This window comes from Ammospiza nelsoni, chromosome 12 (genome assembly GCF_027579445.1).
Source record: "Ammospiza nelsoni isolate bAmmNel1 chromosome 12, bAmmNel1.pri, whole genome shotgun sequence".
Classification (NCBI taxonomy): domain Eukaryota; kingdom Metazoa; phylum Chordata; class Aves; order Passeriformes; family Passerellidae; genus Ammospiza; species Ammospiza nelsoni.
The window spans coordinates 2,351,252-2,490,628 of NC_080644.1; the positions used below are offsets into that span (position 1 = coordinate 2,351,252).

Genomic DNA, 139,377 nt, shown 5'->3' on the forward strand with positions numbered 1-139,377 from the left:
ACCTGGCCACAAGTGTTTATGGACTCAGTGTTTCCCTGAGATTCATGCTGATCAACTCTGGAAGGAAATCAGCATTAGGAAGCAGAACAACAAATAATTGCCACAGACCCGTACTGCAAAACAGCCAATTTGGCTGAGATTCAAATGAAAAATTACTATTGCTCGGCCTTCATTTGCTATCTGCTGTATCAGAAGCTGTTATTAATCATATTCCCAGTTCAGACTCCAGAAATCATACCGTTTAATACCCAGCAGGAAGTGATACATCCACATAATCACCAGAGTGTACATATTTTGGCTGAATAATTGCTTTCTTTCGAGGGAGGAAGATTGTGGCCCATCACAATTCTTGTTTTGACAAAAAACTTCATTTTAAACAGACACCAGTATGGGAAGAGTCACTCAAGTGGAAAAATATAAGTATTGGATGGAACAGTGCACATTAAATGGCAATTAGAGCAGTTCCTTATTAAAAGCCAAACCCAAACCAAACCACAAGCCCAAGACAAATTACAAATCAATTACCTCTTGCTGTCAAGCACATGATAATTAAAGCTTGCTTGATGCCACACTGTGAGAGACTGGCAGGGGTTTTCTAATCTGAAAAACTCTGCAAGCTCTGACTTGTTACACTGGCCCACATCAGTAACAAAAATGCTTGAGAATGCCCAAAAACTGCTCCCAAAATCCATCAGAGGGCTCAGGGTGCTGCTGGGAGCCTCACTGGGAGGAGAACCCCAGAAATGGGACTGGGAGCAGCCACAAGCCACAACAGCAATGCAATGGACCATTGGTCACTGTGTGGTGTGGCTGCTGAAATGCAAATATTTACAACTCCAAACTCTCCATTTACATTTTCCAAACAAAATCAAACAGCCACTGCTGGCCATGGACATTGAAGGAAGTGCCCATGGGGGAAAATAATTTCCAGTGCATCAGCACCTCTTATATCATCAGTGATTCTGTTCATGCTGCTTTTATTGTCCTGGATGGAGGCAGTGGCATCTTCCCTGTGCTCCCTCAGGAAGCAGATTTGCGCTTTGGTTGTCCCCTGGCTGCTCTCTTTTGTGACACGCTGCCACAATTCCACATCCGTGCCTCTCGTTCTCCTGTTCCTGTTAGAAAATGGGGGTTTTTGGACAACAGATGATTGTTCTCTCTCTGGGGGGCTCCTGCAAAGACAGAAGAAACAGCTGTGAGGCTCACAGTGGTGTTTCTGAACAGTGGGAAGAGATCGTACCAGAATTTCACTCTGATTTACCCTGGCTGTGCCAGCCTGATCACATTTTCACTGCAGCCATGCTGACACTTAAAAGTTTGCCATAATGCACCGCAAAGGGATTTTTTTTTCCTCCTCCAAATAAAAGGAAGGAAGACTGGAAAGTTCCTGCTGCATCTGTAATCAAAAGCAGACTTCACACACTTTACAGCAAATTTCATTACACATTTCAAAATGACCAAGACAGGATTTTGTGATTACTGCTGCAAGCACTAGGTCTGAGAAGAGTTAAATAGTTAAAGGAGGAAGGCTTGTGCCACACATGGTAAATATTTCGTGCTGAATTTATCTAAGAGACCTCTTTTCCTCCATACCTTGTTCAGTTGGCTGTTTTCCACACAAGTTTGAGGTAACTCCCCTCAGGAGGTGCTGCAGGAGAATTCCTGTTGGCAGAGCAAGTGGGGAGGCCCAAATCAAGAGGTTCCTCCAACCCCTTCAAAAACTGAAGAATCAACCATTTTCCTGCCCCTTGCCAAGGCTTTTGATTGTTTTTGATGTTTAGAGGTGGACTTTGATGTCTAGAGGCAGTGTTGGGTTCGCAATTAGAAGAGCTTAAAGCACCCTCACCATTATTGATCCATCCTCAGTAATTCCATGGCTCTACAAACTCCCCCTGACAGCTGTTCCAAGGGCTTGCATCCTCTTTGTTCCCCACCCACCCTGATGGTGCAGCTCATGCCAAAGCTTTGCCATGATGCAGCTCATGCCAAAGACCAGCAGCTCCATGTCAGAACTGGGAAGAGCTATAATACAAACACTAATTTAATTTAGAGACTTATTATTTCCTTCTCTTCAGTTCTCTTGTCCTCCAGGAGATGAATTCATGTTTTATGGAGGTATTTTTATGCTGCAGGGATAAGGGTGTAACTACAGAGTAAAACAGGACACACCAAAAGTTCCAAGAACCACGAACACTCAGTTCTTTCCTTTCCTAGGACCTATTGGCACAAAAGGATGGTGTGGGGTTTTTTTCATCTTCTCACCTCTACTATCAATAGCAAAGATCATCCTCACAGCAGTTTCAGAGGAGGAGGTGACTGGAGGACATAACACAGCGCTGTTTTCAAGGAAAATTGTTTTCAGGTCCCTGCCAAGCACCATCAATACATTAATCATGGTTGTGCTGACACAGCCAGGCAGGTACAGCCCTCCAGCAGTGCTCTGCTCACTGGCAGGTGCTGGGGCTGCTTTTATCATCTTGAATATATAAATCACTAACTGGTTTATCACAGAAAAACTTCTCAGTGTCCACCTGGTGTTGGTTACACAATCCAAGACCAGCATGTAGGAAACAGAAGCAAAGATAAATAGCTCCTGCAGATTGTTTTTCATTATGATGAAAATGGGATTCTTGATGGAAGCTTCAAACCAAGCACTACTTGGATAACCACAGAAAAGTTAAAGCTGGGGGAATCTTTGCAGCCATTCAGTTCTGCAGCTTCTACAAGAAATTCACCTGCACAAGAAGAAAACAGGTGGGTCCTGGCAATGTGCTCCAGCCTGAGCAGCTGGGCAGGAGCTCGGTTTGGTGGAGCTCTGGGATCCATCCAGGCCTTTGTGCAGGCTGTGAGTGACCCTGCAGGGAGCCAGAGCTGGATCCGTGTGCAGGTAGGCACACCTGAAACTCCTCCAGATCCTCTCATCAGCCCCGGCCTCAAAACAGGAGCAGCCTGGTGGCCTTGCACTGGAGAGTTCCCTCCTTGGAGAGGGAACAGGGAGTCCTTGTCCGTGTCTGCTCACAGAGACAGGCACCCCAGCATGCAGGGACAGTGTGCAGGGACAACGTGCTGTGACAATGACACTGTGCTGTGACAGTGCTGTGACACTGCTGTGACATTGTGCTGTGACAATGACACTGTGCTGTGACAATGTGCTGTGACAATGACAGTGTGCTGTGACAGTGCTGTGACAATGTACAGGGACACTGTGCTGTGACAGTGCTGTGACACTGCTGTGACATTGTGCTGTGACAATGACACTGTGCTGTGACAGTGCTGTGACATTGTGCTGTGACAATGACACTGTGCTGTGACAATGTGCTGTGACAATGACAGTGTGCTGTGACAGTGCTGTGACAATGTACAGGGACACTGTGCTGTGACAGTGCTGTGACACTGCTGTGACATTGTGCTGTGACAATGACACTGTGCTGTGACAATGACACTGTGTTGTGACAGTGCTGTGACAATGTACAGGGACACTGTGCTGTGACAATGTGCTGTGACATTGTGCTGTGACACTGTGCAGGGACAATGTGCAGGGACACTGTGCTGTGACACTGCTGTGACAGTGCTGTGACAATGTACTGTGACATTGTGCTGTGACAATGACACTGTGCTGTGACAGTGCTGTGACAATGTGCAGGGACACTGTGCTGTGACAGTGCTGTGACACTGTGCTGTGACATTGTGCTGTGACAATGACACTGTGCTGTGACAGTGCTGTGACAATGTGCTGTGACAATGACACTGTGCTGTGACACTGTGCAGGGACAATGACACTGTGCTGTGACACTGTGCAGGGACAATGTACAGGGACACTGTGCTGTGACAGTGCTGTGACACTGTGCTGTGACATTGTGCTGTGACAATGACACTGTGCTGTGACAGTGCTGTGACAATGTGCTGTGACAATGACACTGTGCTGTGACACTGTGCAGGGACAATGACACTGTGCTGTGACACTGTACAGGGACAATGTACAGGGACACTGTGCTGTGACAGTGCTGTGACACTGTGCTGTGACATTGTGCTGTGACAATGACACTGTGCTGTGACAGTGCTGTGACAATGTACAGGGACACTGTGCTGTGACAGTGCTGTGACACTGTGCTGTGACATTGTGCTGTGACAATGACACTGTGCTGTGACAATGTGCTGTGACATTGTGCTGTGACAATGTGCTGTATCCCTTCCTCTATGGAGACATGGTGCTTCAATATTAACCACCAAAACTGAGGAATTTCTGTTATCTTGCTCAAGCTTTTTGCTGTCGAATCTACAATCCTTAGCTGGAAATTTACAGCTTTCAGAAACCTTCCCGAATCATAAATATACGGTAAGAAAACTTTTTTGGTTGTTTGTTTGGCTTTTTTTGTGTTTTGGTTTTTTTTCTTTTTTTTTTCATGATATCTAAAGATAAAATAATTTTTCATGTAGAACTTGAGTGTTAATCCTTCCCCATGTCTTGTAGAGGAACTTTTTTTGCAGTATCTAAGCAGGCTTCAAGAGAGCTGGAGAGGGATAGGGACAAGGACAAGGAGTGACAGGGAATGGCTTCAAGCTGGCAGAGGGAAGACTGGGATTAATTACAAGGAAAAAATTCTTTATTTACTCACAGGGTGGGCAGGCCCTGGCACAGGTGCCCAGAGCAGCTGTGGCTGCCCCTGGGTCCCTGGCAGTGCCCAAGGCCAGGCTGGACGGGGCTGGGAGCACCCTGGCACTGTGGGAGATCAGGGGGTGGAGATCCCTTCAAGCTCCCTCTCAAAGCAAATCGTTCTATGAATGGAAATGTTCCAGACAATAACATTTTCTGTTTCCTGTGCTGGTGACGTGGATGTTATGGCACACTGCACTCCAAGCACTTGCAGCAACCATTTAACGCTTTCATTTTTTTTCATTATATGTAATTTGGGACTCCTGGACAAGGAAGTGAGGAGTGCATGGATAACCAAACCAGCTAAAAGCTTTCAATTAGCTCAGTACATCGTTCAGTGCAATTAACATCAACGGGAGTTTGGATTTATACTTTTGTAAGCCAGTTTCTGAAACAGCTGCAGTGCTTAACTTTTAAAATCATTTCAGCATCACAACAACCTCAAAACTCCTGCTGCACTCAGGGAACTGAAGTAGACTCCTTTCCACTAAAATTAGTGCAATTATAGCTGCCTTAATGATGCCCCAAGCAGAGTGGAGAGCCTGTGGGCATTTTATTTTCTGTCCAAGAACAACTTAGACGCTATTTCTCCCTCTAAAAGCCTCAGGGAATCAGGAAGTTTTGTGAGAGAAGGAAAGCGGCAGAATGGAGACTTGTTCAATCTCTGACCCGGCATCCTGTGCCACACACAGAGATAAAAGTCTTTAAAAGAGAAGAAGCCAATCCATGCCAGGGTGGAAGACATGCCCACAGCTCTGGGCACTGCCAGCCCAGCTGTCCCTGAGGATGGCTCCACCCAGGGTGCTGGACACTGCTGGCAGGGCAGCAGAGCTGTTTGCACAGCCTGGGGGAAATGAGGTCCTCAGAACCCACCTGGAGATTCTCCTGCAGCTCCTGAACTGCCTGACATGACCAGCCCGAGCTTCTCCTCCCACTGAGAGGGACCAGCCCTGCTCCGAGCAGCACAAATTATCAGCAAAGCCTCCAAAAGCACTGCTGCATGCTGCTTAAATACTTTGCATTATTAATGAGGGAAAAAATCACAGCTTCATTAAATGCCACTGCCCAATTAGAAAGACCAAGAAACACAAATGCCCAACATTTATACTGCTTTTTTATAATGAGCTGATCCTGAGCATAATGTGGGATCCCTGAGCTTATCCAAAGTGCCTTTTCCCCAGCTGGATCTGTAATTCCTTTTGCAGGATAACTGATCATTTAGCTACAGAGGATGCTCTGCTTTTTTGTGCTCTCCTCTGGCTGCTGCAAACTCTGCTTTTCCCCCCAGAGCAACTTAATGAAGTTACTCTGCATTGTATCCAGCCTGCCAAGGGACACAGGGAGAGTGCTCAGCCTTCATTTGAGCTCAGAGAGAGGCAGAAACAAAAATGTGCAGAAACAGGAATGGGAATGGGAAAGGGAATAGGAATAGGAATAGGAATAGGAATAGGAATAGGAATAGGAATAGGAATAGGAATAGGAATAGGAATAGGAATAGGAGCTGGTGTTCCTGTGGGAGGACACAGCCTGCAAGCACAGAATTCCTGGCTACAGCTACTCAGGCAGCAGGACTGGGCTCCAGATATCCAAAACCTAAAAAGCTCTTTGGAAATCTGAATAATTTTTTTTTTTTTTTTTTTTTTTTTTTTTTTTTTTGTGTAAAGAAGTGCAGTCTTTAATCCATTTATTGGTTTAATTAACAAGTTATCGTGGCTGGCGGTTTGTCCTTATGGCTCACTGAGAATGGAGAAGTCAGTGGCACCAATGCCAAGGTCAGACCCAGGGTGTGGGGGACAGCTGTGGTGGCTCTGTCACTTCTCTGTAGCTCGTGGCCGCTCTGGATGTCACAGGCAGGAAGAAGAGAGATTTGGCAAAGCTGGAAAATTTTATAGCTGGAAAATTTTGTTGTTGTTACAGAATCACTGAAGATGGAAAAGACCTCCAGGAGCCCAAGCTGTGCCTGATCCCAGCTTGTCACCAGCCCAGAGCGCAGAGTGCCACATCCAGGGGTTCCTGGGACACCTGCAGGGCTGGGAAAGCAGAGGGGCACCAACCCCAAACACATCAAGTATCGGCCCTCAAGTGAACAAAAGTGCTCAGACACAATTCTGTAATTGCCAATTTGTTCCTTAACTGCTCTGCTTCCATTTTCTTTTATTTTTACATGGTGAACCAAGTGCTAATGAGCCTTGTGAATGGGCGAGGAAAGGCAGAGCTGTGTCACTTCCTTGGCGTGTGCTGGATTGGAGACTCTCCGGGCACTCAGCTTCATTCTCTGCTCCCTCCTGATTCCCTGGAGCTCCATGACACGGCAGGGAGAGACCAGGAACAGGCAGGAGTGGTGTCAGCCTCAGCACTGAGAGCTCTTGCTGATCACCAAAGGACTTGCGCAATCTCTGCCTCTATTTAGGAAACGGCCCCGTGAATGTGTCAGGTGCCTCCTTCAGGAGAGACAGCATCCTACAGACTGGCAGAGCTTCAGGCTGGGAAATGACACAGGAATGGAAAACAAAGATCCTTAGGAAAGGATTTTTCACATGGAATGGAAAACAAAGATCCTTAGGAAAGGATTTTTCACATGGAATGGAAAACAAAGATCCTTGGAAATGGATTTTTCATAAGGAATGGTAAACAAAGATCTTTGGGAAAGGATTTTTCACAAGGAATGGAAAACAAAGATCCTTAGGAAAGGATTTTTCACAAGGAATGGAAAACAAAGATCCTTGGAAATGGATTTTTCACATGGAATGGAAAACAAAGATCTTTGGGAAAGGATTTTTCACAAGGAATGGAAAACAAAGATCCTTGGAAATGGATTTTTCACAAGGAATGGAAAACAAAGATCTTTGGGAAAGGATTTTTCATAAGGAATGGAAAACAAAGATCCTTGGGAAAGGATTTTTCATAAGGAATGGTAAACAAAGATCTTTGGGAAAGGATTTTTCCAGACCTGGTAAGGGCCTGCTGGAAAAAGGAGCAGATCAGGGTAACTGTTAGCACAAGCAAGTTCAAATCTGCTGCCTCAATCCATTTATTGGGCTGCTTGGATGCAAAGCTGAACTAATTTGCATTGATTTGTAATAACTTGCCCAAACTCACTCAGAAAATCCATCTGATGACCTAATATATCCTTATGGATGGAGAATGGCCCATTCTCTTCCCCCTCCCAGTTTCCAATAACTCTGAACTGGGAAGAACAGAACTGTGTTGCTTGAATTTCTGTGGGAGGCTTCTCAGAGTGCAGCATCTGTGCAGATTTCAAAGGTTTCTGAATGAAAAGAATCAGGAGATAAATGAGAATGAACTAACTCATCAGCATAATCAAAATAATAATTTAGTCACATTACAACTCAGACAGAAACAACAGCCCAAATGGGAAGCAGGATATAATTAGCCTCACTTTCCAGCAGTATTAATGAACCTAACAATGTGGTTAACATAACTGCTTAGTAATTGATGCATGCAAATTTAATGTTTCTCTCGCCATCAGCGGCAAAGAGAAGTTTGAGAGGAAATGACAGAATATGTTTGAATGAATGCTCTGCAAGGTGAAAGGCAGAGCCCTGAGTGCTGTTTTGGCAGCCTGAATCCCAGCCTGATTCACCAGCTCAGGAGCAGCTGCAGGACCCGGCCCGACCTGGGGACTGGGTGGGTTTGGGTCCCATCCCCACTGGGTGGAGTCTGAGCTACCTGGGAATGGTTCAAGATTGTGCTGAATCCTCGGCTGGGTCAGGATTCCACATCCGACACCCATTGCTGCTTTTTGGGAGACATGGAATTGGATGTACAGAATCTTTACATGTTTACAAAGGCTGCTCTGAAAAAGCAATAAAAGCAATCCTGTGTATTTTTAAAGAGCAGGGTTGAATAGGGGAGAAATAAATCCATCAAACCACAAATTAATTTGCCACACAGGTAAAATAAATGTCACTATTTGATCATCACACAAGATTCATCACAATGAAAAAAAAAAGCCAAAACCAAGAATAATTAAGCCAATGTGCATATCAGATTCTGAACTGAGCAAATTTGCTGCACTGAGCCTAGAATTTAAATGATCTTGTCTGTGGATGACTAAAGGTTACTGCTCTCACAGTTCAAATGGAAAAATGTGTTCATCAAAAACATATCTATTAGCCTCACAATACTAAGCACTCTGTGAATACAAAGACGTTTCTTAGGAATAGGTAATGCTGAAGGCTTACCCAGAAATGGGGAGCTGCCAATTTTCAGAAACAATTACTCAATTTGCCAGCAAACATATTTTCCTTCCTAGCTCTGGAAGGAGAGGCCTGGTTGTACTCACTCACTAATGCCCATGTTTGCAGCTCTATATACTTCGGTATTTTTAATTTTCTGGTAACTTGTCTTGATATAATTTTAGAGATTCTATTAAATATTTTATAGAGCAGCCCATTGTAAATCAATCTCCGACATAATGTACCATTATTTCCCATAGATCTTTTTCTGCAGCTCAAAAGCATTTCAATAAAGCTCTAAAAGCCCTGGCAATGACAACACTCCGTGTTGTGCATCACCATGGCAATGCTTCAGAAAATAGCTTTGATTTGGGGTCGGAAAGATCAAACATTAGATTAGATTGAAAGTACAGAGTTCATCCTGATACAACCTGAAACTATCATGGCCTAACTGGGCGTTCTCAGCTGCTGAGGCTGCAGGCAAGGCTGGGGCAGGAGGAATCCTGCTGGATGCTGAGGGGATTCAGATCTTCTACAGGACACGGTCAGAAAGTCTCAGAGCAGGGTTGAGGTCCAGTTTCCCAGAGCCTGGAATTCAAAGTTTGAGCCAAAAGGCAAAATTTCAAAGGAATTAATAAGAATTCAAAAGAAGAAATTGTTCTGGATTGTCTGTGGCTTTGTGTATCACTTAACCTTTCACTTAATGCTGCAGTGATGCAGCTGGACTGCTCTAAGGTGTGAATGGTGCTTTTGCCTCGGTGTGAGAGAGAAAGTAACGTGGTACATTTGAAACTTTTCCTGCTCAGTTGTCACCCCCAGAGCCCTCTGTGGGTCAGCCCTGCTGTGACAAACAGCCCTGCTGTGACAAACAAACAGCCCTGCTGTGACAAACAGCCCTGCTGTGGCCTGGGCACAGCCTGCATGTGCTTTGGGTCTCCTGAGAGCAGATCCCAGCCCCAGCTCTTCTGCAGTTCATCCCTCCACACCCCCAAACCCTGACAGAGCTCCCCCAGGCTGGAAGCTCCATGGTTAATCTCAGCCCTAGAAAAGCATAACAGCAAGAAAGGAACTTTTTTATTATTAGAAGGGGTTGGTTGAGAGGTTTTTCGTGTTGCTTTATTGTGGGCTGTTTGTTTGGTTGTTTGATTTTTTTTAACCACAGATATTTTTTAAAGCACAAAAAAAACCCCCATCCTTGTTTGTGGGGTCAAGGTGGGTAGAAGAAACCCACAGATTGTTTCTTCCTTCTTTCCTCCTCCCCTCATAGGATAACTTCACAACTTGATTCAAAGGAACAGGCGTTGTTTCAAGTCTAGTGAAGTTCCTTCCTGCCCTCTGCCATGCAATATTCTCTCTCCATGGGAAGGATCCCTCTTCAAAACCTCCTCTCGCTCTGCCTGCACTCAGGGCACTCAACCTCAGGGTGTCCCAGCACTCAGAGGCTGCTGCTCTCTGCAGACAAAAAAGTAATCAAGGGCTCCGTGGCAGGAATTTCTCTTTATCACACAAAGGATTTTTAAGGACTCTTCCAGAGCTGGCAACTTGCAGAGGTCAGTTCTGTCACCCCAGGGTACAAAACCACAGCAGCACAGAAAATGGAAGAAGGGAACAAAGGATGGATGTGGAGGAGGCAGGGAGTTATCACCGGGCAGTTCAGTCCCAGCTCTGTGTGTGTGATACGGCTGCTTCAATTCAAAAATGGCAAAAATATGTGAAGGAAGAAAAATCCTGTGTTAGTTTGGAGGCTGGGGTGGCCACCCTGGAGAGCCCGTGCAAGGTTTCATCAGTGCCAGAAGAAAATCAAACACAGAGACAAAGAAACAAATGACCTATGAGTGATACAGGGGAGAATTCATCAGCAATGCTTAGCTGCAGACTGAGGGTGACTCAGAGCCAGGATATACAAAAGAGAGATGTCAAAGCATGGAAAAACAAAAGAAAATTTAAAATATTCCCTGGTCTTTCCAAAAGCTTGTGTCATCCATGTACTCTTTTATAAACACAAAAGCAATTGAAATTGTAAGTATTCCATTGGACGGTAAGGCTGTGTTTAAGAGCACTGTCCAGGCTCCATTCTCATCCAGGGACATAAAATGAGACATGGAGCTGCTCATGCAGTAATGCCAGCTTTGTAAAACCAAGAGATGACTTATTTACTGGTTAGTACTCCGCTAGACTATCACTTCTTCCTGGGAAAGCCAGGATTTAATGTGAGCTTTGCTGCCAGCAGAGCTGCAGGATGGGGCATTCAGCCTGTTCCCTCCTGGGGATAATTCAGAATATCCATGTGTGAGCCTCCTCTCTGCCTTCTCAGAACCCCAGAATCCCAAAAAGCCCATCCAAAGCCACGGGAAATCACATTTCCTTCAGCTTTTCTTCCACCGGGCAGTCCAAAGCAGCCAGAGTTTTCAAATTGGAAATCATTCTGTTAACTTCAGATTCTTTGCTCGTTTCTATGGGCAGCTCTCTGCTAAAGGAGATGAGGTTTTTGACTTCAGCTCCGTGAATTTCAATCACTTCAGCTAAATTCAGATTACCTGATAATGGATGAATCACATCTAGGTCATTAACAACTGCACCTTCTGGAGCTGGCACTGAGCTCCGAGGGGAATTTGAAGGAATTGGATTATTTTCTCCTTCACCTTCCCGGCCAAGAGAGTGCCCAGAGCTCAGGAGATATCCCAGTGAGAGCCTGAAGGTGCACCAGGCTGCTGAGGCTCTGCCAGAGCGTTAATTAGTCCTTCATTAAGGCTCGGGATCTGCATATTGGATTAATGCTCGGAGCAGCTGGCCAGCAAGGAGCTGTCCCACACCCCATGGGCAGCCAGCAGGACACAAGGCAGCTCCAAGCAGCCCTCAGTGCTCGTTAAAAAGCACTTTACAAAAGGATTTAGTCTTCAATAAAAACAAAATTTCATGTGAATGAGGAAGTAGCCACGTTCAAACGTTTCTGCAGCAGAGGACAAGAGTTGTTTGGGTTTTTTACAGAGATGCAAATACAGCTTTGAAGTACTTGCTCACCACCAGAATTCTTTTTATGTGCTTCAAGAAGTGTTCAAAAAAGCCACCAAATTTTTCTGAGGCACAATTAAACCTGAGCCTGAGAGCTCACAGTAGTCTTACACTGAGGTTTAAGGAAGAAAGTGAAGAAGAAATCTGAATTATTTGCAAACCAGTGACAAATCTGTTAATCAGATTTTTTGCTGTGCTTACACACCCCAAGTAACCCCAAAATCCCAAAGTACAACCAGTATTCATTACAGGTTATTCATCTGGGTTTGTTTTCTAGTTGCCAACCTCTGAGCACTCAAATGTGCAACCTTCAGGTCCTTTCATATTAACAAAGATATGAGAATGGGAATCTCACAAACTCTGTAACCTTTATGAAATGCACAACTGCATGTTTAGAATAAAATTGTATATTTAGAAGAGAAAAACAGTTGGTAATGTTCCATGATCTTCAAAAAATATCCAGAATGTTGAATATTGGACATTCTTGACCTTTCTAATACACAAATTCTCCAGCTACAGAAGAAAAATGTAAAGTTTGCCCCTGGTATTCCACAGCAGGAAATAAAAAGCTGGATGAGGTGAGGTTTTTAAGTTAACATTAGGAATTTTTTTTCCTAAAAATAAAGGTGCCTTCATTCATTTGGAGCATTTGTAACAACTAAATTAAAAGCATGTAATCATGTAATAGAGATCCTAATTTGTGAGCACCTATGGCTGCTGCCTTAGAAATTCAATTCAGATGTTGATACCAACCAGTTAAATACAATGCAGGTACCCACAGAAATTATTCCAAATTTTATCTTCACTCCATTTAAAGCTTGCAGGAAATTATTTTAAGCACTTTTTGAAAGCTCCAGTGGCTTATGCAAGAACCCCTATTCTTAACCTAGATGGGAAACACTTTTCTAGCTGGCATTTTACATCATTTAAAAAAAAATAAATCTACTGCTGAGCGCGAATATACAGCTTAACATTTCAATTGGATTGGCATTGTCCACTGAAATATTCCCTGTGAACTGATTATCTCCTCATTCCTTCAACTAAAAATGTGAACAGCCCCAAGGTTTTTTAAGCATTTCTTGCTTAGACCATGGTTTGCTGCAAGGTCAGGCTGTGTTTGGCAGCGTGGGCAGAGGCAAATGTTGCCATGTGCACCCAGGGTCACATTTTCTGTCTGTTCCAGCCTAAAAGGGAAACTTTCTGAAAGGAGGGAAACTCCAGTTCCTGGTGCTGGAGCTGCTCCGTGCAGAGCAGTTCAGAGGAGCAGGCAGGAGTGGCACAGGGGTGTCACCCTGGTTTTTTAAGATTTTCTAAGCCTTCTGATGTTGACATTTTGTAGTGAACTTTCTCACTTTCTGTAAATAACTCATTGTTTTGCATTCCTTTATGGAAGAAGAGAAATTTGATGGACTGTTGGTTTGTCCAGTGTCATTGGAGAGGTGGCACTGTCACCCTCCAATCTGCTGTCACTTTTGGAAATCTATAAATGTTAAAGTAAGAAAATAAACTTCCCCTTTTTCCTTCACCTTGAGAACAGCAGCGTGAGCTTGTGTTCTTTCATGTCCTATAGGGACACAGGAGAGCCAGGGCTGCCTCTCTGCTTCTGGGGACAACATCTGGTTCTGGAGAAACAGCTGTGCAGACAGCTGGGGAGAAATCCTGTTCCAAGAGAAACTGTGGGAGACACCTGAGGAGAACATCTGGTTCTGGAAAAACAGCTGTGGAGACATCTGAGGAGAAATCCTATACCAAGAGGAACTGTGGGAGACACCTGGGGAGAACATCTGGTACCAGGATAAACAGCCATGGGAGACATCTGGGGAGAATATCTGGTTTCAAGAGAAACAGCTATGCAGACACCTGGGTACAATATCTGAACAGCTGTGCAGACACCTGGGGAGAATTCCTATTCCAAGAGGAACTGTGGGAGACACCTGGGGAGAATTCCTATTCCAAGAGGAACTGTGGGAGACAGCTGGGGAGAATTCCTATTCCAAGAGGAACTGTGGGAGACACCTGGGGAGAATTCCTATTCCAAGAGGAACTGTGGGAGACAGCTGGGGAGAATTCCTATTCCAGGAGGAACTGTGTGAGTCTGGAGAAAAGAGAAAAGAGCTGCACCAGAGCCACTGTGGGCCCTCTGAACGTCCCCCACTCTGTGACACCAGAGCAGCACAAGCTCCAGACTATTCCTTCCCAATTTCACATGTGCACACTTGCTGGAGGTGACTCAGGAGCTGCTTTATGTAAGTTATTGATCTGGGGTCTATCAGCTGCTAAAAATTCCTGTCTGCCACTGGCGGGTGAGAAAATCTACTCAGCTATCACAGCTGGATGACACTGTCACCAAAAGCAGAGGACAGCTGACCTGGCTCTTAATTAACATGCCCAGTTTCTATTAATTTCATCATCCCCAGCCCTGGTGGTGATGTCACACTGGAGCAACAGTGACCCAGCTAAAAGTGACGCTGCCCAGGCAGTTCCAGTCTTGTTGCATTAATAAAGGACATTTTCTGTGGTCACTATCCCCTGGCAGCTGCTTCTCAGATCATTTCTGTCCCCATCCCCAGCCTGTTCTTTCCCTTCCCTGCCCCTGCAGTTACCAGGAAAGGCAGAGGGTTTTTCCAGGCTGGTTTCCTCCTTTTTCCACTGCCTGTTTACATGCCAGGTTATTATTCTGGGGTCTCTGTGAGTGCTGAATGCTCTGTTTTTCACTTCAGTGCCATCTCCTCAACTTCAAAATGGACCAAAGGGTTCATAATTTCCTCCTAAATTCTTGAGTTGATTCTGGAAACAAAAAATAAATAATCTGAACTAAGCCCAAGCCCTTTCTGCTTGCTGAGAATTAAATATTGATATTAAATACTGGCTTACAAAAACTGCCATGTTCATCAGGAGAGTTCCTCTGCAAGTAAAACGAAGATAAAACAGAATTATAAATGCTCATGAAACTTCTGTCTGCACAGTGTTCTCCTGTCACAAGCATTTAGAAACACTTCACCCCTCACAAAACCAGAATTAAACATTTCTGGGCCCCATTGCATCAGAGTGTGAACTGCTTCACCCCAGCTTTTAGAATCAATTATTTTGTTGTAAAAATCCATAAAAGATGTGTACATTTTTCTTCCATTCTTTAAATAGATTTTAATGTTATTTCCATGGAAACCGCTCAGAAGCACATGCCTGATGTTTGTGGGTTCAAGGATCATCCAGGAGCTCCAAACCCCAAAGGCTGCATCAACAAGCTGAATTCCTAAGGTCCATTCCCAGCAATTGAGGCACACTGATGTTTATCTACTTCCCAAGCCAGCAGAAAACAGAGCTGCTTAGCCCAGAGAAGTTTAGAGCAGAAAATGTGTATTTTAGGCCTTTTTCTCCAGCACAATTACTTGTCCTGCAGTACTGTCTGAGGCAGCTGAAAGCTTTTAAATAACAGGCAAAATTGGGTTTTGTAACACCAAAAATGAGGAATTTTTTCTTTTCAGACCAGCAAAATTTGTTCCCACATTGGCAGCAGCAGGACTTCTCCCAAACCAAAGCCTCTTGGTTAGCTGTGGTGAATGTCACATCCATTAAAAGCTGATTATTCCCCAAACAACTCAGAACAAAGCAGGCAGCACCAGAGAAAGCTGAGGGTTTCTGGTTATTAGCAAACTCTTCAGTTTCTCAAGGGTTTAATACATCTGACACCCAATTAGAAGCAAAATATTCTCCCAATTTATTATTTTTCTTAATTATCTTGAAAGCATTTCTAGAAGACAAGTGACCAATTAGTCTGTGGGGTGAGACACCACAGAAACCACTTGGGGCTTGCACAGGACTGGATCTGCTCTTCTGTCAGACTGGCAATTAAGGCACAGATCACTCTGATTTACATCCATTTTATAATTGCAGCACTACTCATGTCACTGAGTAGCACCCAGCTAAACCAAGAGTGTTTGCAGGTTGTTTCTTTAGGATCTTTTGGAATTGGGTTATTTTTAGGACTTATCCAGGTTTCTGGAAAAAGAAGATCTGTTCACAGACAGCTTTTCTTCTGACCTTCCCTTGCACTTCTTCTGTTTCTTCTTTGCCTTGAATGCTTAATAACTTTGTACAACATTCAAGGTCCTTATAGCTTTCCATTTTTCAGCTCTCCTTTCTGATTGCCCTTTTAAATTCACCTTACTCTATGTCCTTGCTCTTCTTTCCCATTTTACCAGCTCTGGGATCACAACGGTGTAACTAAGAATTTGCCTCAGTGAGGTCAAGCGAGCAGTCTGCGACAAACCAATAAATTTGCTAAATCCATGAATAATAAGTGAATTCTCACGCCCTATCCCATAGGATAACAAATAATGAAGAATGCGTTACTCATTATTAATAAGAAATAATGAATAATGGGATATTGGGAAGAAATTCCTCACTGTGAGGGAGGTGAGATCCTGGAACAGAGGGCTCAGAGGAGCTGTGGCTGCCCCTGGATCCCTGGAATGTCCAAGGCCAGGCTGGACAGAGCTTGGAGCAGCCTGGGGCAGTGGAAGGTGTCCATGGCAGGGGTGGGATGGGCTGGTCTTTCAAATCCCTGCCAACCCAAACCATTCCACTCCCCACAAGGACTGGGCAGTGAGGGTGCTGTGCTGGGGCCACTTTCACCCTGGCAGAGCCCAGGGCCTGTCCCCATCCCTGCTCCAGGATCTGGCTGCCCCAAGGCTGCTGGAGGAGCCCCTTCCCAGCGGCTGGTTTCACAGCCAGCAGTGAGTCACAAATGCACTTCACAATTCAGCTCCCCAAAGCAGCCCAGCTGTGGAAAGCCAGCAGTGCCATCCACTGACTGAAGGATGTAAGGCAAGAGCTGGCAGGGCACAAATACCATCAGCAGGCTGGAAACATCCCTCTGGCGCAGGGATCTTGGCAAAGTCTTCCTGACTGGAGCCTGGTCTCCAGCAAGTTCCTGCAGTACATGTTCAGGTTTGTTAAAGGCTATGACAGCTGTCAGGTATGTTAAAGGATGTGTCAGGTATGTTAAAGGATGTGTCAGCTGTCAGGTATGTTAAAGGATGTGTCAGGTATGTTAAAGGATGTGTCAGCTGTCAGGTATGTTAAAGGATGTGTCAGGTATGTTAAAGGATGTGAAAGGATTTCACTGATACACACAGAGCATCTCTGCTCACACCCAGTGTGAGGGATGGGCACCTGTGCCAGTGTGACAGAGAACACACCAAATCACAGGTGGGCACACTCCCAGAGCCGCAGAGCAGGCTCTCTCCTCCTCCTGAGATCACACAATCAGGACCACGATGAAGCAAGAACAGAACACTCCTGGCACTATAACACAGCTGGGAGCATACCCAGAGCCCCAGGAAAGGTTCCTTGTTTTGTAAGATCTCAAAGCCAACAACCTCAGACACAATGACTCTGTTTATAGTGGTTCTACTTCACCAATTCACACTTGAAAGCATGGCATAAATCTTTTACAAATGATAGGTTAGATGCTTTAACAGAATGTTCCCCATTGTTAAATGTTACAAAGATCAGCAGACCAAAAAGCTGCTTAGAGCTGTGGCTGCAATTGACATTGTTCCCTAGCCATGGGCTCATTATAAGCTAGCCACATCTGTGAAATGCCTGTATAGATGCAATATTGTCATTATTTAGAGTCTGGTTATTCAAGTAGTTACAATTTTTGGTGTATCTCAAATTCTGGCTGAAAAGGAGAGCAGAAGAAGATACCAAAAGAAGGCACCACCTCTCCTGCTGGTGTCAGGACACTCAGAATCACAGAAACATGGAATGGTTTGGGTTGGAACCTAAAGACCACCCCAGCCATGGCAGGGACACCTCCCACTGTCCCAGGGGGCTCCCAGCCCTGTCCAGCCTGGCCTTGGGCACTGCCAGGGATCCAGGGGCAGCCACAGCTGCTCTGGGCACCTGTGCCAGGGCCTGCCCACCCTCACAGACATGAATTATTTTCTAATATCCCATCTAACCCTGTGCCAGGTGCAAGAACAGAGATAAGGTGCAAGCCTGGGACCTCCCCTTATGCAGAACTTGCTGTTTGTCCTTCTGCAGAGCGTAGGGCTGGCGGGGTTTGAGGACCCCTTGGTCCCTTTCTCCTGCTGTAGGGCTGTTCACAGGTGGGTTTCTCCTGGCCAGTCCCACCAGGACCTGCTGTACAAAGGTGTGTGTCCCTTGGAGCACAGAGTGCGTCACTCCTCCCCAAGGCCGTGTCCCAGCACAGCACCTGCAAGATGTGACAATTTCCAGTAACCTCGGACAAACAGGGGCTAATCACCGTGCCCAGCAATTCACAGCAGCCTTTTACGAGTTTTAACAGATTGAATATTGCATTGCAGTGAACCGTCTGACCAGAATCTCATTATGGCATTATGCAGTGAGAGGTGGAAAAGAGGGAATGTGGCCTTGGCTGGTACTTGCTCCATCTAAATGGACTGACAATTGGCTTTACAGTAATATTGGAGAGGAGCAGAGGGCAGCAAAATCTGCCCTTGGGAATGCGAGTTATGGGCTGCTACAAGAGGATGTTATCAACTATTTACACAGCTTTCCAGCCTGAAGGGGAAAGAACAACTGGCTCTTATGCTGGGAAAACAATTTGAAATTGCTGAACATTTAGAAAAACAAACACAAACCACGTAGAATGGTTTGGGTTGGAGGAGAATTTCATGATCATCCAGTCCCACCATGGTCAGGGACACCTCCCACTGTCCCAGGCTGCCCCAAGCTCTGTCCAACCTGGCCTTGGACAATCTGTTCCCTAACTGCCTGGAACATTTCTTGCCTAATTTTTCTTAAGTTCTCATGAAGCTGAATTATCATCAGTAGTGAGAGGAATCAAAAATTAAATCTAAAGTAGAAGCTTTTAAACTTAAAGAAGAATCTCAATGCAAATTTAAAAGTCTATGGGAATCAAATGAGGTGTGAAATGCCTTGGTGAGGCAAAGCAGTTTAAGCACTCAGCTGCCAAATTTGGCCCCATCATTTTTCACGTCACAAAATACCACTTTGCCTGTGTTAGTGGCAGCAGATGTTAAACAGAACTCAGCACACAGCATCATTTGCAGCCTCTCTGTGTTTGGCAATCAGCACAAGACACTGCTCTTTTGCTGGGCTGCTCCAAGTTTGAAAGCTCATTTCTAGAGGTGCAGGTCTGGAGCAGACACCTCACCTCAGAGTGGGCTGCACTGAATGATAAATAAATAACCATCAAAAATCTTCTCCAAATGCCAAAGCCCAGGCACAGGAGTGACTGTTTGCACTTCGGTGTAACATAAATATCAATCTAAGGGTAGAAGATGATAAATTCTTCACAGACATGAGTTATGCAAACTTTGCTGGGTACCAAAATGTGGAGGGATAGAATATAAGAAAATAAAGACAGTGCAGAAGGTGGTTTCATACCGGAGGAGTTGCAGCTGTACCAATCACCAAAGATCAGGAACAGGCCTGCCCTTAATAGGCCACAGCTGTGTCCAATACAAAGAGTCCTGCAAAAGAGTGGGTTAGCTGGGTGAGGAGAGAGAGATGGAGTTTGTTGGCTGCATTGTGAAGAAGAAGGGGTCAGTGCTGTGGGGAGCTGTCCATGAGAAATCACCGAGAAGTTATGGGACTTTTGCAATAAGATGACAGCACCAAAAAAGATGAGTTTATGTTACAGCCTGTGTTCCAGTGGGGAATGGCTCCATGGCAAGCACATCTCAAGGAACCAGCAGTGGGTACAGCAGTCATTGCTCCTCACACGTAGCCCAGGTGAATGGTTTCAGCAAGGTGAGAGCTGCAGTGCTGCTGTGAAGGGAGGTTTGTGTGCCCCAGAGCTGCCAGAGCCAGGGCAGAAGGAGCTGTGGGGACATGGAGCTGAGCCACCCTTAGGGTGACACACAGCGGGTGCCAAGGAAGAGGTTCTGCTGTCACTCCTGTAGTTCAGCTGCTCCGTGAGGAAATAACCTCCCTGCGCTGCCGGGCTGTCAATCCCACACCCGGCAGGATGTGATTTGCACTCACACGTACCCAAAAGGCTGCACATCACACCGGCCAAATGGAAAAAGGTCTCATCAGAGGATCCCTGGTGAGGATCTTGTGGAGAGGAGAATTAATGCTGCTGCCTTGTGTCAACCAAGGTGTTGGAAAATATACCAAGTTTATTTTTTTTTTTATTTTATAACTTTATTCAGTTTTCACAGAATCACAGAATGAACTGGGTTGGAAAAGGCTTTTGGTATCATCAAGTACAGCCTGTGTTCGCTTTTGCCCTGGGGAAGGGAATTAGAGTTCCTATCATGGGCATTGTCTCAACAGACTGAGAGTGGCACAGAAGACACTCAAAGGAGAACATCCATCAACGGCAATTAACGAACCATCAGCTCCAAACAACAGCCTGGGGTGGTCTGAGCACCTGGTCAGGGAAGAAGAGATAAGAATGAGGAGCAAATTAGCATCAGAAGCGATCTGTACCCAATAGGAAACCAAACATTGATAACTACGTGGCTTGCAACCAATCAACCTTGAACCAATGAATCTCTGTGGGTTTTGACTGCATAAAATTGGTGGAAAATCCAGTCAAATACATGTGTCACGGAATGATTTTCTCTGCAAACCCGGGCTGTGTGTAGATGAAATTATTTCTGTGATACACCCTGGCCAGAACAGCATCGTGGCCAGAAATAGAGTAGGGTTAAAGAGCAAGACCTGCTTGGTAGGGGAAGTTCCCCCCTGTGCAGAGGATCCCACAAGTGATCATGTAAATTTCCCGATTAAGGAGGATCTGAGTTGCACCCACAGGTCCCCTTGCTTGGACAATCAGGGATTCCCACATCTCCAGGACAGGCTCACACAGCCCCGTTCTTCAAGGATTTCCAGGTAAAATAAACAAATAATTCCTTCTTTGCTGTCCTGTTGAGAAGTTTTTCTTGCCCTGAAGTCCTCTCAAAGATGAAAATGCCTGGGCTGGATTTCACTTGATTTAGCAATCCTAGCACTGCAGTCTTCTCCCCAAGAGTTAATGACTTTCTACTGGTTTTGCTTGAGGAGAAAGATGTCCCTGAAAGCTGATTGTACGTATTCAAGGATCCGTGATCCAGAACTTCACTAATAAGTATGTTTATCAACTGCAGATGGATATTCCTTTCCTGATATCATTTTTATTCTTATTCAACTTATCAACTACCCCATTATCTTGTCTTCATGATTCAAACACTCTGGGAACATGATGTGAAAAAGCCAATGTACTAAAGAACAGGGCTACTTAAAACTAGTTCACATGCCATGCCCTTAATTTACTATAATATGAAAAAATTTACCTTAGCTTCTGTTCTAAATGAGGCTCATGATCAGTTCACAGCTCATCTCATTACATTTCTATGCATGACATTACTACATCTGTAATAATGCTAAATGACACAGCTTCCAGCACGAAGAAGAAATTGCCTCCCACTCTCACACAGGAACCACTTCCTACATGTCCATTAGAAGGCATTAAATTTTGGTGCCAGCACATTCACAATCCCTGAATTATTTGTAGATTAAATAATTCTAAAAACATGTAATGAATCTGCTCTCATGCAATTTAGAAAACTTAGCAGACTTCTAAGATTTCTTCATCATCAAAACATCCTTGTAGGTTGGCTAAGACATTCTCCCAAGCTGTTACTGAATTACTGATCTCATTATCCCTGCAAATGGATTTAACTCCTAAAGCTGCTCACTGCAGAGTCCCACAGGCAGCAGTGGTTGTATTTAGCTTGGGCTCTCAGCAAAGCTCAGACTGAACAACTCTGCATCCTGGATTTCTGGTTACAGAAATTGTACATCAGAGCACACTTCAGTTCTGGCACTGTTCCTCCAGCGCTGTCAAACCACGAGAGATTTTGACTTCAGAAAGTCAAATTATGGAAGGGAAATTGTCATCTAAGAGCTTTATAATAGATACCTTGATAAAGAGTACCCCCTGTGTTACTACATTATACACATTCTGATAAAAACATGACAAACCTTTCTGACAAATTATAGAGCATGGTCATTATGGAAAAGTCTTTGCCTCACAGGAATTCAAATGCATCTCCTGGTGACATTTTACCTACTGCCTCTTCAATAGCTCTCAGCTCAAATCCCAGCTTCCCTTTTACTGATGATAAACAGTGACTGCAATAACACAAATAACACAAAATCAGAGCAGCACTCTCTGCCTGTAGGAAAATTGCAAATGGAAAATAAGAATTTATCTATGTAAAGACAGGCTGAGAGATGGAACAGGGGTTCAGACAGAGCACAAATGTAGTAGATAAAGTATGTCAGTAATTTAGGTTTATTTTTAAATAACATATCCCTGAGCCATCTGGAATTGGGGTTCACATCTCCACACCCCACACTTGTGTTTCAGGACTGCAGGACACACTGTTGAGATCTGTGCATTTTTTTAGCAGCATGCATTTTGCAGCATGCCTCTTTTCAGTTTATCTTATATTTAGTGCAGACACCAAAACATTTTGAGATGTGTTTGTAAATATGTGTGTCTGTGCAGAAGCCTTTCCTTGAGCTGTTTCTGAAAGCTGTACCTTCTCCCCTTGGTTTTAGTTACAATGAGCAGGACAGATCTAATGTCTTTTTCTTATAAACCATCTTCACATTAAGGTGTCTCCAGCCTGGCTGTTTGCTCCCTTTTCACTAAGCATCTATCACTGGCTGTTTATCATATTGTTCCTTCCTGCTTCCAAACAAAACCTCCCACTGAGATTTGGGGGCAGCAGACAGCCAGGCTGTGCATATACAAGTGCCAGCCCTAATGCTTTCATGCCTCATTAAATGACCTCCTGCTCTTTTCTGCACTTGCCCAGGATTTTTGGCTGTCCAGCAGCAGCCACACATCTGTCACAGGAGAGCAGCTCCATGGTCTCTGTCCCAGAGAGGCTCTGATGGATCTCCCAGACAGACACAGAGCCCAGAGCTGCCCCTGACATCTCCTTCGCTGAGACCAGAATTAACTCCTGGGATTTTTTTATTATTTAGAAAGAAAATGGACAGAGCTGTAGTGTGGTCTGCTCAGAGCACTGCCATGCCAATATCACCTGTCTGCTCCAGTGGTGTTGGTGCGCAAACAGTCACAGAAAACACACAGTCACAGCAAACTGCTTTGCAGCAGTAATAAACATTGAGATTGTGTTCTGAGAATTGTGTTCTTCTCCAAAGCATCCAGAGAGGGGCTGGATTTATGAAGCAAGAACTACAGGCAGTGTAAAGCGTGGAACTGGCAGTGCTGTTGAGACAGAACAGATTGTTTCAATACAAGAAGAGCTCTCAACCTCTCTTCCCCTGAGATCCTTTCTGAGACCCATCTGTTCTGTGGAGCCTTGCACTTGACAGCAGCCACCCAGCAGCACTGCACCACGCCGTGCTGGCCTGTGCAGCTCCACTCCGGGCTCCTGAACGGCAAATTCCTCTTATTTATGGACACAGTCCTCCCATTGTCCTCAGGCCTGTGTGCTCACATGGCTGTGGAAACACAGCGTGCCTGAAGAGGACAGGCTTTGCAGCTGGCAGAGAGCAGGATCTCATTGCTGGGGCTCCACCTGGGGAGGCAGCGTCAGGGATATTCACCCTTCACCCTGCCATGAGCAGCCGTGTCTGTGGTGGCACAGCAAAATGCATTTTTGTCTGCATTTCAGAAAAATGCAGGGATGAAACAAACCCTTGTGACCACAGTTGTGAAGGCAAGCTTGTGACAGCTCCCAGCTGTGTCGGGTGGTCATGGAGGAATGGATGGCATCCAGAGGGACCTGGACAGGCTTCAGAGGTGAGACTGCGAACCTGGTGAAGTTCATTCAGCAAGGCCAAGTGCAAGCTGCTGTGACTGGACCCAGGGAAGGGCTGGAGCTGTGCCAGGGAGGGTTAGGCTGGATTTTGGGAAAGGTTCTTCACCCAGAGGTGCTGGGCACTGCCCAGGCTCCCCAGGGAATGGGCACGGCCCAAGGTGCGCATTCAGACAGCGCTGCCAGGGATGCCCAGATGGGATTGTTGGGCTGTGAATTTCCCCCCTCTACATTTGAAGCCATCCCCCCTCGCCCTGTCACTGCAGTTCCTGAGGAAGAATCCCTCTCGTTTGTTGGGGAGTGTTGGGGCGTTCTGTGCAGAACCTGGAGCTGAACTGGATCATCCTTGTGGGTGCAGCCCAACTCGGGATATTCTGTAGCTCTGCGACCATTTATAAGTGCTTGCAGTGACATGACGAGAGGACATGACTTCAAAATGAAAGAGCGAAGGATTAGACTGGATATTAGGACGAAATAATTGGCGGTGAGGCCCTAACCCAGGCTGCCAAGAGGAGCCGTGACTGCCGCATCCCTGAGGAGTCCAGTGCCGGGCTGGCCACGGCCGGGACGAACCCGCTGTGCCACAGCACATATCCGCGCCTCGCCAACGCGAACGCTGCGGCTTTAAGGAGGCGGTCGGGGCGTGTGCCCGGCCCGTCATGCCGCTCGGGGGGCCGGGCCGCTGCCGTGTGCCGGCGGTGCCGCCATGTACCGCCTGTGCCGGCCGTCCCCGGTGCTGTCGCCGCTGCTGTCGCCGCTCCGCCTGCCCCGCTCCCCCTGCCCCGCCTGGGCCGCGCTGCCGCCGGGGCCGGGCCCGCGCCGCGCCCGCACCAAGGTACGTGAGGGCTGAGGGGCCGCCTGCCCGGCGGCGCTGAACGCCCCGATCTCACCCTGCTCCTCAGCTTTTCGGGGTGTGTTTCAGTGTTTTTAACCTCAATCCCCTCTCCCAGCACCCATGGGATCAATAAATCGTGTTTATCTTGTTTTTGTGGGAGCTGGTTCGCACCTGCTGGTGGGCACGTTGGCAGTGTGAGCTTTATGTCTGCAGTGTAATTTGCAGCGTAGTTTCTGCTGCCTCGTTGTGAGGTGTGTTCTAGATGTGTTTTCATGCTTTGAATCGCCTGAATGATGCGAATAAAATCGGCTTTTTAGCTGAAATATTGTCGCAGAGTGACATGGAAATTGGCAGCGGCTTTACTTGCTAAGCTGGGCATTATTCCCTACGTGACTGCCCTGGGTACTCCAAATAATATCTCTTGAAATGGTTCTTTTTTAATGTTTTGCTTCAATACCATTCCTGGTGTGTGAGCCTGTGAATACAGGGGAATTGGAATGGACTTGAAAGATCAGAACAAACAATTTTTCAGTCCTTATGATCCATCCCAAAGACCCAGAGCTCATGCGTCACAAAAGAAAAATCTAAAGTTTTAAAACGACAAGAATCAGGATAAGCTAAGCTACACAATTTCCTGTTTCTGTGTTTGTATGACTTCCTGTCAAAATGAAATACAAAGTTACACAAATAATTACAAAAGATAAAAACAGCAAACAAATGTGGGGTTAGGGTTTGGGCGGGTGGTGTGCTTGCCTTGAGGGTTGTAAGACTGTCTTGTATGCTAATTTACACTCTTAGCAAGTGCAATAATTAATCAAGAATATTTTTCTTCGGGTTTGTATGCCTTGAAACCACAGTGGGACAGTGGTGGCAGGCACCTGGTGGCTCTACCTGTCCTGTGGTGGTGTCACATTGCCACAACTGCTGCTGAGCTCAGCTGGAAAGAAAGGACTCCTCTAATGTTTCCTGACTAATTAGAGACAAATCCTGAGGTTTTTGTGGAAATGTTTTCTTCCTGTCAGTATTTCTTCTCTGGCGAGCATGGGGAGTTTCCCACACAACTGCCCTCCTTTGATTTCTTTTCAGATTGCTTTGGGATATGGCTTAGTACAAAGTTCTGCACTTGAAAGGTACCCAAATAGAAATCTATCAATGACTTCTGCTGTGACAAATATTTTCAGTGCAGTTGGGCGCTCCACACCAGCCCTGGCATGTCCCTGCAGTTGTTCCCTACACCGTAGCAACAGAGTTACTTGTGGCTGTCAACACTTGCAGTTCTCCCTTTGATCAGCTCATCCATTACGGGTGATTTAAAGGAACTTAAACTTTGGATCTCTTCCATCGGGGAGCTGTTGTGAGGTGGTACCAGGTGGGCTTGCAGTGCCCCTGGAACAAAGAGCTGTGCTCCGGGGAGTCACTCGGTGAAGCTGGGCAGTGGGTGGAAGCAAATAGCTCTCACACCTCAGTCTCATGGCTCCAGCCGCTGTCTGGGCGTGCCTTGGCACACATTGGGATCAAATAATCTGGTTTTAATTATGAAACCTGAATTGTGTAAGAATTTACACCAAGGTCAGTGCATTCCTTTGACAGGAATAGGTGGGAGAAGGGAGCTTGTCTGGGCTCTGCCACAGCATCTGCTGTGCTGATGTGCAGGAGCAGAAGTGAGTTTCTGTCTTCCCAAATCACTCTGTGTGCAAAACACTTCTTTCATAATTTCAGCTAACTGTAATATGATCTTTGCTTTATGCTAACAAATACTTCTAATTGTTTTCTTTTTAGGATGCAGCTGAGCCCCTCAAAAATGCAGCCACTGATCCCAGTGCTGAAAACAAGAAACTCAACAAATCCCAGCAGCTGAAGCAAGTTTTTAAAGAGTATGGTGCTGTAGGGGTTTCCTTCCATATTGGAATTTCCTTAGTATCTCTGGGAATCTTCTACCTGGCTGTGTCAAGGTGAGGTTTGTACAGCTGTCTGTCATCTCTAGATAGTGGTAAAAGTAAAATACATTTACCAGTGTGTTCATCCCTGACAGGAGACAGGCACTTCATGCCTGTTGGACCTTCCCTCCTGCATTTTGAGTATGGATGGGTCCATAAATGGACCTGATCTTCCATCAGGCATGAGACAGCAGAGTTGTACATGGACATTTTGCACAGGTTCATCAGCAGGGAAAACAGCAGGCACAGCACCACCATAACTGACCAGGCAGAAAATGTATTTGTTCTGCAGATAGCTTTTATTCTTGTTTGGTCTGGGGAGATAGAGCCATGCAAAAGTTCTCTGGGGCTTAGAGATAAAGGTATTTTTCAGGGTGTTGAACACAGTTTGTGCAGTTGAAGTGCAGAAAATAACAGCCACTAGAAGAGGATTAGAGTGAAAATACAGGAGTCAGGTGGGGAATTGTGTGTGGCTTTGTTGGAATGCATGTTACACAAGGTATTCCAGCTGAGGAGACGGGAATGTGTTATTGCCCCAAACATTCCCTGCTGCTCATTCCTGACTCCAGTGGGAATAGGTGAATGCCTCATTTCTCCTGTTTACTACACTGTGGCACAGGGTGACAACATTTTTTTTCCTTCAGGTATGGTTGAATCCCTGATGAAATCTGCTATGTCTGTATTAATGAATTTGGTGGATAATGCCTATTTGAGCTCCTTAACACCTCCTTCAATTGGTAGATTTTAGACAATTTGTCATTTTGTAACACTAAGCCTACCAGCAGATACCTCAGGTGGTTTGTGCTTAGATGATACATTTCCCCAAGACGCAGAATATAGTTTAATATAAATTTGGGAAGATGAAATTCCAACAGAGATTCACAGTAACTCTTTAAAAATCACTTTGCAGAGAAACTTCATCTCTAAAGGCTGAGTAGGAATGTGACACATGAAGCTTTGTGAACAAACCCCCAGCAGTTTGTATTTTTAATCCTAACCTAAAGCAGCGTCTCTGCAGCAGCGTGGACCTGAGCACAGTGCTCATGGGCTCTGCCACAGCATCTGCTGTGCTGATGGGGAGGAGCAGAAGTGAGTTTGTCTTCCCAAATCATTCTATGTGCAAGACACTTCTTTCATAATTTCTGCTAAGTGTAATATAGATTCACAGTAACTCTTTAAGAATCACTGCAGAGAAGCTCCATCTCCAAAGGCTGAGTAGAACCATGATGCATGAACCCTTGTGAGCAAAGCCCCAGCAGTTCATCTTTTTAGTCCTAACCTAAAGCAGCATCTCCTCTCTGCAAACTTCACTTAAGTTACTTCACAGTAACTCTTCAAGAATCACTGCAGAGAAACTTCATCTCTGAAGGCTGAGTAGAGCCGTGACACGTGAGCCTTTATGAGCAGACCCCCAACAGTTTGTATTTTTGTATTTTTCATGCTAACCTAAAGCAGCACCTCCTCTGTCTCCGCAGCGGCGTGGACATGAGCGCGGTGCTGCTGAAGCTGGGTTTCAGCGAGGCCTCTCTGCAGTCCCGGATGGCAGCTGGCACCAGCACCTTCGTGCTGGCCTATGCTGTGCACAAGCTCTTCGCCCCCGTGCGCATCAGCATCACCGTGGTGTCCGTGCCCCTCGTGGTGCGCGCCTGCCGCAAGGCCGGCCTCTTCAAACCCCCTGCCTCGAGCCCCTGAGCCCCTGGCCGGCCTCTTCAAACCCCCTGCCTCCAGTCCCTGAGCCAGCCTCTTCAAACCCCCTGCCTCCAGTCCCTGAGCCAGCCTCTTCAAACCCCCTGCCTCCAGTCCCTGAGCCCCTGGCCAGCCTCTTCAAACCCCCTGCCTTGAGCCCCTGAGCCCCTGGCCGGCCTCTTCAAACCCCCTGCCTCCAGTCCCTGAGCCAGCCTCTTCAAACCCCCTGCCTCGAGCCCCTGGCCGGCCTCTTCAAACCCCCTGCCTCCAGTCCCTGAGCTCCTGGCCAGCCTCTTCAAACCCCCTGCCTCCAGCCCCTGAGCCCCTGGCCGGCCTCTTCAAACCCCCTGCCTCCAGCCCCTGGCCAGCCTCTTCAAACCCCCTGCCTCCAGCCCCTGAGCCTCTGCCCGGCCTCTTCAAACCCCCTGCCTCCAGTCCCTGAGCCCCTGGCCTGCTCTCCAGGGCAGCCACACAGCTCTGCAGGGCAAACGTTTCTTTCAAAGACTGCTCTGGGTTCAGGTCGATCTCATCTTGGTTTCTCACTTGTTCCTTCAGGTAAATGTCACTGTGAAAAGTGCTGTCCTTGTCTCCTGTCCCTTTTGCTGCTTATTCTTAGGACAAACCTGTTCAAATGGGAATATAAATGCTTGACAGTGAGCACAGTTCTGGGTCTTTATAAGCCAGCTTTTGAGCCTTTTTCTTTCTTTTAAAAACAGTCATAGCTTTCATTTATTGCTGTGTAGCTGAGAAACTGAGTCTCTTGCTAGCAGAATAAACAAAATCTCACTAGATGGGTACTTCTCTTGATAAGGGTAGGTATTGGAATCTAAAGTAGCAGGTGGGTGTTTCTTTTGTTAGAAGAGGCTTTTGTTATAGCCCTTCTTGCAGTACAACACAGGCACTGAACTGACTTCAGTAGGAGCACCCACATGAAAAATTATTGCAGTCATACTTGGTTTAGGCACAATAGGTGAAGCACTGTTCTGAAACTATGTGTATTGCTTCCATAGGCCAAGATTTTATTGTTTGAAAATGTGCTGGCTGGGAGCCAGCCTTACTAAAGTCCCTTTGTTTTTAAATGTCTATAGACTCAGAAGAAACCCTGAGCCTACTGGGATCAATGTAACCAGAATTACCCATGTGAACATACTCCAAACAGCATCAGGGCAGAAAGGAGCTGGGGGTTTTTAATAGTTTGAGATCTGGCTTTGTACTGGAAACACTTTTTAACTGCAAACATTCCAATTCCCAGCTTCCCAGGAAGAATTCCTGTGCTTTGGGCTGAGACTGGTGAATGTAGGAATGAGGGGGCTTTGCCTTTCCTTATGGGGGGGATACTGTGGTGTTAGAATGTAGTTACAGGGGTGGATATCCACGTTCCACTCAAGCTGCAGCCTGATCCTACAACTGATAAATTATTGTCACACTGGGGTAGGCCTGGCTTTGGGCTCAGGCCTGTGCTGCTGTGAGAGCCTGAGCAAGAGCTGGGGCTCTTTGGGACCTGCTGCCTGCTCCTTTCTGAGTTCTCTCTGTGCTTGCACTCACCCCAAGGTGGCTCTGACAGATCTGATTATGCAAAACTCTGATTTAAGTAAAATAGCAGGAAAATAGTCCAAAATAGCTTTCTAGTTTTGCTAAAATTTAGTGAATAGAGGAAGAAAGGGTGGAGTTTTGATAAGAGCTGGCTGAGGGAAGAACAAGGAGCAAATAACTTCTTGTTATGAGCAGCCTCTTGCCTCCCCTCAGCCAGAACATTAAATTGCACCTTAACTCCTTCCCCCCCCCGCAGAAATGCCCAGGTTTCATATGGATCAAGGATAAGAATTCCAAAATAACTCCAAGGCAGCCTTGTTTACTTCAGTTAGAATAATTTCTGAGAAAGATGCTTTGTCTTAAATGTAATAAGGAAGGAATATTCAAAGTTTTTTTCAAAATCATAGAAGGCATCCAGCACTAGAGTTTTCTTCTATAAAGAAACAGCTTCATATAAATTGTGGCCAGAATTCTGATTACTTTTGTGGTTGTATAAACTACTGGCAGTTTGTTTAGATGAAGATTTTTGCAAAGTATATTTTAAATTAATTTGAGAATATATTTTGAATTCTGGAATCCTTGCTTGTAGAAGGATCATTTTTTAAAACTGTTTGTAAAATAGCAAAGTCTTATTCTGAAAAGACAATAAATTGCTTTCTCTTAGTTTGCTTTAAGTGTTTTCCTGGAAAAGAGTTGGCATTGATTTTGGTGGCAAGGGGCCTGACCCTTGGTGCATTTTAAGGAGTGTCCTATAAACATCTGGTCTTGCTATTTGCTGTTACCCAACATAATCTGGAAGTACTTCTGAGAGAAAGGGCTGGAAAATGTTTGAATAAATTAATTGGAAAAAGGACAGAGCAGGCCAAGCTCTCAATAAACCAAGCAGGTGAAGTAGCAGCACATTTGGTACTTACCTTGCACCCCCAAATTGGGGCTGTGGGATGGTCAATCACTGTGTGGCACCAGCACTTTGAGCTTCCCTTCTGACAGAGGTGGGAATTCTACTTTGGGAATTCACCCCTGGGAGCAGCAGCTCAGCTGTGCTGGTGCTGACCAGGCAGTGCCACAAGGAAGCTCACCCTGCTGGATGCAGTATAACAAGTCTTTATTTTACAAAGTGAGTGCTCACATTTAAAACTAGAGACAAAACCAATTGCCACATCATTTTTGGAACACTTGAAAAAGGCATTCAGCTCAGTTGCAGGTTACACCACAGGTTACACCCTGAGCAGCCCAGGGAGGGAGGAGCAGGCATCTCCAGGATATTGCACTGTTCCAAAACCAGAACAACTTCCTCGTGGTGGAACAACAACCATTTCAGCACAAGAGCCTCCAACAGCTTCGTACTTACCCCAGCAAACTGGCCCACATGGAACTGGTTCCAAGTACATGAAATATTCCACAAGCTCCAGAGAAAAGTCAAATAATTTTATGCTGCAATTCGAGTTTAAGACACCAGCCAACCCAAGGATTTGCATCCCAATTGCCACTAGATTCCAAGACCTGCTTTTCCTATTGTAAGCATTACAGTAGTCACAGTACAGGGCTCCTCTTGTCCATCCCACAAGTCACCCTCCTCAAGCTATGTTTTGGAGGGGGCAGCACCATCACTCTTCCTGCTGGTGGGAGTCTTGGTGGAGTTTGCTGTGATCCAGGGATGGAGCAGCACATCCTTCAGGGGCAGCCGATGGAAGGGGTTGTGCTTCAGGAGCTTGGAAATTAAATCCCTTGCACCTTCTGTTACAAATGGAGGAAACTTGAATTCCACCTAAGGAAAAAAGGACATTAAAAATGATGCAAAAGTTCTTTAGCAATAACCAAATGATAGAACCAAAGGGCTCTATTCAAATTACCCCTTGAAAGCTGTGCCAGCCTTGTAAGCTGTGCACTTTCTGCCTATTGCTAAAATAATTTCATTATAACCCCATACAAGCTTCTTACTGCTTGTGAAAGTATTTGTATATTCTTGTGTTTGTCTTCATTATGCTTCAGAGTTTGCTGAAACCCTTCTAGAACTAAAAGCATGGCCCAGCTAATCCAGATAAGCGCTGGCACTTACCCTGGAAATAGCTCTGTAGGTTTCTTGATAGGTTTTTGTTTCAAAAGGTGGTTTCCCTACAAGGAACTCGTAGCACAGAACTCCCAGGCTCCAAATATCCACCTTTTCATCATGTGTTCTTCCCTCAATCATTTCAGGAGGTAGGTAGTCAAGTGTCCCACAGAGAGTTGTTCTCCTGAAGAAAAGTCCAAGTTAATTATTGATTAAGATAATTAGAGGATATATTTCAAGAGCCAGATAAGAAGTAATGCTGGTAATCATCTGTACCTCAGCACCACCCAGAACAGCTGGGAAAGAAAAGCCAGCAGGGCATTTTCTACTTCTCCTGAAAGTATCTCAGTCCCTGCAATCAGTCACTCCTAGCTCCTTTCTTCATCCCACATGCTAGAACAAACCTGTTCCTCCCTTCTAGGGTGCAATTTCCCACTGTCTCAGAAATAACCAAATTGCCAGAATAATGTTTGAGTCCAAGTGCAGGTTTGCCATCTCAGAGACCACGGTAACCCAACACCAACGTTCCTCTGAGGGTCAGCAAGGTTTGAACTAAAACCCAGGATAACAACCCTCTGTCACACCAGGTGCCTGTCAGGCCCTTTGTCACAGCAGCATTTCCCCAGGATTTCAGAAGCTCCCAGGTACCTCCCTTCCACAGCTGTGTGACAAAACTGACTCTACAGAAGGATTTCAGTGCACAAGAGAGTGAATTCTCACCTAGAGGATGGAGCATGCACAGACCACCCAAAGTCAGCAATTTTTAACTCTCCATTGGACCCCAGCAGCAAGTTCTCTGGCTTGATGTCCCTGTGGATCACACGCTTGGAGTGACAGTACGAGAGGGCATCTGCCAGTTCTGTGATGTACTGGGTGCAGAAAGAACAGCCTTTAAGCCACAATCTTTAAGATACTGTCACCTGAGTTTATCTGGCTGCAGCACAGCCTTTTAACCCATAATTATAATTTTTAGTCAAAGCAATTATTCCTTAACCATTGAAGCCTGGTAATACAGGCTTTGCCTTGCAATATTAAACAATTCTGAACATAAATTCTTGCACAGCCCTACGTCTCCCCAGTGATTCCCTGCCCAGATGCCAACCAGCAGCTAAGGAATCTCAGTTCCCCCAGAACTGAAGGGCTGGCTCTGTCCTGCAGAGATCCCAGACACAAGAGGAATGGAGAGGAAGCTGGAACAACCTACAGTAGCAGTTCTTTGCTCATCAAACTTGGTGAGCCTCTGGAGCTCCCTGTAGACCTCCCCACGAGGTGCATGCTCCAGGATCAGGTAGACTCTTGTCACATCATGGAAGTAGCCATATAATCTGAGAATGTTGGGGTGCCTGCAAAGAGATTTCAGTGTTCTTCTGAACCAGGTGTTTGTCCAAAACCTTTAATTTCCCTGTCCTGCTCCCCCCACTTCCAAGGCAAGCACAGGAATTTCAGCTCATCCATGTTCCTTCAGTTCACAACACACAAAATTTTATCGTAAAGAAATCTTATCATAATGAAGGTTACTTTGTTTATTTGCATGCAAAGAAAGCAGAGTAAATAGCCACTAAACCTTACCTAAGGTGAGACTGTATTTCCACTTCTCTTCGCAGCTGATGCTCCACACCAGCCTCCTCAAGCTGTGTTTTAAAGAGCACTTTCAGTGCAAGAATGAATTTGCTCTGTTTTTCACGTGCCAGGTACACATTCCCAAATTTTCCTTTCCCCAGAGGACGACCAATTTCAAAATCATCAAGAGACCACTGTCTTCTGCAAGAGGAAAGTTAAAAGTTGGAGTTGTGTTGGCTTTGACTCAGATTTACAGTTTACAACATTGCTGTTCAAAAGATGTTAGGTGCTCTAAACTAAATTTTAGTCTTTATGAAAACACCAAGAGAATGAAGGCATTGAGATTTCAAAAGGAAGTTCTGAAAGCTATTTTCTTCCCTCCTGAGGCTTCTGCAGACACTGCACCAACCACACTAGAACAAAATGAAGACTGTTTACCAAGCTGGGCTCTTTAGATACTCCTAACCCAGACGCATCACCAGGGCATGGCAAAACAACCTAAAGTTGCCATAAACAAATCCAGCTTCATCCCAAGTTAGCCTGCAGCCTCCTGCCCAGATGAAGGAGGTTTTGTTTTCAGGAGCACATCTCGTGATTGGGGCAGAGCTATCAGTGCTCTCTCTCCCCTGGGATGAGCTACTCTGCATTTAGCCCAAAGTTTTCTTTAGATTACAGCAAGTCCTTGCTCCTGGCAATTACCAGGTCAAAGGCTGCTTTCCTTGTGTGTGCCTGCAGTGTGGGGGTCACCAGGCTCCAGAGCAAAGGAGCTCCAGCAGGGCTCAGTTATCTAGAGGTTAGGCACAGAACTTACTTTTTAGTCTCTTCACTTTTCTTATTGGTCTCTTCAGTTTTCTGTTTTGAGGTGTTTTCTCCTTCAGGATTCTGTGCTGTGTACAGAGAAGGAAATCAATTCATGAACCAGACCCATGGGAACACCTCTAACCCCTGAGCATCATCTGGAGCAGCTTTTAGAATCCTTTCCATGACAATTTAAGCAACCTAGCACAGCTGACTGCTGGGAAACAAACAGCCCTAGCAAAATGCAACTTAAAAAGCTTTCTGAGCATAAAAACCCATTAATTCTTTCCCCTCCCCAAACAAAAGTATCCTTGTGCATGAATCTTGGAGAACCTGTGAGGTCTCAATGCAAATTACATTAACTCCCATCTGGCTGTTGAGCACCTGGAAGTTTTTAACACCATATTGGCTCTAACTGGTTAATTCAGAGATAAATTCACAGGGATGGTGCAGCAACACCCGAGGCGAACCATGTGCTGCTCTTCTGTTTGGGGGCACCACCAAGAGCTTCCCTCCAGGACTGTCCCTGGCTCAGCAGCAGCTTTAGGAGCATCCTGAGTGTCACAGCTGGGCTCACAGGGAAATCACCCTCGCAATTACCAGGTGCTGCAGCCTGTGGAGGTTTCTCACTGCTCTTGCTGGCAGCCTGAGGTCTCACAGTGGCCTGCTGGGGCGCTTTGGGCCGGGGCTGCTGCGCTGTTTTGTTGCTGGGTGGTTTTTGGGCTGTCAGTGCAGCTTTTTGGGGCTGCACGGGGACTCTCTGGGCGAAGTTTGCAGGACACAGAACTCGGGCCGGAGCTCCACTGGTGAGTGAGCGGCTCTGGGATGAGTGCTGTGACACAGGGACACGTTTGGGGGCATCCCCGATGGGATTAGTGACCTTCAGAGAGAAAGGAGAATGTGTTAATTGTGCAGCAGCACAGCAGAACCTTCACAGCCCCACTCAGGATGGCAAAACCACACAAAAGCACTTCAACAGAAACACTAAAAAACATGCATTGAGTAGTTAATTAAAAGGAAATTTTGCTTATGCTATTCAAAAACTTACCAGGCCTATTTAGTTTTACATAAACTAGTCAGACAGTGTCTGTATTTCTAAATGGAAAAAAAGACACAAATCAGGGTGATCTTGAGCACTGCTGCACATGTGTATCCATAGTAACATTTGCACAGTGCTTGCTTTTAGAAACTGTATCTAAAACAATTTGATTATACACATGCACTTTCTCTTTAAGGGCTCTTAAATACTTATAATATAAAGAAGATTTCCCCATATAATAAGATATGCTAACTTTAACAGTAATTTTAAAAAATCAGCTATGGCTTGTTTTCTCTAGGTGAAAGCTACTGAAAGACAAATTACTAGTTTGAAACCTGTAATTATTATGAAACAGGGAGAAACAAACCCAAAAAGTAAAAACTAAAGACCACCCCTAGAACAGACCAGAATTTTAATGGCAAACTCCCAGGCATGGAGACCAAGGGTGCAGCAGAGGAAGCTCTCAGGAAGAGGCACACAAACCGCGTATTTCGCACCATACCTTGGCAGCGCGGCCTGGGTACGCGGCGTGGTTCTCCTTCATGTTCCTGTCCATAGCGCCAGAGCGGGAGCGGCCCGTGCGGCTCGGGCTGAGGGCGAGAGGGGCTCGGTGAGCGGAGCACAGGGAATCCGGGTCCCTTATCGATTACCACTCGTTATCGACAGTGGGCCGGGATCGATTCCCCCTGCCCGCCCCACGCTGCCGCGGAACCGCCGCCGCCTCAGGGCCGCCGGAGCTGTTTGAATTCAAACTGCCGCGCCTTAAATACCCCTTTAAACCCCCGCCGCCCGCCATTGGCCGCGCTCCCGCGGCCCGCGCACGCTGATTGGCTCATCCCGGGGGCGGCCCGCCCGCCCATTGGCTGCCGGACGCGCTCCGCCGCGCCGCGAGGGGCGCACGCGCCGCGCCCGCCCCTCGGCCGGCGTTGTCGCCGCGCGGCGCGTTACGCACTTTGCGTAGCGCCGCTCCCCCCGGCGCGCGCCGCCCGCGCACTTCCCGCCGGCCGAGCTGCCGCTTCCGCTACGCAAATCGCGTAACGCGCCGCGCTCCCACCTGTGGCCGCCGCCGCCTCCGCTCCGCTCCGCGCCCGGGAGCGCCGCCAGGTCAGTCCCGCTGCCGCCAGACTCCCCCCGAGACACCCCTGTCCACCCCCGGGCCGGACCGGGGAGCGGCGCTGCTGCCACCGCGCGTGGGGCCGAGCGCGAGCGGGGCCATTGTGTGGGTGCCCCCCCGGACGGGCCGAGCAGGGCCGGAGCCTCCCGGTGCGTCCCGGCCGAGCGGCCCCGGGCAGCGCCACGTGCCGCCAGCGCTGCGGGCCGAGCGCCAAGCGCCGAGGCACCGCCCGGGCCGGACCCCTCGCACCGCAGCCCCCGGCAGCGCCCAGAGCCGCGCGGCTCCCGAGGGGACGCCGGGACAGCGGGAGCGCGGCCGGTCAGCGAACGCGGCCCGCGAGCAGCGCAGCGAGCGCGGCGTGAGGCGCTGCCTGCCCGGAGCCCGCGGGTCCCTGCGAGGCGCCGCGGAGCGAGGAAACTCCAGCCGGCGCTCGGGGCTCGCGAAGAACTGCGATCCAAGGGAACTTTTCAGTGTCTCCGCGGTGCTGAAAACAAGAGCGAAGGAGAGCCTGGTTGTGTGTGTTGGTGTTTACAAGTGGTTCAGGATAGGTAAAAAGAAGATGTCGGGTCGCCGTGTCGCTGCAGCGTGTGACAGACGACAGCTGCCCCGGGGCATGGGGAGCATGGCAGCCCCGCTGCTCGACCCGCGCCCGCTCCGGCTGCCCTTTCTCGAGGCTGACGTGAGTAGCACTCGGGGAGGGGACGGTTTGCCTGGGGACGGGGCCGGGCCGGGCAGCAGCGCCAGCCGCTTCATTCCCAGCCCGTTCACGTCGCCGTGTTTGGGATCCGGGGTCTGGCGGAAGCGGCGCTCCGGAGCTTTGCGGCTGCGACACAAAAGAAGCCCCGGGCTCCCCCCGCGCCCGCTGGGGGCCGGGCCAGCGCCGCTCCCCCGCCCGCGGTCCCGCCCCGAGCGCGGCTCTGCGGCCTCCGCCAGGGCCCCGCTGCCCCCGGAAGGGGAACGTGGATGGACCCTCGGGATCCCCGGAAGGGGACGAATGGGGAGAGCGACCCCCGGGATCCCTGGAAAGGAGAATGGGGAGCGGGACCCCCGCAGGGGCCGGAATGGAGAGAAGGGACCCCCGGAAGGGGCGAAATGGCGAGAGGGGCCCCCAGGACCCCCGGAAGGGGGAACGGCGAGAAGGACCCCGGGATCGCCATCGCGGCGAGGGGGGCGGAATAGGGATCGGGGTCCACAAAGCGGGGTCGGGGTCCACAAAGCGGGGTCGGGGATCGGGACCCCCAGAGCGGGAACGGGGATCGAGGCCCCTCAAAGTGGGGTTGGGGATGGGGGTCCCCAAAGCGGCGTCGGGGTCCCTGGAGCGGGGTTGAGGATGGGGGTCCCCAAAACGGGATCGAGGCCCCCAAAGCGGGGTCGGGGTCCCCAAAACGGGACCGGGGTCCCCGCGGTCTCCCCCCCCGTCCCCCATCCCGGGGGGCTCCCGCCTCCCGCACGTGACGCGGGGGGTGTGGCGCTCACGTGACGCCGCCCCGTTGTGTCGCCCCCCCCCAAGAGCCGCCTCCCATCGATGTGCGGGCGCTCGATGCAGCAGCCTTCGCGGAGGAGCGTCCTGCGAGCCCGGCCGCCCCCGCCGCTGCCGCCGCCGCCGCTCGATGCGCTCCGCGCTCCCGCCGCCATCTTAGGGGCAGAGCGCGGGCGGCAGAAGGAAGGCTCGGTACGTACCGGCACCGCCGGGGCCGCCCGCCCGCGGCTCCGGCACCGCCCGCGCGGGGCCGCGGCCCCTCCGCGCCAGCGGGAGGGCGGGGAGGGCGCGGGGCGGGCGGCGGGCCCGGCGCGGCGCTGGGCTGTGCTGGGCTGTGCTGTCCTGCGCGCCCCGTGCATCCATCCATCGGAGCCCGGGCCCGCCGGCAGCACCGGCGGCTCCGCTGGCACATGCTGCCGGCTCTGCTCCGCTCAGCACGGCCCGCCTCGGTGTGTGGGCCAGGTTTGCATTGACACAGAAAACAAGCGCAACAGGTTTTTTCTTCCCTTTCCCCCCTCTTTTCCTCCCTCTTACCTCCCCCTTTTCGTCTCATTTTTCTCCCTTTTCTCCTCTCTCTTTTTCCTCTCTTCTTCCCTGTCTTTTCCTCCGTTTCCTCCTGCTTCTTCCTCCCCCTGCTCCCTTTTCCTTCCCTTTCTCCCACCTTTTCTTCACCCTTTCCTCTTCTTTCTTTCCCTTTTCCCTCCTCTTTCTCCACACTGTCCTCTCCCCATCTCTGCTCTCCACCAAAACCACAGCAGTATTTAGTGCCTGCCCTGAGGTTTGTTCCAAGGTTCTGGTGGTTTCATGCAACTCTCTTGTATGTGATTTCTGTTCTTCATTCCAGGCCCCCCCAAGGCAGTCCCTGCTCACAATGTATAGGACAAAAGTCAGTTTGAAAGACCGCCAGCAACTTTACAAACTGATAATTAGCCAGCTGCTCTATGATGGATACATCAACATTGCCAATGGCTTGATAAATGAGATCAAACCACAGTCTGTGTGTGCACCCTCTGAACAACTGCTGCACCTAATTAAGTTAGGTAAGCTGGAATCAAAAGCTGACATGAAAGTCTAGTTTCTAATTCCCCAGTGCATTAAGAGGTTGGTGTCACTGCAAAGACACCTTTGATGCAAAGGTGGTGTCTGGTAATAGCACAGCACTTGTACATCTGGTACAGCCTTGGCCTCTGTGGGGTTTGAAGGGCATTCCTGTTTCATTACCAACAAACCAGATCCCTGAGTGCTGCCCAAATCTGTTTGGACTCCTCTAAGGACACTCAGGATTCTGGGTGTCTTCTCAAAACATCCCAGTGAATGGGGTCACTGAGCCCCCAGATCTGAGGGAAGATCACACCCTCACAGTTCTGCTGACTTCAGAAAGAAATAATTCCAATCTGGCTGTTCCTGACAGTGTCGGAGAGGGAGCAAGTCCTTCCATTGGCAATCTCTGCTGGCTTTTATAGATCAGTCCCCAGGGAACAGCTGCACACTCTGGGGTCTCAGCAGGGCTGTCACCTGCTCTCTCCCTGTGCTTCCTCTGGAAGTGCCACAGTGTGGGGAGAACAGGGGAACCCCTGAGCTGCTCTTGGAACAAGCTGGCCAAATCCTGGAAGAGCTCTGGCCATGACACCATGTGTAACTCAACTGGTTCTGCTGCCTGAACTAGCTGAGTTCTGAGGGTATGAATCTGTGAAGCTTTGTGTCTGTTTGAAATGCAAATTCTAGACATGAAAGAAGCAAAAACATCACCACTGGGCTGAAAACTCTTGTATCTGCCCTGTTGCCTCTTCCAGTGCTGAACTCTGGTCTGTAGCTGCATCCTGGAAATAAAGATAAAAGTCTGGGAAGTGGGCTTGGACACCAGCAAGCTTTTCCCTTGCAGTGCAGGGATCGTTTGGCTTCAGAGTAATTAAATAGGAAAAGAATCAGTAAATACTTTGGGTTTTATACTTTAAAACTCACGTAATAAGGGTTGGAGCTTGTTGCTCCTCTGTGACCAGAGGCCTGTGACTGATGGTCAGTGCATTTATCAGCACTTCCCAATCTGATAAATCCCCAGAGCATTGATTGATCAGCCTTTCCCAGTCCTCACTGGGGTATTCCCAGAGCATTGATCAGCCTTTCCCAGTCCTCACTGGGGTATTCCAGACCATTGATCAGCCTTTCCCAGTCCTTACTGGGGTATTCCAGACCATTGATCAGCCTTTCCCAGTCCTCACTGGGGTATTCCCAGACCAATGATCAGCCTTTCCCAGTCCTCACTGGGGTATTCCCAGACCATTGATCAGCCTTTCCCAGTCCTCACTGGGGTATTCCCAGACCATTGATCAGCCTTTCCCAGTCCTCACTGGGGTATTCCCAGACCATTGATCAGCCTTTCCCAGTCCTCACTGGGGCACTCCCAGAGCTCGTGAGGAGCTGTGCCTGCTCCAGCCCAGCTGTCCCTCCCTCCTCCCCAGAGCTGTGGGACCCAACCCGCTCTGCCAGCTCAGCTCTCCCCCCAGGGCTGCCTTTCCCAGGAGCGTGGCAGGCTCTGAGGAGCAGTGCTGAGTGCCACCCTGCTGTCCCCAGGCATGGAGAACGATGACAGCGCCGTGCAGTACGCCATCGGCCGCTCAGACACCGTGGCGCCGGGCACCGGCATCGACCTGGAGTTCGATGCTGACGTGCAGACCATGTCCCCTGAGGCCTCTGAGTACGAGACCTGCTACGTGACATCCCACAAGGGACCCTGCCGCGTGGCCACCTACAGCAGGGACGGGCAGCTGATAGCCACGGGCTCGGCCGACGCCTCCATCAAGATCCTGGACACCGAGAGGATGCTGGCCAAGAGCGCCATGCCCATCGAGGTGAGGGTTTGTACCATGATTGGAACTGTGTTCATGCCGTGCCCATCGAGGTGAGGGCTTGTACCATGATTGGAATTATGTTCATGCCATGCCCATCGAGGTGAGGGCTTGTACCATGATTGGAACTGTGTTCATGCCGTGCCCATCGAGGTGAGGGCTTGTACCAGGCTGGGAATTGTGTGTGTGCCATGCCCATCGAGGTGAGGGCTTGTACCATGATTGGAATTATGTTCATGCCATGCCCATCGAGGTGAGGGCTTGTACCATGATTGGATTGCGTTCATGCCATGCCCATCGAGGTGAGGGCTTGTACCATGATTGGATTGTGTTCATGCCATGCCCATCGAGCTGAGGGCTTGTACCAGGCTGGGAATTGTGTGTGTGCCATGCCCATCGAGGTGAGGGGTTGTACCAGGCTGGGAATTGTGTTCATGCCATGCCCATCGAGGTGAGGGGTTGTACCAGGCTGGGAACTGTGTGTGTGCCATGGGAGGGGTTGTACCAGGCTGGGAACTGTGTGTGTGCCATGCCCATTGAGGTGAGGGCTTGTACCATGATTGGATTGTGTTCATGCCATGCCCATCGAGCTGAGGGCTTGTACCAGGCTGGGAATTGTGTCCGTGCCATGCCCATTGAAATAATGAGTTGTAATCAATTGAAATCCTGTCCATGCCATGTCCATTGGGATAATGGGTTGTAATCACTTCTGGCATCCTATCCATGCCATGCCCATTGGGATAATGAATTGTAATCAATTGGAATCCCATTCATGCTATGCCCATTGGGATAATGGATTGTAATCATTTTTGGGAGTTCTCTCCATTTCATATCTGTACCTTGTGGCTGCCTCAGTGGGTTGGACTAAATACCTGTCTCAGCATATTCCCTACTTCAGCAGCTGCTCATAAAGTCCCTTTGAAGGAGGAAGAACCAGAGCAAGGACATGGTGTCACCCCTGGCAGCAGGGAGAGAGCTGAGCCAGGAGTGGCTTCTGCTGGGTGCTGATGGTGGCTGTAATGTCTGAGCACAGTTCATGTAAAACCCACCTGTGGCCTTGTAGCCCCCCTGGCCACCTGTGTTTTCTCTGGGTATTTCAGAACTGTTTCACACATTGCTTTGCTTTATCTTTCTCCAAGGCAGTTATCAGGTGGCAATGAAAAGTGAGACTTTTTGGACAGAGCACACCAGATTCTCAGCAGAGAGCTGCAGGTTTGGTGCAGCTTCTCTTGATTCTTCCCAGCAGTCAGTGTTTTGCTTTGGGCTGTTTATGAAGGTGATGTTTTCTTGCACCAGTTGTCTGCTACTGAAGTAGTTTGTCCTTGAGCCAAGTTGTTTTGACCTTCATAAAGACACAAGGATCTTATTTGTTGACATATAAAGGGCCTTCAGATAACCAAGGGAGCAGATTGTGTGCCTGCTTGTGTCAGAGAGGAGCTGCTGTTCAGCCACTCTGGCAAGCCTAAAACCTACTTTTCCTGTCAGAAAGCTGCTTTATTTTCCAAGAGCAGCAACATGTTGAGTGTTGTTTGTAGGTGATGATGAATGAGACAGCCCAGCAGAACATGGAGAACCACCCGGTGATCCGGACTCTGTACGATCACGTGGATGAGGTGACGTGTTTGGCTTTCCACCCAACAGAACAGATCCTGGCTTCTGGCTCAAGGGACTACACACTTAAATTGTTTGATTATTCAAAGCCTTCTGCCAAAAGAGCCTTCAAGTACATCCAGGTGAGACGCTGCTCAGAGCAGGCACAGCTCAGATGTCTGAGTGCTGAGGTGGTGTGGGCTGGGCTGTGCCTCAGGTGATCAGGGGTGCAGGAGCACACAGGAACAGCATTTGCAGAGCTTACAGAGATTGTGTCTTGATACTGTGCATCATGGACACTTGTATTTAAGAACAGAACCTGCCAGATTTTTATTCATTAGACCAACTCTAATCTGAATTGACTTGGAAGTCAGTTCTGTTATCTGTGATTTGGAGGAGCATTTGGGATTAGGTGTTGGGCTTGGGGAGGGTGATATCCTAAAATCAGGGGGCACTGCAGGCTGCTCTAGGACAGAAACAGTGCAGCCAGGAGCAGCCTGTCATTTCAATCCCACAGGAAACATTTTCCATTTTCTGCTGATAATTCCAGAAGGTTTTTTAGCACTTTACCAGCACCAACCCTTCCAGCTGAGCTTTTTCCCCTCCTCACCTCGCCGTGTGTTTCTAACCCCACAGGAAGCAGAGATGTTACGCTCCATTTCTTTCCACCCTTCTGGGGATTTCATCCTGGTGGGGACCCAGCACCCAACCCTTCGTCTGTACGACATCAACACCTTCCAGTGCTTCGTGTCCTGCAACCCCCAGGACCAGCACACGGACGCCATCTGCTCCGTCAACTACAACGCCAGCGCCAACATGTACGTGACAGGCAGCAAGGATGGCTGCATCAAACTCTGGGATGGGGTCTCCAACCGCTGCATCACCACCTTTGAGAAGGCACACGATGGAGCTGAAGTCTGTTCTGCTATTTTTTCCAAAAATTCCAAGTATATTTTGTCCAGTGGGAAAGACTCTGTGGCAAAGCTCTGGGAGATATCCACTGGGCGGACGCTGGTGAAATACACAGGTATGTGGCAGGTGACCTTCCAGACACCTTCTTTTCCAGGTGCTGAGCTGTGGCAGGGCTGGAAACACTGTCAGAAAATAATAATTCCTAAAGGCAATGGAGAAACTGCTGCTTTGAGAATAAATTGCCCAGGATTTTTAAAAATATTTCCATTAGACCAATTCCAGAAGAGAAGCTTGAAGCTTCTCTGTATCAGTGTACAAATACTTCAGTCTGAGTAGATTTTGGAGAATTTTCTGACATAATTTTTCACTCCATTATTCTGGAGGGAAGTTATCACTGAATTGGGGAAAAATAAGAAGAAACACTGAGGCTACTTCAGGGCAGTTGATTTAACCATTAACTCTGTGGCTCTGTAGCCATGGCAGTGCTCTGAAATGTACCTGCAGCTGGTTTGTTCCCTTTTTTGTGTATTTTTCCCCAGGGATGCAGTTGTGTGCAAGGTACTCTGACAGTGCCATGCCTGGATCTCAGCAGGATTTAGGGAATGATGAAGGCTGTGGAAGCTTTGCATGTGACAGCAGCTGTGTGAGAGGCTTTGGGGTCAAGCACTGAGGTGCTTAAGCAGTAGGAGCACAAAAGATGCTGGAAATGGAAATGGTGTGTGTCATCTTTTGGGGTTTGCAGGTCCCTGTTTGCAGTCAGCTCTGCTGGGAGCAGCCAGCAGGGAGCAGCACCTTCCCGGGAAACCTGCAGGATCCCAGGAGGGTCTGTGGGAAACACTCTTTATCTGAGGGCATGGCCCCTGTGCTGTGTGAGAAACACACTGAAAGGTCCTCAAGGATTGTCAGGCTCTCTGGGTTCTCCTCTCCTTGGTCACAGCTGAAAGCCTCATGCAGAAATACCAGGCAGAAATACTCCTAGGTAAAGGATTGGACATGGCACAGCTGGAGAAGGTATTCCTTCTGTCCCCTTAGGAATTTTAGCATATATACATGGATAGCAGGAGGAATTTCCCCCTGGAAAGGGTGGTCAGGGGCTGCCCAGGGAGGTATGGAGGTATCCAGGGAACACCTGGAGATGGCACTCGGTGCTCTGGTGACAAGGTGGGGATGGGGCTCAGGCTGGACCCAAATCTTTCTGGTCCTGTGACACAACTACCAAAGAATATTTGTTACTGCACCACCTGTTGCTTGTGGAAGTGGTTGAACAGCAGAGAAAATTGATAGAAAATTGATGCTTAGGGAAAATGACTCACAGATGTGGTGGTGTTCATAGGGGTCCCAGGACGAGGGAAGAGATGAGAATCTTGACTCCATGTTTCAGAAGGCTGGTTTATTATTTTATGATATATATTATATTAAAAGAGAATGATGTATTATATTAAAGGAGAATGATGTATTAAAACTCTACTAAAAGAATAGAAGAAAGGATTTCATCAGAAGGCTAGCAAGGAATAGAAAGGAATGATAAAATCTTGTGACTCTCAGAGAGTCCGAGCCAGCTGGACTGTGATTGGCAATTAATTAAAAACAACCACGTGAGACCAATCAAAGATGCACCTGTCGCATTCCACAGCAGTGGATAATCATTATTTATATTTCATTTCTGAATTAATTTCTCCTCTCAGCTTCTCAGGAGAAAGAATTTTTCATAAAATACATCTGTGACACATAGCTATGAAAACTCCTAACCCCCCTGTTGTGCTGTGTGTGTATAGAACATGTCTGTGACACACATGTGTGAAAACTCCTAACCCGCGCTGTGCCGTGTGTGTATAAAATACATCCATGACACACACGTATGAAATCTCCTAACGCCCCTGTTGTGCTGTGTGTGTATAAAATACATCCATGACACATGTATGAAATCTCCTAACCCGCGCTGTGCCGTGTGTGTATAAAATACATCCATGACACACATGTATGAAATCTCCTAACCCCGCTGTGCCGTGTGTGTATAAAATACATCCATGACACAAATGTATGAAATCTCCTAACCCCCATTGTGCTGTGTGTGTATAAAATACATCCATGACACATGTATGAAATCTCCTAACCCGCGCTGTGCCGTGTGTGTATAAAATACATCCATGACACACACGTATGAAATCTCCTAACCCCCATTGTGCCGTGTGTGTATAAAATACATCCATGACACACATGTATGAAAGCTCCTAACCCCCGCTGTGCCATGTGTGTATAAAATACATCCATGACACAAATGTATGGAAACTCCTAACGCCCCTGTTGTGCTGTGTGTGTATAAAATACATCCATGACACACATGTATGAAATCTCCTAACCCCCATTGTGCTGTGTGTGTATAAAATACATCCATGACACACATGTATGAAATCTCCTAACCCCCATTGTGCTGTGTGTGTATAGAATCCATCCATGACACACATGTATGAAATCTCCTAACCCGCGCTGTGCCGTGTGTGTATAAAATACATCCATGACACATGTATGAAATCTCCTAACCCCTGCTGTGCCGTGTGTGTATAGAATCCATCCATGACACACATGTATGAAATCTCCTAACCCCGCTGTGCCGTGTGTGTATAAAATACATCCATGACACACATGTATGAAAGCTCCTAACCCCCATTGTGCCGTGTGTGTATAAAATATATCCATGACACACACGTATGAAATCTCCTAACCCCTGCTGTGCCGTGTGTGTATAAAATACATCCATGACACATGTATGAAATCTCCTAACCCGCGCTGTGCCGTGTGTGTATAAAATACATCCATGACACACATGTATGAAATCTCCTAACCCCCATTGTGCCGTGTGTGTATAAAATACATCCATGACACACACGTATGAAATCTCCTAACCCCTGCTGTGCCGTGTGTGTATAAAATACATCCATGACACACATGTATGAAATCTCCTAACCCGCGCTGTGCCGTGTGTGTATAGAATCCATCCATGACACATGTATGAAATCTCCTAACCCCCATTGTGCTGTGTGTGTATAAAATACATCCATGACACACATGTATGAAATCTCCTAATCCCCGCTGTGCCGTGTGTGTATAAAATACATCCATGACACACATGTATGAAATCTCCTAACCCGCGCTGTGCCGTGTGTGTATAGAATCCATCCATGACACACACGTATGAAATCTCCTAACCCGCGCTGTGCCGTGTGTGCTCAGGTGCAGGTCTGAGCGGGCGCCAGGTGCACAGGACTCAGGCTGTGTTCAACCACACGGAGGACTACGTGCTGCTGCCCGACGAGCGCACCATCAGCCTGTGCTGCTGGGACTCGCGCACGGCCGAGCGCAGGAACCTGCTGTCGCTGGGCCACAACAGCATCGTGCGCTGCATCGTGCACTCGCCCACCAACCCCGGCTTCATGACCTGCAGCGACGACTACCGCGCCAGGTTCTGGTACAGGAGATCCACCACGGACTGAGGCGGCTCTGCGGTGCTGGCCCGCTGGGATTCTGTCACGCCCGGCAGGAAATGGCAAATATTGAGACTTTGCACCCCACGCTAATTTTTTTTATTAGCGTGCGTGGTTTAATTTTTGTAAGTCGTCTCTAATTGTACTGAAGGAGTGGGTGGAGGATGAAATGATCCTGGCAGGAAGGGCTAAGCTTGTTCCCCTGCCTGGAATCACACACGTGATAATGGGACTGTGTCCTGCTCAGAAGGAGCCGGTTCTGCTCTGTGTTGTGTCTGTGCAATCCCTCTGAACTCTGGCAGAGAAGAGATCACACAAAGAGCGGCAGAACTTGGTGTAGAAACTTTAACAAAGCCTTAAGCTGCCTTCAGCCACAATTCATTATTTGTAAAGCTCTGGTTTGTATCCTTCAGTCTGGGGTTTTGGTGAATTCTTTTGTGTTTTTTGTTTCTTGGCCGAGTAGGCCTGCAGTTCTGAGTTGTGCCATAAGAATTCAAACAGGATTTTCAATTGTTTAGATGAATTCAAGAAATGGTCTTCTAGTTCTCGTGTTAAAGTCAGACTTCATCTCATCCTCTTCTGAATTTATCTTAACAAGTGGGACCTCAGAGTGAATTCCTAATAGTTTTAAGGAATATCCACATTGCAATTAAATGTGACAGTGCTGCTGCAAGTGAAAATAATTTTGCCTTAGAGACCTTTAATATCCTCTCAAAGAAAGAAACCTGTGCATCTGAATTTTTGTTTGTGTACCTCAGAAATGTCACTGTTTCATTTGACTGAGAAATCTTTATCTATGTCTTACACAGCGCTTCAATGGCATTCTTTTTTAATTAGTCACAAACCCAGTGCCCATTGTTGAGAAACTGTGCTTAAAACTTCTCCAAGTTGGAAAATTCTCTACTTATTCTCCCAGAGATCTGCCTGAGCAGAGCCTTAAATTTGTTTTTTGAGGCCTCCTCGTGCAGAGCTCCTGGGCATCACAGCTGGGAGGCTCCTTGGGTCAGAGCTCAGCACTTGCCTTGGTGAGGGTTGTGAAATTGAGGTGGTTCTTGCTGCTGGATTAACTTCCATTATGACACTGAGGAATTGTCAAGGGCTGGTGAGGGTACAGGTTTTGTCTGTATTTAAATAAAGATTGCCTTTTAAAAAGCTCTTTGATACATAAAGAGGGAATTGTGTTTGTTTTCTGTATAACAAATGAGAAATGGTCAAATATGGGAGGCTGGGGCTTGGGGACTTGGGAATGATGCATTTGTTGTGTTCCACCTGAATCAGGTACAGACTCGAGATGTAGAATGTGGGAGACTTTTATTTAAATAATGAAATTTAATTTTCTCTTGAAAGCTCCCTCTATGCAGAACATTTCTGAGGCTGGATCCTCTTTGCTCCTGCTCTGCCTCTGTGTTCTGAGCCTTCAGGGGCAGTGGTGCCGAGGGATGGTGGTGCTGGTGCCTTTTTGGTGGGGCAACAGGAGAGGCAGAGCTGGGGGCAGGGAAAGGGAAGTCCTGGCACAGTCACTGAGGCGTGATGTGGGATGGGTGGCAGCAGTGGCTTTTTTAGTTTTGGAGTGCCACCTTTTTAATTCTGCTAAAGCACCTGTCTGTAATTCATGCACTTGTTACTGGTGTTTGGAATCTGCTTTTACCACCCTCTTTTTGTGGTTTATGTGTTGAAGCATCGCTGTGGCTGTGAACTGGGGGAGCTCTCACCTCAAGTTTCCGTAGCTCTGGGGGCTTGAACTCACAGGGCAAGAGCAAAAAGTCACTTCTATAACACAAAACCATCCTGCCATTGGTACCCCACTGCCTTTCCATATCCTGGGCATCCTTTCAAGGCCACGAGGTTGTTGGAGAAAGAAGGGCTGGGAAAAACAACTAATCCTGTTGAGGGAGAAAACCCCAGGGTGAAATTCAGTGTGCAAGGCCAGGCTGGATGGGCTTGGGACAGCCTGCTCTGCTGGAAGGTGTCCCTGCCCATGGAATGAGGTGGTCCCTGAGCCCCTTGCAAGCCAAAGCATTCCCTGACTCTGGGAACACCTTTCCTGTGTGACTCTGGAGGTGCCAGGAATTGCTGATGCTCCTGCTCCTCATGCTGTGAGAGCTGAGACTGCCTGGAAAGCCGGAGGAGCTGCAGTGGAATCCTGCCCTTATCAGGGCTGTGCAGCTCCTCAGTGTGCCACGGCCCTGCTCTCACTGCTGCAAAAGAGGAAACAGGAGCCCGGGCAGAGGGCTCACACTTCCCACTGCTCAACTGCGACAAGCTGCTGCAGGGAGACCAAGGAAAATCCCGCTTGACACGGCGCTTTCTTACTTCAGTCGCCAAAAGGGCTTTTCTTGGGTTTTATTCTGCCCTCCTTTCATCTCTGCTGTCTCAGATATTATCTCACATGAGCAGCTTGTCTGCAGGCTGTGAGTGCTGCTAGGGCAGAGCTGTCAGATGGACTTTGCTGAGGGGAGTTCCCCACACGGGCACGGCTCGAGGGTCCCCATCCCTCTGGTTCCTCTGGCTCTCCGTGCTGCTCCAGGTGCACAATGACAACCACGGATAAAATCCCCAGGAGCAGCACACCTGCAAAGGTAGGGCTGGGTTATGGGCAGGGAAGGGTTTGGTGTTTGAATTCAGTGGGATTCTTGGTGATGTTGGAGTGGCAGCGATGAGAGCCCTCCAGTTCTGGCTCTTCATGGCCAGAGAGACACTGAGGGGCTGGAGCTGTCCAGGGCAGGGAATGGAGCTGGGGAGGGAATGGAGAATTCCTGAGGAGTGGGGAGGGAATGGAGAATTCCTGGGGAGTGGGGAGGGAATGGAGAATTCCTGGGGAGTGGGGAGGGGCTCACCTGGAGCACAGGAGGATCCCCAGGGATCTTTTCCCTCTCTGCAATTCCCTGCCAGGAGGGGACAGGGACAGGGACAGGGACAGGAGCAGAGGGAACGGCCTCAGGGCAGCTCAGGGTGGGCACAGCAGGAATTTCCCCATGGAAAGGGGGTCAGGCACTGGAACTGCCCAGGGAGGGTTCAGTGCCCATCCTGGAGGTGCCCCAGGAACTCCTGGAGGTGGCACCCAGAGCTCTGGGCTGGCACAAGGTGGGGATGGGGCACAGCTGGGACTCAGAGGTCTCTGCCAGCCTCAGTTCTGTGGCTCTGAAGTTTTTGGGTTCCTCATCTCAAGGGACAGAAGGCTCCTGTACCTGATGTCCCCCTGTGCTTTTCATGGTGACAAAACCACTGACTGGGAGAAACATCTTCTGCTGAGGATGCTGGATAAAGCAGAATTGTGCTGGAAATAAACACATTTGTGAAATTATAAAGATACAACGTCAAGGTTGCACCTTACTGCTGTGCTGCAGTGACATCAGAGACACAGATCCTTTCTCTGCCAGCCCTGGTGCCCTCTTGCATGACAGAATTTCTTTCTGTTACAAGCAAACCAGAAAACATTTTGAAACACTCTGTGTTCCTATTTTGAAAGACAGGACCCAGTGTATAAGGTTTGTTGCATTTATTCCTGTATCCACATTCCATCTAGATTAATTCTCTATAGATCAGAGGCCCTGCTGCAGCTGTAAGGGTTGGAGAATGCTGAAATCTTGATTCAAAGTCAATGCCTTGCTGTCCTGCTGTCTGCAAGTCTAATAAGTGACTGGAATTAGGATTTTCATTGTGGATTATGATCTCAGTGTTTACTGTAAACAAACTGCCTCCTGGAAATTTAATACAAAGTGTAGTGGGGGGAAAGCTTAGTAGGAGCTCAATGAGTCATGTTTTTTACACTCCAAATTTTCCATCAAGGCTCGTAAAGATTAGGGGGCAACTTTTCACACTGAGTCATCAGTAACTGAGGCAGGGTATTTTTCATCTCTGTATAGAAGAATTTTCTATTTCTACATATATTTCCAGTTCTCTAGAGTGGATTGTCAATAAATCAATGTAATGGTGGCAAACTGATTGCCTGTTCTGCTGTGAGCACTGTAGACATGGCCAGAGCCCACCCAGTCAACTTCAGCTGAGTAATAAAACACCAAAATTATTTCTGCAACATCATTTACGAACTCTTTATAAGTCCCCTACCACCCTGGCAGTATGTTTATTATCATACTTGAATGATATAAAAATACAAATGGTTTTTTTATTTCTCTCTGGACTCGGCAGCGTTGCTGTGACAGGAAATGCTCTGCAATGACGATCCCTGTGCCCCAGCTATTGCACCTGCAGGGGAAAGCCCCTGTGAGGAGCTGGGGGTGAGTTCAGCAGGGCTGTTGTTGTGTTTGGTTGTTGTTGCTGCGTCTCCAGGGCCAGCACAGGAAGCCTTGCAGCCCTTGCTGCAACCTCAGACCCCTCCGAGCTCCTGCAGGGCCACAGCTTTGGCCGAGGGAAAATGGGAGAGGATTTGGGTGCGCTCCGAGTGGGTTTGGAGTTTTTCTCTCCCGGTTCACATCCTCACAAACACGGGCACGGGGGTGACAGAGACTCTGTGCCCAGGTCAGAGAGAGCTCCCCTGCCCAGCCCTGGCGCCTGGGAGGAGCTGGAGCTGCTGGGGAGGGCCCAGAGGAGGCTCCAGCACGGGCAGAGGGATGGAGCAGAGCTGGCATTGCTCACCTGCACAGGAGAAGCTCTGGGGTGAGCTCAGGGTGGCCTTGCAGGGCCTGGAGGAGCTGCAGGAAAGATGGAGAGAGAGGATTGACAAGGGATGGAGAGACAGCACACAGGGAATGGCTTCAAAGGGACAGAGAATAGGTTTAGGTGGGATATTAGGGAAAAATCTTTCCCTGTGAGGGTGCTGAGCCCTGGCAGAGGTGCCCAGAGCAGCCCCTGGATCCCTGGCAGTGCCCAAGGCCAGGCTGGAGCCCCCTGGGACAGTGGAAGGTGTCCCTGCATAGCAGGAATTCCCTCTGGGGTTCATTCATGGGAACGTTTAATTGCATTTTAAAGCAGTTCTGTGGCCACAAGCTGTGGGTTTGTAACTGATACCACCCCATCACTTCGAATGCTGGAGCACCTGAGAAACTCCAGGGCAGCAAATGAACGGCTCCTGATCAGCTGCATGAGGCGTCTGAAGGGCTCAAACTGCTGCTCCTGATGTTTAAAACATAAAAAAGAAAGAAGAGAAAAACCACAAAGGCATTGAAATGGGCTGGTTTGTGCCAGCAATTCTTTCTCCTCTGGACAGCAGCTCCCACCCCAGAGGTGTAGATTTGGTTGATGAAGGTTTTCAATTCAGCATTTTCTATTCAAGTTATTAAAGTCTTTTCTAGCTGCAGGATTGTGGCTTTGGGAGCCAGTGTCTAATTTAATCTTGAAGCTACTATGGAAAGAGGAAGGAAGAGGCTTTTACCAGAGAAAAGCCAACGTGTACAAAGGCAAAACCAGTAAAAATTTGCCAACCCTCAAGATATCCTGAGTCCAAAGTGGTAAAACCTGTGCACCAGCATGACCAGGACTCAGCTGCTGCCAAGCAAATAGCAACGAGTAATAATTTTAAATAACATTATATCTTAATAATATTCAAGGAGTTTTTTTTAAATAGTCTAAGAAAGAAAGCCCTTCAGCTGCAGGTCATGTTTAGCTTTCCTCCTTGGCTTTTCTGCCTCTGCAGGGTGAGGTGGTTTTGCAGGGGATTTATAACCACAAAGGAGATCTGTTCCATTTTCTAAAGACTGATTAGAAGTGTATCAAAACTCACAGCACTTTGAAGTTAAAAAAAAAAAAAATTAAAAACCTAAACAAACAAACAAAAAGCCAAACACAACAAACCAGGAGTAAAAAACGCTGCAGAAAAACGCTTCCCAATGCAGCCCCTTTCCTGGTGCAGCCCTGCAGCCCGGGTTCTGTGTTCGAGCCGGGCAGGCTCTCCCTGCAGGGCAGCCCGTGTGTCCTGCACATCACCAGCTGCAGCCAGAGCTCCCTGCAGACAGCTCTGCCAGTAATGAGCTCCCCCCCCTGCCAGCGCTGCTGTCCTGGGGCTCCCAGAGCAGGAGGAGGCAGAGGCTGAGCTTTGCCTCCCCAGGCTCCCAGGCAGAGCCTCCAGAGCTGCTGAGCCGCCGGCAGGGCTGGGACATCCTCCTCATCCTCCTCCTCATCCTCCTCATCTTCCTCATCCTCCTCATCCTCCTCATCCTCCTCATCCTCATCCTCCTCCTCAGGTGATGGACTAACAGGGACACACAGCAAAATGAAGGTCAGTGTGAGTACTGGGCTCTTTTCTTTCTGCTGCAGTTGATTTATGGACTTTTCCTGATTCCATTTGTAGTGGACAGAGAGTAAAATCTGCATCTGGTGGGGTCTCTTTGCAGCGTGTGTGTTCAGCTGCTTTGCGCATCACTAACTGAATTTTTAAAATATAACCCAAATTAACTGTTTCTCAAGAGCACCGGCGTGGCAGAGGAGGGTGAGGGTTTGCTCTGTGTGCATTGAGTAATGACAAGTTTATTAGAAATGATCATGAGTGACTTGCACTGGTCACTTCCACATTTTCTTGGGGAAAAAAAAAACGAGGTGAAGAGTTGAGCAGTGCATTACCTCAAAGGAGATGATGGTTTTGCATTGACTCCAAGAAAATGGGTAATGGAAATGTCTCAAGAATTGAGGTCACTGTGTGATGAGGAAAAAGCCAAGTAATTTCAGTCTGAGCTCTGTGAGCCTGGGAAAGCCTTTGCACTCGAGGGTGAGGACTGGCCACATCCTGCAGGGGAGGAAAGCAGTGCTCATTTTTGGGAAATAGTCATTTTTGGGAAATAGTCATTTTTGGGAAATACTCTTTTCTCCTGGTGTGTTGGGGGGGATGAGTGACGGATCAAAGCCACTTTGCAGCCGTTTGTGCCTGGGCTTTGTGCAGAGCAGGGCTGGGGCTGTGGCAGGGGTGGCTCAGCTGGGCAGGCAGGCAGGGCTGGGCTGTCCCCATGTGTCCCCGCTAATGACAGCCAGGGAGCAGAGCCCAGCTGCTGCCCGGACCTGGGCACTCTCACCAGGGATTAGCCCAGCTGGAAACCCTCTCTGCCCGGAGAAACGGGACAATTTCAGCGATACTCGCGCAGAAACCATCCACTCCTCAGTTTATTCAGTGCATCTCATTCATCTCACAAACACCAGCTTTGCAGGGCTGCGCAGAGGGCAGGGTCAGGACAAGATTTTGGGGGTGAGGACGAGATTTGGGGGTGAGAACAAGATTTTGGGGGCTGCTCAGTGCAGCCAGGAAGATGCAGCGGTGAGAGTTGTGCTGCTGCTGCTTCTTGGTGGATCAGAATTGCCCACCCTGCCCTCAGCTCCCCACTGCTGCCACACCAGGGAAAAAGGGCACAGCACGCAGGGACAGCAGCCTGGCACCTCCAGCAGCAGGAATTCCTGAAAAATTCTATTTTTCAATGAAAAATGTCCATTTGCTCCTGCTGAGTTTCTTTGGGTTTCACAGGAGGGTGAGGACGCTGCTCTGAGGACACTTGTACTCAGCAGGACTTGCTGTAGAAGAAATAAACTACATTTAGACTACAAATAGAAATAAAATAGACTAAATTTAGAAATAAATGTAGTCAGGTGTAATTAAGAAACGAAAAGGTTTAAAAATTTTTAAAACCCTGAAGTGATTGGGTGCATATGGGAAAAAGAAAGGTTGAAGGACCCACACCCCTGGAATGGGCAATTTATTTTCCCTTGAGCATGGGCATGAGAGCACCCCTGTAAAAATGCTCTGAGTGGGGTGAAATCCTGGCTGAAATTTCCCCTTCTTGTGATTTTAACACACACAGCATTTGATTGACTTCATTTGTGGAGAAAAGAGAGTCTGGGGCAAATTAGCACAACTCCAGCTTGTAATTCCCACCTCTGCAGCAGTGCCCTGTGTGAAGCTGCAGGATTTGTAAGCTTCCTTTTTTTAAGTGCTGCTTCTGTATTTGATCAAATTTAGAATTCAAAACCTGTGATCAGCACCTGCTTCCACCCCCACAAAATCAATTAAAGCAACAAAAACAAGTCCTGATGTTCATCCCTCCTCAAAGCTCACACAAAACTTCTGCATGAGCTGAACATTTATTTTCCAAAATACACAAACGAAGCAAAGAAATGCAGAAGGACTTTCTGCAGGTCACAGGAAATGCAGCACATGCAGGTGGAGAATGATCTGAGCTTTTAAGGTAAATTTTCCTTTTTTTCTGTGCATGTTGATTTGAGCTCTCTACAATTAACTGAGCAAAACTTCAGTGACTCAGAGTGGTCTGGGGTTTACAGGGAATTCTCAGGGAAAGCTGTTCCCAGCTCAGGGATGCTGGGGAATGTTTATTTCTGCAGCTTTGCTGGGAGGTGAAGAGATTAACTGGAAGCTGCTCTGTAAACATGTCCGAGGTGTCTCTGATGGATGAGCAGAACTGTTTAGCAAACACAGCCCTCTATCTCTTCCTCCTCAAATATTTTAAGTCCCACTTTCCTGCAGTAAAAGAGCTCACTCATATATTGATGTGCAACATGAGAAATATTTCAATCCACAAAAACTCCCAGGGTTAAACTGGGAGTTTATTCTCAGTTTATAGAGAATAAACTCCCAGTTTATTTACGTGATCTCAATAGGGGTTTTTAGGAAGCAAATTGAAGATAATAAATGAAAAATATATTTTTTATCTGAAATGCTGTGAAATAGTGCAGTACCCATTCACATGGAATAATAGAGGGTAGCAAATTGAGATTTCTAAATACAAATTGAGTGGGACAACGGCATAGAGAAATTATTTTGTGAGGCTTGTGGGCAAGATGCCGAAATTATCACGTGCTGAACATCACTGTGTCCACTTGGATTTTTCTAGCAATGTTTTTATATATTTAATAATGATATTTTTTTCTCTGTTGCATGAAGATCAGGCTTGGGATAGGAGAGGCACCAGGAGATTTTAGTAACAGTGGGATGTTCCATCCTTAGCATAAATATCTATTGTGTACACAGAGCACAGATGTCGCTCTGAGGGTATAAAATTTTACATTATAGACCTGGGCACTGATCAGCTTTACTGCCCTTAATTACAATTTCTCCATTAATAAACATGAGGGAGCAGCTTTCATCCCTACTGCTCCCAGGGGCTGCCAGGGCTTTGTAGGGGAGCAGGGCTGGGCGAGGATCTGCAAACAACAAAGATGGGACCAGTCCAGTTTGGAGGGGAATTACTCTGTCCACATCTGAGCCACAATCCCATAAAGGAGATGCGCTTGCAGCAGGATGAGAACTTTCGGGATGAGGCTGTTCCAGGGACCTGCACTGTCAATCCCCCAGTGTGGGACCCTCCTGCCTTGCCCTGTGGGCTCTGGGGGTCCCAGTGCCTCGGCAGGGGCTGCAGGGGACACTCTTTGCTCTTTCCCAGGTCTGTGCTTGGTCAGCAGCTTGTGTAAACCCACCCAGCGAGAGCAGAGCCCCAGCACTGCCTCTCAAGGTGCTTTTTGTGGGGCTTTTTGATGTTCTCTGTCTTAGGAGAGGTTTTACAAGGCTGCTGACGGGAATGGGGCAGCAAGCAGAGAAGGAAAATCACTTGGACCTCACCTGTGCTGCTTTAGTGCTCTTTACACGTTGGGTATTGAGGACACAACACACAAGGCACCAGAGAACACTGCACAGCCAGATATCAGGGATATCAAGGTATCAGTGCTGGGTATCAGGGAAATGCAGCTCCCAGTGCCCCCAGCACAGCCCCTGCTCACTGAGCATCCTGGAGGGCTTGGGATCTGGGAATGCAGCCCTTGTTTGGAGCCAGGGCAGGGATGTGGGGCTCACAGGAGAGGAGGGGGGATCCCTCACACACCCCCGGGGAGCTGGGGGACCAGGCAGGGCAGGGCTCTGCCTCACAGCCCTGCAGAGAACCCCAACCATGGCCCTGCAGGCACAGGGGCAGCGAGCACTCACCCCCTGAGCTGCTGCTGGGCTGCTGAAATGCTCTGCACCTTCCTGACACACTCTATTCCTTGCTGACATACTCCGCACCTTCCTGAAATACTCTACATTTTGCTGAAATACTGAAATACGACGGGGGATGGCAAAGATGTGCACTCCAGATCCACAGTATTGAGGGTTTGTCCTGAAACTTGGAATTTAATTTAATTAAGCCCTGCCTTAGCTGGAAAACCTTTAGGGTTTGTTTTTTGGGTTTAATTTCCTTTCTAATCTCTTCTTTTTAAGAGCTCCACTGACCCTGCCTGTGCATGTTCTGACAATCTCAGTTCAGTCATGTTCTACAGACTGGAGTTTAGGGCTTCTCTCCATCACTTCTTTGGTCAAAGCCTTCATTTTTCCATTCCATCTCTCTGGATGGGATATGAGATGATCCATGAACAGATCCGTTCTCTAGCCAGGTCAGGTTCCCCAGAGTGCCCTATGATTTAATTGATTCATTAATAATCTCCTGCTTGGCTTGATTTGGGATGATTCTAGAGGTTCCTGGGTTTGTGTTGATCACAGATGTGGTCAGCAAAATCTGAGCCACAGTGTCCTGCCTCAGCCTGGCTCGGGCTGGGGGCTGCTGGCCCTGGGACATTTGGACATTTTTATTGGCCAAACCAAGGGAATGTGTGCTGTGCCTCCAGCAGGGACCCCTCTGATGGAAAGGTTTGGGTCTCTGGTTATAAAATGAGGCTCAGCAGCATCTTGAGGGTGCTGTTTCCACAGGAAAAGGGAAATGTCAATATTTAGATGCCTTCTAAAACCACAATGTGAACCAAAGGTTTCTCTCAGCTGTGTGGGTGCACGTAGGAAGGGCAACCTTGCTGCGTGTGCCCCACCAGGCTCACGCCCTGAGCCCAGCCTTGCTGGCCCTTCACCCTTTTCCTGTGTGTGCCTGGATGAGGCTCTGCATGTGGAAAAGGGGCAGAAGAAGAGGGTCTGTCCCTCAGGAGTGTGTCTGTGCAGCACCCAGCCCAAGGAGCAAGCAGTGTTGATGGATAACATGAAAAGTTGGCTGTTCTCCATTTTTTTGAGAGGGTCTGTCCCTCAGGAGTGTGTCTGTGCAGCACCCAGCCCAAGGAGCCAGCAGTGTTGATGGATAACATGAAAAGTTGGCTGTTCTTCATGTTTTGTCAGTGTGGAGCCCAGGCCTGGCCCAGGGGGGGATTCCTGACTCCAACATTTGGCATTGTCCCCATCCAAAGTGACTCCCATGTTCCAGGCACGAGCCAGGCTGGAGCAGGAGGCCAAGGGGGCTGCTGTCCCCCCTGGCAGCTGCCCTGTCCCACAAAAAGCCATTGTTCAGGAAATGCCTGCAGCCGACAGCGGGCCCTGGTCGTCAGCTGAGCTGACACATTTGAGTTCTTGTGCTGCAGCCTCAGGCCAGCTGCTGCCCCACAGCAAATGCTCTGCACAAAAATACAAGGCATCACGTTTCCTATTTGGGTGCTATCTCTCTGGACATTACTTGCCCTTTCTGATAAGAAATTCATGCTGAGGCACAGCCAGTGTCCCACTGACCGGGGAGGATACAGTCCATTTTAAAGCTAAAAGCAAAATCTATCTTGTACTGAAAAGAAACCTAAAAATTGCCATCCACAGCTTTCTCTACCCTTTGCAAAAATGCCTCAGGTGACTAAAGCTACCTGCTGGCTCTGGCTGCCCCATCCCTGGAAGGCTGGACAGGGCTTGGAGCAGCCTGGGACAGTGGAAGGTGTCCCTGCCATGGCAGGGGTGGGATGGGATGATATTTAAGGTCCCTTCCCACCCAAATCATTCCATGATTCTGTGATCTTGTAATGAATAATTATGAGATGAAGAATTCACAGAATGACAATGGGAAAGACACCTATTTTTTATATAGGAGACACAGAATAGATCCCTATTTTATATAGGGATCACAGAATAGATCCCTATTTTTTATACAGGGATCACAGAATAGATCCCTGTTTTTTATATAGGGATCACAGAATAGATGCCTATTTTCCATATAGGGATCACAGAATAGATCCCTATTTTTTATACAGGGATCACAGAATAGATCCCTGTTTTTTATATAGGGATCACAGAATAGATGCCTATTTTCCATATAGGGATCACAGAATAGATCCCTGTTTTTTATATAAACCATTAGGGTTGAAAAGGACCCCTGGAGATCACCGAGTCCAGCCCCAGTGCCAAGGCAGGGTCACCTGGAGCAGGTGGCAGGAATGCATCCACCCAGGTGGGTTTGGGTGTCTCCAGAGAGGGAGATCCACATCCTCCCTGGACAGCTGTTCTTCCAGGGCTCTCACAGAAAGAGGTTCTTCCTCATTTTGAGGTGGAACTTCTTGTGTTTTAGCTTGCAGATTCAATATATGTAAGTCTAATATAATAAATCTAAATAATGATTAGGAGTGCTCTTTAAAGGCCTTGAGGAGGAAAAGGTGATGAAGAAATGTATCACAGTAATATTATTATCTATTTCTTTATTGCACTGACCATAGCAGACACAAAGTATGGGAATAAATCACATGGACTCCATTTTCTTCATGGTGGAACAAGCCCATTCTTTATTCACACAACTCCTTCTTATACAGTTTTACAGACCTGGTGTGGGACTCCAATTGGTCGGGAGCTTTCTTGTTAATTACTTTATTGGTCATTAACAAGTTGTTATCCTGTATTGACTGGTCACTCAAACCCTGGTGTGGACATGCAGGAAAAGTTGTTTGTGAGAGATAGTTTTCATTTTTCTATCTAATGGTGTAAAAACTGGTTGTTTTTCACCCAGGAATAGATTGTTATGTTAACAAACTGCTCACACCAAGATTGCTTTACATGGGAACTTGCAAAGTGCCATCTTGTCTTAGAAGAAATGACAGACAGCAGAGCAGCTTGATTTTATGAAGCCTTTCTTGATGATTTTCCTGCCTTACTGCAACAACCAAGTGCCACACTTAACTGTGATGGCAAAGATGTGCTCTCCAGCTCCACAGTATTGAGGGTTTGTCCTGAAAGTTGGCATTTAATGAAGCCCGGCCTTAGCTGGAAAACCTTTAGGGTTTGTGTTTTGGGTTTTATTTCCTTTCTAATCTCTTCCTCCTAAGAGCTCCACTGACCCTGCTTGATGATTTTCCAGCTCAGTGCTGCAGAGAGGCTGTTCAATGTGCAAAGGGGTGGGTGAATCAAACCGAGACCCAGGTGGGGAAAGGATCCCAGCAGGGTGGGAACAGCAGGGTGGAAGCAGGGAGCCTGGCACGGTGTGACAAAGTGACAAAGTGACACTGTGTGTGCGCTCGTGTCCCCAGCACAGCCTGGCCAAGGCTCTCTACGACAACAAGGCGGAGTGCTCGGACGAGCTGGCGTTCCGCAGAGGGGACATCGTGACGGTGCTGGAGCAGCACGTGGCGGGCAGCCAGGGCTGGTGGCACTGCTCCCTGCACGGCCACCACGGGCTGGCCCCTGCCAACCGCCTGCAGCTCCTGCCGCCCTGCCCGGAGCCGCCAGCCGCACACGGCATCTACCAGGTGCCCTCCGTGCCCTCTGCGCCAACAGTGCCCACGGCGCCCTCGGCCACCTACGAGAAGATGGAGGGCTGGGTCCAGCCCCAGCTCGTGTACCAGGTGCCAGCCCTGGCAGCACAGCTGCTCAGTGAGAGGACCAAGCGCTCCACGCACCAGGTGAGCTCTGGAATAACCTGGTGTTGGTGTTAAAACAATGGCTGGGAGGGGGGAATAAGGACGATGGGATTTTCAGTGGGGTTTGCAACAGAGGGAATGATGGGTTTTAGGAAATTCCCATCAATTCATAGCATGGGTTAAGAAATGCTGCTCAGCGAGAGAACCAAATGCTCCATGCGCATTCTAAAAAACCCAGATGTTGCTGTTGAAACAATGGCTGGGAGCAGGGAAATAAGAAAACCTGAGATGTTCAGTGGAGTTTGCAGCAGAGGAATGATGGTTTTTAGGAAACTCCCATCAGCTGCTCAATGAGAGGACCAAGCGCTCCACACACCATTCAGGTGAGCTCTGAAAAACCCAGATGTTGTTGTTAAAACAATGGCTGGGAGCAGGGAAATAAGAAAGCCTGAGATTTTCAGTGCAGTTTGCAGCAGAAGAATTGATGATGTTTAGGAAATTCCCATCAGTTTATAGCATAGGGTGAGAAATGCTGCTCTGGGGGACAGATGAGAGTCTCTACGTTCTGTGCTCCCTCACCTTTCTGACAGTTTGAAACAGCTGTAAAACAGGGCAGGAAGTAAAGAATATACCATTTGTTTGGGAGAATCTATAAATTATTTACAAAGTTAAAATAACAAGACACAGAGCTTTCTCCAGCAGCCATCCAGAGCCCTCCGGGCACATGTGGAGTCTTTACATCCATCTGCACAGGAACATGATTCATAATTTTTAAAAAATCACCCTGTGGTGTGTGATTGCTGGGTTTGGTCTGGGTTTTACTGTCTTCAGCAGCTCAGCAAGCTCAGAATGCTGCTGCCTGTCTCTTGTGCTGTCCCTAGGCTTGCACCAAGCAGCAGCCCCTGCCAGACACAGAAGGACACAAAGTTTTGCTCTGTGCCCTCAGTTTCTCTCCCAGCCCTTTATTGCTGCTGCTGAGACGTTGACCAAGGTGTACAGGAGGAGAGTTTGCCACCAGTTCCCCCAGTTATAGAGGAGAACAAACTGGTTTTCCAGGGTTTCATTACAGCTCCATGGCCTGGCTCTTCGTTCTCCCAGCTCCTCGTGTTTGACACTCAAACATACACAGAACATGCAATTTGATTACATCTCACTGGTTTTTACCATCAAAACCTTGTGCTTTCTTCAGGAAAAAAATGAGTGGGGAACGTTTCGTAATGAAAGGGAAATAGAGCAGGTGGGGACAGAGTTTGAGTGTGAGGTTTTGTTCAGTCCTGTGAGCTCTCCAGCCCTGGGTGCCTCTTTATTCTGTGTATGGAAATCACATTTGAAATTCTAATTGAGAAAGGAACAGGAAGAAGATTCAGCTATGTGGTGTTTTAGGCTGATTCAATGATGGTTTGATTTATGGGGCTCATTGAGCCCCCTTGCCTCCTGCTGTGGGGAAGGCCAGTTGATGGAAACCTCCTTGCTGCTTCCTGCTGGGTGCCAGCTGGGGGCTGGAAAACAACAAACTCAGGGCATCCCTGGTGACCAAAACCTCCTTTTCAGCTGCAGTGCACGACCACAGCTCAAACTCAAACTGAGTACAGCTACACGAGACTCTTCTGCACTTGCTGTCATTGATTTCCCCACATTCCTGACCCTAAAGGAGCCTCTGGCAAACTGTATCAGAGATTGGCATCCATTTTCCATGTTGTGCCAGCAAATCAGGTGGAAAATGTCATCTATTCATTATGTGGATGAATGGTCTGGCAGAGCAGCTCCTTGGCTCTCCCTGCCTCATTTCATGAATTTATCCACCTAAGCTGTGCCTAGTCTGAGAATGACAAAGAATGGAGAATGAAAAAGAATGAAGAATGAAAAAGAAATGTCCTTTTTGATGGTTATCCAGAAGCTGAGAGTGGGGCTGCCTGTGGCACAGTGTCCCAGCTGTCCCCACACCAGCTGCACCCCGGTGGTCACAGGCTGTCCCCAAGGCAGGGGAGCTCAGGGAGCACAGAACAATCCAGACCATCTCACAGAGATCCTGTGGCACAGCTGGCAAAGCTCCTGCCATACTCAGCTGTGCTCTGAGCAGCTGGGAAAAGCCACTGTGAGTCTTTGGGGGAGCTGACTGAAAGCAGTGAAACAAGAATGAATCCCTCAGAGCCGGGGTGTTTCACCCCACAGAGAAACCTCCTTGCTTCTGCCTCACACCCAGGGCACTTTCTGGTTCTACTGCCACTTCCAAAAGTGCCAACAGGTGATATCCAGTGAGTTTCCTTTCTGCTGGATTCTCAGATTTGTCCATCTGGAAGCAGACCTGGCCTAAGGATGGCTTTTACCTTTTACCCTTTCACTCAGGGAAGCTGTGCCCCTGTTTGTGAGGAAGATGCTCCTATTCAGGCACAGGCTGCCCAGGATTCCCCATCCCTGGAGGAGTTCCAGGGGTTTGGAGCAGCCTGGGATGGTGGAAGGTGTCCTTGTCCTTTGCAGGAGGTGGAAGAGATGGTCTTGCAGACCCCTCCCAACCCAAAGCATTTTGTGGCTCTGTGATTCTCTGTCACAGCACTCAAGGGATTTGTGCTCACTCCTCATTCCCTGTTCCCACATGAGAGCTGAACCGGGCAGAGTGAAGCTGCACTCTTCCTCCTCTCCCATATTTCCCCTACATTTAGCTGCTGCAGGACTTGCTCAATGGGAATCACTCCCTCCAGTTTAAAACCAATTTAACATTTCCTGTAATATCTCACCCCAGCAGTGTTTCTGGAGGTCAGTGCTTTGCAAGGGCCCATTTATAAATCAGCTGAGGGCAGCCAGGCTCAAGGCAGGCTGGATGAACAAAATTCCGTCTTTTGGTGATTGATTCTAAAAAAGAAAAGTCCTAACCCAGCATTCATATTTTGTGACATTAATTGTCCCACAGATCTGGTCATGGCTGCTCAAATTATGTTTTAATCAAGCTGACTGCAAAGATACAATTCCCTGTTTATGGAGCTGGACAGGACATCAAGGTTTAATCCTTCCAAATGAGTCATTTGTTCATAACTACAGAATAATGCTCAGCCTGCACTTTTCTGCTGCTCTGACATTAAATTGGCTTGACCCAATGACTGTGGCCTTGGAGAAGTCAAAATTTCCCCACTTCCTTTTTTAAGTGGTTCTGCTTTTGGGCAGTTTAAAGCTTTAAGTGATAACTGCAGCTGGATTTTCTCCAAACCTTTTCTGCCCTGTGGTTAGTAAGGCAGATTGTCTTTGTGCCAGGTCAGATCTTATCTAAAATGTACCAGAAATGCTGGTAAGGGAGAATTATTTGAGAATAAACATGCTATTGTCTGTGAGGTCATCTCCTGTCTCTCACTTTCAGTGAAGAGCTGAAGGTTTTTATCACTTAAGAGTGATTACTCCAGCAGTGGATTTTTGTGATTACATCAGTGGATTTTTCAGCTGAATGACTTTTCGAAGCTTCCTGCTGATGCAGTTTATTGTTTATTATTATTATCATTATCATTATCATTATTAAAATTAACATTAATATTTTTTCTCCCCTCCAAGCACCTGTCTACCCTGCCCAGAGCCTGCAGGGCCTCAGCCCCCAACATCAGGGGTGAGGTGTACGATGTCCCCTCCTCGCAGCACCGAGGGTCCCCCCTGCCACAGGTGAGTCCTGTCCCTCCCTCCCTGGAGCACCTCAGAGCACATCTGCAGCTCAGTTCTACTCCCACCCTGTTTGCTTTTTGCCAAATTGGGAAGAAAATCATCTGGTTTTAGCTCAAAACCTCAGTTCTCCAGAGTTTCTTAAATATTTAGAGCAATGTGTCTTAAGTCTGCTGCATATCTAATAAATATTTCCATTTTTTCTGTCAGTAAGGCATTTCCCCATGGATTCTGAAGCAGAGGGGTTGACACTGATACAGAAAATTCAGTAAGACATCAGTAGTGTCACTCTCTCTGCCTGAGAATTATAACAGAAAAAATGGAAGTGCTTACTAGAAATGCACCAGATTTAAGACATGTTGCTCTCTAAATTTCTAAGAAACTCAGGAGAACTGAGGTTTTGAGCTAAATATAGATAATTTTCTTCCCAGTTTTACAGAAAGCAAATAGGGCGACAGTAGAATTGAGCTGTCACCCTCTCTGCCTTGGAATCCGTGAGGAAATGTGGTGCTGTCATTTGCTGGGGGTGATTTGGGGGTGTTCAGAGAAGAGTCACAAGCCCACGTCCACAAGGAATTAAATGTCACCCCATCACCTTCCTCCTGGGAAAAACACACCCTGGATTTGGTCACACCACTGTGACGTGTCCTGTTACACAATCCTGTCCCTGCTGCTGTCCCACTGCCCTGGGCTCAGTGAATGTCACATGTCACATGTCACCCTGATTTTTTTAAGATTTTCTAAACCTTCTGATGGTTACATTCTTGTAACAAACTTTCTCACACACTTTATGTAAATAACTCATTGTTTTGCATTCTTTTATGGAAGAGGAGAAATTTGATGGACTGTTGGTTTGTCCAGTGTCCTTGGAGAGGTGGCACTGTCACCCTGCAATCCACTGTCACTTTTGGAAATCTATAAATGTTGGAGTGCAGGCTTGAGCCCACCATTATCCACAGATTTCCTGGGTGATCCTTGCTCAGACCCAACCCACTCATGTCTGGCCCAAAGCCTTTGATCCCACTCAGGGCCCCAGTGGGCTCTAAAAGGATTAAAATAAATAATTTATTTTCCTTTTGAGCAGAGTGGTGCCACTCCCCCCAGCACAAGGAAGGGCTCCATGCTGGGCAGATCCACTGAGAGCTTCCAGGCAGAGCAGAAGCAGCTTTACAAGATGCCATCCAAGGCAGAAAGAGGAGGAGCTGGCAGCCAGGACTCACCAGCAGGCAGTGTAAGTAAGGCTTGGTGGGCACACAATAATCTGTCACTCCTGCCTTGGAGCAGGGACAGGTTTCCCATCTCTTCCCCACTGTTTCTTACACAACAAATGGTCCTGAATGCCCCTTTTCCAGCTTAGACTCCAGCTGTACGCACAAATATTTGTATCAAGCAAAAATTAAATTTATTGAAGGTGTTTGAGCAGAGTCAGTGGTGTCTGTTGGTGATTTATTGCTTGAAAGGGTGTGCATGTGAGTGGGGAAAAATCAAGTGTCTACAGATTTCACTGGCTATGGATTCTGCTGTAGGATCTATCACCTGTGCTCCAAATATTTTACCTTTTATACATGCAGCTTGGGCATGTTAGAGAATAAAAAATACAGGCAGCCTTTCTGGGGTGCTGTTCCATTGACACCAGTGGAGCTGCACACATTTGTGTGCCCTGAGAATTCAGTTCTGCTTCTCATTATCGTTTATAAATATGGCTTATGAACCCTCTGTGCTCTGTTGCAGTTATATGATGTCCCTCCCAAAAGAGAGCCCGATGACTCAGAAAATAAACCTCAGAAGAAGTTCTGGGGCCATTACAACACCTTGCCAAACCCTCGGAAGTCCGAATGGATTTACGATATTCCAGTTTCCCCTGAAAATTCCGGATTCAAACCCAGCCCTCCTGGGCAGGCTGGGGAGAAGCAGGTGCTGTATGACATTCCCCCAGCCAGGTACAAGGCTCCAGCCGAAGCCAGGGCTGGGAACCCACAGCTGTACGACATTCCACCACCAGCACAGCGGAAATTAACGCTTCCAGAAATCCCCCTGTACGACGTCCCACCCTCGCGGGACGCGCTCCTCCTGCCACAGAACGGCAGCTCTGAGCTGCCCCCGAGGCTCCTGGCTGCCAAGGCTGACAGTCAGATCTCTGAGGAGAGCGTTTATGATATTCCCAAAGGTTTGCCCAGTGCTGGGCACTCCAAGAAAGAGATGGAAAACAACAGTGACCAAGCACACGGTGCTTCTCCACAGCTCTGCGTGGATGCCAAGTCGGAAAATGACAGTTTGTGTGTCTCTAGTGTGGACAGCAGAAGCAGCACTCTCTCCTCATCCTCCAGCTCTTCTGCTGAGTCGTTTTCTAGGCTGTCACCATCACCAGAGCCTGTCCAAGAAATCAAACTGGAGCTGGAAGCAGCCATCGAGACCCTGACCCGGCTGCAGCACGGCGTGTCCAGCTCCGTCGCCAGTTTAATGATCTTTGTGAGCAGCAAGTGGAGGTTGCAGGAGCACCTGGAGAAAAACCTGGAGGAGATCCACAGAGCAGTGGACCATATAAAGGTGTCACTGGGAGAGTTCCTGGCCTTTGCTCAAGCCCTGAAGGGAAACGCCTCCAACCTCACGGATAGCAACCTGCAGGCCAGAATTAAAAAGCAGCTGGAAATCCTCATGAGCTCCTACAAAATATTGACAGAAACGAGGGAAGCGCTCAACAGCTGCAGCTGGGCCCTGGAGGCTTTGGTGCTCAGGAAGCCCCAGAACAACCCTGATGACCTGGATCGCTTTGTTATGGTGGCCAGGACAATTCCAGATGATATCAAGAGGTTTGTGTCCATCATCATCGCCAACGGGAAGCTGCTCTTCAGGAGGAACGAGAAGGAGCAAGAAAAGAAGCAACCAAAAGTGAACCTGGAATGCAAAATGGCAAAACAGATCCCAATGCCAAGAAGAGTAGAAATTGAGTCACTGCAGAGAAATGCTCCTGAGAAACCCAGCCAAAGCCAGGTCCCTGTGCAGAAACCAGAAGAGAACTGCAGTGAGGATTGTGATTATGTCCAGCTACAGGTCAGTGACACCGGCGTTTCCTCTCTGAACTCCTCACCCTCTGCAGATGTTGGGCTGTTCACTAGCAGCACTATTTTACTTTGCAGTGCCACATTCAGTTTGCACTACATCCCCTTTCCAGATTTACACAGATCCAGGATTTTGGGACAGTGCTGGATGGCACGTGTACAATGAGCATTAATTTTAATCAACAGAGGAAATCAAGCATTTTTATCATTCTTGCCAGCTTGAATTCATTTGGGAAGTAGGTTTCATTGGAAGTTAGCAATACCTTACTTCTCTTTTTTCTCTTCCTGCCACTACACTGTGTTTGGCACGACAAGAGATGTTCCTTCCTAACTTGGATGGAAATCCCATTTGCATAGAAATTAAACTCTGTGAATTATCACATTTATTTGCTGGAATAATTCTGGATGATTGTAAGAATCTCCTTAGAATCACTAAAGTATCTACTAAGAATATCTCCCTTAGTTTCCCAAAGAAATGCTGTTTGTCCTTAATATTTAGGGAATGTTACACTGAAATGTTTTGTTGATGTTGGTTTCAGTCTCAGATCTTGCAGGATCATTTTTAGGAGGAAAAAAGCTGCAGCTCCTTCTAAAAAATCCCCCATTTCTATTTGCAACATGAAGGCTGCAGAACAAGTAGTTGTTTCCCTATGAAATAAGAGAAAACCACATTTATATTTAAATACTTTATGTAGTTGTTTCAACTTTGCTTTCATTTTAATTTGCAACAGGCACAGAAAGTCATTTCAGGTAAAGAAGTAGCAAAGAAGAGTACAGAGTCAAACCCAAAGGTATTTCTGACTTTGAAAATATTATTTAAGAGGGCTTTTAATCCTTGATTTCTGTGCTTGCTAAAACTCAGAGTAATTTGCATTCAGACATGCATCTCTACACATACAGACCTATCTGCTTCTCAGAGATCATTTCCCAGAATTACTGCTGAGAACCTGTGAAGAGCACTTATTTTCCTCAATCAAACAACTCTAGTTTAAAGTCATACAGTTTATTTTATTGCCTTTCAGCATCATTTGAGATAAGACTGCGAGAATCAGTATTTCAAAGTATCTTATCATGCACTGGCACTAAACTGACTCTTGTCTTGTGCATTTTAATCATTCATAACCCCAATTAAGTCCATTAAAGATCAATGTTTTGTATTATTTGAAAGCTTCAAGGCCAGACTGTGTAAAGGACTGATGTTTAGCTGCAGCACTTTGTGTGCTATCCAATATTAAAACTGTATTTAGGGGAAAAGAGCAATCAGGAGAATTTCCAACACTTTATGGAAAGAGAAATTACTGTAAAGGCTCCAGGGTGTGGTGATTTGGAGACCACAAAAATTCAGGGTAGAGCAACCAAAGAACCACCAGCGTGTGACACCAGGCTGAATATTTTCCTGTTTTAACCCTTCCTCCAGGTCTTGCCATGCGCAAAAAAGACTGAAAACGGCAGCAGGCAGGAGCCTGGCAGGAGAACGCCCCTCCCCGAGCACTGCAGGCTGTGCTTCGCCGCCCTGCACAAGGCCCTGGGCGTGTTCAGCGCCAGCCTCAGCAGCCAGCAGCCCCCCGAAATCTTCATCTCCCACAGCAAGCTCATCATCATGGTGGGCCAGAGGCTGGTGGATTCCCTGTGCCAGGAGAGCCAGGACAGGGAGGCCCGCGGCGACATCCTGCACAGCAGCAGCCGCTTCTGCAGCCTGCTCAAGAACCTGGCCCTGGCCACCAAAAGCGCCGCCCTGAAATTCCCCAACGCCGAGGCCAGCCGGGAGCTGCGGGAGCAGGCCGAGCAGCTGGCCCAGTACACGCAGCAGTTCAGGGCCATGATGGACTGAGGGGCCACTGCTGCTCCCGGGCACCTGAACTCCACCAGGAACTCCCTGGGTGCTGGTGCAGATCCCCACACTCAGAATTCCCACCAGGAATTCCCTGGGTGCTGGTTCTGGGGAACATCCCCTCACTCAGAACTCCCACCACGGATTCACTGTGTGCCAGTACAGGTGAAGACCCCCCAGTCAGAACTCTTACCGGGAATTCCCAGGTTCAGGTGAAGATCCCCTCACTCAGAATTCCCACCAGGAACTCCCTGGTATCAGGTGAAGATCCCCTCACTCAGAATTCTCACCAGGAATTCACTGTGTGCCAGTACAGGTGAAGACCCCCAGTCAGAACTCTTACCGGGAATTCCCAGGTTCAGGTGAAGATCCCCTCACTCAGAATTCCCACCAGGAACTCCCTGGTATCAGGTGAAGATCCCCTCACTCAGAATTCTCACCAGGAATTCACTGTGTGCCAGTACAGGTGAAGACCCCCAGTCAGAACTCTTACCAGGAATTCCCAGGTTCAGGTGAAGATCCCCTCACTCAGAATTCCCACCAGGAACTCCCTGGTATCAGGTGAAGATCCCCTCACTCAGAATTCTCACCAGGAATTCACTGTGTGCCAGTGCAGGTGAAGATCCCCACATTCAGAATTCCCACCATGAACTCCCTGGGTGCTGGTGAAGATCCCCACACTCAGAAATCCCACCAGGAATACCCTGGTTCAGGTTCAGATCCCCTCACTCAGAATTCCCTCCAAGAACTCCCTGGTAGCAGATGAAGATCCCTACTCAGAATTCCCACCAGGAGTTCCCTGGGTGCTGGTTCAGGTGCAGATCCCCTCAAGCAGAATTCCCACCAGGAATTTCCCTGGTAGCAGGTGAAGATCCCCACATTCTGAACTCCCACCAGGAATTCACTGTGTGCCAGTGCAGGTGAAGATCTCCCCCACTCAGAATTCCCACCAGGAACTCCCTGGTAGCAGGTGAAGATCCCCCCATTCAGAATTCCCACCAGGAGCTCCCTGGGTGCCACTGCAGTTGAAGATCCCCACAGCAGCTGATGCAGAAGAATTAAATCTGCACTTTCTTCTCCACTGTTCACATCCTGCCTGGAAAATGTCATTGTCACAGTGGCTGGGTGGGAATGTTTGCTGTGTATTGGAGCAAAAGTTGTTGATTATTGGACTGATTTCTTATTTTTTTTTTTGTTCTCTATGTATGTCTGATAAATGTATTTTCCTTTTTAATTGTTTTTTCTACTCCTGTAAAGTCTGTCTTTAAAAGTAGCTGCATAATGTTCTGTAACTTATGATATCCCAATATCAATTGTTTCTCGAGGACTTTACTCAAAGGTTTTAATTACAGGGTTGTTTTGTTGTTTTTTTTTTTTTTTTAACAGCTACAAAGCTAATTTTTGGTTTTAACAAATGTAACACAGTACAAAGTCTGGTGAATAGGAAATGCACCAGGCTGGTACCTGAGCACAGAGGGAAACTTTGGGAGAAGCCCTGACTCTGATAAATCCACAGGGAGCACACCATCCTGTCACAATCCGGAGCTCAGAGCACTTATCCAGCTGAGAAAAACCCATTTATTTCTAAATAAATAATCACTAAAGGCGCAGAGGCTTGGGGCAGCTGGACAGGAGATGTTGTTCCTGCGGGGGGGCTCCAGCCCAGCCCTCAGAGCCTCGGTCTGTGCAGCTTTTTAACTTTATCCCTTAATTTTCTGGACATGAACATTTCTGGGTGTGACAAAGACACTGCAGCCTCGCGGGGCTACACCCGTGCTAACTGTAGTCCTAATTAATTTATTTTACGGCTGCAAAAATGGCCTTTGCTGGGTGTCCGCCCTCACAAGGGACAATCACGGTGTGAGCGGCCCCGACGACCCGCTGCCCCCTCAGCATGGTTCTCCTTGTCCCCCCCGTGTTTTCGGGTGATTTATCGCCGACATGGGTCACTATATCGCGATATCGCTCTCGGGGCAGCGCTCGCACCGCACAGGGAATTCCTGTGGGTTAAACTCGCTCCAGTACCGCGGTGACAGCGCTGAGGGCGGGACGCGCCTCCTCAGCGCCCTCGCCAGCCCTCACCGCCCCGGGAGCGCCTGGTTTGGCCGCAAATCCTCCCGAAATGGGTATCCCGGGGGATTTCCTCATAAAAATAAAGGATAAACCTGCGGGAAAGGGGCGGGAAGGGCGCTGGGAACACCTCTTCCCCCCCGCCCCCCCCCCCCCCGCGCTGAGTTGGTACGTTCCGCACACCCCCGGTCCCGGCGCGATGGGCTCGCCCGCCTCGCCCCGCCCAGGCAGCAAGGCCACGCCCCCAGCCAGCCGTTGCTAAGCAACACTGAACGCTTCTAAGCGATCGTTGCTAGGCAATAGCGTCATTGGAGTGCGCCGGAAATGGATCGGCGTACCCGGAAGTGCGCGAGGAAGGAGAACCCGGAAGAGCCATGGGATGCGATGGCGGCACCATCCCCAAGCGGCACGAGCTGGTCAAGGGGCCCCGCAAAGTCGAGAAGGTCCGGGGGGAGATTTCCGTGAGGGCTGGGGGGCTGCGGGGCTGCGGGGACGGGGAGGCACAGGGGCCCCTGTGTTAGTGTGGCGCTGGGGGCGGCTCAGGGCGGGGCCTGTGTGCTGTGGGGAGGGAATGGAGAATTCCTGAGGGGCTGGGAAGGGAATGGAGAATTCCTGGGGAGTGGGGAGGGAATGGAGAATTCCTGAGGGGCTGGAAGGGAATGGAGAATCCCTGAGGGAGCTGGAAGGGAATGGAGAATTCCTGAGGCGTGGGGAGGGAATGGAGAATTCCTGAGGAGTGGGGAGGGAATGGAGAATCCCTGAGGAGTGGGAAGGGAATGGAGAATTCCTGAGGGAGCTGGAAGGGAATGGAGAATTCCTGAGGAGCTGGGGAGGGAATGGAGAATTCCTGAGGAGTGGGAAGGGAATGGAGAATTCCTGGGGAGTGGGGAGGGGCTCACCTGGAGCACAGGAGGATCCCCAGGGATCTTTTCCCTCTGGAATTCCCTGCCAGGGGGGGACAGGGACAGGGACAGGGACAGGAGCAGAGGGAACGGCCTCAGGGCAGCTCAGGGTGGGCACAGCAGGAATTTCCCCATGCAAAGGGGGTCAGACAATGGAAATGCCCTGGGAGTGCTGGAGAACTGATCAGGAATTTCACCAAAATCTTTGGCTGAAGTTATTTTATGAATTAACTCTGCACAAAGCAGGTTTGGTAAGAAACCTGGGGGTTGTTGAATGCTTCGCGTATGAGCTGATTTTATGCTTAAATAATTTACAATTTTTTCAACTAATGAGTGTTTTTCTCCCTGCAGGTTGACAAAGTTGCTGAGTTGGTGGCCAGGTGGTTCTACTGTGCCCTGAGCCAGGAGAAGCTGCGCCGGCCCATCGTGGCCTGTGAGCTGGGCAGGTGGGAATGTGCCAGGGACTCCTCAGGAGCTAAAATAAAATTATAAATTCTAAATGCAACACTAAATAATGTAAAATTAATTCAAGTATATTAAATTTATTTTATATAAAAATATAAAATCAATTAAAATTATAAATATGACTTATAACGACAAAATTAAATAATTTAAAGTTAATAAAATATATTAAAATAATTTTATATAAAATATAAAATAAATTAAGATTATAAATATAAAGGTACAGATACAAAATTAAGTAATATAAAATTAATTGAAATATATATATCAAATTTAATGTAGTATATTAAATATTAATTATGTAATAGATTCTATTATAATGTTATAGTAGTCTATTAAAATTAGATAACTATATAATCAATTATTTAAATATTTAGTAATTTAATTTATTAATAATCGATTGAACTTATAAATATAAAATATTGAATATGAAATTAAGTGATATAAAATTAAATTTATTAAAATAAAATCCCATGTATTATATTAAATACTAATTATATATAATATAATATAATATAATATAATATAATATAATATAATATAATATAATATAATATAATATTATATTATATTATATTATATTATATTATATTATAGCATTATATTAAAATAGTAAAATTAATTAAATACGAAAATATAAGAGCTATTACAGTTATAAATATAAAATTATATATATGAAACATTATGGCAACCCAGTATAACCACTGGGATTTTTATGTTGCAGGCTGTACAACAAAGATGCCATCATTGAATATTTGTTGGACAAATCCCCTGATAAAACCCCCATGGAATCTGCATCCCATATCAAGAGCATTAAGGTAAACAGCTTGTGTTTAACTTTGTGAGAAGTTAAAACAAAATGTTAATTCATGAGTCCTGCTGTAACTATAGATTAATGTGTTCAAACAACAAAACACAATGGCAGAAATGTTAAGGATTGTTATAAGGATGGCTCAAAAATCACAGGGAAAAAAGCTTAAGGTTTCACAGAATTCCTAAAATGACCAGGTTGGAAGAGACTTTCCAGATCACTGAGTCCTGCCCAGCCCCAGCACCTCAACCAAACCCTGGCACCCAGTGCCACATCCAGGCTTTGTTAAACACACCCAGGGATGTTTAATTCCCTGGGCAGCCATTCCAGAGCTTTCTCACCTTTCTGGAAAAAAGCTTTTTCTAAAATCCAGCCTAAATTTCCCTTGGCACAGCTTGAGCTGGTTGTGTCAGTTCCTGGAGAAGGAGCCCAGCCCAGCTGAGCACAGGCACCTTTCAGGGGGGGTTTAAAGAGTGAGGGGGGCACCCCTGAGGGCACCCCTGAGTCTCCTTTTCTGCAGGCTGAGCACCCCCAGCTCCCTCAGGGCTCCCTCTCAGGGTTTGTGCTCCCAGCCCCTCCATGTCCTTCCCAGACTGAGGGCCCAGAGCTGGCACAGCACTCCAGCTGTGCCCCCAGCAGTGCCCTCCCGTTTCTGATGCAGGTTTGTGTTTTTCCTTTGCAGAACGTGACAGAGCTGCAGCTGGTGGATAACCCAGCCTGGTGTGGGGACAAGGAGAGCATCAAGGGGGACAAGTACGACGACCTGCAGGCTGCACGCTTCATCTGCCCCGTGGTGGGGCTGGAGATGAACGGCAGGCACAGGTCAGGGCTCTGCAAGCTGCACACAGAGCAGGGAAACTGCCTGGGAATGGGAGCCAGGAGCTAACCCAGGGCTGGGGGGAATATCTGCCTGGCTGGCAGCTTTAAAGGTTGAACTTTCAGAGCTCAAGAGGCTTCTGGGTGTTCTTTCATGGTATGTTTAAGAGGAAAGGTAAAAGTTCACCTTTTCCTGAATGAATTGAGATGTGTAATGAAGGAGAAAGGGCAACGTTGGCAGAGGAAAATGCCTAAAGGTTGTTGGGGGCTGAAGCACAGCAGATGGGATGTGACCTCCCTTAGAGTCACACCAAGGAGTTGGAATCATGGATTGATTTGGGTTGGGAGGGACCTTAAAGCTCCTCCAGTGCCACCCCTGCCATGGCAGGGACACCTTCCACTGTCCCAGGGGGCTCCAGCCCATCCAGCCTGGCCTTGGCACTGCCAGGGATCCAGGGGCAGCCCCAGCTGCTCTGGGCAAGGATTTTCCTGCCCAGTATCCCATCCATCCCTGCCCCCTGGCAGTTTGAAGCCACTCCCTGTGTGCTGTCCCTCCATCCCTGTCCAAACCTCTCTCCATCTTTCCTGGGGCTCCTCCAGGCCCTGCAGAGCCACACTGAGCTCACCCCAGAGCTTCTCCTGTGAACAATCCCAGCTTTCCCAGCCTTTCCTCACATTCTGTCTCTCCCTGTGTCACATCAGACTGGAGATGGATTCTCTGTCCCAGCCCTGCAGTAAATCTGTATTTTACTGCTCTGGGGCAGGAGATTTCCTCACAGCCTGGTTTGGGCAGAGCAGCAACTTCTGTGTCACCTGAGGGATGACAAGAGGAGGAGTTCACAGCTTAATGGTTGCAAAGAATTTCTTCTCCAGAGAGGGATTAGCCAGGAGATACTCAAGATAAAAAACCAAAATACCTCTTGTGATTTAATATAGCCAGTATTTTTCATTCATTTTTTACATTGTGCAAATTAATAATTAATTACCCACTTAACTATGCTGGTTGTTTGATTAGGTGCAAGAACTTGTAAAGAAGGTGGGCTGTGACCTGCTAGCACTGCACAGATTTCGCTTAATTCCACAAAAATTATTGTGTGTTGTCTTTTGTTGGCAGGTTTTGCTTCCTGAGGAACTGTGGCTGTGTGTTCTCTGAGCGTGCTCTCAAGGAAATTAAAGCAGAAGTTTGTCACAAGGTGAGTTTTGCCAGCTGTGGAAGCAGCTGGGCCACGTGTGTGTTTATACAATTGCATTCACTGCTCTAAAAAGGGAGTTTTTAATCTCAGTACGCCAGTTGAAATGGAACTTGTGAAAGTTCTGTTCCATGATGGCCTTAAGTATTTCTACATGGCCTTTTAAATTAAAAAAATATTCTAAATAATTATAAAAATCAGTATTTTTGTTCTCAGAGTTCAATTGTGCAGTAACTACTTTTTTTTCCCAATATTTGGTACTAATTTCAATTCTTAAAAGGGTGATTGGTTTGGTTCTGGGAGTTTTGTTTGATTGGTAATTTTTTCCTCCTGAATGCACATTACTTGTGTTTTCTCATTACCTGTTCTATGGTTAAACTGGTTGTATGTTCAGGTTATGTTTTGTATTTTTGAGGACATTGGGCATTGCTTTTTTTATTTTTGGGTGGGGCCAACTTTGTAGAATTCTCAGCAGTTCTGTAAATTATTGTAGAAAATACTGACCTAATTTCACATAGCTGATCTCATTGTACAGGGTTTTTTTTGTAGCTAAGGACAATGATAAAATGAGCAAATACCCTTTTTTCCTATCACTGCTTTCATTATCAGCAAGATTGGGCAGTTATTTAATTTCTGTGAACACCCTGATATTGCATAAAACATGGAGTATATTTATATTAAACAAGACTTGGGAGAGAAACACTTTTGTCTTGGCAAATTTTTGAATTTTGTAAGGTTTAATCTCATATTGCTGCTTTCAATGCTCATTTTGTTCTGTCCTAATGGCTTTGTTTCCTCTTGGCAGATATTAATTTATTTTTAATGAGTTTTTTTTGTTTGCATCTAAATTTTTGTTGATGGATGGGTGTAACCAGAGCATAAAATGCAGGAGTGAGATGTTTTGCCCATGGTTTGGCCAGTCTGATAATTTTATAAAAACCAAATGAATCTCACATATTTTTTTCCTGGCATTTTTTCAGTAATGAGTATTTAGCATGCAACTGGAAATTCTTCATAATATTCAGAAAGATTCTTCTAGAAATAATTGATAAAGAAGTTCCTGTGCATGTAAAATATGTTAGAAGCGTGTGGGGACAGGAATGAGGTTCTGGGATTGGTGCTGGAGTCCTTCTGGGGGTCACTTTGAAAGTCACATCCAACTTCCAAAAATGTACTCAAAGATTACATTTAAAATGTACTTTCTTGGATCACTCCAAAGTTTATTCTGGACTTGTTTTCACAGTCAAGTAAACACAAACTTGAACCAGTGCCCTAAATATTCAGCTCTGTGCCATACCAAACACTTAACCCCAGGTTTAATTTAGATATGAAGCTTTTCTGAATTTATGCCCATGGCTGTCAGATGCAGAGCTGGGTGTGCAGCAGTGGTTCCTGGGTCACTTTGGAACTTTCTGCTCCTAGGGCACCAAATTAACAAATATTTGCTGAGGTCTGATTGAGAAGCTCTTAATAACACAGAATTCATGTGTGAAGGCTTTTCATGTGTGTTTCAAGGTGATGTGGTCATGTAATCACAATAATGAGTTGAATACTATTTCTTATTACTTGAGAATGGTTTAATGATGATTTTCCTAAAATTTTGTTTCAAATCCAAAATCCTTTAAGCAAAGAAGGTCATGCTGCAAAGAAATTCCAAGTCATACCACAATTGTATTTTCAGAGGCCTTTTTGTGCAGGTTTTTTGCCTGGTTCAGTTTCTGCAAAAGGAGCCCATGATACACAGTGCCTGGCTGTTGAACTTTTCATTTTAATTCAATTTGCAAGTGATGCACAACAATTTTTGTGTGTGGTGGTGCCAGGGGTGAAAGCTGGAGACTGGATTTGCTGCACTGATGGCAATGAGGAACCTTCCATTCTCATTGTAAAAGACATCATGGAGTAGATAAATGCTGGCAGTGCCCCACGGTGGACTGGAGAGAAATTAATTATGAATATTGCTGTGATTAGTACATGCCAGACACCCATTAGCTTCAGTCATGGTTTGGAGAGAGACTCTCAACAAGCTCAGCATGAACATGTGCCTGGCTTTTATTTTCCTTTTCTTTTTTAGCTTTTTTTCCCTCCATAAAAAAAACTATCTCCAGCAATATTTAGCCTCAGGATAAGTCCTGGATTATCCATGAAACCCAGCACAGGCCTTTGGGTTGAGTTTGTAAATAAATAGGGACCAGCTGGCCTTTCTTTAGGTTAAAGTTCATTTGCAGAAATGATGTTTCCAATAAACTTGTGTGGGAAAATGAGGAGTTCCAGCAACCTGGGAATAAGTTGGGAACAAGGAACTTGCATGTCCTGTTGTTGGGTCATTTGATTTTTTTGGGAATAGGCTCAATCAAAATAGGCCAGTTTTCTTGTAAAAACTCAGGGATGTTTTGGGTGCATATTGAAGATTGCATTGAAATTGCTCCATTTAAATTTTTATTATTTCATTTTTATTAATAATTTGCAGTTTTTAATCAAGTGAGTTGTCCAGGTGTTACTGCACTTGCTGCAGGCTCTTTGCTTCTCTCAGTCAAGTATACTGGGATGGAGAAACATTTGAAAAATGGCTTTTTGCTCAGTTTTCCTGTAATCCCTGGCCTCAAATCTTCCCTGTCTCCTTGCCCTAAACTCCTGCAGAGACTCAGAACAGAGACTTGGAGATAAACATGTGCTGCAGGATCCTTCTGTCATTAGGAGCAAAGCCTGGAAGGGCAGCAGTGATGTTGCCATGCTACAAAATGAAATTAGGGATGTGGCTGGCCATGGGAAACAAAAACAACCCCTCACCCCCCAGTGGCATGGGCTGTGTCACAAGCTGCTTGTCACTTATGTACAATCTCTGAAATTTTAACATCAACTTCATTATTCAAAACATTTCACGAGACATTCAGTGGCCAAGACTTTATTCTGTTATTTCTCCGTATTTTATCTTTGTTCAGTCACTGCTTCCATTTTATTATTTTCATGCTTTGGCTGTGAACATGAGGAATATTAATTTTCCAGCTAAACAAGTCACTCAATGAATTACGAACTTCCCCCTTCGAATTCAGGCATTCTTTGGGAACGAACCCATCGCGACCAGAATAAATAAACCCATTTACGTGCAGGATTGTGCTTTACCCTCGATGCACAGAGAAGCTGTGGCTGTGCACACGCACATTTCCTGCTGTTTGCTGCCCAGGACGTGCTGTGAGGGGCTGGCTCACACATCCAGCTGCATGTTGAAGGGGCTGTGCTCCTGCAGGCGCCAGTGCTGCTCGACGGGCACCCGAGCCTGGCGCAGCGCCTTGAGCCGCAGCCGCCGCTCCAGGCACTCCAGGGCCAGCGGGTTGCTGCCGGCCTCAAACTTGTTGGCAAACAGGTGGGGGGACTCAATAATCCACTGCAGGTCCCCCAGGCCATAAATGCAGATGTCTCTGACGTAATGACCTGCAGAGATAAATTGGAGAGGTGTGGCAGCAGCGGGAAGATGAGCGGAAGCGTTTTTTAAAAGAGTTTTTCTCACCTTTGGATTTCTCCATAGAAATGGAGCTGGAGGATAATGCCACAATTTATAAAGACATTTAGAATGTTTATGTTTTACATAAATAGATGTTTGTTACCTCCAGCTGCTTCCCTGCCATGTTGCTCTGCTCAATAAAATCTTGTAGGTGGGCATCAGATGTTCTGAGCTCCTGCTGGGATTCCCTGCTCGATCACACCCGGCTTCAGCTTGCACACTTGGGGATTTTAATTATTTCTGCATGCTTTCCATGTGGCCAGCACTATTCTGTCCTATTGTTGTTCAAATTGAAGGGATTGAAGCCAATATTGATGAAAGTTCCTGACAAACATCCTTGTCAGGTAAAGCCCCTCCACTGAGACTTGATCAGTCAAATTAGTGCATTGGTAATTAGGGGCTGAAAGAAGCGTTGTCAGTGTATGGATACTGTGCTCATCTCAAAATATATAAAATATGCAACTAACATACATTAATATAACATTTATCTAAAATCTCTTCAATTGGATATAGTGCAGTAATTTATAGGGTGCCTTGTTTTATTTAACACTTCCAAAATAAATTATATATGACCACTGAGGCGCATTTAACAGCTGCTTTAAATAATATGTAATCAATTAATGCTCACCAGTGAATGAAATTTAAGTTAATGATCAAAACTGACGTTACCTTTGCAGCCTTTGTGTGAGAGCCCTTCTTGATCTTTCCATTTAATGGCTCTTAGGTCTCCGTCCCAGCCTGCATTGGGTGTAGCCCCTGGAGCATCTTTCAAAACAAAAGGCTCTGATAAGATTCTTTTCTGCTTATTCCAGGGAAAATTTTCACTGCTGGACACTTCTTAACTGCAGTCACATTAACTATTTATTTGCAGATATTTATGTCATAAGACCAGGTATCATTCTCAGTATTATTGCTTTTTAAAATTTCTTTAGAGCAAAAGCTTTCATGCAGCAAAAAACTTGTTTTTAACCAGCATTTTCCCAAATCCTGGTCTGCACTGCCATAGCCATTTCCTGCAATCAAGCTTTGTTTCTCAGCCACCAGAGATGACTTTTCTAAAGGGCAGCAGCAAAGCTGAAGAAATTATTTTATTTCTGCATTTCAGAGCTGTTCAGCTCCGAGCTCACAGCCTCTCCCTGCCCTGCTGGGTTTATTTGCAGCAGAAATACCCAACTCTTACCAGGTAATCGATTGAGGGTGACCCAGTAGTGCTCATCAGGGCTGTAGGTGTCCCTGGACCACTCCAGCAGAGCTTTAGCCCGGGCATCACTCAGGGTGAAGCGCACAAAGGCCCTGCTGAGGATGTAATAGGCACTGCCAAAATAGATGGTGAGGTTATGTGGGGGCTGAGCCTTCCTGACCTTTGCTGGGTACACGTAGGGCACTCCTGAGTGCACAAACTCCCTGTAGCTGACCTCTGTCCTGTGCTTCACATGCAGGGGCTGCACTATCCCAGGAGTGATGTTCTTACCATTCCACTTGGTTTTTATATATTCTATGATTTCTTTATTTGTTTTCAGGGGGTAATCTTGCCCACAGAGATTAATAACATAATTCCACTGAACTTTGGAGTTAACGAGGTCTCTCATGCAATTAATGTCAGCTTGTAATCTTGAAAACCCTGCATAAACAACGTGTTCTCTTTTGGAGGAAATAAAAATATTTTCAAAGCAGTTAACGATGTTCTGTACAGCAGTTTTATAACCTCTGGGTGACTTTTCATCAATGTGGATGCAGTAAATATTCTGAGGCATATAAATAGCTCTTAGCAGCCTCACAAACATTTCCAGCTCCTTGTGAATTGTAATAATGTATGCCAAGGAGAAATTTCCTTCTTCCTCTGACAGTGGGCTGGTGATAAAATGCAAAGTCTTCAGCACTGTGGAGCAGCTGCAGGAAGTCTGAATGCAGCTCAGGGCTTTGGGCTGGTAGGACTTCTGACAAAAGTTTCCAATTTTAGAGGCTGCAGGTTTCCCCACAAAAAGAGCAGAGCAAAGTTCATCGGGGTAAAAACCACACTCTGCTCTTTTGACCCGGAACTTTTGCTCATCTGACTCGTCATAAAGTGGAACCGTTAGGTAAATGAAGGTGTAGATGGACATACAGGCGGCAACACACACTAAAAATCTGGATTTCTTTGCATGAAGTGGGTTCATCTTTTACTTCCAGCTCCTGTCTTCTTATCGTAGTCCAATTAAACATTCAGATCATCTGAAAGGAAAAGTGAGATAGAGGGAAAGAACCTGTTTATTTTTTTAAATAGATGCCACGTTTGTGCTGCATTTATAAATGCTGGGATTGCTACCAGGAGGAACTGTGTGTGCCCACTCAGCCCTGGGAATGCAGAGCCACAAGGCAGGAATTTTTTCTTTCCAGGACAAAATGATCTCAAAATGGTACAAAAGGACCCAAAATGGCTTTGAATTCTTCACTGCTTGACCAAGGTCTGAGCCCCTCAGGTGGGAGATGATCCCTGAGCTAAGAATTGAGCTCCTCTGAGTGCTCAGGAGCAGCTGCTGCTGAGATTTCCTCAAGGCCTGGGAAACTTGAAGTTCTGCCAGAGGATCAGAATTCAGTAAATTAAATCAACAGAAAATTTATTAAATAAACAGAAGGAAGAGGCTAAAACGTAATCCAGAAAATACACTGGGTTTTATCCTTATAAAGGCAGCTAATGTTTCTGACTCTGAGATTTTTATTTTTTTTTCCTCTGACATCTTTGTATTTGAGCTTTGGAAAACTGAACAAGGGGACAACACTCATTTCTTATTTTTGGTATTTGTGCATACCCTGAGATAAGGACACAATGCCAGTACTGGCATTCTGAGATAACAAATTTGCAGCACTATTAGCACAGGAGTTTTTCCAATGTGGTTTTTTCCTTACCTTTGCCTTGTTGAACAGTCAGAAGAATGAGAGTGCAGCAGTCCTGAATCCCACAGCAATTACATGAAGTCTTTATCCTTGAAGCACAAAATTCTAGAGAAAGATACCAAGGAGAAGGTGCATCAATCCTCATTGAGCTCAATACTTAATTTTTTAAACATTTTAAATTTATTTTAAAGGTAATTAATTTTCTCTTCTTTCATTCAATGATTTTTTAAACAAAATTTGCATGTCACCTTGAAATATTTTACATGTTGCAGCTGTCAAAATCATGAAGTATTTGGCTTTCACAGAAACAGAGAAAAATAGATTTTTATAAAGATAGCTTCATTAGAAGAATGCTGCTGTGGTTAGAAGGCTCGAGGTTTTCATTAGAAAGAAGTGGAAAATACTTTTTTTTTAATAAAACATTCAGTATGTCCTTTAAAAGCTTGAAAATAAAGAGGGCATTGTAATTAAAGCACCAATGAGACATGAAATTCAAAAAGCATCAAGAAAACAAACTGAACCCAGGGAAGGGATCCTCCATATTCCCACATTTTTAAGATCTTGTTAGGCTGTTGGGAAGGAATGTATTTATCTTTTTCTCCTTACTGGCATGCACTGGATTTCATGCTGGAATGGTGCCTCCTTCCCACTGACGTTCCAGAGAGCAGAGCTGCCTGTCAGGTGCAGGGCTCCTCCATCTTCCTGGGATGCTCTTCAGGCAGCTCAAAGCCAAACAGGAGGCAGGCAGCTCCCAGGAGGGGATTTCAGCCTTGCAGCTCCTCAGGGATCCATTCACTGGGTAAACAACCTTGATGGGAGCCTTCCATCCACCCCAGCAAAACGCTGCAGCAAATCAGGTCCGTGGCAACCTCTGGATGCTGTGCAGAGAGCAGGAGAGCAGGGATGCCACTGCAAGGGGAAAAGCAGCATTTCTGCATTAAAAATGACATTAAATCCATTAATTTGATTTGCACAGAACCCTCTCTGTGCCAGAGCCCAGAGGGGTTTCTTGAGGACCATGATGTTCATACCCAGGGGCTGGATTTGGGGAAACACTGATTTCTGTGGAGCCCTAATTACCATCATTACACAATATTACTTAAACTTATGAAGAAGAAGGTAAAGAAGAATGTGAAGAAGGACTACCTTCTGCTCTAAAACTTCTATTTTGCTTTATATATATATTACTACATTCTAAACCTTTACATTTTAAGTTTTCTATTATGTGATATTGCACACTTCTATTCAAATGACACACTTAGAATCTTAGTTCTGTTATTTAATTTTGGAAGCTTTTTTATGGCTTCAGGTTAAATGTAGTGTTCTCTTGGGGGTTAGTGTCTGGTAGTACAGAAAGTTTAAAATTCTCAGCAGCTAGGATTCTAACAGAGCTGGACTTGGATAAACTCTTTATTCTGAGGGAATAATTGGCAGGAGGAACATTGAGATTCCTCTGAATTAGTGAATGTCATGAGATCTCTGTGGTGTCACGGGAAGGTTCATTCTGAATATAAGAATTACACTAAAAACAGCAGGCAGATGTAAAAATATTTAGGATTTTATACCTGATTAAATATAAAATAACACCAAGATTGCAGGTTCATCACTGTACAGATCATTTACTTGGGGGTTGAACTCAGTGATCCTCGTGGGTCCCTTCCAACTTGGAATATTCTCTGAACCTGTCCAGAATGAGGGTGCTTGGGAGGTTTTTATCCTTAAATACATTTTGGACAGGTTGCAAAGTGTAATTCCAGAGAGCCAAGCTGTAAGCTGCTTGTTTCATACCCCTGAATTTTTATTACCCTGCAAGTAATAGCTTCTGGGGCTTTTCAGGCTGTTAAGTGCTTACCATGGATTTTTTCCTACTAGACTGTGTGACATCTAGAAACTGTATTTTTATGGCAGCATAAAAATACACAAAGAGCCCATAATCAGGTAAGAGGCAGCAATTCCTCTCCAGTGTTAACATGTTTATGGGGAACTGCAAGAGCATTTGACATCTTTCAGCCTCGGGAGGATACTATGGAATGAAAGCTTTTTGGTACCAGACTTAGAGCTGGAATTGCAGCTGTCAGTGCCACTGGATATGAAATTTGTTGTTTAGCAGCATTCTCTCAGCCCTATCTGCTTGAGGGATTTTTATCCCAAATTTCCTGCTGCCCTTGAGGAGCAAGAGATCCTGTTGGGAATGTCCACTGTCCACGATGACCCTGCTGGGACTGTCTTGCCCTTGAGTCTCATTATGTAAGAGTGCCATGACAAGGATTTTCTGTTAGCAGAATGTCTCTGAAACTCAGCATTTCTTACCTTGTGCACAGGTTTTCTAAATCTAGAGTTGTATGAATTTTTAAAACTCCTGCAAGTAGTGTGTGACATTCTTGGAATAACAGAAAAAACAGCAGAGATTTCCAAGCACCTTTGTGGATGCTTTTAAGGACGTGGCTTCACAGAAAATTGCTGTAAGCCTAAGACACTCCATCTCAATTAACAAAGTAAACTCTAGAGGAAAGGGGAATTATGATGATGACTGGAAAAGGCTGTGAAATGGAGACCCCATTAGCACACACTGTGCCTTTTGTGGTAACAACTCCATTTGCTTTTTGCCATTGCATTTAGGACTGCATCACTGCACCTTGAAACGTTCTGGTTTCTCTGTGCTCTTTGCCTAATATTAAAGTTTAGATCAAGTTTGCTTCGTATGACCTTGTAATTTAGTGAGACAAATGACTTGGGAATGCTTCATCTACTAATGAAATGCTGAAAAAGCATTAAATACTTATTTCAACTTTTTTACAGCTGATTTTTTTTGTTTGAAAGGTATTTACACAGGTATTAATGTAGACATTTTATAAACAAGAGAAGACTAATTCAATCCTTTTAAAAATGTTAAAATCAGTTCTTTTAAACGTTTTTCCCATTGCTTTTTGCTTAAAAGGGGGTCAGAACATGGAGTCTGCTTCTGGACTTTGAGATGCATTGAGTAAAAATAGTTCTCCATCAAACCCAGTTATTTAAATAATTATTTAAAAACACTGCGTAATTTGCATGTACAGCCAATTTATGAAGTTTTAGTGTTTGTCTTTGCTATTTTTCCTCTTTTCCCGTTACGTTTTTTTCCCCTTGTGTATTTGACCTCACAGTAATTTAAAACAAAAACAATGCAAGCTACTTAAACCCTTAAGTTCTAGAGCTGTAAAAATAATAAGTTGCATAAATACCGTGATTTTTAGAATACAATTAGCACTAATGACCTCCATCCTTCGTAAAGAAGGAAAGGAAGTGTAAAGCTTGGCGCAGCGTTTTCTCAGTAAAATGACCACTTTACATAAGGAAAAAGCAAGAAGAAAGAGATGCAGCCTTACCTGGTCCAGGAGACGGCAGCATAATAATAATTATAATAATAAAAAAGATGATTTGGGGGCTCATTGTCCTTCAGCAGGGCTGGCGGTGCCGTTAACCATTAACGGAGCGCTCCATCCCGCAGTGCTGTCCGGGAACGCTGCTGCCTTCCCGGCAGAACAGCCGGAACCGGGCTGGGAGTATTGCCCGGGGCTGGGAATGTTATCCAGGAGCAGGGAATATTGCACGGGGCTGGGAATATCACCCGGGGCTGGGAATATCACCCAGGAGCAGGAACAACGCCGTGTGTGCCCCCTTGTCCCACCTGAGCTCCCCGAGCTGCGGCTGCAGCACTGGCAACTGCCTCCGCCGCCGCCTCTTCCTCCTCCTCCTCCTCCTCCCCCTGCCCTTAACTCTTCGCCTGCCGAAACTTTCCGGTTCTGCTGCCCGGCATTCGCAGAGGCTGGCAGCTGAAAAGAGAATAAATCTCCTTGAAAAGGATCTCTCGTGAAAAGAGAAATATCCCCTGGAAGCACAGACCTCACTTGGGAGAAGCGGCTTAGCGGGAGTTAGAAAGAATTAAAGTGTAAGTCAGCGAAAGAATTCAGTGTGAGTGCCTCTTGTAAATGTAACAGCCTCTGCAAAACGGGGATCAAGCCCTGAGATAAGAAAAAAAGGGTTTGAATGGAACTGCTGGCCCTTGTGCAGAGCAGGGTCTGGCCCTGGTGGGTCAGGAGATAAGGAGGAGGTTTAGGTGTTATTACTGCAACTTGTGTGGGCGCAGTTGATGAGAGAGAGACGGTGAATCTTGTTTCTTGAATTAGAAGGTTTGATTTATTAATATATGATATAATGTATTATAGTTATATTAATAGAATATAGAGAGAGGTTTTGCAGAGTTGTTAGTTAAGTTAAGAATAGATAGAAAAGAATTTACAACAAAGTTGTGTCTCGGGATTCAGTCCGCTAGCTTGCACTGATGATTGGCTTTTAATTATAAACATAGAAAATGAGTTAATCAAGGTGAATCTTGTTGCATTCCACAGCAGCTGATAATAATTGTTTACCTTCTCTTCGGGGGCCTCTGGCCTCCCGAAGACACAGAAATCTGAAAGAAAGGATTTCTGTGGAGAAATGTCTGCGACAAGGTGTGAGTGCTGTGGCTGAATGCTTCTGTCAGCAAAGGACCAGCCCTGCTGGGCCAGGAAAATGAGAAGAGCTGATACAAAAGGCTAGAAAAATAGATTGGTAATGGATAGGAGGCAGAAGGACATAATAATTATAAATCACAGAATGTAAATAAACAGAATGTAAGTGTTGTAGCAGTAAAGTGAGGTGTGTGTGATAAATGTGTGTGATAGAGCCGTGTGCCATGTTTAGAACACTCAGATAAAGAAACCACAAGTTCTGTAAGACCCAGCCCTTCAAACTCTAATTTTTAGATTAGCAAACAAACAAGGGCAGAGCCCCGAATTGTAAAATTTCAAAAGTCTGTGTAAAATGAACCCCAGGCAGAAATGCAGTAGGAGGTGTTGACCCTATGTGTTCTCTGGTGCCAGAAAGGCGTGGAGCAGATTTCTTTGAACCATCCTTCACACACACACAGTTTGCTGTTACAGTCTTTTAAAGGTTCTTTAATAAGTGGAAAATTGAGCTTAAATGTGCTGGGATTGGGAGGAAACATTCTGATAAAAATAGCATGTTGGTCTGAAATAAACAGAGAAATCCTCGAAGTTCAGGCACAGCTGCAGGTGTGACAGGTACAAAATTATCACTGATTTTAAGATAAACTCTGTAAAATGAGGATTTCTCTTGAGCTGGTTTTGAAGTAAACACTGCAGCTCCTGAGTGGAAGTTCACATTCTGTGAATGACTGAGTGGGAAATTTCCACTGCTCCCAACTCGTCCTTTGCTCCCTGACCCATTGCATGTCTGGCTTAGGTGACATTTTAAAAAAAACATGTTCAGCAAATCTTACGCTCCTGTACTTTTAATGGCTAAACCTCTGGAAATTTCTCTCTCTTAAAACAAGTTTTAGTTAAATGTGGCAAGCAAGAATAATTTTTAATACATGAGCTTGTGTGGCTGGGAGATGAACAGTGAGATGATCAATCCTACTAAAATGTCCCCGTTTGAAGAGGGACACTCAGGTTGTGGCCATCCATGTCCCATGTCCTGGTGGGAATTTTGCATTTCCTGGTAATGGTTATGTTCAGGAGAACTGCAGGAATTCACTGTTTAAATGTAGGAAAGAGCCTTTAGGTTTCTCTGAAGACACCAGGCTGTAACACTGGTGTAAATATTTAGGTATGAAAACATATTTGTTTTTTTATTTGTGTTTTTATCTGTTTTTTTATCTGTTGTTTATTTGTGTTACATTAAGACTGGAGTAGTCATGCACAGAACTGCATTTTAGGTGCCATAAAAAAATAAATGTGTCCATGTAGTTTACAGCAAGAAATAATGTACAACTCTTGTCTTGGGCAGCTGAAACTGTAAACTCTAGAATTCAGAAAGTCATCTTAAATTAAGAGTTCATTAGTACTTTAAAAATCTTGTATTTTATACTTTAATGTAATTTAGGAATGTCCACTATTCAAGGTGCTAAAAACTCAGCAAGTACCTTCATCTATATTTAAAGGCCCAAGATAAACAAGGCACAGCAGAGGAGACCCTGTGATATCATAAAAGAAACATCTGCCCCAAGACCTTAATTAATTAATCTGAAGGAAGAAACATCTGAATTTGCAGAACTGAAACTTCTTTCTGCTTTTTATCTCATTAAGATGTTTGGAAGGGTATGGTCTCTGACATAATCCAATGTTGTCATGGCAAATTTTTTTTTTTTTTTTCAGGGAATGGAAAGAACACTGTCCTCATTTCCTTGTTTCTTGTAAATACTTTTCAGTTTTGAACAATTCAGCCTGTGTTTTCCAGAAGGGAACCTGAATTTGGTTGCTCTTTTAAAAATGCAACATTTAATGGAATTAGTCTGCTGACAAAATATGTTTGAAAAATGCTGTGTTAGGAAACCACCCTAGAAAAGAAATTGTGGGGCTTCTATAAAGGAATTTGTGGGGCTTCTTTAGAGCCACGTCAGCTGCCAGCTCCTGTCACAGAATGAAGACTGAAATTCTTGATTTTGACTTTCAATTTCTTCAATTCTTGATTTGACTTTCAATTTTGACAATCAGTTTCTTGATTTTGGACTGAAAGTCTTGATTTTGACTTTCAATTTCGTCAATTCTTGATTTGACTTTCAATTTTGACAATCAGTTTCTTGATTTTGGACTGAAATTCTTGCTTTTTTTTTTTTCTTCTCACTCCCAAGTGTGAGATCACCCCAGGCTGGGATTTCTCCTTGAGTAGAAATGGAGAAATGTGAGCTATTCCCCCATTTCCTGGGTGTGACTTTTCCTGCCTGCTGTGCCCCTCTCTAACCCTGGTTCTCCTCTCAGTCTCAGGTTCATGTTTAAAGCTGTGCTCAGCACTTGAGCAAAGTCCTGCCCATGTGTCCTTTCATTTGTTTAATTCCTCCTGCAAATACAGGAGTAACCTTTCTAAACCTTCATTTAGAAAAAAGAGAGTAATGGCAGAGGTAGGATTATAAATTAATCTTGCAGATTAATAGAAAGCATTTAACAAGATAACAAAAAAAAACAAAACCCAAAACCAACCAAGCAAAAAACAAAAACCCAAAAACAAACAAACAACCCCAAAAAACCAACCAAAAAAACCCCCAAAACAAAAACAAGTAAACAAAAAAAAAGGCAAATTGAGATCTTAGACAAGAAAACATCATGGTCAATGGGCTGGTACATCAAATTATTGCAAATGTGCACAGGAAAACATTTGTGCCTTCAACCATGAAACATGTGGAGGTACACAGAGCACATTACAGCCATTATCCAGATTAATTTATGAAAGTAGTTGGAAACTTGGGAGTGTTTGATAAATCAGATAAGGGTATGGTCTCTGTGATAGAATCCAGTGAGGCAGCAAGGCAAGGGTAATGAATTATTCTGCCTTTATGACTCCTTTTTATTCCCACAGTAAAATTAAAACAACCAAACAAACCCAAATAAAAAACCCTTCATGTTTTTCTGTCTACCAGTTGAAGAGAAAAATTTGCTGTCTGTTCCACATGTGGAGGAATAACACCTTTGCTCCCATCAGTTGTTGTTTCTTATCTCACTAAGGTGAAAGACACATTCAAGAGCAGAATGGCATCCAGGTCTTAATCAGATGCATTCATAACTAAAAATCAGAAGGTACTTTTGGGTTTTAGCTGTGGGGTTCAGTAAATTGAGTCGATATTAATTAGGAATACTTTCAAGTACATTTGTGCCAGTAAAACAAGGAAACCATGAAAAGAAAATACACAAATAAAATAATTAGTTCAGACTGTTGTTTATAGGAGACAGAAAAAGAAATATGCGATTTTGTCCTTTCTTTTCTTTCATGAAGTGTGGTGTTCCCTTTCAAGAGGAAGATGTGATTGTCCTTAATGGTAATAAAGAGGATGTGGAAATTCTGAAGAAAAGGATGGAGGAAAGAAGACTTAAAAGTAAATTGGAAAAGGTGAGATTTTTATACATTATTTATTATCTAATTAGATTTATATATTTTATATAATTGCATTTATTATATAATTATAATTTATTATAAAATGAAAAGAATTCTTGTCTGCAGTGAATCTGCTCTTAGATTTGCTGATCTTTATAAAGATGGAGGACTTTACTCCATGAGCTGTGCTGTATTCAGACACTACTTTGGAAAGCAGTGGGGTTTTTTGTGTGTATTTGGCCAATAACATCTCGAAGTTGTACATCCTAAACTTTCTCCTGACCAGCAGGAAGTGCCTTGTGCACTCAAAAGGGGTAAAATGGAACAATATTTTGTGGTTTTCTTGAAATGAATTCATTCTAGTAATGAGCTACATAATCCCTGTATTTCTTGTGGCAGTTCCCGATGACAGCATCAGTTTTTTGATCTTATAAAATAAGATGGTTTTTATTGGCCTCTGTCAGAACCAGGATGTTGGGGTCTGTGCATTCCTGGGCTGGTGCTGTAAGAGTGTGGAAATTGAGGATGTTATGTGGTTCTCAGAGTCCTCAGCAATCACTGCTGCCCTAATTCCCACCGTGCTGTTCATGCCTTTGCATTTTGCTGTCTGCCCAGGTAAAATGCAGTGGAAATGAAATCCTTCAGCTCTGCCCCGTGAGCTGGGAGCTGTTCTGTGCTTGTCAGATGGCATTTCTGCATTTGGGGATTTGTCAGCACTGCTGTTTTCCCTGAACTCCCTGGAGGATGCCAGAGCAAGCAAACCTTTGGTGCTGACTCAGTTCAGGGTGCTCAGGCTTAGCTGGATCTCAGGAACATAAATCATAAATCATAAATCTGATGCTTTCAGCCTCTGAGACTCGAGATGGAGGTTTCATCCCTTGATTTTGCCATGCAAATATTTCCCTGGTTTGTTCTCAAACAAATGCTTGTTTACTTGCTGGGGAGCATATGATTCCTCCTCATCACAGGGGCTGTATTCATCTGTGCCAGTGCAGCATCTCTGGGCCTGGGCAATACATCAAAAGGATACTTTTCCATAAAAATCCTGCTGCTCTGCTTCCTGTTTTTCACAGTCTCTGCATCTCATGTCTGATGACTTCTGACATAAAAGTGATAATCTCATGGTGTCTGTTCAGAGGGTTTTTTCTTTTTTTTCCCCCTCAGTGCTTGGTAGTTAAAAGTTTGGGGTGAAAAATCAATTTATAATTTGCTGCTAGACTGTTGCAGATCTCAGCAGATGAGTGAGTGGTTGGTGGCACTCGGTTTTCTTTAGGAACTGGGCCCTAACAAAGCACCTGTAGTTTTGGAGCAAATAATACTGAATAATCTGGGAGGTGATGCTGCCCACAATTTCTGCCCAGCAAAGTGCCTGAGTGTGCAGGGCAGCTGTGGCTTTAGGGTGACAGCACAAAGGACACCGTGCCCTGCTCCTGGGGCTCTGTGTGCCCTGGAGGAACATGCAAATGGGATTTGTTTGGTTGGTGGAGAATTACGGGACAGGATTTGCAAATCTCCCAGCCTCAGGTGGTGACCTTGGTGCCCCAGCTGGTCCCTGCAGCTGGAACCAGCTCTGCTGTCCCTGCACTTCTGAGCCTGGGAGCCCCAGTGCCCATGGCAGCACAATTCCCACTGTCCTGGTGCTGTTATCCAGATCCCTTCCCTTCCCTTCCCTTCCCTTCCCTTCCCTTCCCTTCCCTTCCCTTCCCTTCCCTTCCCTTCCCTTCCCTTCCCTTCCCTTCCCTTCCCTTCCCTTCCCTTCCCTTCCCTTCCCTTCCCTTCCCTTCCCTTCCCTTCCCTTCCCTTCCCTTCCCTTCCCTTCCCTTCCCTTCCCTTCCCTTCCCTTCCCTTCCCTTCCCTTCCCTTCCCTTCCCTTCCCTGTTTGGGGCAGGAAGCACAAACCCCTTTTCTTTATCCCCATGAGACAAAGCGTCAGGAAGATGCAGCTGGGATCAGGATAAAAATGATTCAAGCTCAGCTGTCACTGTGCCCATACTGAAATCTCTCCAGTCTGTGTTCTGCATGGTGAATTTATGCATCCATGGAGTTACAAAACATCTGGGAAATGACTTTTCTTGGTGAATCCACCCCTAGAAAAGGTGGGAGTCCCCTGCACTGTGACCGTGTTCACAGGGGTTTTCGGATGAGGGAAGAGATGAGGATCTGACTCCATGTTTCAGAAGGCTGATTTATTATTTTATGATATATATTGCATTAAAACTATACTAAAGGAATAGAAGAAAAGGTTTCATCAGAAGGCTGGCTAAGAATAGAATCAGAAAGAATGATAACAAAGGTTTGTGCCTTGGCTCTCTGTCCAACCCAGCTGACTGTGATTGGCCATTAATCAGAAACATCCAACATGAGCCCAATCCCAGATGCACCTGTTGCATTCCACAGCAGCAGAAAATCAATGTTCACATTTTGTTCCTGCGGCCTCTCAGGAACAAATCCTTTCCTAAGGAAAGGATTTTTCATGAAAAGATGTCTGTGGCGTGTCCCTGGGGTTTGCCAGGAGCCTGACGGGCAGAATGGACAGGACTGCTCTGTCTGGGGAAGGTTGGCTGCGATGAGCTTTAGGCTCCTGCCCACCCAAAGCATTCCTGGAGCTGCCTCCAGCACAGCCCTGATCCTCTGCCACCCCCTCCTGGGGCAGCCTTGCAGCAACATTGGCTGTGGCATTTCACACAGAATCACAGAAGTTCAAGACTGGAAGAGACCTATAAGATCATCAAGTCCAGCCGATGTTCTAACTGTTCAACTAGATCATGGCAGCAAGTGCCACATCCAGTCTTTTTTTGAATTCTTCAAGGGATGATGACTCCACCACCTCACTGGGTAAATTATTCCAGTATCTGACCACTTCTTCTGTGAAATATTTCCTTCTTAATTCTAACTTACATCTCGCTTGATGCAGCTTGAGACTGTGTCCTCTTGTTCTATCCGTTGTCGCCCGGAGAAAGAGGCCGACCCCCAGCTCACTACAGCCACCCTTCAGGAAGTTGTAGAGAGCAATGAGGTCGCCCCTGAGTCTCCTTTTCTCCAGGCTGAACAACCCCAGCTCCCTCAGTCGCTCTTCTATGGCTTGTGCTCCAAGCCCCTTATTAATCTCGTTGCCCTCCTCTGGACACGCTCAGGTAACTCAATGTCCCTCCTAAAGTGAGGGGCCCAGAACTGGATACAGTACTCCAAGTGAGGCCTCACCAGTGCCGAGTACAGGGGAAGAATGACCTCCCTGCTCCTGCTGGCCACTCCATTTCTGATACTGGCCAGGATGGCATTGGCCCTCTTGGCCACCTGGGCACACTGCTGGCTCATATTTAATCGAGTGTCAACCAGCACCCCCAGGTCCCTTTCCACCTGGGCACTGTCCAGCCACACCATCCCCAGCTTATATCTCCTCTGCTTCACAGCAGGGGCTCTCCTGAGCTTTACAACAGAATTCAATATATTTATTTTCTTTGAGTTTGTGCAGCTGTCTTACAACATGTTCACAATTCAGAATGTGTCCAGTGAGAATAATGCTAATGACTGTTATAGTGCATCTTTTTATGTAATCAAAGCCATTCTTCTTGTTTTTTCTGTTTGTTAATCTGTACAAACATAAATTAATGTGGAAAATCTGCTGCACAGATGCTTTTTAAATAGTTAGATTAACTATTTGCATCTTTTCTTCCCAAACAATACTGCAGCAGAGGGTTCAGTTATTGGCAGGTGCCCAGGAGGAATTTTTTGTGGACTAAACAAAATTGAGTGGATGCAAGATTCCAGATTCTTCTGACATTTTTATTGAAAAACATCTTTATTTATTACAATTAATTGTGTCTTATTAATGTTGTGCAATTTATTGTGCTGCTGGGTGGGTTCTGATGATCATTTAATGAAATAACACACCCCCCTTTTCAAAGTATGCAACCCAAAATATTAAATCCAGACAAATCCAATTTTGTCCTGCATAGTTTTCTTTAATGTAACTGCAGGGTTCTCAAGATTATTATTTTTTCCATGTAGAAATAATACAAAAAATGTAGAAGTAAGAGTTCTACTGGGTAAGAAATAAAAATATTGTGAATTCAATTGTGTGTGTATCAAATATGAATTGGGAGTTTTATCTCCTTTCAGTCTGTACAGATTTCTGCTTGTGTTGTTTCAGAAATCAAAGAAAGGCAAGACAGCAGCAGCAGCTTCTCAGCAAGAGCCCTCTGCAGGTAATATTCTCAAATTCTGTCTCACCTTCTGAGTCCTGAAGCTGTCAGGATTTCATTTTTCTGTTTTTTAAAATTTATTTATTTTTTTAGATTCTCCAGGTCCTTCAAAAGCTAAGAGTGGAAAGGATTGTGTCAATTCCAGCTCTGGGGAAAGCAGGCAGATAATCTTCACCAAAAGTTCAGGTTGGTGATTAATCCTGATGTGAAAATGGGGCCAGATTTGCTTGTTTATGTCATTCTAATATTGCTTTAAGTTGGGAACTTGACTTAATGAAATTAGAAATTCTTCTTTACACACTCTTGGGTTTGCTGTGTCTGTTTTCCTGGCTGTGATGTAGTGGGGGAGAATTTGCAGTTTCCTGATGTACAGTTGATCAAAAACTATGGTATGGCATTTTATTTGAATGAATTTTGTTAAAAAACCCTGATTATTTAACTTCTAATCCTCTGTTTTAACTGCTGATTTGCTGTGGGACCTTGGGAACACTGGAATAGAACTTTAGGATGAACTGATGAACCTACAGCAGCCTTAAATCCAAAGAATGGTGCCTTCTCTTTATTTAATATTTATTTATTCTGCTGTTTAATGTCCCCACACTGATATTTTCAAACAGAATAGGTACATCTTTAGAGTCTGAGGTTTCTGTGGGAAGAATTAAACCCTGCACCTTAAAAAATCAGAATAATTGGAAGAATTTGAGAATGATGATCTGCAGATAAACTGGGAGAAGCTGAAATTCCATCGGCAATGCCTGACCTGCCCTCTACTGTCTGCTTTTATACAGGAGAGACTTGTAAAAATATTTCATCCCAGCTGATGAGAATTGCTCCTGGATGTTGTAATTTTAATAATATTAATTAATTTTTTATTTTCTGAGGGTGTAAAAAAAAAAAAGTGCTTTTTGAAACTGTTTCTGTTGGGATTGCACACTCAGTTCTGTCAGGATTTGGGGTGGCACACACAATTCTGTGAGGATTTGGCATAGCACTCACAAAACTGTGAGGATTTGGGGTTGCACACACAATTTTGGGGTTGCACACTCAATTCTGTGAGGATTTAGGGTTGCACACAAAATTTTGGGGTTGCACACAATTCTGTGAGAATTTGGGTTGCACACCCAATTCTGTGAGAATTTGGGTTGCACACACAATTTTGTGAGGATTTGGGTTGCACATCCAATTCATTGAGGATTTGAGGTGGCACACCAAATTCTGTGAGGATTTGGGGTTGCACATCCAATTCTGTGAGGATTTGGGATTAATTCTGTGAGGATTTGGGGTTGCACACCCAATTCTTTGAGGATTTGAGGTGGCACGCACAATTTTGGGGTTGCACACCCAATTCTGTGAGGATTTGGGATTAATTCTGTGAGGATTTAGGGTTGCACACCCAATTCTTGGGAACCCCTGTGCCTTACTTTGACTCAGGATGTTGAATTTCTGCATTCATTTCTCTGCACCAGAGACTTGGCGTTTTCAAACACCATCCATTCAACTTGGGAGATGAAATGGTAAAAAAAAAAAAAAGGGTTTTTATGTAGCAGGAGATAAAATACACTGAGAGAAATGGTCTGAGGAGCAGAGGATGGGCATTTCCCCACTGCAGACATCTCCTGATGCTGAGAATTGTTGTTGGCCATAACTTTGCAGAGAATGAAGGGAGCAGAGGGGTTCCCTGGGGGAAGGTGTGGCACAAGCTCAGTTTTTGGCATTTGGGAGCTGATTTCCAAACAGTACTGCAGGCTGTGGGGGCTTTCATGTTGCTAAACACCAGAGCTCATCAGGCATTTTTCACTTGGAGGAATAAGTGTTGTCAGTTCTGAATTGCAGTGCAAGAGATTTGCAGAATTCCTCTCTCAAATTTCTAAATCTATTTTGAGTGTGAATTCTAAAAGCTGTTGCATCCAGTTATGGGAAATATTTATGAGAGAGCTGAAAAATGCATATATTTAAATTTTCAAACACTGTTTTTCATCTTTATTGAACCACCTTTGTCCGTTGTAAGCTGTCATGCTTCATTGTGTTCCTTTTTCCCCTCAGAGAATGGAAACCCAGCAGTCCCAGGAAAAGTCAATAAAGCTTCCAGCAGCACCAAGAGATCCATTGCAGACAGCGAGGACAAGTCTGAGGCTTACAAATCTATTTTTACAACTCACAGCTCAGCAAAGCGTTCCAAGGAGGAGTGTTCCAACTGGGTTACTCACACAGCTTACTATTTCTGAAACAATGAGGAGCACCCTGGCTGCTTCCCTCCTTCCCCATGGCTCCCTCTGTGCAGAGCTTTGGTGCTGCAATTCCTTTTTGTGAGTTGGTTATAAACCTGGCCATAGCTGGAGAACCTGTGTCAGCTGCAGCTTCTGCTGAATATGAAGCAGACCAGCAGAATCCATGTTGTAGCAGCAGATTTCATTCTGAAATGTTGGAATTTTTGCACAAAAATTCTCCTTTTCTCCTCCCAGTTGGATGTTATCCTCACAGTGTCCTCAGGAGGAGGAGAGGAGAAGTTCCTGCTCTCCTCCTCTGTTGATTTGTGCCACAAAATAATTGTGTATTTACAGCTTTCAGTGTATTACTACAGAATTCAAGCCCTCTGTAACTTTCTGACAGCAAAAATAGAAATTATGTCGTTAATGTTATTATTTTTTTTTTGTCAAGCCAACTGGGCCCTCAGTAGAACTTTATATTTCTAAAAGCTTCTGCAGATTTTTTCAACTAATTTACCTTTGACAGAGTGGATGAGAGCACAGTCATGAAAATGTTTGTGCAACATCCTTGTCCACTTTGTTGTAGCCTGTTTCTAGCAGCAGAATATTCCCTTGCTAATGTCTGAATCCCATAATACCCACATGGAACGACCAGAGGGAAGGCTGGAACTTCTTCACTTTCCTCTCTCCCTCTTTTAAAATTGAAATCTGCTTTTCTAATCCTGGCACAAACTAACCAGAATAGAAATGCAGAAAGTAGGAGGCTTTAAAAACCACTGCATGATGTTACCTTGTTACCTTTGTGTGTGAAAATGATTAATTATCTTTGTAATATAATTTTAAAAGTGTCCCCATGTATAATTGGCAGTAGTTACCTGGAGATTCAAATGCTCTGTTGATATTTGCATAGGTGGTCTCCATGATTCAAACAGCTTGAATGAAACTGCTGGGATTTTATTATTATTTTGATAGGTATAATTAAAAATTGGTTTGCTGCAGAGTTTCTATGGTGGTAATAAGAATTTTTTGTTTCCCAGAGATGTGAGCACATCAAACAGTTTGAGGTTTGTGGGAGCTTCCAGGAAGCACTCAGGCACATTTTGTATGCATGGCTGGGGATCAGCTTTGTTCTTGTTCTGTATTCTTTTCATTATGGTCCTTTATTATTTGTTGCTTACAGATAATGAAATTTCTGCACTAAAGGTGTCCCACAGTAGGGTTTTTATTTGCAGTTTAATTCTGTTTGACAACACGTGTTAAAATCCTCTTTGTATTTTATAGGACTGCACTTTTCTTTTACTTCCAGCAGTTATAAATCCTAAAGGGAATTGGTTTAATGCTTTTGATGTAGTTAATACTTTGCTAAAAATACACAGAGAAACATAATATTCAGTTTATTTGTCTTTGTTAGTGATAAATCAGGCAAGCTGTTGGTCCCAGGTTTTCCTGCCCACAGGGCCATAACAGAAACTCTTTTTCTTCTGATTTTCTCATTTATTAGAACAAATTCCTGCCTGATTCTTCCTGTACCCCTGGGTCCATCAGCTCTGTCTCTCTGCCAGGGCTGTGTCCAATATTCCCCCATCCCCACCTTACACCATTTATGGTTTCTGGAGGTGTTTGCAGTGGGGGCTTTTCCTTCCCTTTACAGAGCTCCAGCTGGGACGGAATGTGATGTATTGTTGGCATGTGGAATATGAAATCTCGTTGGAATATGAAATATTTCTGGTCTGTGATGCAGTTCTTGCCACAGCTGGTGGCAGACAGGAGCCCAGAGTGCCACTGGTGCTGTTGGCAGCACAGGATGGGCTCTGGAACGTTGACTTTGCAATTTTTAATGGATTCAAGGGAATAGTTTGCTGCAGGATGTTTGCTTTGTTGTGGTTTGCTCTTTGTTGGAGAGGGCAATTTAATTTTCTTTTAATGTAGGTGAATTTGAATGCTGGTGAAAGTTGAAGACTGCAGAAGCCTCAGAATGTGAAATCTGTGTTTTGTGAGGTGCCACATGAGTCTCTGGCAGCACTGCATCCATGGGGCACTGCTGGGGAATTCATGGGGCAGTTTTGTTTCCATGCTGCTCAAGCCTTGGCCTCCCTTCTGAAAATCTTAAAAAAAAATCCAGTTAGTGCCAGTTGTGTAACTGGGGGCTGTTTTGGTGTGGAATTTGGGGATGGGATTGAAATGCGGCAAATTCCTTCTCACTCTGGTGGTGAAAGCTGACCCGGGTATGCACAAGGGGAAGGTTCTGTGTCCTGAATCAGCATCCTGGAGCTGCCTCAGTTCTTTCCACTTTGCTGCCTCTGAATCCCAAAACCTGAGGGAGTTCCCACACCCAGCCCATCCTCAGTGGTCAGAGCTGCAGCTTCATTTGTTCTCCAGCTGCCACACCATGAGATCATCACATGCCACTCAAATTGGCCAAGAAAGCTGAAAATTCCCTTCCAAACATGATGCCTGTTAGGTTAAAATATTTCTTACTAATGTCCTATTCTTAGCTGAACTGAACAAACAGAGTTGTCTGTGAGTGTCCTGCCTTGTGTGGGCCCAGACCCCAGTGCACTTGGGAGATTCTGCTTCAGATTCAGACCCTGCCAAATCGTTTCTTAGTTGCATTTAAAAATAAAAAGGCTGTTTAGACATTACAATCCACAGAGGGGCTGAAATCAGCATGTCCTAAGCTGAATACAAATCACAGACAAAAAGGGTTTTGTTGGGAGGGTCACAAATGGAACTGATTACTGCTAGAGTGTGGATTTCCTTCTGGAGGATGGAGCTGATGGAATTCCTTCCTGACAGCTAGAAATTATAATTGAGTTGGGTTTTTTTTTCCTTAAAACCAAGCTTCAAAATGAGTAAGAGGGATGGAATCCAAACCCCTCTGCAGCTCTGCCTGTAAACCAGGGTTGTAATGTGAATATCCATCCCAGAGCCCAGATCCTGGGGAGGAGCTGCTGCCAACGTCAGAGCTGTGGCTTTGTCAAGCACTGAACTTCTTGTGGATCCAAGGATCTCTTACAGGTCAGTGACAGAATTCAATTTACAGACTGACCACAGATCTCATTTGGAAAAGAACCGGTTTCATTGTGGCTTTGAGTAAAATGAAATTCTCTTGAAAATGTTTCCCTGCCAGCTCTTTGTGACACATCCAGCAGAGCCCAGCCTTTGTGTGGGATCTCCGAGAGGTTTTCTCAAAACTCGGGGGCTCACTGCTGGATAAACCCGTTCCCCTTGCAGATGTGTTCAGCTCTGCTGCTTTTTCCACCCAGTTTTCCCCTTGTTTCTTTTGTCTCTTTTGTCTCTTTCTTTCTGCTGCCCTCAGAAATGTCCTCAGTGATGGAGGAGGGCAGGGAACAGGGAATGATGAGGGTGATGATCCTCTGGTTTTTCAGCCCCTTTTGCTCCCTTGTGGCTGATCTCCATTTGTCCTGCAGCCAAGACTGGCTAAATTTTCTCCTTGTTCCAGCTCATGTCCTGAATGTGACAGGGGCTGGAGTCAGGGTAGATTTGGAGTTTGTCACTCCTCCATCAGCAGGAATTTCCCCATGGAAAGGCCTTGGAACTGCCATGGGGGGTTTGGGGTGCCCATCCATCCCTGGGGGTGGCACCCAGAGCTCTGGGCTGGGGACAAGGTGGGACTGGATGGTCCTGGAGCTCTTTTCCAACCATAATAATTCCATAATTCTCTGCAAGGCTGACCTGACTCTAAATTCTATGTTGTTAGCCTAAAATAGAAACAATTTGACAGTCTAAGTTTTCCTAGCAGTCATGAATATCACATTTTTGTGCTATGAGTTTCCTCTTTTTTTTTTTTTTTTTTAATTAAGAGCAATTTCTTTTAATTAAAACTAATTCCAAGGAATGCCTTGGTCTCAGTGATAAGTGAGGTTTGCCCTGTGCTGGCTGGGATGGGTGCAGCTTTCTGCAACTTGCCTACAAAGCTAAAGAAATGCAAAGCAGCTTATTGCTCAATTCTGCTGACTTTAGCAACCGGGGAGGACAAATTAAAAAAAGAAAAAGGAGAATATCTAGTCTCAACCTGGGCATTTAATGGGTCCCAAAATGTGCTGAACTCTTTAGTCTAAATGGGCTCTTTAGTGTGGTGTCAAATAAGTTAAAAAGCGAGGGAGCTTTACAAAGCTGCCTTCATTGTTTAAACTTGTTTCACTCATGTTAAGGCTAATGTACATTTATTCAGACTGACAAAGTGCTGAATTTACACAACAGGGATAGTAATAATTAGGTCAGATACTTTTCAAATGGCAGCAGGGGGGTGGGAATACTTGACTCTTTCATGCTTATGAATGGCAATGGTTATTAGCGCTGGCCAGGCCGACCACAATACCTGCAAATAAATGCTCCTGTCAGCCCTGGATTGCCCTGCACGGCCGGTGCCACCTCCAGCTGCTGCCTGCCTGCCCCAGCCGCTGGGAACACCCATTCCCAATGGCAGCACTTGGAATTTTAGTGAGCCCAGCGCTGAACTTTGGATCTGAGCTCCTCTTCACTGCCCGGCACCAATAAATTAAATTAACAAAATTGAGAAGCCGGCCGTTCAAACAGCATTGTCTGCTCACTTGGATGGAGTTGAGCTCTGATGTTTCACGTTGGATTACCCGGTTCTTACACACTGATGGTGCTGCCCTGAGCCATTCCAGTGTCCCGGGGCAGGTGAGGTGTCCACGCCTCGCACCTTCCTCAGCTATTTGGTGCTGCTGACTCCTGGGACAGAGCCCCGCATCAGTCAGCCCGTGGAGCTCATCCAGCACTGCAGGATTTCTTTCTCCAAGAGCTTTTTTTCCCCCTTGTCTTTCCAAATATTTGAACAAGCGCTGTTGTTTCATTCAGTGCCGCCCAATCTGAATTGCTGTCAGCAGTGGCCGGCCTGGGCTGCTTGGATCTCTTAAACTGCAGCCCTTTACTCCCCCATTGAGGTTTCAGCTGCCCCAAGCTCATTCGGTTTGCATGTTCCCATTCCTTTAGGAATCATTAAACCCATCCCAGCGCTCTGGTCCCAATGGATGCAGCGGGGAGGCTCCATGGACAGCGCCAGCCGGCGCTCCAGTGGGCAAAATCCCCCCCAAAAAAGCTGGAATTTCACTGAACGGACCAAGTTTCAGTGCCGCACACAGCTTTTCCCCAGCTCCCTGCGAACGAGCACCTGTAAATGAGTGAGGGGCGCTCCTGGGGATGCAGCCCGGGCAATGCGGGATCCGCAGCAGGAGCAGGCGCCTGGAGCATCCCGAAATGCTGTGGGATGCATCGATCCCGAAGGAATGGCTGAGCACGGGGGTGGATTGAGTTTCTTCGAGACTTTTTTGGGTTTATTTGGTTTTATTTAAGGAGTTTGGAGCCAAAATCAGCCCGCGGGCCGAGGCTGGGCTGCTCTTCCCGGTGGCGGCCACGAGGGGGCGGCAGCGGCTCGGGCACGGCAGCGCCGGGACAGACAGAGGGACAGACAGAGGGACAGACAGAGGGACAGACAGAGGGACAGACAGAGGGACAGACAGAGGGACAGCGGGAATAGAGAGGGGATCGGGGGGCATAGGGGGGACAGAGAGGGGATAGAGGGGGACAGGGAGGGGACAGAGAGGGGATAGATGGGGGATAGGGGGGAGAGAGAGAGAGGACAGGGGACAGAGAGGGGACAGAGAGGGGATAGAAGGGGACAGGAGGGGATAGCGGGGACAGAGAGAGGAGGGAGGGACAGAGGAGAGAGAGGGGACAGAGAATCACAGGGGGCAACAGAGAGGGACGGAGAGGGGACAGAGAGGACAGGAGGGAGAGAGAGGGGATAGGAGGGGACATAGAGGGGGTAGAGACGGGACAGAGAGGGGATGGGAGACAGAGAAGGACAAAGCGGGATAGAGGGGACAGACAGGGGACGGGGGGGGACAGAGAGGGACAAGAGAGGGGACAAAGAGGGGCAGGAGAACAGAACGGCAGGGCTGTCCATGCCCGTCCCTTCCCAGCCTCGGGCAGCCCGAGCGGTTCCCATCTCCCCTTTGCCCCCTCGGGCTGTGCCGCTGCCCCGCGGCTCCGGGGCACGGGCGGCGCTGCAGGAGCCGCTCTGCTGGGAAAATCCGGGATTTCGGGGCAAATGCATCGCCTCTGCCCTCCTTCCCTGCTCTCTCGGCTGTTTCACACACCCGATTTTTGTGTACACCTCATACCGAGGAGTCCATCCCAGCGGGGACATCAATGGTGACAAAGAGGTGGCGGCACAGAGGGAGAGGCAGAGCCCGAGCTCCCAAGTGACAGCAGCAGGATTCATTTCACTGCTTCATACACTGATTTTGCGAAGTCAGTCGGTCAGAAAATAAAGAGTTTGTTACACAGACAATTCCTGTCTCTCAGAGCTTGTTTCCGTCCCAGATCAGAATGAAAAGCACAAACTGCTCCCCCAAGAAATGTTCTGTAAGATGATGATTTGGGAGAATTGTTCCAGCAATGTTCAAATATTTTCTTAATAAAAACAAGATACTCAGAGAATTAACATTGCATATATCCTAAAGTTGAAACGAAATCAAACATTTTGCTCTGTCATCTCCTAAAAACGATGTAAATAGCTGAATGTTTAGGATTTAAATCCTATTTTCTGGCATCTGTATTAATTTGAAACATTTTCTCCTTGCAGGGTTTAGTGCTTCACGTTTGATTTGGAGAAATCTTGGAGTCAAGTTGGAATTTCAGAAACAAAAGAGGGAAAGAAAAACTTGTCTTCTATTTTAGGGTCCTGCAGTACTGGAAATGCAAAGGCTGCAGAGTGAATATTTAATGAGTGCATGAGAATCCCAAAAAGTGTAAAGCAAATGCCATGCAGCAGTCGCCTTGCCTCGTTCAGCATTAAGACATTAAAAATAGATTTACAGATTTCATCATGCGATTGCAACATTCACACAGGTTGGGATTTTTAATTTAACTTTGAACTGGATCATGCAGATTGCAGGCAGACCAGAATGGACTTTATTCTAATGGGAGAATTTGCTTTATGCAGGATTAACATATCAAAGGCAGGGCAGGATTTGGGGAGAAGATGGCACAAGGATGGGTTGGCACCCAGGGGAGCTGCTGGCACTGGAGGAGATTTCAGGCCATGAATTTGGGTGGCACTCGCTCTGCTCTTGTCACATTCCTTGTGTTCCCATTGGGATTGGTTCAGGCTGATAAATTGTGCTCCAATCCTCCCTTGCTGTTTGGGCTCTGGCCAAACAGAGGTGGCACCATCCTGGTTTAAAAAAATAACTGAAACGTTAAGGAAAAGTGTGTTGGCACTGCTGGCTGGGTGAGTTAATTAGTGCTGGGTGAGTTAATCGGTGCCATCCCCTCCCGCTCCCTCCTCACAGGTGCCGGCACACCCTCACTGAGGGGTGGCTCAGGATGGCTTCAACATCAGCCAGAAATTATTGACAGGAGATAAATTCAAGGCAGGCACGGGTTCCCAGGGTTTGTGTCCCCAGCAGGGCTGCAGAATTTGGGGGTGCAGTGGGAAGGGTGATGACAGAAAGGACAGGGGCAGGTCCTGGCCCCAGGGTGGTGCAGGGCATCCCTGCCGTGCTCTGGGTGCTCCCCTTGGGAATGCACCTGCAGCTGTGCTGGGTGTGACTGCTGCCCTTCAAACAGCCCCAGCAATGGCATCCTCAGCTCTTCCACTCCAGCAGGACCAGAGAAACCTTCCCCAGAAAGGCAGGACACCCCTGTGAGCCCCCCAAGGGGTCATTTTGTGTCTGTCACATTTTACTGTGCACCCAACACGAGGACATCAGATGGCATCACACCCCCTGCCACCTCCCAGGGCAGGATATCCATCAGCAGGAGCAGTCTGGTGTGAAAATGTGAAAATGTGAAAATGTGAAAATCCAACCCAGCTCTTTGAGCAGAGGCTCCCCTCAACAGCTGAATTCCCAGTGTCACATCAGTGAGTTTTTCCTGCAGGGTGGAATAAAACACTCTGCTCCCACTCAGCCCTCACTGCTGTGGTGGATTCTGAGTGCTCTGCAGGGCTGGTGGCACGTCACCCATGTCACCATCACAGGGTTACCCCTGGTTCCCAGTCACAAAATGATCCATATGAGAGCAGCCCAGCAATGGCACGAACAAAAGGAATGAACACAACCCTGCAATTGTGTCTGAGACCTCTGGAGCCTTCTGGGAAGCACCACTCAACCCCCAGCATGGAACATCCCCTCAGCCACAGCGTTGGGCAAGAGCCTTGACCAGAGCAACCATTATTGACTTCAAAACCTCCCAGAGCTGCGTGGCCACAGCAATGCAGGGCAAAACTGGAGCAGGCAGAGCAAAGCAGAGCGGGGCGGGCTTGCAGAGATCCCTTCCTGCAGATATCCACAGCTGCAGAGCTTCCTGCAGGGACTTGCCCTGGCTGGGCTGCAGTGTGGGCATGGGCACACGCAGGGGAGAAATGCTGGATGGATTGGCAGGGAGCAGAGAGAGAATTCCTGCAGGATTGGCAGGGAGCAGAGAGAGAATTCCTGCAGGATTGGGGCTGCTGCACATGCAGAGAATTCCTGCTGGATTGGCAGGGAGCAGAGAATTCCTGCAGGATTGGGGCTGCTGCACATGCAGAGAATTCCTGCAGGATTGGCAGGGAGCAGAGAGAGAATTCCTGCAGGATTGGGGCTGCTGCACATGCAGAGAATTCCTGCAGGATTGGCAGGGAGCAGAGAGAGAATTCCTGCAGGATTGGGGCTGCTCAGGGAGAGGTGACAGTTCTGGTCATTGGCTGGGAACTGAGTTATCTCCTTCCTCCTCCCTGAGTTACCTCTATCTTCAGAAATGGAACATGAGGTGCTTTGTGAGCTCCTGGCGCTGGGAGCTGTCCTGAGGATGAGGATGCTGTGTTCTGCCAGGGCACAAATGAAGCTCTTGCTTTAACACTTGGCCTTTTTGGAAATGTGCACTCTCCAGCCAGCTCCAGCAGCTCAGGCCTTCACGGGCCCTTTGCAAACAGCCTGTGCATGATAGCAAAGAAAAATAAACTTTTGTTCGCTGTGTGCTGCTCCCTCAGATGCGCTGGGAGGAGGCTGAGGAATCAAAGTGGGAGATGCTGAGAGCTGGCCTCTGTTAGCAGCTGGTCAGAAACAGCAAACCCAGCAAATCCTGCGTTTGAGGGGCACAGACACTGCCCAGAGTATTGATCATTTTTTACACCAAAATATTGGATTTTAGTGTTACAGCAAAACTGCCAAGAAGGAGATTATGCCACATAAGACACCCAAAGTGTCACGGTGCTTTTATGGTATTTTTTCACATGATCTCTTTGCCTTTTTTCTTCTAAAGCAGAAATCACCTGCCTGAGGAGTCTGGGCTGTCTAAGAGTTGGGATCCATCCATAGTGTTGGGTAAAATTCATGGTAGCATCTGCAACTGTATTTGCTGATTTTATCTGTTCTTCTTTTCAGGTTATCCTGTATTTAATGAGAGGGGGAGTTTTTTCCTGAGATAAAATTTCAGATTTATCTGAAGCAAAGAAGCAAGTGCTTGTGAAATGAGTTCATTCCTCCCCATCAGAGCTGGGTTCAAGACTCAGAGATTATTGAAAGTGTTTTCACTCATTCAGCTTGGAGCATTCCCATGGGATTTTTAACCTCTGAGCATGTTTCCTTTCATCAGCAGCAATTGCAGAACTCTGCAATGACTTTTTCTCCTTTGGTGCAAAAGTTAAATATGAATTTATGGCGTGATTGCATTGAGATTTCAGAACTGGGCTGCAAAAATCGAAGTTGCTGTGATCTTACCTGCCTGGAGATTACAGACAGATAACACTTGCTAAACACCCCATACCTTGGATGATATATTGATCTCCAGAGGATTTTTATTAAGCTGCTCTGAAATTATTCCCAAAGGATGCAAACCTCGGCTTAGCTACCTCGGCTTAGCTACAATTGCTACCCACAGTCTTTAAAGAACATTCTGAAACCTTTTTGCTAAACAATCTGCTCAGCTGCTACCAGCTTTTACCCAATATTCAAATGACACTTCTTTCCTTTTCAACCCTTGCCAAGCTGAGGTTATTAAGAAAGAGATACAAATTAAAAGGATTAAAAATGCAACTCTAATTAAACACATATGAGCAGTTAAAAGTCGGCTCTGCCCTGGTTATCTGCGCACACAGAAATATCACACACAACCCAAAGCAGCCAAAGTCTCCATTAGGAGCTCGCTGAAGGCACCACCAGAGCAATCACACCCTGTGCCTCCTCTGCAGCTGCTGCTGGGGAGGAATTGAGGAGCTTTTTTAGAATGGGTCTTGAAATATTTGTTAGAATGGGATGAGTCTTGAGGTATTTTTTAGAATGAGATGAGTCTTGAAGTGTTTTTTGGAATGAGTCTTGAAATATTTGTTAGAATGAGATGAGTCTTGAAATATTGTTTTAGAATGAGTCTTGAAGTGTTTTTTAGAATGAGATGAGTATTGAAATATTTTTTAGAATGAGATGAGTATCGAAATATTGTTTTAGAATGAGATGAGTCTTGAAATATTTTTTAGCATGAGTATCGAAATATTTTTTAGTATGAGATGAGTCTTGAAATATTTTTTAGAATGAGATGAGTCTTGAGGTATTTTTAGAATGAGATGAGTCTTGAAGTGTTTTTTGGAATGAGATGAGTCTTGAAGTGTTTTTTGGAATGAGTCTTGAAATATTTGTTAGAATGAGATGAGTCTTGAAATATTGTTTTAGAATGAGTCTTGAAGTGTTTTTTAGAATGAGATGAGTATTGAAATATTTTTTAGAATGAGATGAGTATCGAAATATTGTTTTAGAATGAGATGAGTCTTGAAATATTTTTTAGCATGAGTATCGAAATATTTTTTAGTATGAGATAAGTCTTGAAATATTTTTTAGAATGAGATGAGTCTTGAGGTATTTTTTAGAATAAGTCTTATATTCTTTAGAATGAGTCTTGAAATATTTTTTTAGAATGAATCTTGAAATAATTTTAATATGAGATGAGTCTTGAAATATTTTTTAGAATGAATCTTGAAATATTTTTCAGAATGAGTCTTCAAGCGCTTTTTAGATGAGATGAGCCGTTGCTCTCCCCACTTTCGAGGAAGCAGCAGCTGAGGGTGGGAGGAAGGAGAGGATTCTCCCCTTGCATCCCCCGTGGGTTTGAGCTCTGGTTGTCCCCAAAATCTGAGCCAGGGTGGGGTGGCTGCCCTTTCCCAGCAGATCTGGGGTTTCTCTTGGGTTTCTCCTCACAAGAATGTGCTACAAAAACACGCCAAGCCACGGTGAATCTCTCCATGACGAAAGTGAGTTGGTATCTCTTAAATAAGTATCCAAACAAGCCCTTGAAGACACATAATCACCAAGCAGCATCTGTGATCACAGCTCGGTGTTTTAAAGGATTAGGGGGGGATTAGGACCGTTTGTAAATTCCTCGCCGACCTTTTGTACGGGCGGGATGGAATATTTTTTTTAAGGAATTCACAGACTGTCTGCTAAAAGCCTTTATTCCCCTGATTTGTGCTGGGTGTGGACTGCTCTGGGATTTTTTCGAAAGGCGGCATAACATGGCTCATCAATCTAGGCTGCACATAAATCCTGCTTTGTATGATTCCTAATGGGTTCCTGCTCCTCGTGAAGAGTGGGAAAACCTCCTTGCACTGGGGAATAACAGGTCCTGTCATTGTGCCACTGGTGCTGCTGGTTTAACACCCCACCTGGGGGGGAAATGAGCAGGGTTTGATCCCCAAGAGGAGTTCCAGAAAAGCCTCTCATGGCTCCTGTGGGCCCATCATGATTGGTTTGAACATTAAATAGTCAGGGCTATCCAGACAGGGTAACAGGACTTTCCTGCTTTTTCTGGGAATGGGAGAAGCTGGACAGGGGAGGGGAGGAACACCCTGCCCCGTGCCTGCATCCAGGTGAGGTGAGCTGGCATCGTTTGGAGGCACTGAGGGTCAGACAGGGGTGCTCAGAGCATCCCTTGGGCCAAGGGAATAGGAAATATTGCATTAAAAAAAAAAAAAATAAAAAATCTGTGTGCTTGAATGGTTCATTTTGCCATATTCCTTCTGGCTGCTGTCATCTTCTCCCCAGAGGGAGAATTCCACCCTGCTGAGGGTGTGGGGATGGAATTCCTGTGCTGCCCAGCTCTGCCTGCAGCTCCCAGCCAGGTGCAGCAGTCCCTGCCTGCCTGCAGGTGTGCCAAGGACAGGGCAGTAAAACAGCCTGCAAACTGGGAGCTTTCCGCTCATTTGTGTTCTCAAAAAAGTCTGAATGTTCAAAGCTCTGCAAGTGACATTTCCTCTGCAATTTTATCACTTTTCCTTTAGCCAAAAGCCAACCTTGACCACGAAATCTGCTTTTTGTGTGTGATCTCCTGCTGCTCTGGAGACATCTCAGAGCTGTGATCCTGGACTGGAGAATAATTCTGGACACCCCTTTAGGAGAGCAAAATCTGCCTTTGACAATTCTGCACCTTCTCATCTGCATTTTCTGATTTCTCTTATTTTTATGCTTTTTACCAAGGTACAACCATAAGGAATTGAAAAGATAGATAGATAGATAGATAGATAGATAGATAGATTAGATATTAGATCATAGATATCCCTGGCAGTGTCCAAGGCCAGCTTGGAGCAGCCTGGTCTGATGGAAGGTGTCCCAGCCCATGGCAGGGCTGGAATGAGAGGAGCTTTAAGATCCCTTCCAACCAAACCTTCTGTGATTCCATGATTTATAGAGGGAAGGGAGGGTCCCCTCAATGTCAGCCTTCTGACCCTTTGCTGTTATCTGAGCTGGGGACTCGGGTGAAAATTGGGGTTTTGTTAAAAATCCAAGCACCAGCATCCTCCCTGCCAGGGAAAGAGAGAGGGATACCATCCCATTCCATCCATCCATCCCATCCCATTCCATCCCATCCCATCCCATCCCACCCCACCCCATCCCATCCCACCCCATCCCATCCCATCCATCCCATCCATCCCACCCCATCCCATCCCATCCCACCCCATCCCATCCCATCCCATCCCACCCCATCCCACCCCATCCATCCCATCCCACCCCATCCCATCCCATCCCATCCCATCCCATCCCATCCCATCCCACCCCATCCCACCCCATCCATCCCATCCATCCCACCCCACCCCATCCCATCCCATCCCACCCCATCCCATCCATCCCATCCCATCCCATCCCATCCATCCACCCCATCCCACCCCATCCCATCCCATCCCATCCCACCCCATCCCACCCCATCCCATCCCACCCCATCCATCCCATCCCATCCCATCCCATCCCATCCCATCCCACCCCATCCCACCCCATCCCATCCCATCCCATCCATCCCATCCCATCCCATCCCATCCATCCACCCCATCCCATCCCATCCCATCCCACCCCATCCCACCCCATCCCATCCCACCCCATCCATCCCACCCCATCCCATCCCATCCCATCCCATCCCATCCCATCCCATCCCATCCCATCCCACCCCACCCCATCCCACCCCATGTCTGTTTGGCAGCTCCTTTTCTCCCTCCCGCCTCTCCTTTGCCTGTATTTAGAGCAGGGTGCCCTTGCCAGGCCCTGAGTGGGGAATTAGGGCACGGGATGTGAATTTTTGTCCCTGATTGTCCCTCGGAGGTGGCCCCAGGGCCGGGCTGAGGAGGTGCAGGAGCTCTGTGTGTCCCTGAGCAGAGGTGCAGGAGCTCTGTGTGTCCCTAACCAAGGTGCAGGAGCTCTGTGTGTCCCTAACCAAGGTGCAGGAGCTCTGTGTGTCTGTGTGTCCCTAACCAGAGGTGCAGGAACTCTGTGTGTCCCTAACCAGAGGTGCAGGAGCTCTGTGTGTCCATAACCAAGGTGCAGGAGCTCTGTGTGTCTGTGTGTCCCTAACCAAGGTGCAGGAGCCCTGTGTGTCCCCAAGCAGAGGTGCAGGAGCCCTGTGTGTCTGTGTGTCCATAACCAAGGTGCAGGAGCTCTGTGTGTCTGTGTGTCCCCAAGCAGAGGTGCAGGAGCTCTGTGTGTCCCTAACCAAGGTGCAGGAGCTCTGTGTGTCCATAACCAAGGTGCAGGAGCTCTGTGTGTCTGTGTGTCCCTGAGCAGAGGTGCAGGAGCTCTGTGTGTCCCCAAGCAGAGGTGCCGGAGCTCTGTGTGTCCATAACCAAGGTGCAGGAGCTCTGTGTGTCCCTAACCAAGGTGCAGGAGCCCTGTGTGTCTGTGTGTCCATAACCAAGGTGCAGGAGCTCTGTGTGTCCCTAACCAAGGTGCAGGAGCTCTGTGTGTCTGTGTGTCCATAACCAGAGGTGCAGGAGCTCTGTGTGTCCCCAAGCAGAGGTGCCAGAGCTCTGTGTGTCTGTGTGTCCCCAAGCAGAGGTGCAGGAGCTCTGTGTGTCTGTGTGTCCCTAACCAAGGTGCAGGAGCTCTGTGTGTCCATAACCAAGGTGCAGGAGCTCTGTGTGTCCATAACCAAGGTGCAGGAGCTCTGTGTGTCCCTAACCAAGGTGCAGGAGCTCTGTGTGTCCATAACCAAGGTGCAGGAGCCCTGTGTGTCCATAACCAAGGTGCAGGAGCTCTGTGTGTCCCCAAGCAGAGGTGCAGGAGCTCTGTGTGTCCATAACCAAGGTGCAGGAGCTCTGTGTGTCTGTGTGTCCATAACCAAGGTGCAGGAGCTCTGTGTGTCCATAACCAAGCTGCTCCCCTGCACAAACACACCCACGGGGTTCTGCAGGGTCAGCCCCGAGGAAAGGCAGCAATTCACAGCAGTTTAATTAACTGTGAGCCACTGAAATGCAGTCACCTGCCAGGGAGAGCAGAGCCAGCCCCATCGGGGTGTGAAATGGGGGAAATGTCCCGGTTTGGGAGCGGAGTGGGTGTAAACCTTCCCCTCAAAGCGGGCAGGGATCAGCACACACAGGCCCATTATTGCTAATTGCAGCTTCACCTTTTAGCCAGGTATTAAAAAATGAGCTAATCCTTGCATATTTAATGTCCTGTTTCTTCATGAGCACGGGGATTAATTGGGAAATGGGAGGAACTGGGAGAGAGGGGCAGGGGCAGAGCAGCCCTGGGGTGCCTGCCCTCCCTCCCTGCTGGGCAGGGCAATGGAAAAGCACTTTAAAAATGAGGATTTTGCTCTTTTTGGTCTGTTCCTCTCCTCCTCCGTCCTTCAGTAACTCCTGGGTGACTGATAGCGACCTTCCAGGCCCGGAGTCTGCAGTTACCAGCCGGGAAATGCCCTTCCCATTGGTCATTATTGCCCAATTAGCAATTGCAATATTTCACAAACGTGACAATGACACCGGCTGCCCTCTGCAGGGCTGGGGGCTGCGGAGCACTCGGCATTTCCCTGAGAAACCGGGCAGTCACAAAATTTCCTTGTAGTCACAAAATTTCCCAATTTTCTTCATTTTTTTCCCTTCAATTGCATCTCCTTTGACGGGAACTCCATTCCAGCGTGTTTGCAAGTCCTTCTTTTCTGTTTCCAGCATTTTTGTTTCCAGCTGAGGCCATGGCCAGGCCCAGGAGAGGTGCCTCCATCCCAGCTGTGCCACGAGGAAATTCGTATTTGTATTTTCCCAAATACAGTGCCTGGGAATGGGCTCTATCTCTGCCTGGCAGGGAGAGCGGCGGGAGAGGGAAGTGAATTTAATGTGCAGGAAAAGCAAAGCAGAAACTGCCCCTGATGGGCACCTGGTGCCCATGGGAGCCCCCTGGAGCCACTTCCAGTCACTGATCCAGCAGAAAATGCATGGAGTGACCCAGGAGCTGAGAAAGAGAAGGAAAAGAAGGAAAAGGAGAAATGCCAAGTCCCTTTTGGCTGTGTTGGTGCCCCAGGAAAGGGCAGCCTGAGGCCATGGGCAGTGCCAGTGAATGTGGGCACTGCTCCCCGTCCAGCAGCCCAGGGGTGCAGGGACACCTGGATTCATCCCTGCTGGGTGGGCACACGCTGTGACACTCTGTGCACACCCCAGCTGGCCCCCAAAACCATCACAGCACTGAACCAGGTGGGCAGGGAATGGCTCCTCTGGCCCTGGGTGCCTCCAGACAGGGTTTGGCATCTCCTGGCAGTGAGGGAGTCACTCTGGGGCAGCAAATCCGTGTCAGTAATTAAAGTGAGCTGCACCTGCAGGCCCTGAGTGCTTGGTGCATGTCCCAGGAGCTGTGGGGTGAATGCAGAGAGCACAGCCTGGCCTGGGAGCTCCTGTCCTGCCAGGATCCTTGCAGGGAAGGATCACGAGGTGTGGAGATGTTCTCCCGCGTTAAATCACCAAATTAAAGGTGTGGAGCCAAACAGGAATACACCTGAAATAGTATTTACTACTGTAAATGGTGCAGAAAATGAACGTGGATGGGATTCTGCTGAGCCACTCTGCAGGTTGCAGTTGTTCACTGGGGATCCCTGGGCTGCAGCCAACGTCTCTGTTTGCTTTGGAGAGCCAGAGTCCTTTTATTTGTGCTAATAGTGCCCCTGCGATAAGAGAGAAAAATCACAGAGATAAATCCAACCTGCCACTGCAGCATTGCTGAGGGTGGGAGGAACACAAAGCAACTGCAGGGTCTGTGTTGAGAATGAGCTTTTGGAGGGTCACAGGTGATGGAGAACATCTCCTGCTCCATCCACCAAACCCTGGATAAATCCCTGGCTGTCCCTGGGCCCTGTTTGCTTTTCCTCAGACCAGTTTCCCAGCTAATGCTTTTCAGAGACAGGCCTGAAATTAAGATTTCCATATTTATGTGCCCATTAACATAGATACATTAAAAAACTTAATGAGCTTATGTAACAATTTGCTGTGTGACATGGCTGGGGAGAGGATCTGTACTTAGGGAGATAAGGATGGCATTTGCAATGGCACCAGCTCGGGGAAAATTACAAGGAGCAGCAATTGCATGGTGCAGGGAGAGGCTGTGCTGAGACTGCAGCCTGCAGGGCTGTCCCAGCCTGCTGTGTGTGGGGAGCCTGCCCAGAGCCTCCTCCTGCATTCCAGCATTTCATTTCCCTGCCTGAAAGGAAGAAAAATGAAATTTCCTTTCGGGAAGGGAAACGAAATCTTGCAATTTCAATTGGGCAAGCTTTGGTCCATGTCCCTGCACTTGATGGCTTCCCATGCCTTTTGACGGCTTTCACTTTGGCCAAGATTTTTTTATTATTTTTTAAAGTATCCATACCATGTCCCTCATCTCTTCCCCTCAAAGTTGTGTCCTTGATTTTTTTTTCCTTCCTCCTTGATTTTTTCCCCTGCTTTTGCACCATCTCTGAGGTTAGTTTTGGCCTCTTTTGATCCTTTGCCTGCACCTCATGTAATCCCGGTCCACTTGTAGTCTGATTTCTTGTAGTCACAAAATTTCCCAATTTTTTTTCCCCCTTCCATTGCATTTCCTTTGATGGGATCTCCATTCCAGAGCGTTTGCAAGCCCTCCTTTTCTGTTTCCAGCATTCACTGGGGATGTCACAGCCTCCACCCAGAGTTTTCCACGTCCCGGGGAGGGGATGAGGCCGCGCTGGGAGTCAGCATCGCCTGGGTGCTGGGCAAGGTGCTCTGGGCACATCTGCAGGGGCAGGGCTGTCCCTGGGCCTGCTCAGGGCTGGCTGGGCGTGCCAGGGCTGGGGAGGCCTCCAGACGCAGCTCAGAGGGAGCTGGCACAGCTGCAGAGGCACTGACGCAGCTCCTGGGCGTCCCAGCGCACCCAGGGCTCCGCAGCTCCCGGCTCAGCTCGGGGCAGGGTGAGCCGCGGGTTTGTGGCTCGCGGAAACGCTTTACATGTGCCTGCTTCCCGCTGCCCTGCTCCGAGCCAGGGAACAGCTCAGCCCAGGAGTGTTGGTGGTGCTCCTGCGTGTGTGGGCAGTGCAGGGCTGCTGAGGGCAGGCCGAGCGTGGCACATTCTCACTCTGGGGCTGCTGGAGATGAGGATTCTCCTCCCTTGCTTGTGTGCAGACAGGATCCTCGCCACCGACCACGGGCACAGCACGCTCTCCTGAGATCCTGAGGGGGGATTTTAGGGAGGGAGGGCTCAGGATTTTAAAAGGAGAGTGCTCAAACTCTTCCTCTCCCAGTTTGTGCAGTTTTATTCAGACAATCAACAGCATGAGGCTCTTCCACTCATCATCCCAGGAAACCAGCACTGGGCAAAAGCTGTGGCAGCAAGGTGTGAACTCATCCCTCCCTCCACGCACTGGGAAGCCTCCCTGTGACCATCCACACCCCTGTGTTATTAAGCAGGGCCAGCTTTGGGCTCCAGAAGGCACTGAGGGCATGGAGAGGTTTGGCTGGCTGTGCTGGAATGAGCCATGGGCACAGGGCATGGAGCCCATGTCCCTGGGCATGGACAGGGAGCCCGGGCATTCCTGGGCACGGACGGGGAGCCTGGGCATTGCTGGTGCCCTGGAGGACCCTCACACAGGGCCTTATTTCCCTGGCCATCGTGATGGCTTTATTGATGTCTGGGCAGAGGAGGTGACTGTGATTCGGGAACACGGAACAGCCTCGACTCCTTTTCCCAGCAGGGAGCACCATGGTGATTTGGGAGCACCAAAGTGATTTAGGAGCGGGGAGCACAGTAGGGATTTGGGAGCAGGGAGCAGCCCTGGTGCCCAGCTCAGTGCCAGTTCTGTGAGCAGATCCCAGCCCAGCCCAGCAGAAGGAGTGAGGATTCCTTGGCAGGAGGCAGCCAGGCTGAGCCCCACTGAAGGATGAGCACTTCAGCTGGGCTGTTCTGTGTCTGCACAGGGCAGAGCAGCCTTTATCACTCTCCTCTGCTGGCACAGCTCCCCACGGGCACAGGGAGAACCATCCATCCCATCCCACCCCATCCCATCCCATCCCATCCCATCCCATCCCATCCCATCCCATCCCATCCCATCCCATCCCATCCCATCCCATCCCATCCCATCCCATCCCATCCCATCCCCATCCCATCCCCATCCCATCCCATCCCATCCCATCCCACCCCACCCCATCCCACCCCATCCCAGGACTCTGTGCCAGGCTCCCCAGATCCCGGGCTGGGCTGGGGTCACCCTGAGCCCCCCTGTACCCTCCTGGCTGCCTGGTTGAGCTCTGGGCTGCCCCAGCATTTGCATGGGTGCAGCCTGACCTGCTTGGAGCCGTGTCTGCCGCTGCATTTGCATCCCTGGGGCTGAGCTGGTTTTGTTTCATGCTGTGATTGTTTTCCATTCCAATGCAGCACCACAAGGAAGTGGTGACCTGGTTCCTGTCTCAGCACCAGGGCTGGCTCTCAAAGGCACCATCCACCTCACACCAGTGCAGCTCTCAGTGCAAGATCCACCTTCCCTGCCCTCCAAATTCCCTCTCATTCCAAAGCACAGCTCCCCGTGCCCCAGAGCAGCTCTTCTCACATCCCCAAGGCTTCCTTCCCTCAGCTGCTGTCCAAGGCTCCAGCTCTCTGGACACCCAGCTCCCCTAACAATCCAAATTGGATCAGGGCTGCCTTCCTGCCGAGCCACTCAAAGCACAGGGCTGGAGTCAGCTTTGGAGCGTCTGTGGATTGGTTTTGGGGACAGGGGGACAGACCAGGTCAGGCTGCAATGGGGTGGGCAAAAGATATCTCACACAGCATTAAACTGCTGCAAGTTACTGCCAGCTTCATTTTCCATACATTTCCATTGGTACAGTGAATTTATACTGACTTAGGGCTTTCCAGTGTTGGATTTTTGTAGGAGGAAGAGGAAGAGATTTAAAGCTGCTCGTGCTGTGTTGCCTGGTGGTGTCTGGACTGTGGCTCCTAAATCCCAGGAAACCCAGAAATGCAGATGCCTGAGATGCTGCCTGAATTCACATTGGAACTGAATCACCCTGAGTCATCTTGCCTCTGTTTTGTGGGGTTTTAATAGAAGAAAAATCACCTGGACACCCCAAACCTGTGTCCCTCTGCAGCCCCACCTGCATGAAATCACCTGGACATGGACAAGAGCCTTCAAACCAGCAGGAATTCTTTCACCTTGGGGTATCCCCTCTGTGCCTCTGCAGCACTAGTGTACAGGAATTGTCACATTTTACATGGAAAAAATAAATCTGTTAAAGAACCACTCAGCCCCTGTATGTGTTGGCTAGAGTGACCAAAATCAACTTGAGAGAGCTTGTCCCCCATTTGTGATGCAGTTCAGATTTTGTGCAGCTGAGTTTGATGGAGAGCTCCGGGAAAAAATGGCCATTTAGAGGGATTAGGAATTTTGCAGAAACTGGACCATGGAAGTCACAGAGTAACTGAATATGTTTTCTTTACTTAAATTGCCTGCAGGGAAAATCCTCAGCTTCAACTCACATGACCCATTGTCCTGGCATCAAGGTCAGTTCCCTTATTTCATCACCCCTGAGCAGTGAAAGGTAACAAGAAATAAGGGAACTTACTTGGAAATTCCTTCCCTCCTGCACAGGGACTGTCTGCATCTCTGCTTTATATTGTGCCCAAAGTCACCTTGGGAGGTGTTTGGGCAATTTTCCTCCCATGTCTGTGTGTGTCTGTGGATGTACATGGAGAATGTTTTAAAAATTATATTTTACATGCTTGATGGATACCCTGGCAGTGCATGGGCTGCAGGAGCCCTCAAAGGCAGGGATGGAAAGGACCCTTTGTACCTGGTGCCCATCTCTGTCCACAGAGGAACCTTCCCCAAACATCAGCATTGTGCCCCAGCCACTGTTTGCATGAAACATCATCACCAAACTTTATTTTTTATAATATGAATTGTGTCTATTGAGCCAAGAGCCTGTTTATGTTTTTTACTTACAGGAAACAGCCTAACTAAATATATGAGTCCTGATTTCACTTTTAGCATTGTGGTGCTTTGGCTGTTTGGGGTTTTTTATCTTTTAATTTGAGCCTGTTCCCTGCAAGGGGAGCTGGATTTGGTTACACAGAGTCCAGCAATGACAGCCTTTGGAGCAACACTGCTAACAGCTCCTGGTGGACATAAAAAGGAGGGAATTTTAAAAAATCAGAGCATCTCTCCAGAATGGAAGGATCAGAGCCCTGAGGAGGCATCTCGGGGTCATTGGGCAGAGATGGAATCAGGGACCACAGCCCCCACTCCTCTCCTGCTTCCACCAGAGCTGAATCCAGCTCTGGCCCCTGCTGGGATTGTCACCCTTGTTCTATGAATGAGCAGAGCAGGGTAAATGCAGCTGCTGTCACATTTGTGCTCATGCCCTGCCCCAGGGACAGGGCCGGGCTGGGATCTGGCTGTTCCTGTGCCCTGTGCCCTGCTGTGGCTGCAGGCAGGCTCCTGGGAACCCTCTCTCTGCCAGGTATCCCTCTCCTGCCTCAAACCACCCAGCCTGACAGAACCTCTGGTGCACAAAAGCCAGAGCAACTGCTCTGCAGGAGCCCCAGGCAGCTGCACACGGCTGCAGAGCCTCTGCCACATGCCAGGGAGCATCTCAGCCCGGGCCCAGCAGTGCCTGCTGCCAGAGCCTGTCCCTGCTGCCCAGGAATTGCCAAACACCCTCTGGGCTGCAGGCTCAGGGCACACCATGGCCAGGGCACTCTGCTCCTCCAGCTCCAGAGGGACGGAGCAGGAGGAAAACACAGCTGGGATGGTGTTTATTGAGAAAATTAATAGGTTTGGGGGGAAATGAAGAAAGTGTGGGCAGTTCTCACTTCCTGCAGAGGTGAGGGCTGGAAGCTGAGGCTGGGAGCTGGGCAGGGATTCATTCCTGCAGTGCAGCCCCTCTCCACTCCCCATCACCTTCACTTTTGGGGGGCCCAGCCCACCCACAGCCCTGATGGTGCAGACTGCGCCTCCCACACCGGTGTGGAATCACAGAATGACAGAATGACGGACTCACAGAATGACAGAATAACAGAACCACGGAATCACAGAATCACAGAATGGTTTGTCTGGGAGGTGCCTGACAGACGGCGCAGCTCCAGCCCCGTGCCCTGGGCAGGGACCCCTCCCGCCAGCCCAGCTCGCTGCGAGCCCCGTCCAGGCCGCCCTCGGGCACGGCTGGCAGCGGGGCAGGTGCCCGGAGCCCCCGGGCTGCCATTCCGGGCCGCGGCAGCCTCGGGGGAGCTGCCCGGGGCTCTGCGGCCGGGGGGGCCCGGCCAGGGCGAGGAGAGGCTCCCGGCAGGCAGGGATTCCAGGGGCGCTCAGACACCGCCCCCCGCACCCCCGGAGCGCCCCGAAGGGAGGAGAAACGGCGGAACAGCGGGGGGAAAGCCTGGGAACGTGCGGGCTGTGCTCGGCGGGGCCATCCGGCCGGGCTGGGTCTCGGTGCCTGGGCTGGGGACGGGGGGACAGCGGGACGGGGTGCGGTGGGGATGCTCCCTCCGCGCCCCTCCGCTGGCCATGGCTGTGCTGCGGAGCATCCCCTGGCACGTTCGTACCGCGGCCCCGGTGCCGGGGACCCCCTGAGCCCCCCGGGAGCTGCTCCGGCCCTGGGGTGCGGGCGGGGGTCCTGCCCCTCGGGGGGGACACCCCAACCTGCGCCCCAACCCGCGCAGTGTCCCGGGGCCGCGGGGCAGCCCCCGCCTTTGTGCAGCTCGGCAGGAGCCCAGGCGACAATCCGGACAGGTTGCTGCAGCCTCATTAACAATACAGATATGTGTGTGTTTAAATAATTTTTTTAGAGGAAGAAGGATGTAACTAATTAGCATCCCCACGCTCTCTTTTAATTGCTGCCAAATAGGAAAACTACAGCGTGTGACAGAGGCGCAGCAGTGGGCTCTGGCTCCCCTCCCGAAGCGTGTTCACGCCTGGGGGTGCTCCGTGCTCCCCACGGGAAACTGCAGCCTCGTCAGAAAGGGAACTCATCCCCCACGGAGCAGGCACCTCTTCTGCCCGGAATCAGGGGATATCCCCGGAGTCAGAGCACCAATTTTAATTTTTTTTTTTTTTAATAAGTAAATAAAAGCCGCCACCTGTCAGCGCCCACCTCCCTGCCCGGCTGCGGGTCGGACCGTGCTCTGCCCCAGTCTCAGAGGCGTGTCCGGGGCGGTTCGGTGTCCGTGCAGCAGCATCTCACATTTCACACATCCCCGGAGCGCGCTGGGAGCGGATCGTGTGGCCGGGCCGGCTGCGGCTCCGCGGGGACCGACCCGGGCTCTGAGCGAGGCGCGGAGCGCTGCGGAACGGGACGGGGCCGGGAATAGCGCCGGGCTGGGAACGGCACCGGGCTGGGAGCGGCACCGGGCTGGGAACGGCACCGGGCTGGGAATGGCACCGGACTGAGAACGGCACCGGGCTGGGAACGGCACCGGGCTGGGAACGGCACCGGGCTGGGAACGGCACCGGGCCGGGAACGGCACCTGGCTGGGACCGCCACTGTGCCCAGAGGGAGCGGCTCCAAGAGCCTCAACTCTCCCTGAGCTCAGAGAAAACCGGAGCAGCTGAGCTGCCGTGTGCCCGCACCAAAGCATCCCTGGGCAGGGCCAGCATCCATCACCTGCCGGGCACCCGTGCCCGCCCTTCCCTTCCCTTCCCTTCCCTTCCCTTCCCTTCCCTTCCCTTCCCTTCCCTTCCCTTCCCTTCCCTTCCCTTCCCTTCCCTTCCCTTCCCTTCCCTTCCCTTCCCTTCCCTCGTGCTCCCCGCGGGTCCCCGGCAGCGGCTGCGGGCGCACAACGAGGAGCAAGTGGGTGTACGGGAAAGTTTCTCTCAAACTCGGTCGTTCAGCCTCCTCTCTGCCCTCTTGGCTTGCTGTTTAGGAAGCCAAGTGTTTATTTCGGTCGCCTTGTTTAGGTAATTTCTTATACGTCCCTCATCCTCTTCCACGCTTCTGTTTATGAATATTATTCCTAATACACAATAAATAACGCGAATTCATCTTTGTGAGTTTGGCCACCAAAACGAAGGTGTACAATCCCAAAGAATGATAAAATCATGTTCGTTTCTCAGTGTGACATTTCTGAACAGAAACAAAATCTGCCTTCCGAGGTTATAATAAAAATAACCAACGTTGTTACAATTCCCCTTTGGAAGGAAGAAGAGCTGATCCCAAACCAGGGAGGCTCGACGGTTCCCTTCTTCGTTTCTTTCTAAATCCATCTCGTCCCTTTAATACAAATGAACTTCAAGCTCCCCCTGTATTTTACTATTTAGATTCCTCGTCTTAATGACGCCAGGAGCAGCGCAAGCACACTCGCTAATAATCGTCGCGAACTGCATTTCAAAGGAACATCCCTGGAAGAAAAACACCGTCGTTAAAAAAAATAAAAATAAATAGAGGCTCCACCAAAAATGATAATGTGGAGTCGCTGATGATGACGGGCTTAATGCAACTGCTGCAAATCAGCACCTGCGTGCTAGATAAGGCAGATAACACCTCCAACAGTTACTTCCAGCACCCCCGTCCTCCTCGCGTTTATTTTTAGATCATTCATTTAATCTGATGGAGGGGTTTATGGTGTTTGGATTTTTTTTTTTTAAATTTTAATTAACGCTCTTGTTATTTTTCTTCCCTGATCTTTAAGGGGGGGGGGGGGGGAAGTGAGTGAAGTGTGAGCTGGTTAAATCTGGAGACGTGGGTCTATCTCGGGCCTTTAATAGCAGCTCTGGGGCGGCTCGTCCCCGGCTCTGATAGCCGAGATCTCCGCAGCCAGCACTGCCCAGGGTCAGCTTTTGTCTCTGCCACAATAAACAAACACTTGCTCCTCTCATGGAAATGAGCAGCGATCCGGATGCACCTCAAAACACTGGGAGAAGTCGTTGCTTTTGAAAACGATGTTCATTTTGTCTGACACACATAACTGCATAGATCAAATGCCTGCAGAAAGGTAGCAATTTGGCAGGGAAGTATTTTCTAAGCTTAGATGAAAGTGTGCTCACGGCGTCCGAAAATGCCTGTCTCACCTCCCACCTGCTTCCCCAGCCCCGAGTTTGCGCGAAAAGATTAGACAGACGGGATTTTCGTTAAAAAAAAAAAAAAAAAAAAAAAAAAAAAAAAAAAAAAAGTTTAAAAGTTAAAACAAAAAGAAGCCGATGCGAGGAACCAGTTGCAAAATTCACAGAGCCCCGGACCGGGGACGCTGAATCAGGGCTGCTTTACCTACCGGGGCTTCGACACCACTGCAATAATCTTGTCGGATCATTAAGTAAATTACACCTTAAACATTGGTAGCTTACAAGTTGTAATCAGTAATTCAAACTCTTGACAATTATGCAAATTGAAACCCCGGCTGCGCTCGGACTTTCTCGCTTTCGCTGCCAGGACTTTTTCCCGAGTTTATTTCGCCCAAAACCACCGCCGGCCGTGGGGGCGGCGCAGCGCGGGGTTCAGCAGAGCCCATACACGCGGGGAGGAGCGGGGAAAACACAGCTCTGCTCCCCAAACCCGCGCAGAGCGGGGCAGCCGCGGCCATCCCGGGGTGCCCACGCGTGCCCCCGTCGCTCCCCACGGCAGCGCCCCCGGCCCGCAGCCGAGCAGGGGCGCGGAGGGGCGCGGGCTCCGCGCTGCCCGCCCGCCCTGCGCGGCCGCGGAAGGAGTGGCTTGGGGCTGCGCGCTCCCTCCTGAGTGGCTGGCGGCCGCGGCGCCCGAGCCATCCCTGGGGAGGAGTTAGGATAATCCTATTGCCATTAAGGGCGTCTGGGCTGGGAAAAAAAGCCCGAGTGACCACAAGCAGCGCGGAGGGTTAGTCCGTCCGCTGCCTTCATGCCTGCCAACTGAGCTCCGTCCGGGGCGCCGCTGCTCTCGCCCAGCGCCGGCGTGGATTTACCGCCCGTGGCGGGGGCCGAGCTGTTCTGTCCGCGGCACCGCGCACCTGGTCCGGACGCTGGACGCCATGTTGTGGAAACTAGCAGATAATGTCAAGTACGAAGAGGACTGCGAGGTGAGAGGCTGCGGGGAGGGGTGGCCGCCGGGGGACGGGGGTGCTGCCGGGGCAGCGCGGGGCTCCGCCGCCCCCGGCCCCGCTCGCTGCCAGCCCCGCCGCCTCCCCGCCGGAGCGGCAGCGCTCCCTGCCCCAAGAGCCCGCTTGGCCTTTTTTCTTTTTCCCTTTTATCCTTTTTTCCTTTGGAGGTGCGAATTTTTATAATTTTTATTTTCGTATTTTTATATTTTTCTATTTTTCTTTGCGGAGTCTTTTGAACTCTTGAATTGAATGGGTCCCAGCTAGGAGAGCCGAGCTCGCATCCCGCATCGAGCAGCTCCCGCACCCCGGAGCCGCGGGGCTGTGGGAGCGGAGCGCACCGCAGGGATGCGGAGGGGCCGGCAGGTAGCAGCTGCTGAGCCGGGCAGGGCGAGCCCTTCCTTTCTTCCCACGTTTTTCCTCCCCGGGAGCAGCTCCCATCCGCCTCGAGGTGCTCCCGGGTTTTGATCTCTCCGAACTCGTCTGTGCCCCCCCGGCTCCGCCTGCTCGGCTCCTACAGATTAGCCGCAGTGCCCGCTTCACGCTCCATTGGGACCCCATTCACCTCTTATTAACTAGCCCTGTTATTTTAATGACCGTGAAGCCAGAAGCTGCTAAATCCCTGGATCAGCTCAATGTAGACGTTTCAGCTCTGAGCGCTGGGATTGGGAATGGGGCAGGAGCGGCGATGGCACGGCTGGAGGCAGCACCGCGCTCCCTCCCGGCGGGCAGAGCCGGCAGCCCCGGCCCGGGCGCCCCTCGGGGTGGGGAGGATGGCAGGGCCGGGGGTCCCCATCGCTCCGAGCCCCCCTGGCCCCGCCGAGGCAGCGCGGCGGAAACGCGGCTGCGTCTCTGATTTGAATTTTTGTGATTTTAATGATTCCCCCGCTGCCTCGCACGAGCGGGAGAAGGGTTGCCCTGGTGTAGTTGCGATGAGGAGAGCAGCGAGACCTGCTTTGTAACCTCCTCCCTGGGAGCGGGGCGGATTCCTTCCGCGAAGCGCCTTAAAAACCCCAAACTCTGGGCAGCAGCGGGGCGGCTCTCGCTCTCCTCTCTCCTTCCCAAGCGCCACCACCCGCGGCCGCCGCGTCCCCCGAGCCCGCTGACGGCCACCCCGCTGTCCCCCACCCCTGTGTGCTTTCCAGGACCGGCACGATGGCAGCAGCAACGGGAACCCGCGGCTGCCGCACCTCTCCGCCGTCAGCCAGCACCTGTACAGCCCGGCCCCGCCGCTCTCGCACTCGGGCGCCTCCGACTTCCAGCCGCCCTACTTCCCCCCGCCCTACCAGCCGCTGCCTTACTCGCAGTCCAGCGACCCCTACTCGCACCTCGGGGACCCCTTCTCCATCAACCCTCTGCACCAGCCGCCGCCGCCGCCGCCCAGCCAGCAGCAGAGCGCTTGGCCGAACCGGCAGAGCCAGGAGGCGGCGGGGCTGGCCCCGCACGGCCGGCCCGGGCTGGTGCCGCACCTCTCGGCGCTGGAGAGCGGCTCCGCCGGCAGCCGCCGCGACGCTTTCCGCCGCTCCGAGCTGCTGCTGCCCCACGGGCACGGCCTGGACGCCTCGGCGCTGGCCGATAACCTGGGCCTGCACGACATGGCCCACCAGATGGAGGAGGTGCAGGTAAAGGGAGCCTGAGCCCCCTCGGCAAAGCGGGACGGGCGCCGTGTCCTCCCGCACATCCCATCCCCGTCCGCGCAGAGAAATCCGCGTTTTGTCCCCTTCGCCCCTCGGGCTGCGGGTGCGCGGGAGGGGATGGGTTTCCCTAAACCCTCTCGGCTCTTCCAGGTGCGAAACTTTCTCCCCCTTTCTCTTTCCAGAATGTGGAAGATCAACATTTACTAATGCATGACCAGACAGTCATTAGAAAAGGTCAGTAAGGTGGCACCGCAGTTTTACTTTCCCTTGTCAATAGTTAAAAGTTTCATGACGCGCCGGTGAAGTGACGCCCTATTACTTTTATAAAGAACGATCCTTTGGGATCGGGAGGGCGGAGGAGTTTTTATTCCACTCTTTGTCGCTGGATTTTTCTGATGCTGTCCGAGGGACAAACTGCCCTGGGCTGTGAGACACGGCTGTCCCCCCTCGTGTGCTCTTCTGTTGTGGCTTTAATCGGAACCAGGACCTTGAACCGATTTTAATCTTTCCTGAAGTACGTGTGTGTAAAGTGACACGGGGCTTTTCCTTTGTTTGTTTGTTTAAAGTTTTTTTGTTGTTGATATCACTCGAAGATAGTTTTTTTTTTTTTTTTTTTTCCCCAAATTTTTTTAACCTCTTCACAAGACTTGAGTAAAGACCGAATTCGCTGGCAGAAGACTGTTTGGCTTTATCTTAATCGAAATTGGTTTGTAGCCGAGGTTTTGAGGAAGGAGGAAGACGTATTGACTCAATTTACAGTAATTTAGTTTTTTTTTCTTGCTTTTGTTTTTAAACAAATTTGTGCTTGAAAAAAAAAATCAGAAGTTTCCTCTGAAGACTTCAAACAAATACCTAACTGAGGAAAAGCAGAAGTGTGTGTCAGAGCGCTGATTGCTGCCTTTAGCTCATGGGAGAATAATTTTGCTGTCAGATGCACCACTGACAAATCTTCCCCCTCCGGGAGTGGGGCCGACCTCGGCTCTTTAACCCTTTCAGCAGCAGAACCGGGCGGATTCGCGAGGGGATGGAAAAGCCCGGATCTGTGGTTTGCTCCTTCCAAAGCCTTTTGTTGTCCCTCCTCACCCAAAGGCTGAAGCTCCTAGCGAGCAGCAGCTCCTTTACTTTCGGTTCTCCCCTGGGCTGCGTCCCTCCCTGTTGTGCTGCTCTCTGGTAGGAATTTGTTTGGGATTAAATGCCAAGGGCGGTTTCTCAAATCTGCGTGTGCGAGGTGGAAGATGGAGCCCAGCAGGAGCCGGGAGGTTTCTCCCTGCCCTGGCTCGGGAAGAGTTTTGGCAGTAGCTGGAGGATGCTAATTTGGAGTGTGTTGTAGTGTGGAGTTTTTGTGAGCGCGGCTTTGCTACCTTGCAGCCTGCTGGTGTGGGGTTTGTGTGCTTTGAGAAGCATTCTTGGTTGTGTTCGGCAATCCGGTGGCAAAATCCAGCTGGCCAGGAATAGTTTTGGGGCCATTTGGGTGGATGGATGCTGGGGATGGGGGCCAGTGTGGTGAGCATTTAACACCAAACAAAATCCTCTCTCCCGGCTTGTTTTTATAGAAAAAAAAACCCACTTGCCACTCTCTATTTAATTTCCCCTTTTACAAAAATCCCTGTTTTCCCTCTCCACCCTCAGGTCCCATCTCCCTAACGAAGAACAGTGCTCTGAGCCTGCCGTGCCAGAAGGACGGCTTGATCGGGGTGGTGATCAACCCCAACGAGGTGTTCTGCTCCGTGCCGGGCCGCCTGTCCCTGCTCAGCTCCACGTCCAAGTACAAAGTGACAGTGGCAGAGGTGCAGAGGCGGCTCTCGCCCCCGGAGTGTCTCAATGCCTCCCTGCTAGGAGGAGTCCTGCGAAGGTAGGACGGGGACCCTCCCTGCCCTGCCAGCCTCCCCTCCCTGTGCCCTGTTTGTGTTTTTATTGTGTGGAAGGTTGGATGGACCCTCCCTGCCCTGCCAGCCTCCCCTCGTGCCCTGTTTGTATTTGTATTTTTCTTGTTTTACTGTGTGTGGAAGGTTGGATGGACCCTGCCTGCCCTGCCAGCCTCCTCCTGCGCTCTATTTGTATTGGTATTTTTCTTGTTTTACTGTGTGTGGAAGGATGGATGGACCCTCCCTGCCCTGCCAGCCTCCCCTCGTGCCCTGTTTTTATTTGCATTTTTCTTGTTTTACTGTGTGTGGAAGGTTGGATGGACCCCTGTGCCCTGTTTGTATTTGTGTTTTCCTTGTTTTGCTGTGTGTGGAGGGTAGGATGGAGCCTCCCTGCCCTGCCAGCCTCTCACCCCTGCGCTCGTGTTTGCATTTTCCCTGTTTTGCTGTGTGTGAGCAGCACAGCCACACCAGCACAGCCACAGAGCCTCTCAGGCAGCTCCTGATTTTTTATCAGCCCAACGACGCTGAATCCTAATAGGCTTTGGAAATAAAACTTCTTTGCACTTCTGCTGCCTCTGGAGAAGTGCTATTAACAGCTCTGACAGTGATTCTCGTGCTCTGTTTAGAGCTGGGGGTTTTGTCTCAAAACCAGCACGTGGAGCTGTCTCTGATTCCCAAAACCCTGTGGAATGATTTTTTTTATTAAATCTCGTGGTCCTGATTAATCATTACAAGGACATTTTCCACATCCTTTTCTGCATACACTTAATTTGGCTTGTGATCATTCTACAACTGTTGGTTTCAGTGGTGCACTTTAAAATATTTTGATTTTGACCCGCTGTGTTTCATCCTGGCCGGATTGGAGTAGAGCATTTAAAAAGTAGGTCACTTGAAAAGAGCCTGTTTTTTATCTTCTCCCCACCCCAGTAGAACCCTATTGAATGTCAGTAACTGGAATTTCTCATCTTAAAAAGAAGTGCTCCCTGAAGATAAATAAGGCCATTTTTTTTTTTCCTCTTTAATTACAGAGCCAAATCTAAAAATGGTGGCAGATCATTAAGGGAAAAACTGGATAAAATTGGCTTGAATCTTCCTGCTGGCAGAAGGAAAGCTGCAAATGTGACACTGTTGACATCTTTGGTGGAAGGTCAGTCCCCGAGTGTGTCTTAAAAATAAACTTTCTCCCCTTGTGCACAGCTTTTATCCTCTGGGCAAAGCATGGAAAGGTTAGAAAGTCCCTGAAATGAATCTGGGGTTTTTGTTTGTTTTGAAGTGAGCGTGGTGGGGATGTTGCAGCACCTAAGGAGGGGCTGTGCTGTTCTCTCACCCAAACCCAGCCAAACTTGCAGGGATGCAGAATTCCCGCCCGCCAGGATGATGGGGCACCTTTGCCCACTCTGTCTCCCGAGGGATGTTTTAGGTTTCAAAGGGGGTGAAACTCGTGGCATTGCTGGGTTTGGTTTCTTGTTGGGAAACCCGGGGACTCTGGGGCAGCTGAGCGCAGCCCTGCCCCACCTCAGCGGTGTCCTCAGAAGCTTTGCTAATAAACGAGCTTATAAAGTGAGATTTATAGCTTTGGGCTTCCTGCTAGGAAACTGGAGCCCCTTTAATGTGGGCCATGCTCTGTGGACCCTCTGTCAGTGGGGCTGACCTGAAGGGTGTGTATAAATGTGTGTATATATGTGTGTGTGTGTGGTTTACATTTGGTGTTCCTGTTTCAAGCAGCTCCTGGTAGTGGCACAGTTTAATAGGAATACAGGCAGCCACTGAAATGGGAAGAGTGAAAAATGATTTAACAATACCTTCCTGCTGTTTATAATGCAGCAACTTGCTTTTAAAAGCTTTGCTTGGGAGTTTTGGAGAGCTGATGTGTGTGCACAGGCACATTGCACTGATCTCACCAATCTTTTATTTTAATTGTCTTAATGAAAAAAAGTGACCTGGTTATACACCTTGCAGTTTGGTTTTCTGTCTGAAAATTCTTATGAAAAAATATTTCAAAAGCATACTAAACTGAAAACTTTTATTATAGTGTGAGATTTATTTGGCAGATATTTAAAAATATCAGTGGACAATTTGATCTTGACTGAATTGAGTCCTTTCCTGTACAGTTATTCTGGATAGAGACAGGAACTTTTCTTTCTAGTACTAAAGCAAGAGAATTCTTTTTTGTAGCAGTCACCCTGTAAATTTCTTTTTTCTCGATACAAACTTACAAAGAAACAGATCCATCAATTAAAATATCGTAGCAAGTGACAGAATGGTGTTGCTTTCCAAAACAGAAATACACTTCAGAAATCCACAACGTTTTTTCCTTAACGTCCCTGATTTCCTTACAATAAATGATATTTTAGCATTTACCAAGCCCTCCCTTTCACCCCCCCAGGTGAAGCTGTGCATCTTGCTCGTGACTTTGGCTACGTGTGTGAGACAGAATTTCCTTCCAAAGCAGTGGCTGAATATTTAACCAGACCACACATGGGCCGCAACGAGATGGCAAACAGGAAGAACATGCTGCTTGCTGCAAAGTAAGCTTCCAGCTTGGATTTTATTTCTTCTCCCCTTCTTGAACGTGTTTTTGTCTGACTCTGACTGTCTGCGACTGGGGGATAGTTCGGTGGATTTTTGTGTGTAATTTTAATTAGGAAGATGAAGCAATTCTTTTTATTTGGTTTTGGTTTGAATTCAGCTGTGGCAGCAGTTTTATTTTAGTCTGAACCAATAATAAGGGTAACAGTTCTGTAGGTAACTAAAGCAGTTCGGAACAGTTCTGTTCAAATGCAGTGAAAACTTCAGGAAAAATGCTACGCCAGGACAGCCCTAAGGAAAAGGTGTCTCTTGCAGCAGTTTTATTTTAGTCTGAACCAATAATAAGGGTAACAGTTCTGTAGGTAACTAAAGTAGTTCGGACCAGTTCTGTTCAAATTCAGTGAAAGCTTCAGGAAAAATCCTACACAGGAGAGAGAGCCCTAGGGACAAGGGGACCCTAAGGACAAAGGGACCTTAAGGAAAAGGTGACCCTAAGGACAAGGTGTCTGTAGGTGTGGCAGGGCCAGGAGTGGAGCAGGGGAAGCTCAGCCCCTGTGTGCTCCCTTTGGCGAGCTTCCAATGGGACCCTGGAGCTGCTGGAGAGTCCCTTTTTCCCTCTTCTGGCTGGAGATGTTTATAGTTCACTGGAAGCATCCTTTGGAGGTGTGGAAAGTCCCTGTGCTCCAATAAATCCCTGTCACAGACCTGGGTGAAGGGGAAGGAAGGGGAAAGTAGAGGAGCTTTGTTGTGGCTGTTCTGCAGACCCTCGTGCCTGTGATAAACCCTGTCCTGAGCAGGTCCCTGGGCTGAGTTAAGCTTATCCAAAACTGACTTTGTAGAGCTCAACTTTCCCCTTTCCCCTGCTGAGCTCCTCTCCCAGGCTCAGGTTTAGCAGAGCTTTGGTTTGTTCTGCTCTGGGATGGTTTCTGGTCTGGGGTGGATGGAATTCCCTGCTTTTGGCAGCACCCTCACTCTGCAGAGGGGCTGAGAAAAACCTGCCTGAGCTGCTGAGAAAGGTGCCCTGGCTTTGTGCTCACATCAGGAGTGCAAAACACACTCCTGCTGTTGAATCCATTCAGCCTTCTTATAAAAAAGATCTTTTACAATAATAGGTCTCTTAAAAATGTATAAATCTAAAAATCTACTCTCCCTTGCCTATAGTTTAAACACTGTGCTAATTTTTCCCAAGCACTCCTCCTTCTCTTGAGTATTTTCCTTATTGGCATTGTTACTGGCACTCATAAAAATCCCCTGGAAGAGGTTTGTGATTGAGAAATTCTGATAAAGTGATGATTCTGTTAAGATTGCTCAGCTCCTGTGAAATCCCTTCAAGGGGACAGATTTACAAGCAGCAAACAACATATGCTGGAGCATTATTAGGCACTCATGTTTTGCCAGGCATATGTGTGAGTGTTTGCAGGATCAGGGCCTCGGCCTCCCTACATATACATGGAATATACACAACTAAATTAAATCTCCTCTTCAGCTGCTCCAGTTCTCAGAGGAACCAGCACTGAATTCCCACCCCAAATCTGGAGCAAACGATGCAGAGCCAGGCAGGCACCAGAGGTGCAGAGTTTGTTTTGCAGAGTGTTTTTGTGATGGGGATGCAGCAGAAGGTTCGTCAGGAAGTGGTGCTAATAAACCAAAACCTGGAAATCCAATCCAGTTTGGAATTTCTCCTAGTTCCTGCCACAAATGCCAAACGATCGATGCAGATCTCTTTGTTATTTCAGTTTATTTGTGATTCACTTTCTGTGTCTAAGGATATTGCAGCTTTATCCACACGTTTATTTGGGTTTGTTTCCGCGGTGTAAAGCGTGAGCCCCTTGTGTGTTGCAGGCAGATCTGTAAGGAATTCACAGACCTCCTCACTCAGGACAGAACCCCCCTTGGAAACACGCGGCCCAGCCCCATCTTGGACCCTGGCATCCAGGGCTGTTTGACTCATTTCAGCCTGATCACACATGGCTTTGGGAGCGCTGCCATCTGCGCTGCCATGACATCCGTGCAGAACTACCTAAACGAGGCGTTAAAAATAGCAGACAAATCCTACATGAACGCTGGCGACCAGAGCCCCGCAGAGACCAACAAAACCATCGACAAAATGGACAAGCACAGGAAGTGAGAGGAAAACCAGACTCTGCCCTTCCTCCTACACAGACTCTCATCTCCTTGCCAGGGGGAACATAGAGATTTGGGTGGTTTTATTTTTTTTTTTTCTTTCTTTTTTTTTTTTTTTTTTTTTTTTTTTTACGAAACAAGGGGAAAAAGGGGAGGAAAATAAAAATCATTCAGGATCTTCACTCCTGCTGGATCCGTGGGACACAAGTGTTGCTAAAAGCTGCAGTATCCCTGTTGTGTGGAGCAATTGCCTGGAGATAAGTACTCGGCACGAGTGTATTGAATCCTTTGCTGTTACAGTGGTGCTATAAGGGGGGGTTGATGGAATTATCCACAGAGATTTATTTAGATTCCTTTTCCACATCTCAGTATCTCGTGGCTGACCAGCTTCATGTGTAGTTTTTAAGAGACAGATTTTAGATGGAAGCCTGTTCTGCTCTCTGATACAATTTCAGGGTTTTTTCTCTCAAAACGCAACAGTAACAATAAAACAGTATTAAGCAGTGGTATAGAGATTTATGTACGTTAAATTTTTTTTATAAACACCTGAAAATAGTAGAATTATTCTGTGGGATTGTTTTAAAAAATCCGTTTGGTTTCTTTCTTTATTTTTTTTTTCTCTTTTTTTTTTTCCTTTATTTTCAGATTAACATAGAGTATTAAAATCCTTCTAGACTTCAGATGGCATTTGACATGCTAATTTTTTACAGAAATATTCAGGCTTTTAAAAGCTGCAGCAACGTTGGCTGCAGTTTATATTATCTTGGTATTGTTTTAACGAGGACTAGTTCAAAATGAAAATACTTTTAGAAAATTCACTTTCTGTGTCTAAGGATATTGCAGCTTTATTCACATATTTATATTGTCTTGTTTTTAAATTTGGGGGGGAAACTTGAAAGAATAGGCACATAACTTTTTTTAAATTTTTTTTTTTTGCCTACTAAGGCCAAAAAATACTTCCAGGGAGGCTTTATGTGTATTAAGGGAAGCAGTGTGTTGAATGTAAATATTTATTTATGTGTAATTTAATCGGATTTGTAAATAATGGTGAACTTTTTAATACTTTTTTTTATAAATGGGTTTCAAATTTTAATTTTGGTAAGTATTTCAAAGGTAATGGGTAAGCTAAACATATCTTTAGGTTTATGCACAGGTATGTTATACAGGGTATTTAAGACTTTTTTTTTTAATCTCGATTCTTGCCACTGAAGATTAGATTTTAATCTGAGGTGTTTGTTCACAAAGCAATAATTTTGTGCATCATTCACCTGGTAACTGAGTAGACATGCAAAAAAGACAAACCTGAGTGTGTGAGTTAGTGTGTATGTGAATAACGGAGGTTCTGAGCTATCTTCACATATTTGTAAATGTTCCCACTATAATTCTGATGTATATGATAACCATATAATAAAAGTATTCTGGCTAGAAGCATGGAATGTTTTGTTAACTGAGAGCAGCTCTGTTTTCTTTCTCTGCTGGGGGAGTGTGGGGCACATGAGTAGCACTGGGGGACATTATGTATTGAGTCATAATTGCAGCACTTTGTTCGGATTAACAGAACAGAAAGATGAAGCTGTTTGCCAGTAAAACTAATGGTTTCAATTAAACACGTTATGTATCTCCAAGAATCTTTTCTTTTTTTTTTTCCTTCCTTTCCTAAGATGTCATGATCTTGCCTGTTTAACCAGGCAGCTCAAACGCAAACCCTGCGAGGCTGCCTCTCAATAAAAACCAATCCCACCAGCTTTGTCTCCTGCTCAGTCTGCCTGCATTGCAATAATCTGTGTCCAAATATTCACAAAAACACGGGGTGTGGAATTTGAGAGGTCTCCCATCCGTTTTTGGCCGGATTTTGCTGATTTGAGGAAGTTTAGGGTTTGCAGGAAGTTCCCCAAAGTGCTTCGTGCCATAGGAGTGAGGCAGGAGCTGGAATTTTTGGGGTATCGGATGCAAAATATCTGAACAAACCTTCCTGAAGAGAAATTTGGCTCGTTTTCCCAGTGCTTTCTGAAACAGGAACCTAAATTGGGTTTTAGTGTGTGTCCTTGGCCCTGCAGAGCTGCTCAGCCCTTGAGGAAGGTGGCACTGGGCTGTCAGGGAGGATCCAGCTCCCATCATGGCACTGCTTCTTCCAGAAAGGTGCAAAGAGGCAAAACGTCCCATTTCTGAACGCTTTGCTTACAAACCGTTTTTATCTTCTCATTTTCCCTTTAAAGGCTGCAGGAAATCCACTGGGGGTGCGCAGGGAGAAGAAAAGAGAGGGAAGCACAAAGCCTTGAGTGCCTGTCAGTGCTGAACTGGGAGGAAAAGCTGGCTTGGAGCTGCAATCCAGTCCCCTTCCCTCCTAAAGAGGTGTGAAATTCCAGCCTTTGCATTTGTTAGACTCATTGTAGCATTTCAGAAATGAGCATTTTGGACCATCTGTAGGCACAGGCACAGCCAGGACACATGATGACTAACAGAACTCCTGAAAAACACAAACAAGCTGCCCTCCTGAAGGGTATTTTTGTGGAGTTTATATATTTATGCAGAGAAACCTGCTGGGTATGGTGAGAGCTTGTTTAGAGAATGCAATGACACAGTTTTGTGCCTTTTTTCCTTTTTTTTTTTTCCTTTTTTTTTTTCCCTCTCTTTTTCCTCTTTTTTTTTTTTTCTCTTTTTTTTCCTCTTTTTTTTCCTCTTTTTTTTCCTCTTTTTTTTCCTCTTTTTTTCCCTCTTTTTTTTTCCTCTTTTTTTTTTCCTCTTTTTTTTTCTTCTTCCTGCTGCTGGGCTGCTTACCCAGCATATATAGGAAGATATTTGAGCTACCAGACAATGGAATCTTGCTTCATTTTTTTTTTTTAATTTTTTTTATTAATGCACAAAACCAGGCAGTGAAATAATTGCCCCTTGGGATAGGAAATAAGGATGTTTCCATTTATTCCTGCGTGCATTCAAGCAAAGCCAGTCAATTGTCTAATGTACTGACTCGGGTTCTATTCATATGTGTGGGACACTGGAAATGTGGAGTTTCCATTACCTTAGAGCCTTTCTTTACTCTAATTTTCAACTGGGATATTCTTTTGAAGCCCAACCACCTTCTAAGCTGTGCCAGCACCATGAAACAACAGCAAAGTCTTCTGTTCCGTCCCCTGAAAAGGACATTTTAACTTGTCTCACCCAAAGTTGGTAATCTTAAGGGATATGTGCACTCAAGAAGGCATGTGCTTCTTCCTGATCCTCAAAATTTCATGTTTTTACTGTTTTTACACTGATTATTCCTGAGCTGGCTAAAAGATAAAGAAGTTTTAGTGTAAGGCTCTTCAGAAATTCCATTTTTCATTTCCTTTGAAAATGGACCATTCACATCACTCTGTCCAATCTCCCATTTAAAGAAGAGATTTGGTCATAATGTGAAGGAAAAGCTTTAAACTATCAGGGGTTTAAAAGTAAAAACTTAGTAAAGTGCTGCCCTCCTACAAAAATTTGATACCCAGCCATAAAATAGTAGAATTTATGTCACTCAGTAAAAAATTGCCTTGTGGAAAAAGAAAATAAAGAAAATATCTCATCCATCTCTGGCCTGGGTGGCTGCTGGGCACCAGAATGTTGATCCCAGGTGTATCCATGGAGCTGCTTCCTTCCCCCTGTGGCACCCAGGGCATCACCTGAGAGAGCCCTGATTACCACACAGCATTAATTGCAAATTAGGATTAGTCAAGAGTCCACCTCACCAAACTGGGACTTCATGGCATTGCTGCTTTCAGTTCAAAAAGAAAGTTTTTTTCCCTGGTGTTTGCAGCTTCAGAGAGAAATAATGATGAGAAACCAGTAAAATATTAAATAAAAATAGAACTTTTGTCTTAATTTAGTAACTGATTTCAGTTCACTTTATTCCTGACTCAGTTTTAATTTGCCCTCCACTTATTCCACTGTTATTCATTGTTTCTCCCTGACTCTTGGCTGCAGCCCTGCTGCCTGTCCCTTCAGAATTTTGCAATATGAACAAACCCAGAAATGCAGCTTGAAATGGGGCTGCCTTGCTGTGGTAGCTGGCTTTGCTTTGTTGCAGCCCTTTTTTCTCTGTTTTTTTCCTGCATGGAGTGTTTATGTACATCCTTGTAGATATTTTGGCCTAATTATGGTTTGGAGCCTCTCTCCTGACAGGAGTTTGGGCTGCCTTTGGCAACTTATTCTGCAATAACTATTTTATTTTATTTTATTTTATTTTATTTTATTTTATTTTATTTTATTTTATTTTATTTTATTTTATTTTATTTTATTTTATTTTATTTTATTTTTAAAAAATGAGGTGCTGTTCACACTTTGTTCCCAAACTGTTACTTCACTGAGGGAACACAAGGAAAGGGACAAAGACGCTTCCCTGTCACTAAAATAAATCTCTGAATGATGTGCGTATTGATAATGAGGTTTTGTGTGGGGAACCTGGAGCCAGTTTTGTCAAAGCCTTCAGGATCCATTTGGGATGGTGAACTGAGCCACAGGAAATGAATTTGGGGATTTGTTCCCAAAGCCAGACGTGTTTTTGTGAAATCTGGGTCTTACCCAAGCACTTGTGGCACTCAGGACATTTCTGTGCCTCGTGTCCCACCATCCATGGGTGACCTCTGCCAAAATCCCTCAGGGGCTCCCCTGCAACCATTTTTTAGGAGATTTTCAGATTCTGTCCTGTATCATTTGCTGCCTTCTCCCTCTTCCCTTTTCACTTCCTCAGGGTTATAGAAATAAGTTTATTGCCAGTTTCAGATGCCCCTCTGCAGCCACTGGATGCTCCTGTGTCTCACAGGGATGCTCCAGCTGGTTTCCATGTACCATTGTTGTGTAAGGGCTGCCCACAAATATTCCCTTTTCCCTCCCTTTTAGCTAAACAGCCCCTTTTTGACTGGTTCTTGTGAAGGCCTTTCTCACAGTGCCATGACACATTCCCTAAATACTCATGCAGAATATTTTTTGCCCATAATTCAGAATTGACAGCATGGAATAATACAGACACTTCCTCTGTGCCACAAAGCTCAAATACTTGTGAGTGCAGCAGAAAGTGCAGAGAAGGAACCAAAGAACAGGAGACATCTCTTGGGTGAGCTTAGATTTTATATTTCCAGGTCAATCAGCATAAAACCAAGGGGGAAGTGGCAGTTAAAACCAAGGGCTGGAAAGATAATGTTCTCCAGCTGATTGCTGCAATAAAACAATTATTTGTAATTGATTGAAACAGTTCTTTAGCGACAGAAAGTGGCTGAAAATTCTGCCAGCTCCATGGCTAAAGAGAGAGAAAGGAAAATATTTGATTTCAGCTCTCTGGCAGGAGGGATCCTGTCTGGAGGCAGGAATTACTTCTGCCAGATCTTCATCCTGTCCTTCCCTCTTTGCAGCTCCATGGAGAAAGGAGAAAACCCCAAACTCCATGAACAGCTGCAGGTGTGGGGATTGCTGGAGAGCCGAGAGCACAGAGCTGGGTGCTGGATTGGAGCTGGGATAGAGGCACACATATTTTGGAGAAACAGTAATTAACCTCCAGCACAGCGCCAGGACAGCTACCTGGGACCAGTAATTTTCTCCAACTCTTGCCTGAGCTCATTTGTCAAGCTTTGAATCTTTAAATCCATTACTCTAATTAATTAAGAATCTCTAATTACCAAAAAATGGCGCTCTATATTTAGGGTTAAGGTGTGGTGAAATCCAGAGAAAACACGGGAGAAGCTGAGGGTGTTCAGAGCAGGAGGTGCCAGGAAAATGTGTGTTTTCAGAAGCCAAATGGTCAAAGTGTCAGTGACCTCTAGGGCAGGTCCTAAACTGCCAGAAATCACTGTCCACTGCTTGGACATGGATCCTTGTGTCCTAAAAAGCACTGATCACCAAACTTGTCAGCAGAGATGCTGATATCAGAGCCCCAAAGCTGAGTAACCCTTGGCATTAAAACAAACAAGAGAAAAGTGTTAATTTCTAAACCAGAAGCACATGGGATGAGGCTCTGGTTCTTTACAACCTTAACAAGAAACACCCGTGGGGACAGCGCTGGACCCATCAGTGCACACCTGAAGGTCTTTTATTGCTTATTGAGTTCAAAATCGCTTTTAACCGGCCTGTGAGCAGCCGATGCGGATGAGGCAAAGCTGTAACGTGGACAGAGGCATCACTTGGAGCTAAAGTTTGGCCTTTTTGCAGAGGATCCTGTTTTCCAGCCCTCACAGGAGTTCCTATAAACCCAGGCTTCAGCTTTTGGGGATCTGAGTGGGGGTTTGGGGCCGGATGGCTCCAGCACAGCAGCAGAAATAAACCTGAAATTCTTTTTTCTGGGTGCTGCCCCTCGCTGAGGATTTTCCAGCCCCATCCTCCAGCCAAGGTAAGCGCTGATAGCAGAGTGGAGCCAGGGCACATCTGCATGTGTATGAGGTCGTTGAGAGCAGGGTTAAACCTATGCATGTTTGTGTGAGAGTGCCCTCGGAGCCTCAATACCGCCCCAATAACGGGGAACCTTTGTGCTGCTGGCCAGCAAACGCCCGCACTTAGCGGCTTTGTCTGCTCAGAGATAAGGGCTGATAAGATGCCGTTGTGAGGCGCTCCTGTTGATTTTCCCGCAGAGAGCAGAAATGCGCTCCACAAATGTCTCCAGAAGTGCGATCCGCAAAAAATGCTGGGCTGGGGGGAGGATTCAGGGTGATTTCTGTTGAAGTCTGTAGTAAAAATTTTTTCTGGTGATTTTCCTCACGACTTACGTGACTGTGGTGTTAAAAAAAAAAACCCCAAGAGCGTAGCTAAAATTAATCCTTTTTTTTTGTATTTGCTGGCAAGGTAGGGCAGTGATTGGCATGAGAGACGTAAGGATGAGAACGAGTATTTGGGTGAGAACTCAAAAAGTGAGAGAAAGGCGTTAAAACCGATTACGGCTTTTCTTTTGTATTCATTTTCCTCAGATGAGTCACGATGAATAATAAAAAAAAAAAGCTTTTATCGGTCAGGATGAGGGAAATGCTCTTCTTTTCTGGAAAACCTCGAGGGTTCCGCCTTGGCAGCGCTGGGTGCGGGATGCGGGGATGCTCCGGCCGTGTCCCCCCGGGCTGTCCCCGGTGCCGGCGGTTCTGTCCCGGGTCGGGTCCCCGGGCGGTCCCGCAGGCCGGGGCTGGGCCGTGGCAGCCGATCACAGCCGGGCCAGGGGCGCTGCAGCCCCGGGCCAGCACCTTACAGAAACCCATAAACCCCGCACGTTTGCATAAGATCAAAACTGAGGAAACTTTTTTTTCCCTCTTTTTTTTCCTCTCCTGTTTCCCCTTTTCCCCCCCTTCCTTTTCCTTGCCTGTTTTCCCCCTTCCTTTTCCTTGCCTGTTTTCCCCCTTCCTTTTCCTTGCCTGTTTTCCCCCTTTCTTTTCCTTGCCTGTTTTCCCCCTTCCTTTTCCTTGCCTGTTTTCCCCCTTCCTTTTCCTTGCCTGTTTTCCCCCTTCCTTTTCCTTGCCTGTTTTCCCCCTTCCTTTTCCTTTTCCTCGTTTTCCCCCCTTCCTTTTCCTTTTCCTCGTTTTCCCCCCTTCCTTTTCCTTTTCCTCGTTTTCCCCCCTTCCTTTTCCCTTTCCTCGTTTTCCCCCCTTCCTTTTTCCCTTTCCTCGTTTTCCCCCCTTCCTTTTTCCCTTTCCTCGTTTTCCCCCCTTCCTTTTTCCCTTTCCTCGTTTTCCCCCCTTCCTTTTTCCCTTTCCTCGTTTTCCCCCCTTCCTTTTTCCCTTTCCTCGTTTTCCCCCCTTCCTTTTTCCCTTTCCTCGTTTTCCCCCCTTCCTTTTTCCCTTTCCTCGTTTTCCCCCCTTCCTTTTTCCCTTTCCTCGTTTTCCCCCCTTCCTTTTTCCCTTTCCTCGTTTTCGCCCCCTTCCTTTTTCCCTTTCCTTTTTGTTTTCCTGAAAAAAAGTCGAGGCGAAAAAGCTTTGAAAAAGGCTATCAGAAACTTGTAGTTGCTGTGTCAGCAATTGGTCAGAGAGGATTTCAAGGGTCACCGATTTGGAAATCTGTCACAGCGCACTTGGGTATAACAATTACTCGGAGTAGGGCCATGAGCAGAAAGGAAAAGTTGTGCTGGTGATGAGGAGTGAGCTCGTCCCTTCTGAAGGAGATGTTTCTCCAGACCTGTTGGAAAAATCCCTCCTTCCACACCAGGGCTGTGGCAGGGACAGCCAAAGCTTGTGCAGTCTCCAACCCAGGGCATTTTTAATTACTGGGGGTGACTCAGATTCTGCTGCATAGGTCAATCCCTGGCCTGGCATCCCCAAAAATGCACCTGAAGCTCGGGCAGGGCAGGGCTGGGAGCAGTGGATTCCAACTGTAAAGCTTGGGTGCTGTCTCTGTTGTGATGCGTTGGGAAGTGCTGGCTGGTGTTTGTGAAATATCCATGGCCATGGAGATCATGTGCTACAGCTGCTGCGTTAAAAAAATTAATCAAATCTCCATTAAAAAATTAGATCAGACCCCTAGTTTTTGCTGCAGTAAGTCACAGTGAAATACCTAAACACTTTGCATGACTAGAAAGGCAAATAGCTCCATGCATGGGACTGTGAGGGGTGTGAAATCTGCCCTTGTCAGCATGGCCTTAAAAAGTGGTTGTATGAGGGATTGGATTTGTCTAGTAAAAAATTTTACATTTTAAAATTTTTGTTACATTTCTTTCTCCTCATCCCTCTCCTTTTACATCTCTTATGAGTTTACTGGTTGGAGAGGGGGCAATCTCCTGCCTTGTACCAGGATGTGAACTTAGAAATAGGATAAAAGGAAATAAACCTGTTGAAATAGAGGACTGCATGGAGGAGTAGCTCCGTGCCTGTGCTAATAGGCTTCATTTAACTGCAGACTTTTGTGTCTCTGGATGTTTTTGAGCTTCTTTCCTGCAATCCTTTCTTTGGGTTTACATCCCTGCCCAGATCCACGGTGAGGTTACTCTGCATTCATGAGGATGACACAAGGAAAGCTGACTCTCCCTGTGGTTCCTGTGTGCCCTTCCCTGAACTCTGACCATGGCCTGGCTCTGGGAGTGTTCAGGGATGTCATCACACCTGCCAAGGGGCTCCTTCCATCCCTCTGTCCCTCTCCAGGCCACTCTCAACCACATTTGGATGGGTGTTTTTGTTTGTTTTTCACAGCCAGGCTGTGATTGGTAGTGCCAAGGGACAGGATGGGAAGCAATGGGCAGGAACTGATGCACAGGGAATTCCTGCCCCATTTTTTGGTGAACTTTACTGTGAGGGTGAGCTGGGCACTGAACAGGCTGCCCTGGGGGCTGTGGGCTCTCATTCCCTGGGGATATTCACAATCCAACATTCACAACCCACCTGAGGAAGGGGCTCGAGGGGACCCTGCCCCAGCAGAGGCTGGGCTGGGTGACCTGCAGTGACCCCTCTGGCCTGCCCCACTCTGGGAGAGGTGGAAATGGTGATTACAGGATGCACTGCACCCGGGATGTTGTGGAACAGCCTCCCTTGGGACTTTAATGAGCTTCATTACAATAATGAGTCCAGCAAACCTGTCTGTGTTGCTGCTGCTGCTGGGTGTGAGAGCTGATTCCTGGAGCTGGTGACTTGATGTCTGGCTGCTGGAAGTCTCTTTGTGCCCTGTACTTATTTCTGAGGTTTGAAACTCCATCATGTGCAGGCAACTTTGGGGCTGTGGCCCAACTGCTTTGTAGGCAGCAAAAGCTGTTGTTCCCAGCTTACCCAAATGAGCAGGGAAGGGAAGAAGGTTCTTGTGTCTGAGGAAGAAACATGACATTTACATAGCCCTGAACTGGGCAAATAATGCAAGAACTAAACTTTTCCTCTCTAATTTTTTGGGGTTTTTAATCACTGTGAGAGTGTTCCCTCTGGGATGTGTGAGCTGACCTTTACAATACAAGGGAAAGGTGTCAAAGAACACCACCTCAAAACCAGGTACCTAAAAACCCCTGGGGCCCTTCCTTCCAGCAGGGTTAAAC

At 47.3% G+C, this 139,377-nt stretch overlaps 7 protein-coding genes across 9 annotated transcripts; 5 read left to right on the top strand and 2 right to left on the bottom strand.

Moving 5' to 3' along the window:
* Positions 1-24,310: 24,310 nt before the first annotated feature.
* FAM210B (family with sequence similarity 210 member B) lies at positions 24,311-30,320 on the top strand. Of its 2 annotated transcripts, none has more exons than XM_059481035.1 (4): positions 24,311-24,501; positions 26,281-26,453; positions 27,914-28,201; positions 28,396-30,320. In XM_059481035.1, exons 1-3 carry the CDS (start codon positions 24,373-24,375, stop codon positions 28,128-28,130), a joined length of 519 nt encoding a protein of 172 aa, XP_059337018.1. In that variant the 5' UTR covers positions 24,311-24,372; the 3' UTR covers positions 28,131-28,201; positions 28,396-30,320. The 2 variants fall into 2 exon arrangements, with proteins under 2 accessions (XP_059337018.1, XP_059337019.1); XM_059481036.1 differs by having other exon boundaries at positions 28,439-30,320.
* A 425-nt stretch (positions 30,321-30,745) lies between these two features.
* Positions 30,746-35,835, bottom strand: AURKA (aurora kinase A). Its single transcript, XM_059480762.1, has 8 exons — positions 35,607-35,835; positions 34,666-34,945; positions 34,079-34,154; positions 33,277-33,468; positions 32,912-33,050; positions 32,428-32,576; positions 31,717-31,891; positions 30,746-31,425 (listed from the first exon to the last, which is right to left on the bottom strand). The coding sequence occupies exons 1-8, from the start codon at positions 35,658-35,660 to the stop codon at positions 31,240-31,242; spliced, it is 1,251 nt and encodes a 416-aa protein (XP_059336745.1). The 5' UTR covers positions 35,661-35,835; the 3' UTR covers positions 30,746-31,239.
* Positions 35,836-36,671: 836 nt separating this feature from the next.
* CSTF1 (cleavage stimulation factor subunit 1) lies at positions 36,672-47,697 on the top strand. The gene is made up of 7 exons (XM_059480953.1): positions 36,672-36,897; positions 37,729-37,890; positions 38,543-38,738; positions 40,270-40,547; positions 42,080-42,277; positions 42,771-43,161; positions 46,278-47,697. Exons 1-7 carry the CDS (start codon positions 36,778-36,780, stop codon positions 46,535-46,537), a joined length of 1,605 nt encoding a protein of 534 aa, XP_059336936.1. The 5' UTR covers positions 36,672-36,777; the 3' UTR covers positions 46,538-47,697.
* Positions 47,698-52,697: 5,000 nt separating this feature from the next.
* Positions 52,698-69,881, top strand: CASS4 (Cas scaffold protein family member 4). Its single transcript, XM_059480883.1, has 7 exons — positions 52,698-52,709; positions 59,723-60,094; positions 63,590-63,694; positions 64,776-64,922; positions 65,423-66,742; positions 67,482-67,541; positions 68,168-69,881. Exons 1-7 carry the CDS (start codon positions 52,698-52,700, stop codon positions 68,579-68,581), a joined length of 2,430 nt encoding a protein of 809 aa, XP_059336866.1. The 3' UTR covers positions 68,582-69,881.
* A 1,109-nt stretch (positions 69,882-70,990) lies between these two features.
* RTF2 (replication termination factor 2) lies at positions 70,991-96,908 on the top strand. 2 transcript variants are annotated; one of them, XM_059480696.1, is made up of 9 exons: positions 70,991-71,094; positions 71,905-71,999; positions 72,740-72,833; positions 73,509-73,648; positions 74,757-74,835; positions 89,015-89,128; positions 93,264-93,318; positions 93,409-93,501; positions 95,359-96,908. In XM_059480696.1, the coding sequence occupies exons 1-9, from the start codon at positions 71,026-71,028 to the stop codon at positions 95,538-95,540; spliced, it is 921 nt and encodes a 306-aa protein (XP_059336679.1). In that variant the 5' UTR covers positions 70,991-71,025; the 3' UTR covers positions 95,541-96,908. The 2 variants fall into 2 exon arrangements, with proteins under 2 accessions (XP_059336679.1, XP_059336680.1); XM_059480697.1 differs by lacking the exon at positions 95,359-96,908 and adding an exon at positions 94,104-94,195.
* On the bottom strand, positions 77,719-84,800 carry LOC132078606 (beta-1,3-galactosyl-O-glycosyl-glycoprotein beta-1,6-N-acetylglucosaminyltransferase 7-like). Its single transcript, XM_059480852.1, has 6 exons — positions 84,571-84,800; positions 81,812-82,114; positions 81,218-81,310; positions 79,512-80,542; positions 79,001-79,096; positions 77,719-78,261 (listed from the first exon to the last, which is right to left on the bottom strand). The coding sequence occupies exons 4-6, from the start codon at positions 80,485-80,487 to the stop codon at positions 78,035-78,037; spliced, it is 1,299 nt and encodes a 432-aa protein (XP_059336835.1). The 5' UTR covers positions 80,488-80,542; positions 81,218-81,310; positions 81,812-82,114; positions 84,571-84,800; the 3' UTR covers positions 77,719-78,034.
* A 24,143-nt stretch (positions 96,909-121,051) lies between the features above and the next one.
* TFAP2C (transcription factor AP-2 gamma) lies at positions 121,052-129,512 on the top strand. Its single transcript, XM_059480865.1, has 7 exons — positions 121,052-121,267; positions 122,431-122,907; positions 123,105-123,156; positions 124,552-124,774; positions 125,816-125,934; positions 127,174-127,315; positions 129,159-129,512. Exons 1-7 carry the CDS (start codon positions 121,220-121,222, stop codon positions 129,442-129,444), a joined length of 1,347 nt encoding a protein of 448 aa, XP_059336848.1. The 5' UTR covers positions 121,052-121,219; the 3' UTR covers positions 129,445-129,512.
* Positions 129,513-139,377: the final 9,865 nt, after the last annotated feature.

What these genes read in the sequence shown, in the direction of transcription:
- FAM210B (XM_059481035.1), top strand. Translation starts at nt 24,373, where the DNA reads ATGTACCGCCTGTGCCGGCCGTCCCCGGTGCTGTCGCCGCTGCTGTCG. An exon ending in CGCGCCGCGCCCGCACCAAG is followed by an intron (nt 24,502 to 26,280) that starts GTACGTGAGGGC and finishes TTTTCTTTTTAG; the next exon opens with GATGCAGCTGAGCCCCTCAA. An exon ending in TTCTACCTGGCTGTGTCAAG is followed by an intron (nt 26,454 to 27,913) that starts GTGAGGTTTGTA and finishes CTGTCTCCGCAG; the next exon opens with CGGCGTGGACATGAGCGCGG.
- AURKA (XM_059480762.1), bottom strand. Translation starts at nt 35,660, where the DNA reads ATGGACAGGAACATGAAGGAGAACCACGCCGCGTACCCAGGCCGCGCT. An exon ending in ACCCAGGCCGCGCTGCCAAG is followed by an intron (nt 34,946 to 35,606) that starts GTATGGTGCGAA and finishes TTCTCTCTGAAG; the next exon opens with GTCACTAATCCCATCGGGGA. An exon ending in TCCACAGGCTGCAGCACCTG is followed by an intron (nt 34,155 to 34,665) that starts GTAATTGCGAGG and finishes CTCTGTACACAG; the next exon opens with CACAGAATCCTGAAGGAGAA.
- CSTF1 (XM_059480953.1), top strand. Translation starts at nt 36,778, where the DNA reads ATGTCGGGTCGCCGTGTCGCTGCAGCGTGTGACAGACGACAGCTGCCC. An exon ending in TGCCCTTTCTCGAGGCTGAC is followed by an intron (nt 36,898 to 37,728) that starts GTGAGTAGCACT and finishes CCCCCCCCCAAG; the next exon opens with AGCCGCCTCCCATCGATGTG. An exon ending in AGAGCGCCATGCCCATCGAG is followed by an intron (nt 40,548 to 42,079) that starts GTGAGGGTTTGT and finishes TGTTGTTTGTAG; the next exon opens with GTGATGATGAATGAGACAGC.
- CASS4 (XM_059480883.1), top strand. An exon ending in GAGGGTCCCCCCTGCCACAG is followed by an intron (nt 63,695 to 64,775) that starts GTGAGTCCTGTC and finishes CCTTTTGAGCAG; the next exon opens with AGTGGTGCCACTCCCCCCAG. An exon ending in GTACAGAGTCAAACCCAAAG is followed by an intron (nt 67,542 to 68,167) that starts GTATTTCTGACT and finishes CCCTTCCTCCAG; the next exon opens with GTCTTGCCATGCGCAAAAAA.
- RTF2 (XM_059480696.1), top strand. Translation starts at nt 71,026, where the DNA reads ATGGGATGCGATGGCGGCACCATCCCCAAGCGGCACGAGCTGGTCAAG. An exon ending in GAGATGAACGGCAGGCACAG is followed by an intron (nt 73,649 to 74,756) that starts GTCAGGGCTCTG and finishes TTTTGTTGGCAG; the next exon opens with GTTTTGCTTCCTGAGGAACT. An exon ending in TCAGCAAGAGCCCTCTGCAG is followed by an intron (nt 93,319 to 93,408) that starts GTAATATTCTCA and finishes TTATTTTTTTAG; the next exon opens with ATTCTCCAGGTCCTTCAAAA.
- LOC132078606 (XM_059480852.1), bottom strand. Translation starts at nt 80,487, where the DNA reads ATGAACCCACTTCATGCAAAGAAATCCAGATTTTTAGTGTGTGTTGCC. An exon ending in CACCCTCAATCGATTACCTG is followed by an intron (nt 79,097 to 79,511) that starts GTAAGAGTTGGG and finishes TTGTTTTGAAAG; the next exon opens with ATGCTCCAGGGGCTACACCC. An exon ending in CTCACACAAAGGCTGCAAAG is followed by an intron (nt 78,262 to 79,000) that starts GTAACGTCAGTT and finishes TTATCTCTGCAG; the next exon opens with GTCATTACGTCAGAGACATC.
- TFAP2C (XM_059480865.1), top strand. Translation starts at nt 121,220, where the DNA reads ATGTTGTGGAAACTAGCAGATAATGTCAAGTACGAAGAGGACTGCGAG. An exon ending in AGTACGAAGAGGACTGCGAG is followed by an intron (nt 121,268 to 122,430) that starts GTGAGAGGCTGC and finishes TGTGCTTTCCAG; the next exon opens with GACCGGCACGATGGCAGCAG. An exon ending in CTAGGAGGAGTCCTGCGAAG is followed by an intron (nt 124,775 to 125,815) that starts GTAGGACGGGGA and finishes CTTTAATTACAG; the next exon opens with AGCCAAATCTAAAAATGGTG.